This window comes from Physcomitrium patens, chromosome 3, assembly GCF_059467195.1.
Source record: "Physcomitrium patens ecotype Gransden chromosome 3, ASM5946719v1, whole genome shotgun sequence".
Taxonomy (NCBI): domain Eukaryota; kingdom Viridiplantae; phylum Streptophyta; class Bryopsida; order Funariales; family Funariaceae; genus Physcomitrium; species Physcomitrium patens.
Window position 1 is genome coordinate 1955649 of NC_143412.1, and position 142402 is coordinate 2098050.

Below are 142402 nucleotides of genomic sequence, written 5' to 3' on the forward strand. Positions count from 1 at the left end.
AAAAGAAAGGGGAATTTTATTAATATTCAATTACCTCGAATATTGGGAGCATCGACCAACTCCAGTACAAATACTGAGTGGTCAGGTTCAGTCACTCCATTACAGTCAGCCGAGGCATACTGAAATACTCCATTCGATCCCAATAACGGGAGTCAGCAGGAAGAGAAGGACCAATTCACAAGACGGGTTCGAGGAGCCAATTGGATCCAATTTCGATAATCCAATCCGGGTCCTTTTATCCAATATGAGACCTGAATTGGCCAGTCAACCCAGTGCAGTCTAATTACGGGAAATCCAGGTCTTACTACGGGTCTTAGCCAATCTGACGCGAGGACCAATTTGACCCAATTACGGGAACATCCAGGTTACTACGGGCATCTTTCCCAATATAGGACCTGAATTGGTCGGGCGACTCAATGTGGTCCCGATTACGGGGTTCGATTCTGTTTCAGGCTGTCCTGTTCTCTGTGCCGTCTCAGAGAACGTTGTTTTCGGTAAATGGATTTCTTAAAGGCAAAAACGGAGGAGAAAGCTTGACGACGAGAGCCAATTTCGGATCCAAGCTTGAGGTGGGAGCCAATTCCGGATCTAAGACGGAAGATTGAAGAAATTCAGAGGATAAGGTTAGGTGGGATATAGTTTTGGAGGTGGTTTTTTTTGGGGGGAGATCGAGGGGGGAGCTAGTTTTCAAGCTTCTGCAAGGTTACTAGTTCGGTTTTCATTGGAGGTTTTTTGAAGATCAGGGGAATTAGAGAGAGGAGCTTCATGCTTCGGGTCGAGGAAGGAAAGACATAGAATTTGGATTTTTCTTCTTCGTAGAGTTTGGGGAAGACTGAGGCAATCGTTGCTGAAGTCAGTGTTGTAATGGTGAATCGGGATTTTTAAATGAAGTGGGTTTGAATACTCTTGACTGTTTTGTGAAATCGAGTTACGTCTGTGATTGAAGGATTAAAAGGGTGTCTATAGGATTGAATATGCGGAGTGAATGAAATTTATTGGGTTAATCTAACAAGACAGTCAGTGGATACAAGATCGTAAGTACAAAGCAGTATTGAAGGTTAATAGTTTGGGTTGTACGGGGTTCTCTGTAACGTCTAGAGACCTACCGGCTGGGGCAAAAAGGACTTCGACAAGCAGTCGAAGAGCACCCGTATAGATTTACGGTACATTGTTGCAGTCGTTTATATTCCAGCAGTCAAAAACTGATAGACTGCTTGACTATCGGCGAATCTCCATACTACCTTCTACAGCCAGACGCCCGGCGCGTTCTCGAGCAGGAAAGCACGTAATACGACAACGGTCACTGGATGTGCAGCTCTTTCAAGAAAATGACGCCATTCTTGGAAAGAATCGACTATAGCAAGAAGTTCCTTATCGTGGATCTCATAATTGATTTCAGCAGCAGAGAACTTTCAAGAATAGAATGTAACTAGATGGAGCTTCTTGTCTTCTCCCATTTGTAAAAGTACAGCTTCCAAAGTAAAATCCAAAGCATCACTTTCTAAATAAAAGGCCTTTATAAAGTCTGGATGTACCAAGATTGGAGCCATAGTAAATGCAGTCTTCAGGTCTTGAAATGCCTTCTTCGATAGACATCCCCATTCCAGCTTATCCTTGCATGTCAACTAAGTGAGGGGAGCAGCAACTTGAGAGTAATTCTTGATGAAGATCCAATAGAAGTTGGCAAAGCCAAGAAAGCATTTTACGTCTCTAACCATCTTCGGAACCTCCTAGGATACGATTGCTTCCACCTTCTTGAGGTCCATCTTTAAGCCTTCCGTAGTCGCAACGAATCCCAAAAACTCCATCTCTATTTGGTGAAATAAACACTTCTCCAACTTGGCATATAGTCCTTGCTCGTGTAGTTTCTCTAAGACCAAACAAACGTGCTTTTTATGCTCTTCCTCATTTTTGGAGAATATCAAAATATCATCTAAATAGATGACAACAAAATCGTCAAGGTACTCTCAAAAAATATCATTCATCATATGTTGAAAGACCGTTGGAGCATTGATAAGACCAAATGGCATGACATTATACTCAAAATGGCGATACCTTGTACGGAACGTTGTCTTCCACTCATCTCCTTCCTTGATTCGTACGAGGTTGTAAGCTCCTCTTAGATCAATTTTTGTAAAGATCCTTGCACATCCAAGTTGTTCTAAGAGACCAGAAATCAAAGGTAACGGGTAAAAATTCTTCTTTGTTACCTTGTTGAGGCCTCGATAGTCCACGCACATCCGCAATGAGCCATCTTTCTTCTTCATAAATAAGATGGGTGCTCTAGTTGACGATTTTGAATGACGGATGAAGTTCTTGGCTAGATTCTCGTCAATGTACTTCTGCAACTCTGCCAACTCTGTCTGCGATAGATTGTAGATTGGGCCAAAAGGCAGTTGTACTCCTTCTTGCAAGTCTATGGCACAATCATATGGTCAGTGTTCTGGTAGCATGTCGACATTCTTCTTTTCAAACACGTCTTTAAAATCCTTATATTACTCAGTTATACTTGCTGTGGAGATCTTCTCCCCAGTAGTTGGAGCCGCATAAATGAAAAACGGTGTGCCTTCCTTAGACGATCTTATAAACGCTCTTGCTCCAATAAATAAGAATTTCTCTATTCGGGGTTTTCTACTAGGCTTGCTCTTGGGTGGTTTTGTAGGAAAGGTCATCTTCCCAACTTCCAATCTATGGATGGGTAATGCTTTTCCAACCAGGAAAGACCAAGAATAACAGGATTTGATGGGGTTCTAATAATATTGAAAATAATATGACTACTATGGCCCTTAAACGTCACTTGTATAGATTCTGATTCATGGATGACACTACCAAACAATAAAGATCGCCCATCTTTGACCTCAACGTGAACAGGTTTGAATTTTTGTACTAAAGGGATCTTATGGTGCTTCATAAATTCTTCGTCTACGAAACAAGGAGATGGTCCTAAATCTAATAATACAAAGGTTCTCATTTTCTGAGGGTCAATAAGCAAAGGGATTGTAAAGCAAAGGGCAAGTTGAGCGGATAGAAAGGAACCTGGTTGTTGTTGCGATATTTCACTGTCCAGCCGCACGGTTCCTATTGTAGCTGGGCATCCTCGTTTTCCTGAACAAACGCGTCCCTAGTCTTGACAATACGTTGATTTTGCTTCTTGGGATAGTTTCCAACTTTGTGGCCTTCTTCACCGCAATACAAGCATAGACCTTCTTCTATACACCGCTTTTTTTTTTCTAGAGTAAGGGATTTGACATGTACTTCATCAATTTGCATGTCTTCTACCTTTGAATGTCAATTCACGCTGCTTGCCGATATAATTGAGGCGTGACAAACCATATGTTGTCTTGAACGTTGGTCTTGGTGACGTTGGAATAGGTGATTATCACACTTCACAGCTTGGCTAATAGCTTCGTTGAGCATTTACGGATCAGGAAGAGTTAACAGCAAATTCTTCACATCATCCCTTAAATCCCAATAGAATTGACTCATCAATGCTTCTTCATCCCAATTGATGTCGTATGCTAATTGCTTGAAATCCGATGCATAGACTGATGTAGAGCGCATCCCTTGTCGTAGTGACCGGATCTTTGTTGTAGCCCATCGAACCTTGTCGTGTTCACCAAATGCTTCCGCAAACGCCTCCAAAAAGGTTTCAAAGTTGTTTAGTATGGACGATCGTTTTCCAAACAAAGGAGCAAACCATGATAGAGCTTGCCCTATAAGTAAGGTTCCAACAAGCCCAACACGTGACTCCTCCGTTGGATAGCATTCGGGCTGTAAAACTGTTATCAACCTGATTTGGTTGACGAATCCTCGAAACTTGGAACATGTACTATCGAACTTGTCTAGAAGGCTAACTCGGGGCTCCTTATGTTGTAGAATTAGCAGTGCTTGTCAAACTTGAGGCAAAGTTGCTTCTCCAAGTGCAGAAGTTTTAGGCTGGTGCAACCTAGATTGTGCCATCCTAGATGCTCCATCATTATGAAGCCTTGCCACGACTCCTTCAATCTCTGCAATTCTTTGCGATAACGTAGCGAAGGCATTCATGATAGCATCCAACTTGGACTCCGAACTTTCCGTCATACTAATGTCTTGGCCTCCGGCCATTCTAAGAGAAGGACAAAAATGACTCTACAAAAAGACAATATTGGTTTAGAAGAGGATACTCCGCAACTTCTAAAATGCCTTAAGAGCTTCAAGAAAAGGGGTAATCCACTCTCTCCAAAAAGAATAAGACTCCAATATTGTAACAAAAGAAGTATCAGTTTGGAGGAGGGTAATCCGTAACCTCTAAAATGCTAGTACACTTTCAAGCAGAGGGATAATCCACACTCTAACGAAGAAGAAACTAACTCTGATATCTGGGGTGAATGAAGTCTCGATAAACTGTCATAGACACAGAAATATAGACTTGAGATCTAACAAGAAGTTCAAGAAGAACTGGCAAGTTATAGATTAATCAGATGAATATAAGAACAACACTAGAGAGGTGAGCTAAAGCTCCAAGAGATGTATTGTCGAGACTGAAGAACTCTTCAGCCTGGATTCCAATATATATTCCTATTTAGGAAGCTTCTCAAGTAACTTCTACTAACTAAGAAGCTTCTAGAAGGTTCCAGAGACTTGCTTCTAAAAGGTTCTAGAAACTTATTTCTAAAAGGTTCTAAGGACTATATCCCTAACATCTTCTACTAACTAAAAAGCTTCTCAAGTAATTTCCATCAACTAGGAAGCTTCTAGAAGGTTCCAGAGACTTGTTTTTAGAAGGTTCTAGAAACTTGTCTCTAGAAGGTTCTAAGGACTATGTCCCTAACATCGATTATCAAACTCAATTGAAATCAAATCCTGAGGCACAAAACCGAGCACCTACAATAATTTTAGGGTTCTTTGATAGATCAAATAGTGGAATTTGAAAGATACTTGATAGGATTTTTTTGGATATTGATTTTGAGTGATTTAAGTGTGTAATGACTTTGTAGGAGCTTTGCAAAGTCTCAATTGTTTTGGATGATTTTGGAATTTATAAAATAAAAAAAATTTATGATTTGGAGAATTTTGTAAGTTTGTTAGTAGATATAAAGTTCAAATTTTAAGAAATTATGTGAATAGTTGTCTAAAGTATATGCTCTAAGTTTGAACTTGATCAAATTCTAAAATTTAAGGTTATTGAATTTCAAGTAGGTTGAGTTCTTGGAAATTGGACTTTAAGGAATAGTTACCATTTCAAAGATCTTTAGCAATCTACTAATTAGATTGGAATGAAATTTATATGTGAAGATAAAAGACTTGATTTGTTATACATGTGTGAAATTTGAGAGCAATTGAATGATTTGAAAGAGAGATATTGGCATTGGAAGTTCAACATTTAGATTGGAATAGGAGACAAATCAATACCCAAGCGGATTTTAGGATTTTCTTTCTATTTGATGAGTATAATTATATTCAAATTTTGTATGCTTATTGCTAATTTAGTTGTTCAAAAGTATATAATATTTTAAATAAGATCAATAATTTAATCAATAGATATTGAGGTTCTAAATTGTATTAGAATTAAATTGAGTAGATTAGGTTTTGGTTAGGATTTGGTATAGAGTTAGGACTGGATTAGGATTTAGGATTTGATTAAGGTTTGATTAGGATTTGAAGTTGGATTAGGATTTAGGATTTGCTTAGGATTTAGATTTTAGGATTTTTTTAGGATTTAGGTTTTACTTAGGATTTAGGATTTAGAATTTTTTTAGGATTTAGGATTTAATATTTGCTTAGGATTTAGGATTTAAGATTTTCTAAAGATTTAAGATTTAGAATTTGGCTTAGGATTTGATTGAAATCCATTAAGATTTCAACTAGGATTAAATTAGGATTCTGTTGAGATTTATTTAAGATATATTTGTCATTATTCTAATATTTTTTTAGGATTTCTTAAAGATTCTTTTAAAGTTTATTATAGATTTTTTTGAACTCCTTTAAGATTTCTTATTGTTTCATTTATAATTTCTTTAAGGTTTCTTTTGAATTGGATTATAGCTTGCTTAGCATTATAAAGATTCAATTAGAATTTATTTAGTATTCTATTAGAATTATGATTTTTTGGTTGCAATTTACATTCTACTTTCTATAACCAGGTGCCTAATGCATTCTCAAGTAAGACTTCACATAATATGACAATGCTTCAACCAAATAGCTTCAATAGTCTATGTTGGTAAACTCATATATTCAAATTTGGTAGATGACTTGGCTATTATTTTCTATCATTTACATTACCATATGATTGTTGTTTTAGCTAGAGTGAAATAGTATTCTATTAAGATATGATGTCCAATTAGCATCTCATTAGCTTTAGACTTTTTTGTAGAGATTTGATTTATAGAAAAGGTAAAAATCATAAGTTATTTTGATGTATATAAATATATATTTGATAGTTTTTGGTGTGATGTTTGTAGCTTTGGCATATACTTTAAGACATTGCTAATTACAAATGAAATATTTGATTGTATAGTTTAAAAAAGATGAGCTTTTCAACCATGCAACAATATTCATGATTATCTATAAGAAGAGTTTTAATATGTATAAAGAGCAATAAGCCAAAAAATAGAAATACATGTTCATTTTTTTAATTCTAAATTCTAAATTCTTATTTTGTTTTTTTAGCATACTATGATTAAGATAGAAATAGTCCAATTAAAAGGATTATAAATTTGATATTTAAATATTTATTGATGAGACCAAAGTTATTCATATCAAATTCTTTATTTAATTATTTTTTTGACTAATATATTTTGTTGTTACTCCTTCTAGTTAAAAAGAAGCCATTAACATAGCTTATAAGTATTTTTTTTTATTATTAATATCAATGCTGTAGATATTGTAATTAGTAGTATTTTTTTTTATCATATCTAAATTTTTCAAATAAGTATCTAACCTCTCATATCATATTTTTGGACTTTAATATAGACCAAAGAGTAACTTCATGAATTTGTATACATAGTATTTTTGACTAGGTGTGATGAAGCCATGTAGCTATTCTATATAGATTTTATCAAAGAGGTTGCTATATAAGAAAGTAGTCTTAATATCTAGATGATGGATGGAGTGATTTTTTAAGACAACTCTAACTACTAAAGATCTAATCATAGACCATTTTTTTACATGAGCAAAGACTTCATTGAAGTTGATTCCATTTTCTTATTCAAATCCTTGATCCAAAAGAAATGCCTTCTTCTTCAATAGTTGATTATTAATGCCAATTTTCGTTTTAAATATCCATTTATAATTGATTATATATTTTTCTAGAAGCAACGGTACAAGAGTCTAAGTATCATTTTTAGTAATACATAAAAATTTATCTTGAATAGCATAAAGCCAATATTTATTAATAAGTACTTTTGTAAGAATAATTTTATTGTTGTTATCATCTATTGAGTGTTAGATAATACATATATCCATGTCTTCAAGTATAATAAAAAGAATACAATCTTTTAATTTGATATTTTTTTATTTAATGTGAGTTGAATATCAAGGAAAGAAAATAGATTGGTCTATGCTTGGTGAGCCTAAAGGTTGAATCAATATTGTAGTTAGAAAAAATTGAAGCATATTAGATGAAGATAGAATGTCAATAGAATCATTGAGATGATTAATTGAGTTAACATCTATTGTAATGATAATTTTATTGGTAGTATAATTAAAACACCTATAGGCTTTAAAGTTATCATAATCTTATGGTTTTCATTTTTGAATGGCTAATAATATTGATAGAAAGAACTTGAGATAATTTTGCTAGTTTGGTATAGGTCAAGGTATTTAATTTTTTTTAAGATCTTCTTGTTTTTGTGAACCATAGTTTGCTTAAATAGGATGTGCTACATATACATCATCATTTTGAATCAAAAATTATATAACAACATGTAGTTGACAAACATCCTAATAAATTCTTCATCATATCAAATATATAAAAAATGAGATTCAAGTGTTTTTTATTTTCAAGGTATGTAATTAATTGGACTATAATAAGTAGGATTTTTCTACCAACAATAGTTATAATAGATACAAAAGTAGAATTGTCATTAATTAATAAGAATAGGTTGCTTGTTATATGAGTGCTAGTATCAGAATCTACGACTAATTTAAAAAGTTCCTGCAAAGCTTTTACTACTATCATAGATATATGCATGTAAGCAAATAATTACATGTATAAATAGGTAGAAGTAAGTAAAAGTAGATAAAAGTAAGTTAGTTCTATAATATTTGCTATAAAAGCTTTCTAGAAGCTTCATACACACTGTTTTGACTTTATAGATGTCTTTAATTGATTTTTTGGATTAGAAACGTGGTCAATATGTTGGCCATGTACCACACATGTTGTTAGCTTGAAGACCAAAGTAACTATGTAGCCTACACGTAAAAAAACTTGCCTTGTAAGTCAAGACATGTGTTCTACAAAGTCAACACATATTGAAGGTCCAATAGAACATTGTCACATAGTCCCTAATTAGATAGTATATATAGAGGCAAGAGTGAAGCCTTCTTCACTCTTGTCAACTCTTTTCTTCTTTCTAGTCTAGTTTTAAGAGTCTCTAGTTTTCTTGGCTTTTGGCAATAGCCATTCCAGTTTCTTTCTTAATATACATATCAAATTATTTCTATTGTATCATCTTTCTTTGAGAAAAGTCTCACTTGTTTATTTATTTTTAACATATTTTTGTCCTTGACAGATTGACAAGAGTACACTTACAATATCAGAGCTTTGTCTAATCTTGATTAAAAATGGATTATCCCTTTCTCTTGATAAGACATAAGTATATTAGAAGTTATGGATTACCCTCTTCTAAACTCATATTATCCTTAGTATTTTCTTTGTTTTTAAGTCCTTTCTTCTATTTTTCTTGAGCGATATTAGACATCTTCTCTTTTTTGAGTGCTATCATGGCAGAACTTGTTGAAATGAAGAGTGCAATGGCACAAATACAAGAGCAATTGACGGAGTAAATGCTTGTGATGCTTCAACTCAATTTATTACCACAAGGAGCAACAAGATTGGCAGGAAGTGAAGATATAGAAATGATTGGAGCTGCTTTAACATCTGCACCAAATCATATCCATTTTCCTATAGTGGAACGCCCTTCCAATATTAGAGAACCAAGAATTGTCCTACCCGAGAAGTTTGATGGCACCAGATCAAAGTTTAGAGGATTTATCAATCAAGTACAACTTGTGATTGAACTTCAATCCCAAAGCTATCCAACTCCAGGATCGTAAGTTAGATTCATTGGTATGCTTCTTTCAAGTTCAGCATTATCATGGTTTTCATCTTTTTTTGAACGACAAGATCCAATATTGAATAATCTAGAGGTTTTTTTGGCAGAGTTTTGATCCATATATAGAAAACATGATGCAATTTGTATTGCAACCAATAAGATCCATATTTTGTGATAAGGCAATCGATCAGTAACATTGTATGCTTCACAATTTTGACAACTTGCAACTAATATCAAGTAGGATAATGCTGTACTTATTAGCCAATTTTTCTACGGATTACAATATGAAGTAAAAAAAATTAATGCTCAACTTATCTGATTTTTAAACATTGAGCCAAGCAATTGACTTTGATGTGAAGTATGACAATCATCTTTTTGAATTCCAATCTGAGAACCATACAAGTGGACCTCAACATTACGATAATTCAATGGCAACAGCAACATCTCTTCAACACATACATTCGAAAGTAGAGCATATGCAAATTAATGTAGTACGTTTTAAACCTCTTACTGAGCAAAAAAAGACTCGTCTTCATCAAGAAGGATTGTGCTTATATTTTGGAGAACCTAAACACACTGCTTAACATTCCCAAAGAAGCGACACAACCATAAAATGAGGAATATGACAATCAAAGAAGATAGCATGTCGGAAAACAAATTTTTCCAGCTACAATAGGGATCGTGCGGCTGGAACCTTGTACAATGCCTAGTGAAGGTCCTATCGTCTCCTCAGAACCCTCTCCATATTTTACAATAAATATTATTCTAGGACCTAAACATCACAAAGCCTCTGCCGTACTAGATTCAATAGCCTCAACATGTTTCTTAGATGAAGAAATTGCTAAAAGACATAGCATATTTTTAGTGAAGAAAACTAAACTTATTCATGTAGAAGTCATAGATGGTCGTCCATTATCTCCAAGAGATGTTACTTATAAAACACTTCCTATAAAAATAGCAACTAATGGTCATAGTAGCTTTGTAATATTTAATATCATTAGATCTCCTTCTAATCTAGTCATTTTAGGTTTATCATTGCTAGAAAAATATAACTCTAAAATAGATTAGACTTCTCATAGTCTTGAATTTTTTGAAAGTATAACTAAGAGCATAGTTAATCAAGTAGAAAGTCATAAGTCTAATATAATTAAACCTATATTTATAGGTGCAAGAGTTTTCTTGCATACTACAAAAGAAAGATCACCTTGTGTCATTTATGCCACATATGTTTTTACTGGTAGAAAGATTTCAAGTAGCATTCCAAGCCAATATCAAGATTTTTAAGATATATTTGAGAAGAAGAATGCGGATACTCTTCTGGAACATCGTTCCTATGACTGCTCAATTGACCTTCAAGAAAGAGCACAACCGCCATTTGGATCAATCTACAATTTATTTCAAAATGAATTGACTAAACTCAAGGAGTATATTAAAGAGAATCTGGCCAAAAACTTCATACGCCATTCCAAATCTCTAGCATGAGTTCCAATTTTATTTGTGAAGAAAAAAGATAGGTCATTGTGAATGTGTGTCGATTATTGAGGACTCAATAAAATCACTATAAAAAATAGGTACTCGCTACTTTTGATATCCGGACTCTTTGATCAATTGAATCAAGCTAAGATCTATACAAAAATAGATCTATGAGGAGCATACAATTTGGTACGCATCAAAGAAGGAGATGAATGGAAGACTACATTTCGAACAAGATATGGACATTTCGAATACATCGTCATACCTTTTGGACTTACAAATGCACGAGCAGCATCCCAACATCTAAAGAATGATGTCCTTTGGGAGTTTTTAGATGATTTTGTTGTCTGTTACTTAGACAACATCTTAATCTATTCTAAGAACATAGAAGAACATGGACTTCATGTTCATCATGTATTACAAAAACTAAGGAATGCGGGACTCTATACCAAGATAAAAAAGTGTGTATTTCACACTACTCAAGTTGACTTCTTAGGATACATCATTTCAAATGATGGACTTATGATGGATTCTAAGAAAGTTCAAACTATTATGGATTGGAAGATCTCAAAAATGATAAGAGATGTCCAATGCTTTTTAGGATTTGCCAACTACTATTAGATTTTCATCAAAGACTTCTTTCAAGTTGCAGCTCCACTTACATGTTTGACTTATAAAGACAAACTTCAATAGAATCAAAAAGCTGAAGTAGCATTTGAAGCTTTGAAGACAGCCTTTGCTTCTACACCAATCTTGTATTGCGTTGATTTTTCTAAGCCATTTTTTATGGAAATAGACACATCAGACTTTGCTTTGGGTGCCGTATTGTCACAAATGGGAACAGATGATAAACTTCATCCAATAGCTTTTCATTTTAAAAAATTTTCAATAGTCGAGATTAACTACGAGATCCACAACAAAGAACTTCTTGCAATCACAGATTCATTTCAAGAATGGTGCCATTATCTAAAAGGTGCTTCTAGCCAAGTCACAGTATATATGGATTATAAGAACCTTGAATATTTTATGTCAGCACATGTTTTGAATCGTTGCACAGCCCGTTGGAGTATGTCTTTGTCAAGATTTGAATTCAAGATCACTTATTGACCAAGAAAATAATAAAGTTTGTCAGATGCACTCTCTAGATAATCTTAAATTGTACCAAAGAAAGGGGATACTACTTTCAATCAACAACTGCCAAATCTCTTGAAGCTAGAGCATCTTCACCTTTGAGCAATAAAATCAACACTAACTATTGATTCAACTTTCATTAAGCAAGTTCATTCAAGTATGTCTTTTAATCCTCTTATTCATGATATTAAAGAAAATCCTTCAAAGTCTCATGATACTTCCAAATTTGAATTCAAGAAGAATCTACTATATTTTGAAGGACGCCTATATATTCCAGAAGGTAAAGCTCGATTATGTGTTCTTCAAGCTCGTCATGACTTTCCAGCAGCATGACATTTTGATTACAATAAAACTTTGGAACTAATATTCAAGGACTTTTGGTGGCCCCAAATGTGGAAAGCAGTCAAAGATTTTGTACAATCTTGTGATGTTTGCTCGAGATCAAAAATTCCTCATCATCGACCTTATGGACTTCTTCAGCCATAACCCATTCCAGAACAACCATGGTCTTCTATTTCTATGGACTTCATCACGGATCTTTCAATCTCAGATTTTTATGACTATATTCGTGATAGTAGATCGTTTTACCAAGATGGCACATTTTATATCATATACAAAATCTATAACAGGTGAAGAAACAACTAAGCTCTTTCTTAACAATATTTATTGCTATCATGGATTATCCAAGGATATTATATCAGATAGAGGAATTCAATTTGTATTAAGATTTTGGCGGATTCTTTTTAAGATTCTAAAAATGGATATAAAACTATCTTCGATATTCTATCCTCAAACTAATGGAAAAATGAGGCATATTAATTAAGTTTTGGAGTAGTATTTAAGATATATCATTAACTACCAACAAGATGATTGGACAACTCTTTTATCATTGATAGAGTTTGCTTACAATAACACAGTACATTCTTCTACAAAACAAACACCTTTCTTTGCCAATTATGGTTATATTCCATGACTTGATACTTTTGACTTTTCAATAGTTGATAATCCTATTGCAAAAGATTTAGAAATTTATTTGTCAGCGCTACATGCAACGATGAAGGTGCAGTTAAAAGAAGTTCAAGAACAACAAAAGGTCAATGCAGATGTCTATCAAAAGGAACAACCACCATTCTACATAGGTGATAAGGTATGGTTACTTTGTTGCAATATCAAGACCACTCCTCCTTGTGACAAATTGGACTATTGAAGGCTTGGACCATTTTCTATTTTTGTACAAATCAATCCAGTTGCATATTATTTACACCTACCAAAGTCAATGAAAATCCATCTAGTATTCCATGTGTCTCTTCTTGAACCACACAAGATAGTGGATATACCAAGAAGAAGACAAGCTCTACCTCCTCCTATAGAAGTGGACAATAATGAAGAATTTGAAGTGGAAGAAGTCTTAGATTCAAGGTGGCGCCAAAATAAATTGGAATATCTTGTCCATTAGCATGGATATGATATTAATGAATACACATGAGAGCTTGTAAAGAATCTTGCAAATGCAGCAAAGGCAGTGGAAGCTTTTCATCAAGAACATCCATCAAAATCAAGATGAAAATCTTTCTTATAAAAGAAACAAGATCTAAGCAAGATAACATTCTACTTTCAATCCTTGTTTGTAGCTTCTTTGTAGTTGTGATGCTGAGGAGATGGAGAACCAACAACTAGCGGATTTGACTCAAGAGCCTTTGTTTGCTGACGTGCCAGACGAGACATTACAATTGTCACAACCTTCAAGACGACGCAATCAAGATGAAGATCTTCAAGAACGACATGTTCTTCTTCGAATAGATGGCGAGATACAACGCATTTGGTATCATGACCTTGGAAGCGACTCCCGATATTTGGTAATTTTACTAGATGTAGGAACAACTCCTAACAGTGTTCCAAATATTTTATTCGAAGGAAGTTATGAAGGCCTCAACAATAATCAAATAACTGGGTAGTCTTTCTGCCTTGGTATGGGATACTATCGATGGTTGAGAGGCCATATCAATCATCTTTGAAGAGAACAAAGATTAGAATATATGGCAAATATAATTTGTCACATCATAGATTTTCTCAACATATGATGACCACTCCTCATGGAACTCATCCCTAGAAGGGGGGTAATATCATGGGCATATGCATGTAAGCGAGTAATTACATGTATAAATATGTAGAAGTAAGTAAAAGTACAAAAAAAAAATCTAATTCTGTAATATTTACTATGGAAGCTTCCTAGAAGCTGTATAGATGCTACTTTGACTTTATAGGTATCTTTAATTGACTTTTTGGATTAGAAACGTGGTCAAAAAGTTGGCCATGTGCTACACATGTTGTTAGCTTAAAGATTAAACTAATTATGTGACCCACATATAGAAAAACTTGCCTTATAAGTCTAGGCATGTGTCCTACAAAGTCAATACATATTGAAGGTCCTATAGAACATTGCCACATAGCCCCTAATTAGATAGTATATATAGAGATAAGAGTGAAGCCTTCTTCACTCTTGTCAACTCCTTTCTTCTTTCTTGTCTTGTTTCAAGGGTCTTTACTTTTCTTGACTTTTGGCAATAGCCATTCTAGTTTCTTTTTTAATATACATATCAATTTATTTCTATTGTGTCATCTTTCTTTGAGAGAAGTCTTACTTGTTTATTTATTTTTATCATGTTCTTGTCCTTGATAGCTATATACATTTTAAGTACTTCAAGAAGTGTAGCTTCTTCAAAAGATGTGTGAGGTGAAGATACCTTGACAATGTTGGCAAAGTGATTTGAATGCCATCAAAAAGAGTTTGATCTACTTCCAATTTCTAATTTGTCGACCTTGTTCCAAAATTATTGGAATCCACATTTATTTGCTCAATAGAAAAGACTCTTGCATTCATTGTGAGTATCTTTCTTAAATCTATTCTTTGAATTTCTACCATATATTAGAGGATGTTGTAATGAAAATTATAATTGTTGATAGTTTTTGTTGAAGGAGCATCCACATGATGAATTAAAGCATCTTTTTATATAGCTCTGATTTCTACAAAAGTTGAATCTAGATATATAGAGTACTTAGTATTGAATTAATAGAGCTTCTTCAATTTCAATCTTTTTACAATTTTTGATTCTAATAACATCTTTTTGTATGAAGAGATTGTCAAGTTCACTAAAATGATTTATAATTGAGATTTGAGAAATAGTTTATTATTCATGGAATTTCATTGATACAAATCTCTCAATTTTGTCTAGATTTTTCTATGATCTATAGTATGCATAATATGAGATAAGATGGAAACTTTTACTATTGAGATAATAATTCTTGTTGCTTTATGTGGTTATTCTATAAAGATTGAGCTTAGTATGGAGGTAGGTAAAGAAAGAGAGCCTTATGTAGTATCCTAAGTCATTTGTTCTACGTGAAGAAAATTGGTTGATGAGGATTTTGTAATTGGGTTGTTGGAGGGATTGATGATGCCCAATAAATGTTGTCATATTATGTAAAGTCTGCTTGAGAATGTATTGGACACCTAACTATAGAAGGAAAAATGGAACTTGCAATAAGATGATCTTAATAACTCTAATAGAATCTTAAACAAAATTCAATTAAATTATAACAATGCTAATAAATCTTTAATTAAATCCAAAAGAAGTCTCAAGAACTATCAAAAAAAACATAAAGAAATCATAAATTAATCTTAATAAAATATATATAATAAAAAAATCTTAAAAAAATATCAAAAATAAAAATCTTAATTGAATTTTAATTAATTTCAAATATAATCTTCAACAAATCCTAATGAAATCTTAAATCAATTTCAATCAAACTTTAATAAAATCCTAAATATTAATCAAACTTTAATCAAACCTTAAATAAATATTAATTACATCCTAAATCCTAACCTTAGACCAAATTCTATTGAAATTCTAAATTCTAATTAAATCCTAATTAAATCCTAATCAAATCCTAAACTCCAATCTTAGACTAAATCATATTTAAATCCTAAATAAATACTAAATCTTAATTTTATATTAAACCCTAATAAAATCCTAAATCATAATCAAATCTTAATGAAATCCTTATCAAATCCTAGTCAAACTCTAATCAAATTCTAAATCCTAATCCTAGATCAAATCCTAAATAACTCTAAAAATAATTCAAGTAAAATTCAATTAATTACTATAGCTATTTGAAACCTCAATAAATATTAATTGAAATCTAAATCTTAATTAAAATTTCACCTAAACTTCAATCAATAAGCAAATGATAAGCTTCCAAAACCTCTCGGTCATTGGCTTCTTTCCTTCTCTGATTTGAATGTTAATTTTTCAACATCAATTTTTCCTTGCTGAATTGTTCAATCACTCCAAAAATTGAGTTGTGGGTAGATAATTGCTCTCACTAATTTTTTCTTCAATCCAACTAGCAAATACTGCTAGATCTTAGAATCATTCACTGACTATAAATCTCAAATTTTGAAGACCATAACATACAAAAATCTTCATGTGCTTCAATCTAACTACTTGATTGACCTCAAATTTCTTCCACACATTTACAACAAGCACAACAACAAACCATCCAATTTTCATTTATTCACATACTACAAAACTCAAGAAATCCTCAAATTTATAAATATATTTTTATTTCTCAAAATCTAAATCCACCAAGTACATTACTAACTTTGGAAATTCTTCAAAATCTCAATATTGATCCAAATGACATGAAACCAAGACTTAAAATTCTTTCCTTAAGTCTGCTTTCACATTCTACAATTGGATATGCAAAAAAACCCTAAAGTCGCCATAGGTGCTTACTTTTGTGCCTCAGGGTCTGATTTTGATCCTTGTTGGCAACCAGTCCACTCCGGATATTAATTCTTGTCTTCTTGATGTAATTTTTGCTAAAATCAACTCCTAACTCTCTTCTACATATGCCTATTTGCTTTATTTTTCTAATATATCTTATTTTTCTTTATTTATGACTCTACAAAGTAAATAGAATCTATTTTCATAAAAGGTAGTTCTAACACTAATAGATTTTACTATATGCCTATTATTTGTCTATATTTTTTTACTATATATTTTTAATTAGGCTCTTCTATAATAAAATAATTATTTTCTTCTTTCGCCTAATGGTTGTGTTATTATATAACATCATTTGGCTTGAAGAAGAATTTGACGCTTGTATGATTAGATGGTGTAGTTGATGATGCCTTACAACTTTGAGTTCTCCAAAATGTCTCCTCTAAACAAGACCAACTCTATTATAAGAGATAAAGGGAGAAGATTGAATAATTGAAGAAAGTAGATTACTAAACAAGAGAGTAACAAAGTGAAAGAGCAAAAGGAAGGTAAAAAGAATCAAAGTTTGTTCTAATACTATGTTGCAATCAAATGATTGCATCATGCTTCAAAGATCAAAAAGGTTAAGTTTTACTTAATCAAAAGAAGTATAATACACCAAGAATCAAATCTACTTATACATACTATATAGTCTAAGTATAGGTATGCAATTGAATGAGTCAATTAATACTTTATTGACATATCAACAAATAATGAAAGGAATAGGACAAGAGATGAATTTCATCACAAATTATACAAATTCAACCTCACACCTCAAACTATTGTGAAAAGTTGGAATCCAACTCCATTTCCAAAACCTCTCAACAGCAACAAAATTTTGAATATCCAAAAGGAAGTAGCTCCAAAGAATAAAAAATTATTAGCACACAACTCTTGATGTCACCAAGCTTTTAATAATCCCATCTCACAAAACTTCTTGCATCTTCATAATAATTCCTACGTCCTAATACACAATGGGGAATCAAATTCCTTGCATTGAATTGAATTGTGCAAGTTTCAGAAAAGAACTCAAGGATGGATCATTCATTTAACATATTGGCATTCAAAAGTTAATCTTTTGTTCAACACATCAAACAATATGTTGATAATTGAAACATTCAAAAAATAATGCATTCAAAGGGAGAGGAGAGGAAAAAGACCGGGAAAAAAGATCCGTGAGAAATCAACCTTGTTTCCAGGGCTTTCGTCGGCACATCACCCAGCACAGCAAGATCTTCAAATTGCTTTCACAACTCAATTGCTTTGCCATCAACAGAGACACAATCTGCATCCTTGTTTTGGTTCGATGCCTCAAAGGTCAGGGAAACCACAAACACACACACACACACACACCCAGCAGATGCACTGAGCCAGAAAAAAAATGACTTCAACGTCAAAGCTCTCGCCACAAGCAGCGACTGCAAAAGACAACTGCAGGGACCCACAAGCGCAAAACAGAAGAAGAGGAGGAGGAGGTACAAGCCTGCCAATGCGGCTAATAAATCAAGGTGTTTATACAATCACTGTGGAGGGATGTATTCCCATGGCCCTACCACATGACTAGGAGGCCCTCGCCGAGCAATTTGAGTGACCAGAAGTGTAGCTGTATCCCATGTGGGCAAATGACTGTTTACTTTGCTTCTAAGTTTCGGATCCTAATCCTATTCAACAGAATGTTTTTGGAGACATACCTGCACTCCAAGTCAGCGTTCTTCAGCTCACAATGAACAGAGGGTAGCAACTCTTACTTCGTCCCTTGCAATTCCTTGGAGCTATATTTATAGCTGAGTATGATGGTTATAGCTGTACTAAGTTGGCTTTGCGGAGAGGTATGTTTGCTTCCAAAGGTGTCGTCAGAGTCCAACGAGCAGGATACGGGAATCCTTTGGGTGCCTCCAGTTGAAGGTGCCACACCATAATTTTGAGGCACCCAGGTGGTCGTCCTTCCATGTAGCTTTCATCTGGGACGAGCTGCTCAATAAACGAGGTTTGCTGCACAAAGAGAAAGCCGACGAGGATTCAGAATTAGTGAGAATGCGTGGACAATAATTATGAGTTGATCTACACAATCATTGCGAATTGATATGTGTGTAACCAGTACCGACCTGAGAGCTTTCCTTGATACTGTCCAGCTGCCGGATGGGCTCCAACGTGGGACGCTTCCACCGACGTGGATCCCATAACATAGTTGAGTTGAAAGCAAATCCAGACATGTCCACATGAAACCGTCTCAGCCTCTTGCTCCTGTCACTTGTATGCCATCCTATAACCTTCTCACCTTCACAAACGGGACCCTCAAAGACGACCCGGGACTTGCCCGGCGCCAGTATTCCCACCAACCAAGTGCCAAAGCGCCTGTACAAACAACACTCACATCATAAGCGTTGAAGACATCCTTGCCACACCATAACGAAGATGCGGCAGACACTAGTGATAAATAAGTACACACCCTAAGGTGGCTTCGAGAATAGGTTATAGCAGTAGCTCAAAAACCTTCAAGTAATTTGGCTGTTAATATTCAGAAAAAATCACAGAAGGGTGAAAGACGGAAGGCTTCGCACGTGATGTTCCTCATCTGCTCAAAAAGCTCCAAAGTATACATGTTGCCATCGTCGGCAAAGTAGACGATGCCGTCAAGCTCGTGGTGTTCAATGTGGGCCAAGGCAGTGTTGCGCTGGGACGCCGCACGATCCTTCACATTCGTAAGGTTTTTGTCACACACAAGGTGGCGGTACATGATCCCAGTCTCGCGTAACAGCTGAGCTGTCTCTAGCGACTGATAGTGCATTTCGACCACCAGCCACAATAAAGGCGGTGGGACAAGCTTTAAGGTGTGTGCTAGCCGTGTCAAGTAGTACGCTCCGAACGGCCGGACGTATGTTGGAGTTACAATAATTAGCAACTTTCTGTACTCCAGAGGCATCTCAAAATTAACTCCCACACCTGACAATAATTCGAAGAATTCACCGCCATCAAAACAGAATAGTCATCTTAGATCTAAAGCCGAAGATAAACGATTCGCTGGATTATTCCTAATTTCCAGACAATTGCACAATCGCTCCCACCATTCCTCATGTGGGTGATTGGATGTGGGGCAGTTACACTTACAAAGATTCTCTACTCTTTCTAAGGATAGCGTTGCACCAAAAGGTCACCTGAAAAATTGTTCTTAGCCGCATCGAAGCTGATCATGTCTCTCCCCTTCGTCGCTGTCTTCGCATCCATCAATGCATTCGTAGCCACAAATCTTCCAGATAGATCTACATCTGTGGTCTTGGCATCACCAAAAAAGGGTCTTCCATCAACAGCCAAAGAATGTTGCATCCACTTGTGAGGAGTAAACCACCCCAAACATAAGCCTATAGTGAAACATACCCCGAACTGGACAAGCAACTTCTTCCAGCTGCTCATCTTTGCCGCACCTTTCTGGCTACCCTCTGCTGGTCCGACTAATCTCATGTGCAGGTAACAGGGAAGAAGCAGCAGAGCCTGAGCTAGAGACAATGCCGCAGTTGCCAAGAGTGCTAAGAGTGGATGGGTATGCTGCTGCTGCGAGGGAGCTGTCTTACCAGCAATAGCCGCTCTGGGATCACGGATTTTCTGTAACAACGTCTTCCTCAAAGAAGCCATGACCATCACGAAATCAACCCCTCCATGCCCTTGTGACAAACTTCACAACCTGTACAGATTTTACTGAAACCCTAAGTCTCACACGTCCCCTTCTTACCCTTAATCTCTTCATTTGAAGCACCTAGAGCTGCACCCTTCCATCTCCCTCTCCTTTCTCAAACCACTCCATACCATGATCTCTGCATCTCTGTCGATCCTGGAAACTAAACAGCGAACTCAACTCCGACACTCCTCCCTGAGTCTCGACCACGTCCAATCTCTTTCTCTGTCGATACCCTCACTCTGACAAGAGCCTTTTGTAAAAAATTGCCCATCATTCTAACCACTCATACTGCCCTAATTGAGCTTGCAAGGAATCCCGGTGGCTTGATTCAGCATCACAATTAGGCATGAAAACTTCGCTCCTGGGCAGCTCCGTGTCAGTGGCGACCACGTCACAAGCGCAACCAATGAGTCCCAATCCAAAGCAAACACCACACGAAGCTGTCTAACTCTTCCCTGACGAAACTGCCACCACCAGCGAAACACACGCTCTCCGCCGCGTAAGAGATGGCTAAGTCCAATTTCATCACTGGAGGACATGCAAGGTGTTAATCACGTTGACCAAAGCAAGAGGATAACAACTTCGCCCAGGAAAGAGCCTCCTCCTCCCTCTCGCACTTCAATCCTTCACTTGAGGGGGTAGCGACACGGCAGCTCCCTATTCTGCTGCCCCGGCCAGCTTGCAGTCACTGAATCTGTGCTGTCTCGCTATCACACCCACTACTCGGCTCGGACATCGCAAGGTGTGCAAAACTGGTCAAGATGCCAGCAATTGCCGGAATAAACTAAATTTGTTTCACCCTCTTCCAATTCTTTTTCGTTCCTTTGTCCGTTGTCAAGCTAGACTGTTTGGTGGTCAACGATCCGGACGAAAGCTCCTCAGCAGCTCCGTCCCGGTGGGGACTTCGTTCTTCCTGCCAAAGATAGAATTTTCCACGTGGAGTATCTTTCTGTTGCACCAAACTAGAATTCTCTGCCTCGCTACAGACGAAGAATTTTCACGCTGGTACCGACAAAAGGGTTGGGTAAGTTCAGGGGTGGGGTCGAACGTCTGCGTCGCGCATTCGTAGGCTCCAGGTTCCAGCCAAGCGGGCACAAGGAGGAGGTCGCTTCATCACATCGTCCCTGCAGTCTTACGTTTTCGTTGCTGTCACCACCCATCTGCACGCTACAGCAATGTACCTGGCGATGGCTATGGCTATGGCGCAACTGACAGCAGTTGTGCCCTCCTTCATAGCTCGTCCGTCTTCTATCTCTGCTCCTGCTGATGCTGCTTCGCCGTTTCGTCTCCAATTCTGATATTCCCTCCGACGGCTTCCTATTTGCTCCGCCCAAACGCATGGTAAGTGTCGGAATGCAGCTCACCTTCCGTGTGTTTTGTACGGAATATGTGATTATCTACGCATTGTTATTGATTTTGTTGTTAAAGGAAATATCCAGTTGCATCGTACAACTTAAGGTGACTCAGCGTGTTGCAGCGGGTGAAGATAAGCGTCCATTTCAGTTTGAAACATTCATCATCTTACGAGGAGGAGGTGTTCTTGAACAACTTCTTCAGTTGTTGATGGTTCTCACTCATTCTAGATTCTCAGATACAATGTGATGAAGTCTGGAAGTCGATGAAGCTTTTGCGGCCTGTCTTGGCATGCTTCCTTCAACTTTTTGCACAGAAATGGTTGCAACAAGGACTCTAATTACGTTTCACATCGGGGGAACGTCACTCACCATTCCCTTCTTGCAGGATGCAGCGAAGGGTCTTAACGCTGCCATAGCTGGTCTCATGACCACATTTAGGGAGAAAGAAAAGGCTGAGAGGCTGAGGCGGTGGGAGAACATGGAGTACCGCCACACAGAGGATGGCGTCTTCTTCGAGGTTTTCTGCAACCCTAATGCTCATGCCACAGCATTCCACGCAAAATACTTGGTCACTATCAACGGCGAGAAGTTGCGAATCACCTCCGAAAGTCAACTTAGCGCTCTAAAATCCGACTAAGACCAATATATTGACCAACAAAACTAATCACGACTCTTTGAAGTTTGTTTCGACAATAATGTAGAATTTAGCCAGGGTTCCTGGTGATAGGTAGAATGTCAGCAAATAAATATATCGATTCTCTGGAGCAAGACAATTGCGACCTACTGCAGCAATTTTTCTTTACCCCACGTCTGATGTGATGCCTTGACTAAAGAAAAGCATGAGATTTGCTGGAACGTCACTCGTTCAAGCCTGGATTTCGAAACTGCATGGACTGCATGGACTGGTTCTGTCTATACGTAACGAGGATTAGCTTAAGATTTTATTCCCGCATGGCATTCACACAATTGTGGACTTTTAATACGACAAACGCGAGACCTAAAGACTACAGCCCGTCAAGCAAGGGAAGATACAGTGTGAGCTTCAGCAAGCTGATCCAATCGGAAAAAAAATTCGAATCTTTTGTACTCTGTGGCCTCATTACCGTTGTCCATGCCCATACTTGGACGTAAGAATATGGTTCGACATGTAAGATAACCTCTCCAAGTTTCAGGACAAAACACTACGATTGATCAGGCTTAATGGAAATTTCATACACCCAACCCTCATGTGCACCCCCTGCCAGCGATTTCCGGGTTCCTGGAGCCTCGCAAATATCCATCTTCAATCTTTGAACTTCCGCATTAACTGCTATATCGTTACTGCACAGAGAAACCAAGGAAAATTGTTGGAGACGTCGAGACACAATCGAACGGAGATGGAAACGAAGAACCTTTAGGCACTTTACGTGCTACGCGGCACAAGGCTACATTATTTTAATGCATTTGTTCGTATCTACCGCTTCTAACTTGATTAAGGGATAACGTTAGAAGTGGTTGATGACAAACCTTTTGAACCGGGAAACATAACCCAGAATAAACTTGCAGGACCCTACAGGGCGAAGCTCCATGAGGGCTTTCACGGTCGCAAAGAGAGGTTTTACAGCGCTTTGGTGATAGCGTGGAACCAGTTGGTTAAGAAAACTTGCTCAAACCACAAACCCAGTTTAACTCATTTATTCTGAAATCAATGCAGCTAGAACATGTGAAACAAACGTTGTGCAACCCACTTGGAAAACTACGCCCAGCATAGGCTGAATCTGATTGAAGAATTTCACGAAAAAGGATATAGATGTCTGCACCCAAAATGAGGTCGAAACCATCAGGGTAAGTCTCCTTGATGTGTCCTACGTGGACTTCGTTGCCCCAGTCAAGCTCCTCACAATCCACCTCTACGACAGGAAGGAAATTTCATCAGAAGGCATATCGAGGAATGGCAAAGATTTCCGAGTCTGAATCATTCAGAATACATTGACTAGAAACAGTTGACTCTGTAAGCCACAACTCATGAGCGATTCCGCTAGGTTAGAACAACAAAGTACAATCACGCGGATCCATGTAGCTGCACAATTGCCCTCAATTACTGAAAGAACGCTATACGGGATTATTTGAAGAAGCTAGGAACAATGGACAGGATTCTTACTTGATTGCAAAGTATCACCCTGCAACTCCACATTCTTTTTCATTACCTGCATAAAGAGAAATTTCTTTCTCAAATTCAATTCAAAGACGTGACTTTCATTGCATAGAAACAGAGAAGAAAGGTCGAATAAGAAAGACATCAAATTCCCATTTTGCAAAGAAGAATCAAAACGACATATGAGGCGAGGAATGACTTAATCTGTGCACTTAAAAACATTCACGACCAATTTACGGATGACGAATCCAAAACAAGATAATAGGTTTAAGGATTAAGACTAAGAGCATGCGCAGAGTGGCATGCCTTTAATACGGTGGTGTTGTGATCAGTCATGACTACATGACGACTGTACCGGGCACACAGCAAACCATTGAGACCTACAATCACCTCCCAGATGTTAATTCCCAATACATTATAAACCAGTAGAAATACATTCCACACAATGGCGGAATTTTCGTCTTCTGCATGACGGTCATATCCAGCCTCATGACGAAAGTTGTCAATTCAGAAAGCTCTTAAGAGTATAGTATTCATGAACCACCCTCTGTAGAACAAACCTTTGACGCTGTGATCTTCAACACCAACATCCACTAAAAGATCACCACACTCGTGTACAGTCATAAGTAGTCTTCCAACACCTGTGAGAGGGGTGCTTCAAACGGCATCTAATAAACCGCTTACAAAAACGGCGTGCAGCATTGAAACATAAAGGTCCGGGATAGTGTGGTTGTCCTGACAGCATTCAATTGAACTCAATAGTATAACGTAGCACTTGACCTAAGATTACGATTACTTGAAACAAAGAGTAGAGGTAGTACAAGAATGCTCTCTTAAAATAACAAAGGGGCTCTAACCATCCCAAGTGCGAATAAGAGACGGAACTAGGGTGATGCACTCATTTCACGCGGAGCACTGAATTGTTTTACACTTATCAGAAGCATAATAGTTCGAAAGAGACCAAACTTAGTCTTGAACTTCTGCAGAAAGACCACAATCGGGGAGGCTATCTTACCAACTCCTGATCCTAGTTCGATCACAGAGACACCGTCAAGAACATTTGAATGACTGACTAGGTAATCGTTCAGAATTCCAGCTCCTGGCCACACCAGCTGCCCTGTGAGATCATAATCAGCTGCAGCCAAAGTCCGATCCTAGCCGACGTCAGAAAGCCGAACCAGGTCGTTAAAATATCACAACAAAAGACTTAATAGCCAGTTTACTACTTTCAGACGCCACGGGATGGTGGTGTCAAAACCAACTTCATCGTCATTAGAACCTCATTTCTTATAAGCATATGTTATAAGAGAGGACACAAGTCAATTCCGCTACTCCTAATCCTTCACATTGCAAAAAGATAAAAAGAAAAGTGGTAGGATATTCTTAACACGATGGGCAACTGTTCGATATTTCTGAAAGGTTCTCCTGAGATTCTTTAGAGATCTCTAATCCAGTTTCGAGAACCTACGTTCATGCTAAACTACTCAATGAGTTACAGTTTTGACGAATAATTGTTCGGATTCTAGTGAAGCAAAAACCAAGAGATCAAAAGCGCACTCACTTGACGAGCACTGAAGGCACAGAACCTTAATCGTATGAGCCCCAACAACGAATTCCTTTTCAACATATCTGCAATCACCATGAACAACAACCACTCTCTCACTTCAACGACTTCTCCATTCCATGATCAGTCGAAACATGCAACAAATGCTGATTCAGAAAGACGAATCGCAATGCACTTCAGGATACGTAAAAGCCAAAAAGCGCCGTGACATGTCTACGTGTCACCCTAAACCTCAAATTCAAACCCCTGAATCAATTCGGAATCTATTCAGAGAACTGCAACGACCCCAACAATTCATGTGACAATCGCGCACTTCCAACTGAAAAATCAACAAAGCCGATCACAAACGGGATAAACCCCACAAACGGTAAGCATTAAACCAGAAGGTTTAAGGCTCGACTTCCGTCCCCGAAACAGACAAGAGTGTAAGAAGGAATTTCACAGGTCAGGGAGTGGGTTACGTTTCATCAACAAAGAAGGAGGCATCGAAGTAAGGCTCCTCGCTGTCGGAACCGGAATCGATCGATGGGTCCGCGTCGATGGCTGCCTCGGTTGCCATTGCTTCGACAATTCCAGTCCTTCGCTGCAACTCCCCTCCAAGGCCTCGAAGAACAGGGGAACTGCCCCCAGCCGCCGTGAGCCTGGACAGCATATTACCCTTTTCACACCGATACTAGTCAGTACCTCTTCACACTGGCACTTGTCGAGTCATTTTCACACTAACACTGGTCGATCCCTTTTCACACTGGCGTTTCTTTCTTTCTTTCTTTTTTAGCAATTTCAGCATGGATCGTGGGGTTGTACACTCTATGACATACTGTTCCGTATATCCACGTGTTATCCTTTCACATGTTATACGACGATCTAGTATTTTTAGATGAAAATAAAAAAAAACTAAAGTGAAGGAAAATTTGGGAATAGAGTGAAAAGAGATTGTGTATGGATGGGGAGAAAAAAAAAAAAAAAAAAAAAAAAAAAAAAACTTGTTGGTATGTTGATATTTTCAACAGGAATTTGTGAAGTAGAATATTTTCAAAGTTTTGTACTTGTGATGAGATTTTTGTGAAGTAAATCGAAAAGAATCTTTGGCAGTGTAAATAGATGTTTCAATTAATACTAAAAACATTATTCTACGTTTTATTATAAAATAGTATGGTAAATTAATATGTTCTTAAACTTAGGAGATTCAACATTGTTGATATATATACGTACATGGATGTTTTAAGACCGTAATTTTCACATGGGTTTTAAATTATAATTTATGATATGTTATGAGAAGAAAAAAATTGTTGATAATCGGTTGAGTATTCAAATTTTAGGATTTTATTTTGTGCATACCCCTTATTTTTCATTGTGTTGTATGCTTCTAAATATAGTTGAACAAAATATGTGTTAAAATAACATCAGTTACAGATAACTTCTTATTTTAAAAACGCTTCTGAAAAGTTCTCAATTTTTTTTGTCATTGTGAGAATATATGTATATAGCTAACATATATTTTTACAATAATTATTATTTATCCAATGTCTCAAATAATCACTTCAGTTTTCTATACCTTCCAAGTTTGTGACAGTGTATTGAAAGTGAAAAAGGTCTCAAAATAATTCTGTATCCAATTCAAATGTACAATAGATTTAGGAACATAATCTTATTCCATATGCTTATTTTTAGATTGTATTTTTTAAAATGTTAGTGGCATCCAAATCATATTTGTAAATGACAGTCAAATTACATTTGAAAGCACAAACACTAATAAATGATGTAAATAGTTGAATTTTTGTTGCACTAAGTGTAACCATTTGCTACATAGATCAATATACTATCGTGAACCAGATGAAAAAAAATCACATTAAATAATTGGGCACATTAGTACTGAAAAAGCACTTACCACATATTGTATTGCACATGTGTGTTTCTTTAAAAATATTTGTTGCATCTATGTATACACACTTGCATAAATATAATATTTTTAAAAGAAAATTTTGCTAGAAGAAAAGATGTTGTCACAAACACAATTCTCTAAATCAAAAGGCTCAAAATTGAAAGTTTTCCCAAAATTGAAGGCTCATGTCCAACCTCAAAAGAAAAATCTAATTTAAAATAGAACCTGAGTTGATCAAACGTATCCCGTTCCATGGCAATTGATCAGACTAAATATGATCCAACACTATATTTTACAAACTATTAAACACGTATTCTGACTTGGTCGCCCCAGACCTAGAAATACTCTACCGAACCTAAACCACGGTCAACGAAGTCCAGACCTGAGCCTCGGGGTCCGGTTCTGACGAACCTGGGGTTCGGAAACTAGGTTAGGTCGAGGGGCGGAGAGCGAGTGAGCTCATCGCGAGTCTTGAGCCATTGCGTCTGCGTCGTCGCGCTCAATCTCTCCCTCCTCGTCCCTCACCCCATCGGCAATCTCCACATGATCTCGCCCTTCTAGAGGCACGCCGCGTTGTCTACAAATCGACGAGTGAGGGGCCGCGGGCCTGGAGGCGGAGCGTATTTCCCCTTGATCAGGTATGCGCACAGAGACCCCGCTTTTCTTCTGACGAATTTTCAGAGTTACGAGGTGGAGACTGCTCTGTCACGAAGTAGCAGGATTTGTATTAGTACTGCTACTTTGCGCCAAGGATTGAGATTTGTGGTGGTGGGAGTATGAGCTTAGAAGCGGCGATGCTTGTGTTTGAATTGAGTTGGTTTGTGGGTTGAGTCCATTCATGCTGGGTTAGGGTTTGGACCTTGCATTCGCAGGGTCCTTCTCCCTTTCGTGTTCTTCTCTCTCTCTCTCTCTCTCTCTCTCTCTCTCTCCCCCCCCCCCAGATTCCTGCTTCCCTTGTTCAGCGGTGTGAAATCGCTGTCGTGAGAATTTTTTATGGGTTTGGGTTTGTGGTTGGTTTCGCGGGGTGGAATAACACGCTTGGCTGTTTCAGTTCTATCTTTCGTGGTGAACTCTTAGTTTGCGACAATTTTGTTGTAGTCGTAGCTGTAGGCATGGTTTTCAACAGAGATGAAGTTGGATTTTATGATTTTCTGTTATGCAATACATGGATGAAGGGATTCATTTTTTCATATTCGATATCGAAGTAACAGAGTGCTTAATCCATGCTCCTCTTTGGTTGCTAACGCTAGCAAACAGTTTTTTAAAAACAGGGACCTACATTGGCACCCATGTCACCTCAGCAACCGCAATTACGAGTTCCCGAGGTGGCCGAGAATCTCGACGGATGGGGCCCTCCTGATGAAAATGCCACCCTGCCATCCCAGCTTCAGAATGTCCCCTATGCACCTTTCATCAAGAGTACACACCTAGGCCGTGCTTCTGACTGGACTCGCAACCCTCCTAACCGCTTCAATCAGAACCGTGGCGATGGTGTCTTTGATTACTTCTTCGATGAGCAAGACGAAGAATCTTTCCGACTCGTAGATGGGAAACCTCCTGCACGTCCCAAGTTTGGCCCCAGGTGGCGTTTCCAGCAGAAGCCGCAGTTGCCGCAACGGAAGGACGAAGAAGATGCCAGAAGAAAAGAGGCTGAGAAAGAAAGACTGCGGCGGGATAAGTTTTACAACCAGAACAGGAACTTACAAAGGAGGGAGACGGCCACTTTCAAAAGTTCTGTTGATATCCAACCTGATTGGACAATTCTTGAGCAAATTCCATTTTCAACTTTTGCCAAGCTCAATTATTCTGTTGGAGAGGCAGAGGATCTTGCGCTCTGTGGAGCCCTTGAGTTTTACGACAAGACGTACGACCGTGTGACACCTAAGAGCGAGAGACGGCTTGAAAGGTTCAAAAACAGAAACTTCTTTAAGGTATGCAAGCCGTGTATGACAATATCATTCAAAGCTTCGCGGTCGCACGTAATGTTGTCATTATACTCTTTTCGCTCTGCATTTTCCGGATGAATTGTTGCTAGGACAACTTAAGTATGGTGAAAGTGTTTCCGACCTGTACAATTGGAATTTACTCTGTCCATTAACTCTGAAGATGCCTAGGTGATGTTCTTTTCCTTACGGACGTTGCCTCTGTTGGTTTCAGGTCACCACTACTGATGATCCTGTTATTCGACGCTTAGCAAGTGAAGACATGGCCACAGTATTCGCTACAGACTCAATTCTGTCAACTCTTATGTGCTCTCCTCGATCTGTCTACTCTTGGGATATTGTGGTGCAAAGAGTGGGCAATAAGCTTTTCTTCGACAAGCGAGATGGCTCACAGCTGGATCTGCTGACTGTGAATGAGACTGCTCAAGAATCCCTTCCCGAAGGCAAGGACGATATCAATTCTGCTCAAAACCTGAGCATGGAAGCTACCGTTATCAATCAGAACTTCTCTCAGCAGGTACTTTTCGTTTTTTGGACATGGGTTGCTATTTTAGCACACCATACTAAATGTCAATGCAGGTTATGTAGTGTAAATGGATGGCTAGCACCAATTATCAACCAACGATGGCGGCCTGTAAGAACGCTTTTCACACTAATCATCCCTGTTGACAGTTAATTGCTCACGAACAATTTGTCGTCCTTCTCTAGCTTTACTTATTATGCCTTGTGCACAGATCCTTATCAAAGATGGAAACAAGTTCAACTTCCAAGAGCCGAACCCTTTTGCTTCCGAGGGAGAGGAGGTCGCTTCTGTAGCATACAGGTATCGTCGATGGAAACTGGACGAGAACATCTCTTTGGTTGCAAGATGTGAGGTCCAAAGTCTGATGGAAGTGAAGGGTCAGAGAACACTTATGACCTTGAATGCTTTGAACGAATTCGACTCCAAATTTACTGGTGTCGACTGGCGTCAAAAGCTGGAAACTCAGAAGGGAGCAGTTCTTGCTACCGAGCTGAAGAACAACAACAACAAGGTGGCAAAGTGGACTGCTCAAGCCTTACTTGCAAGCGCAGAAGTCATGAAGATTGGTTACGTCTCTCGTCTCCACCCCAGAGATCCTTACAATCACGTCATTTTGGGTGTACAAGGTTACAAGCCAAAAGAATTTGCTGGGCAGATCAATTTGAACTTGAACAACATGTGGGGTATTGTCAAGTCAGTTATTGACATTTGCATGAAGCTAGACGAAGGAAAATATGTGTTGGTGAAGGATCCCATCAAGCCTCAAGTACGTCTCTATGAGGTCCCGGCAGATTCCTTTGAGAATGACTACTTGGAGGAGCCAATTCCAGAGGAGGAGCAAATGCAACCTGTGCCTGTTGAGGAGCCTATTGTGCAGCCAGTTACTGAAGACAAGGAGGCTGAAGTCGATGCGGACGTTTGAGAAAATTCACTAGATTTGTTTATCACGTGTTTTGATCCGTCTTCAGTTGACGATGTATGCTTTAGTAGGTGGTTTAGTATCTTCATTGGTTCCATGGGAACGTTCTATGTTGAGTTGGGATGAAATTGAGCTTCTAGTTTGCGTGGTCGAAGAAGAGCTCTTTCTAAACACATTTTTATATTCATGTTCTTGTGTCTCGCTTAGTGTTTCTTGCAGGGAATATGTCAGATATCTGGTCTAGACAAATCATGTTAAGAGGGAATCAGGTATAGTTTTAGAACTCGTGAGAGTTCTGAAGAGGTCGGCATAGATGAGAATGTTTCAGTGTATTCTGTTGTAGCTATTGGGTGCCTACATACTGCAATGACATGTTTTTCTGGGCTGCTTGGATCGTGACTGAAATTTGTGATGATATACGCTTTGTTTTGTTTTGATTTGTTTTGTTCTGTCTTTTAATGTTTTTAGTCGATCACAAAATCAGATTTATACTCTAGAATGTAAACCAGATTCTGTTGACCTTCGTTACTAACCTTGTGGCTTCTGTTCCTAACTGCGATCTTACTTTTTAAGTAGTAATCGAGCTTCTTTGTTACAATTGCGGTACAGTTTATGAACTGATACTGCAGTTTGTTGCCTACAGTACTCGATGAGCACAAATTTGAGTATCATGTGGAGGTCCCTTCGCCAAACAAACAGAATACAGTAATAGTCTCTGACCACGACTTGGAAGAAGAGGAGCAGTCTGATATAAAAGACAATAATCCCCCTGTCTGAGACGGCGACATTATACGTGAGAAGTTGTCGGGAAGGCTACTGTAAATGTGGCTTGTTACTCTGACACTAATGAATAGAATTTTCATTTAGAAAATAGAAGTTTATTTTCCCAGTCGGGAATGACAATTACCCACGTACATCCAATTGTAGATAGTAGAATATGAAGTTTAGTGCTAATCCGTTTGGAGAGTGTTCCATCGACCCATGAAGTGGAACAAAATATGAGTTGCGCTGCATATGTGGCAAGCAACAAAATTGTTATAAAGAAACTGAAAGCTAAGTGTTTTGGGATACTCCATATTTTATGCAGCATGTCGCAATAGTTTTTAGTCTGGAGCTTCAAGTTATCTTTTCACTTTATTGTGGAAGTTTGGTACATATTGGTACGAGTAGGTACGTGTTCAAACGGAAAGGTATCACTTTCGTCATTTAGTAGTTTACATCAATGTTGAAATCAAAGTTCGTTGCACAACGAACAACTATAATCACTCACAAATAATACATTCCTGAAGAAATAATACATCCAAGACTCGCATCTCAACCAACGTTGTTGAAAATCTACGACGAACTTCATAGCGAAGAATGAACTCTTACGATACAAAGTCACTTAGTCCACCTAAATATTCTCGTATCTATCCAGAGATTGCCTTCGCTGCTGAAGAGTAGCGGACCATTTTCAGCATGAACCAAACATAGAATAGACTAAATAAAAAATAATAAGAAGAAACTAAAAATAAATATATCCTTGCTGAGAATGGTCCTGCGACTAGATAACACTATGCGGACTAGTTTATAGGAGCAGGCAAGGTAGAGCCATGGGGAAAAGAACGTGGCACCAGCAAAATTTCCTGAGGAGTCTGTTTCGAGGGGTTATGTCGCTCAACAGCGAAGCTCCAGACAAGTGTATTTCAGGCAGAAATGCATGAGCTGACAGGATCAACGGTTGCAAGCTCTCAGTAACCAGCACTGAAGCACACGAAAACTATGTTCATATCAGTCTGAAACCTAGAATTGTCAAGCCCAAGCTGCGCAGAACCAAGCGTGAAGTGTTCAGATAACTTACTTGAATTTCGAGTGCATGTTGGCTTGCCACTAGTCCTAGTCTTTAAGAACTCCCGCTCCTGAAGTTCACATCCCTCGTCAACCGGCAGATGGATTCCGAAAGCTGTTGTTCTCCTCGCTTGTATTCTCCATGTTAACAACCTCCACACGAATCCAGCGTTCACGATGTAGCAACCACTAGGGAACATTGACAACAGGAGGATATGTACAGAGAGTCCCAGACTCTTGATAGGACTATCTTCTTTGCGTTACGTCCTGGTAGATGATTAGCCATTGCTATGAGTCTACTCCGATCCTGATGATACCCAAACTTCTAACCTCGGCTGTAGAGGTATCCACAATCCTGCGTCGTGACCAACAAGACGCTGCCGCTCTAGTTTCTGCACACAGCAATGACGAGTCGCAACACGTTAGGGCTTGTAAATGCTACCAATTTGAATATGTACACAAATGTCAACTGAGCGATTATAGACTTCAACTTCCGAGTGATGTCGGAGGGAGGATTCTAAACCTCACAATGAAACCAGCACCCAGTTGAGCACCATCAGTTACAGACAAATAGGCTTGTTAATTGAACAGTGATTACTGACTGATCACTTACTTTAACTTTGAATCAAGGGTTTTAGAGATAGTCTTGTAGTAGTGACGATGAGGCTCGTGATCCCTGATCTTCCGAGGTTTGTGCGCGTTACATGCAGGAGTTGCAGGGATCTGCTCAGTTTTTGCACACTCTTGCAGCAGCTTCAAGGACGCGTAGCTTCCGATTGCGATCTTTTGGTTCGCACTGGCCACGTCGAGTGAATGAACAGGTGCAAGGTTTTTCTTGGCGGTGGATTTGGGATGGTCCACTGGGTCTAAGTTCCCTCTTGCGATTTTGCTGATTATGGGGTTGGATGACGCCCTCGGAGACACTGCTTTTGAATCTATCTTCGGTGGTGGCTTTGCCACCGGACCAGATGATCTCCGTAGCTTGCTGAAGAACCTCCCGAATTCTCCTGTCAACTTGTTGGATTCGGACCCCACTAGCTTCAAGGTCTACAACAGGAACCACAAGTAAACTCGGGTTACAAAGGCCTTCCACAGTCAGAAGTGATTGTTCTTACACTTTGTAGCATTCTAGAAATTGCGAGAGAGCGTGAGGAGGTGAATTATTGGTGCCAATCGAAACCAGAGGTGCGGTACCAAACACGAGAGATTACCTCGCCGTTGTCATCTTGCTTGCGACCACCATTGCTTCGTGGGATGTACTGTCGATTGTGAAATCCATGGGGATCTTCCTTAATCTCATCAGCTGCGGAGGCAAGCGATTTCGAGATCAGCTGCGACACAGAATCATACTCGCCCCCGCCGCAGTACTGGGGGTCCCAGGATCGGGCCACAGGCACATCCCGCGAGCGACCCTCCATTATTGCGATGCCTTGATGGATTTCGGCGGACGTCATGGTTGCTCTCGCTGCTGTCTTCGCCACACCGCCTTGGCCCTTCTTCACTTTAATACCATGCAACGTGGGTCGCACAAATTTCTTCGGCATGGGCGGTGGCGGGGTTCCGACCTTCGCCGAGCTATCCCAGCCTGGTTTGCTCTTCACAGGGCTTTTGCTGTGGTTTTTCCGAGAACGATAGGGAGATTTGCCCTTGGATCGAGGAGGGCTGGGCAAATCGAGCTCCAACTCGCGGCCGGTAACGAAAGATACATGCCGCGCGTTGTCCCTGCTTGACCCCGTCGACCGGCGTGGCAAGCTGTCATCGTAATGGCCATCCAAGGTAATGTCGAAGGCAATGCCGCCCTGGGGCGAGCGAGGCGATGAAGGGCTGATGCTGATACCATCCTCATGCCTACTAATGTCGAAGACAATACCCTCACTGTTCGCAGCTTGCGCCGGTGGAGGGGCAATCCCGTTCACGAGACTGATGTTGTGTTGGTGGTGAGGTCTTATCGTGCGCTCCTCCTTCACTTCTGGCTCCTTCACAGTGTTGGCAACTTGGTCCTCGAGCTCATCTTCGGGGTCTTCGTCGGAAGTTATATATCCGTGCCCAGTCTCACGCCATTCGTCTTGTTCGATCCTCTTGGGCTCATTCTCGGAAAGTTGCTTAGGGTGGGTGTTTCCGTTCATGGAGGGTGGCAGGCTGACATCCCCGTTCGCTTCAACGAGAGGGGCGTAGCCTATCGGATGTTTGCGGACGCTGGCCCTGACCACGGTAATCCCATTGACAGAGGCAGTTGACTGCTTTTCCTTCACCGGCCGCCAGGCACTGTAAGACATGCCGTTGGAAATTATAGATTGGGCCGCTATCTCATCGGGCTGCCATTTCTTGAGGGAGATGCAGTCATTCCCATCGTCGTCCTCATCTTTTCCTGGTTGCGGTAGCTTGAATATTGGCGACATACCTAATGGTAGAGCTTGCAGGTCCTTCAGCCGCACCAGTTCTCCCGACTTCCGGGAAGTGGCTTGAAGCCCCGTCTCGATCACCATGACTGTATTACAGAAGGTATCCAATCTTACAGTGAGAATCTGTGGAGAGGGTTTTTCAAGCATAGGATACTGAGTCAAAACTACTTTTTTCAACCTCGCTCACTCGCCGATTGATTTATCACATTTCTTTTCATTGCAACTACCTACTCTGAGGTCGTCACTAGCGTAGAGTGTGAAGTAGCGTTAAGGAAACCCATCTTCGTTGCAAATAAACGCAGTACCTCTCGAGTTTATCCAAATCTTACTCACAACGGCTGATATGAATGTAGCTTCGACTGAAGAACTAAAATTTTATAGAAAAATACGGCTTTAAGTTAGGCCACAATAAACCGCCTGGGACAGAGGATATTATCCGCTCCGAATGAAGTCTTCAGCTGGAAAAGAAACATTCTATACGACGGCCCTAAGACAAGAAGAACTCTGATGCTTACAAGCGAAGCAAATGAATACCGTGAATGCACATTTGGCTCACTAACGCTGAAGTAAGTGCATTACGAGTCATAAAACAAAAAGATATCATGGGAGTAGTGAACATATGAGGAGACCAAGAAGAGCTGTTGTTTTCTTCGTACGTATTTCGTTTTGGGGAGTTTCTACCTGACTATCACAATCCAATAAAGCATTCCCAAAACTAGTGCCCTCACGAGGTATATACGGTAGTATAACTGATACTTGGCAGTGAATCCATTCTAGTCGAGTTACACGGCACAAAAACGGTCATCGCTCGCACAAGGGTACTGGCAACTTTGTAAGATTACGTATACCATGCGCTGTAGCAGCAGCAGTGTCGAACGCAAAAACAGTGCACAAGCGCAAACAGTAGCCTGAGATTGTCACCCTGTGACTTGAATCTCGCGCGGAAGTAAACGTTGAGCACGTCATGCTTAGGAAAAAAAACCTTGAGAACAAACGTCAAAAATCGGTTCGCAGCAGGCACTGAATCCAGCATACAGATCTCTTCATCGCGTATCGAAAAACCTCTTTTCACCTGATCTAAACGGTACATGTGACGCAAGAGAGAGATCAACCAAAACACAACCCAACAACACCCGAGGTTCCGGATCTCTCCCCTGGCTGCTCCTCAGTTATCGAAGAATGAGATCCAAGCGCATGCCTCACAGAAATAAATAATACATTGCAAACAACATCGTACTGGTCGCAACCTCGCAGCGAAGATCCAGCTAGAACACGATCGAGAGAGCGTACCAGCTAACGACCGATTGGCTGATGGAAGTCGCGAAGGCAGTATTGGCTCTCTGTGTCGCGCTCTACATACCAGAGCAGGCGATCACAATGCCAACGGAACCCAACAAAGTACGCCAGAGCGTGTCGTCGAACTCAAGCTTTGTAACACCAAGAAAACTGTCGTTCCGTTCCCTTCCGTGCCTACGGCAGTCACCAGTTGGACACAAACACGCCAACAAGACGAAACTAATGGCTCCAGTAGGGAGGGAGGGAGGGAGGAAAATAAAGCAGCAGCAGCCTGTAGCAAGCACGCAGGAAATCAGAGGGGGGCTGGAAAGGGGGCAAAGGCAGCAGAAAGAGCAGCGAGGGGGATGCGCAGCGGGGAGGCAGGCAGCGCGGAGAAGCTCCTGGTCCTACTCCTGAGCCTCGCCTTCCGGAGCCTAGCCCATTCACGGCAGTACCATATATGTTTATATTTAGTTCTACTTCGTTACGTCTCCCTAATTCTTCTTATTCTCCTCCAGTTTGACAGTTCCACTCCTGAGCCATCGTGTCGCAATCCCGGGCTCCACATCAGCTGGCTTCAGATGATTCCAGTCCCGCTTGTGGGTTCTAGCTGCTGCTGTTGCTGCATCATCATCCACCTCTTGGGCCTGATTGCGTTGATCGATGCAACCAGGTATCACTCCCAGAGTTCTGCTTTCCTGAAGCTGAGGCAGCAGCACAGCCTCGAAAGTGTCAATGTGAAAAAGAAGTAAGAAAAACAACAGTAAATCAAACGCTTTGCGTGCCGGACAAGGTGAGCTCACGCCTCAAGCTATGGTTCTCTCCTGGTCTGTGTCTCTCACCACAACGCTGTTTTTCCTTCTGGCGCTGCACCCGATGCACAACCAGCAAGGTAAAAGAAAAAACAAAAAACAAAAACAAAAGAACATAGCTTTGTGAAAAAATGAGCCGGAGAGCGCCGTTATTTTCTCTATATTTGCACACTCTTTTCTTTTCTATTCCCCACGAGAATTTGTGTCTTTACTGTGGAATAGTATATGTTATGTTGCGACAGGGACGAGAGCAAAGGCTTCCAACTCACCCACACAAACACACAGTACTATAGATATACATACATACATACATACATACATACATACATATATATCAATGTTGCCCAGTTACAAGTCGAAGAGAACAACGATCTGTATCCACAGCAATTATGTGATCTTGGCAGCATTTTCTTCCATGATATTGCCGAAAATTTAGTTCTCTGATACACAATTTTAAAACTTTGACCTAGAAATGACACACTCAAGTCATACTTGGAGTCAAACTCATGACCCAGAGGATGATCTAGTCTGAATGAATTGTGGCTAAAACAGAAAAAAGAAAAAAGAAAAAACAGGATTTTAGCAAGTTTGGACAGTTGCGAAAAAAACCAGATGGATGCGCAGGTGTGAACGCGCCATGCAGATGTGGTTCGGGAGGGATGGACCGTTTTCACACCGTAAGAATTGGCGAGCCGGACATTACGGCCCAGTCACCCCTACCATGGCGGTGCTCATCCGCCGCCAGGGACCGGGTCCCGGGACGCGGAAAGGATCGGGCCGGGCCCATGGAATCACGGGTGACCCGGGCTCATGCCGGCTGGTGGGGGGGGGTTCATGGATGATAAACGCGCGCGGCTATGGATGCACAGTATGTGGTTTTGGATGATCCTTATTTCTGGTGCTGTTTATTTTTTCAGTATGTTGTCAATGGAGGTGCAGGAACCTAAACACATATTTACTGTGAACTTGTAAACTTGTACACAAAAAGAATTCAGGTCCTGGAAAATCTCGACATGTTCAGTCTCCTCTCTGGTACGTTTATTCTTGTAAATGAAGAGCTGCAACTTTCATAAAGGCAAAGTCATTTTGTCGCTTATGAAGGGCGATGCTGCGAAGGTTGCAGTATCTGCATGCATATAATGTACATGTAAGTCAAACATGAAAAGAGAAATTAAACCAGCAGTGGGCTTCCACAGAACTCTTGCACAATACTTTGTGCTGCTGCTGTAGAATCATATTCTCCAATCCTCAGGTCAAAAGTGCATCATTGATCGACATCGATGAGTGATGCTTATCACATTCAAGTTCCATGTCAGAATACTTTCGCAGCCTGTGCAAACCGAGATGCTGCAAAATTTAGGGGCTGGTGGCCATGGTGAGTTTTTAGTACCTAGGAAGCACTTTGTAAGGGTTCAGGCTACCGTTGGGCTCGAGTAGAGTGTTAAATTTCTCCGTAAGACTAATCTGCGATTGCAATACCCAACATCGAATGCTCATTCTCAGAAGTTGATACAAACCACATTGTGAATCGTTTAGTCATTAAGCACAATACACAAGTCTGTATGTTGATTACAGATCTACGATCTCAAAGGCAGACAGGATTTTGCGCAATTTTAACTTTTTCTTCCTCCAACAATTTGGGGGCAGGAGCAATAATTAAAAAGGGTCGGCAGAAGAACGTTCAGGTCTTGCTCGGAACCGTTAACAGTCTTGAAGTTGACTCAAGGCAGCTCACGTAATCCTCACATGCAAAGAACGCTGCGTTGACCGACCTGAGATTCGTAGGCACTAAAAACTCACTATGGCCACCAGCCCCAAAGTTCCTTCAACGATTGCATTGCTAATCGAACATAAACTCCGTTTGTAAAACGAGAAAGTGCATAAGAAGGCCAGGTTTAGAGTTCAATGATGAGACCATAACTTACCAATCAAAATGTATTTTAAATCATATCTGGAATCGCCTTTTATCGGTACCCCTAGCATATCCCCAACTGTCTCGTCTGCAGGTACAATTTCAAGCCCTGTCAATTTTGGTTTTTTTCCAAAGACGTGTGTTTATAACTCACGCGTAAGTCCAGATGAAAATTTCTTGAACCAAGGGTCTTTCAAAATTTGTGAAGGCCTGTTCCAACTCAGCTGCCTCTCATTATGTAATAGTCATAGATAATTCACAACATGCTCAGCAAAACCAAAAAAATCCTCATTAACTTGTCCTGAAAATGACAACATCAAATCGCACCAACCCCCTCACGGAAAAGGACGAACTAACATGTACACGGAAACTGCAGCACGATGTGATGTTCAAGGTTACGTTCTCACTTTTAGTGATGAACCGAATCAGCCATGCACCAAGAATAGCAACATGCGAATAGAAGCAACAAACATTACTGAGCACACTTGAAGCAAACCATATCACAAAATTCGTAAGCCAACGCATGTTGCCTCCAATCTGACAGCTCCCTTTGGCACTCAGGTCCACTGGTATCGTGTAACTTAAAAAATCAAAATGCACAATGTCTGAATTCACGAGACATTTGAGAGGTGCATTGAGCCGTCATTAAAGTGATATAATAGGAATAGGCTTTAATAGCGGAAGAACATAAGTAGTTGCAATTCTGTTTAGCAAAACGGAACTAAAATGTGTGAAGTGAATAGTTCTTACAAAATAGTTGTCAGTCCCAAAAAAAGAGTAACCAGATCAATCAAAATGCAGCCAGCTTCACATGCCATGATTCCACTGACCTGCATCAAGAATCAAGGCCACAGCTGTAGCGTATCAGCACTCATTGTTGCAGAACCGAGGCAGTCTGTCCTATTGAAATCTTCCAGAATCAACTATGGAATCTGAAAAGGGCACCCCGCAGAATGAAATGATCTAAACCATTGCTCCAGGGTTCATAATAACGTGACAATAAACAATTTCCAACAAACGAATAATGAAGACGATGACCACTAGAAAGGCAAGAAAAAAGTTCAATGAGCGGCAAAATAAAGAGCTCTACGGACAGACCTATGAAGGCCGATTTGTGCAACGAGATTACCTTGTCACAAATTGGGACACTACCTTTAACCGAGCCATTGTTACCTCCTTGTGGCACCACTACCAAATTCCTAGCATTGAAACACTGAAGGATCTCATGTCCTAACTTGATGAGAACAGCCAAGTATTGGCTGTTCACAAGCCACAATAATAGAATAAACAGAGAGGGCATCGTGTTCTATAAATTAAGAGAATAGCTAAACCCAACCCCACATCAATTTGTGATTCATAGCAGATTAGTATAACCGTTACTCACAAATAGATTACTGCCAAAGGATGGTTTACTGCTTAGGGATGACATGGTGCATTTCTGAAGAAAATAAGATAACTCAGACATGAATATATTTCTGCATTACTTCAAAAATATTAGAAAGAAGTACATATATTGAGCAAAAATCCCATCTGTTGTGTAGGGTGAGGTCGGAGTGGAATCTGACTGGCCAATGGTACTTGTGCAGCGAATTTGTCCTCTACAACGCCTTGTCACCGACTACACTTTTAAGATGTTGCACGTCCTTTTCCTTGTCAAAGCGGGTATTCTTGTTGTTTTTTCGTAAATACTACAAACGCCCAGAATTGACTCGTCATGGACCTTTCAAATAAGGAACCTCTTCCTTATTCAATGGACGAATGTAACCCATCCTCTGCAAGACCTGGTCTACACTTAATCACGAAAATGAAAAGAATTCATGCTCTGCAACCCATTTCAAATGATTTGCATTCGAAGAAAGTAGGTGGACAATTGCATGGAACAGTGATATATGATTCATCAGCAAAACCAGGGTTACAATCTCAAAAATGGAACGAACCGTTGAGCCAGCAAATGCGAAGCTGAATTGGGTTTCACCTACAAGGACGAATGGGCGACGACGCGCCCACCATTTTCAGCTGCCGGGTCAGACAACGTTCCAGAATTCTGGTTATGAAAGCCCCTTCCTTCAAATTCAAACGTCTTGACCTAATCGATGTATCTGCAGCTCTTATCGACGAATTCAGTCCTAGCTGCCCTCAAAGCCGGTTTCAGTTTACTGAAATGGTGATTTTGAGGAGCAGACTGCCTTGTATGTAGCTTGGGTGTGCACTCAATGCTATTGGCATCAGACCCGGCTCTACTTTACTAAAATGGTGATTTTGAGGAGCAGACTGCCTTGTATGTAGCTTGGGTGTGCACTCAATGCTATTGGCATCAGACCCCGCTCTACGCCCGAATTAGCACCACTTGGGATGTCTCCGCATGTGTGGACATGGTGATGCGGGAAGTGAGTCTAGATTCAGGATTTGCGGGAAGGGTATGCCAGGCGGATTTGGCTTACGTTCTGCGTGATAAGCACACTAGATGTTCAGTACTTCATTTCTCGGGGTGCAGTTTTGATCAGTTCCCGAATTGTTTTGATCAAAACTATGCTGTGCACGGGTGGCTGAATTACGTAGCTGGGCCCTGACTGCTTGGATGCGCAGCGGGGAGATAAGGTTACAATAACAAAAATTCTCGGATTGATGTACTCGAGAGTGAGTTGAACCCATGTCATAGAAAAGTGCGAATATGGATGCTGCGAATTGCTGCTGCAAAATACGAAAGTTTGCAGAAGTACTGAGAGTCCACGTTTCCTTAATAAAACCGGATTCATGATTCTTTGTGCACACAAATGGGTGCGATTACTAAGTAGCATTATACATACAAGATGAGATGATCAACCATCGATGACAATCATTTGATAAACATCTAATGTCATGCCCGTCAATGCAATAAGACCAAAAAAAGAGAAAAAAAACAATTCAGGAAAGATCCAGTCTGGTGCAAATGTGAAAGAATTGAACTCCTTTCAAAAGGAAGCAGTAACATTCTCACACTCACTGCCATCATTGAATCCTCCAAAGTTCCAGAAAATTTGATTCTACAAAGAGGTGTTCCAGAAATTCGTTCAAAACTTTCAATCCTTAGGCTCCTGCACACACATTAACTATCATCAGAACAACATAATGTAATTGAGCATACTCAGGGGTACTAACTACGACTATGCCTAGTTAATCAACTGAGATAATCTGACAGGGTAACCTGCTAATGGAGACGCATGATGCATTACAAGGGCATCTCTCGTATGCCTATGTTGAATAGCGCAGGTAGCGAGGAGGAAAGAAAAAAAGAAAAAAAGAAAAGAAGAGAAACAGCGATTGGAAGAAACATCATAGGGCAGGGAATTTAAATCCATTAAAACCCCACGGGTGCCTTACCAGTTTAGATGCGGCTGGGATACATGAACACTCTGACTCTGCCGCCCTGCGATTACAACCAAGTAACAGAATGCATGAGTTGTGAGCAGGGTAGATTCACCAGGTAGGTTGAAATTCAGAGTGATGGAAGCATTCCATTGGATGGATACAAGAGGAGGTGCTAGAATGCAGAGCAGCAACCAACATACCAGAGACGAGGGAGGGAGGTTGCTCCTGAATCTGGCGCGGACAACGCCACTGCTACCGTGGGCGCGGGCCACCTTGCCCCAAATAACACGGAACTGGGATCCATTCTTCTTGGTCTTGGCCTTGTAAACGTAAGCCAACCTCTTTCCAAGGTACCAGTTAACTTCCTCAGATGTGTTCACACCTTCGATCTGGAGGAGCGAGGTGCTGGGGTACTGGTTCGATTTCGACCTGCATCACCAGAAATGAACTACTAAAAAACCGCGAAACCGAAAGTTCTCGAAAAATCAGCTCCCAGTTACAATAGAATAAAAAGAAACCGGGGAAAAAAAACACAACGAATTGCCATAATTTTTATTACTCTAAATAACAATCATTAAAGCCATATCCAAACATATAACAGATCACAATGAAACATAAGCAATCAGCAGGCGGAAAATTACATGCCCTAAACCTAAATATATTTAAAAAAGTCGCCAAGCTTGTTCCACAAGAACCAATCCCAGCCACAGCAACAAGCAAAATAAGGAACTAGGAGTGATGCACAACCTCTTGTAACCGAGGATGGTACCCCGAACATACAACCTGCCACAAAACAAACACCAATTCCAACTGCTCATAAAAAAAGTCAAGAGAAAGCGGAAATCCAATCATCCAAGCGGAGCTCACAGTTTCCCCCAACTCAATGATGAAGAAACTCGCAAGTGGAAGCCTCTCCAGCGAATTCCAGCTAGAAACCACAGCAATGCGTCCGTCTAAACGAACAAAGGCTTGCAGAACTGTACCATGTCGTTCTGTGGCGAGCTCAGAACTCTGTTTTTTGCCCCGTTTTTTTCTTTTTTTTTCTTTTTCACGAAGGCCACCATGAGAAGATGCAGTTTAGGGGGCACAAGTGGAAGTGGAAGGAGGGGCTACCTGATGCGCTCTCCCTTGCGTTCCACCATGGCTGCAAAGTGCGAAGCTCCGCCGCAGAAGAAGCTTGGCTTAACGACGACGACGATGGCGAGGGCGAGAAACCAAAGAGGGCCTCCCATTAGGGTTTCGTTGTAACATAAGCGCGCCTGCCATGGGAACTCTGTCGGGAACCTCGCTCCCCGGGGGCCGTTCCCATCGGCAGGTAGCCCGCTTTGGTTCTCATTGAGGTTCTTAATCGTCAGTTCACGTGATGACTTTGTGCTTAATCAATACTTGATAAGCTTCAATATTCGAAGATAAATTCATTACTTTATTGATTGAGTACTTAATTAATTAATTAGTTATTTATTTCGAATCCTGTGTGTTCATGGATTTTTCACATCATTTTTTTATTTTTATTTATTTTTTTATTGTTTTTTACTTTATTACTATTTTAAAATATTTCCTCTTGTCTGCATACTCCATCACTAATAGAACCTCTTCTTCCAAAATTTCAGTAAAGTAATTTTATTTTTGCGCACGTTTTTTTTATTCTTTGTAAAAATATAAAATTCACCACATTACTAATTGCTATTCAATTTTATTTATTTATTTATTTTTTTGTAATTAACTTAATATAAAAATTGATGTCAAAGAAATGAATTGCAATGTTAAGATTGGAAAATTTTATTCCAAAATTATGGTTTTTATTCATACTTAATACTTCTTATAATTATTTTACTTTTCAATTAATAATATACACATCAAAATTATTAAAAAATAATTTCAATTAAACCATGTTTTATCTTTTTTTATAATATTTTTAGCATATATGAGTAGTTTTTTTAAAACTTTGGAATTTTTTTAATTAATTAATTTATTCTTCTTCAATCAAGTCTTTTTTTAGTACCTTTTAAAGAATTGATTATTGCATACAATTGCTTGAGTAATAAATTGTTCTAACAAATTTGCTTTTTAAATTGTCAAAAATAGATATTTGATATTATATTTTAAACCATATTAAAATTGCTTGATAGGAGTCTTATTGTTCCAATCCACATTGCAAGCAAGTTGTTGGAATTTGACAATATTGATAGCAACTAAACATAATCATTGTTGCAAAGTCTAAAACTTTGTTTTTGCTACTATTTTTTAAATTTCTCTCTTTGAATGTAGCCATAAAGACTTTAAAAATGAATTTAGATCATACAAAAGTCATGACTCTTTTTCCATCAAAGATACAAACCAAGAAATAGAACTTTTAAATAGAAGTGTACCAATAAGTCATACTTGAATGATTTTGTGAAGGCATCAAGAAAGATATAAGCTTAAAAAGAGCTTAACTTATTGTAGAAATCTTTGAAATTTTGATCTTGTTCCTTCAAACTTCTCTAATATACTCACCTATGGCACCTTTATAATTATAGTAGCAAGACTTTTAGGAAGGATTTGTAAAAATGATATACTTGTACTCGTTTCTCTTGATTGTACAACAACTAGGTGAAAATAGTAAACTCCATTATTAACTTCTTCTATAGACATAGCAAAAATTCTCTTGTAATTAAAATTGCTACCATTTTATATTTTTCCTTAGTGAATATTAGAAAACTTAAAAAGATCTCTAACACTTGCAAATCTATTCTCACTTCTATCAAGTGTAGCATCCATAGTTTATTTTTCCTCCATCTAAATATTAGACAACAATAAGAAACATATAAGTCAAATTTGAAGAAAATGATTTGCAATCTCTAAAACTAAATAGAAATTTTCACAAAAAAATAGTCTATTATCTTTAAAAAATATTTAAAGTAAAAAAAATAAATTTTAAAATAATTAATCTACAAACATTAAAAATATACTTTTTTATTTAAAAATAGGATAATCTACTTATTTATTAAATAAAACAACTATAACAAGTAAATAGTTATATCAAATTATTAAGGACATAAATCCAAATAAAATCCAAAAGGTAATACATTCATATAATATTAAAGAAGAAAAAAAGATAAAAAAATGAGATTTTTATAAGATAAAAAAAATAACTAAAATGACCATTGTCAAATATAAATAGACTAGAGAGTCTTGAACCAAGACTAGAATACAAGAAAGGTGTTGACAAGACTGAAAATGCCATTAATCTTGCTTCAATATATACTAGGTACAAAATTTGACTTATGGAAGCTTTCAAGGAATTGCAAGGCTTATAGCATGAGTGTCTAGTTATGGATTTATTCTAATGTAACTTCTTAAAAGTAAAAAAACTTATGGAACAAGTTTTAAAAGTAACGTGGTATATCTAAAAAAGTCTAAATATTTGGTTTGTCTCTAAGAAACTTCTTTAAAACTTCTTAAAGAAAATAATATATTTCTAATACAATTCTACTTACTTCTACTTACTTCTATTTATTTAAATAATATAGGCATCCATTATAAATACATAAATATGATATAGTATTATACTATCAAATAAATAATAAGCATCAAAGTATAAAAAACTTATAAATTAAGACAACTTTGTTAGATGGCTATCAATCAAAGAATACAACTTATAAAACAAAGAAGAGAAAATTAATTTAATAAATTAACTTAAAGTATATGCATATATCTATTTAATTCTTCATTTTCTTTGATATTAAGAGGTTTGAATTACATATTGGCAATATTATAATCAAATATTTTATTAGATAATAAAAATAAGATTTTTAAAAATCATAAAAGGTAAAAATAGTAAAAAAATTAATTTTTAGGTCTTCTTTTTAATCTTATATGATAAAAAAATTATTATAAAATATATAAAAAAATATTTAATTTTAAGTTTTTTTTTTTTTGAATTTTATATATTAATGAACAAGAAAATTATAATTTTTTTCATGATGTATAGGAATTTATAGAATATAGTATATAAATCTAATAAATAAATTTCATCTTATAAATCATCTATTATTACTATTGTTTCAATACCATCATTTGTTATAAATTGCTTGCTCCAGTTCCACAAGAATAGAAGCTTTACAATCTCATTTTATTTCAAATAATCTTTCTTACTAAAAGAAGTTAGTAGAACTTACAATGCATAACAACCAATAAATCTCAAATCACCAAAATTGGTAGATGATTCAGAAACTAGAAGGAAGGCCAATATTACACAACATACAATAAAAATTTGTAAAAGTAGAAATGACCTAAAGGACTTCAGAAGAGAAATGAATCCCCTGTAGTGAAGCTTAAGGCATTCCAAGTGTCCCTAATTATTAGGCCTCAACTTTGGAAACTATTTAAGATGTCGATATTTTCTCAACTCTAATATCTAGAGCCTCTTTGGTGTCATCAACAATCCAGTTGCAAACAACACTTTGAAAGAACCATCATAGAAACTCAAATGTTCCAAACTAATTAAGGCAATGAGGTTGTGAAACTCTAATTTTATTTGGAACACCTTCCAAAAATCTTTTCTCACAACAAACATTTTTAAACCACTCAAAATATGCAACTTGGTAAAGAGAAAAAATTGTAAGGTAAGTAAGTGAAACTATAACAATCAACAAGATATAGCTCTTCTATACCAATCAGCTTTCCAATAGACTATAAGAGCATTATTTAGATTTTTTATCCCAAAATATTATTTCCTTGTTTTGATATTATTGAAAGCATATGAAGAAAAAATTTAAAATTATAAGATATCTAATCTATTTGAAGAATTTTCTAGTATTTAAGGATAAATACAATAAATCCTAAATAATAAGTTTAATTATAAATTGAATAATATCACACACTATTATACTTTTATGACTAGGCACAATTATTTCTACTAGGATAGTTTTGAAATTCAAAAAAATTATTATTATTTTTGATAAAAAAATCAAATGTTCAATTTATTAATACAAGATCAAGTGTTTTAGTAGAAATCTCTTCACATCACAATATGATTTCTAAAACATTTGATTAATAAATAAAATATTATTTGATTAAATATTGATTACTAATTAAAATTATCAAATGTATCTAAGAAAAAAATACTTCTTTTGTAACAAGATTTTAATCTTATAAGTTATTGCATGAATTACATTGTATTTTCTATATACAAATAAAATTTTGTTGAAAACATATCTAACTTATTAATATATATATATATATATATATATATATATATTATTTCAAAAATAATTAAAAATAAAATTTAGCAATTCTACTAAATATTGTTACATAAAAGTTTACTTAAAACCATAAATTTAGATAATTTAGCACTTGGAATATAATAAAAAAATTATACTTGGTTGACAAATCTTTCAAACTTGTACCAGTTATTTTGTAAATATTTTAAAAATATAATTTATAGTTCATTATTAGATTAGACTATATTTCAATATTGATTTCTAAAACAAAGAATCTCCAATAATAGAATAGCTTCAAAAAAAGTCATTCCATCTCTATATTTTTATGACGAATTATTTTTGATGTTGGTTGCAATGGAAAATCAATCTTACAATCTAATATTTAAAAATATTAACATCCATAATAGTATACATTTTAAAATATTTCTTTTAGAATATTATAAAATCTTAAAATTAAATGAAAGATAAAAACACACCACTATTTTCTTTCATAAAAATTAACGGTTCTAAAAAATATGTGGTAGAAAAATTATTTAATTTAAAGATGAATTATCATAGATCAAAACTTATAATATTTGAAGGAATGTATTATTAATAAAAACATATTGAAACAATAAAAAAAATTACTTATAAATTGTAATATATATAAGCATCTATCCTAATCAAACTATCACTATTGTTATATAATTTTTATAATCAAACAAATAAAAATAAAAATTATTTTACATCTTAATTTTAAAAACATTGTAAAACTAATTACAAAGTCTTATTTTTGTAGAATTACAATTTAGAGACCACACCAACATACCATTAATTAAGCCATTTATTTTGTGATCTTTATTGAATAAATGCTATGCTAAAAAAACAGTAAATTTATTTTTGAAGGCACTTACAAAGACATTAATACAAACAAAATTCATAGGTAGTCATTCCATCTTGATATTGGCTAATATTTTTGACTTAGAATATCCATAAATCATCTCAAAGATAATAAAAAAATAAAATAAAATTATAATAATTAAAAAAATATTTAAATAATTAATTCAAATTCATAAATAAAACATAAGAATAAGTTTCAAAATAGTGGTTACAAAAATAAGATTCAAAGCTCACATATATTTATAAAAAATTTAATATAAATAAAAATTAATATAAATAAAAATTACTATAAATAAAAAATTATATCTGTTTAATTTTAAAATATCTGTAAAAGATGTTCATATTCAAGTATAAAAAATATTTAATATCTTATATTTTTAAAGAACGTAATCTACAACAACCTTTAGGCCAATATTTGACATTAATGTTTTTAGATAAAATTGAAATTTAGACATATTAATAATTAATTTTTTATTGATTTAATTACACTAAAAAATTAGATTGAATTTTTAAAGTAATTTAAATTAAATAATACTTTGATAAATTTCTCCACTTTATATTAAAATTTTTATTTTTCTATATTCTAAAATAATTTACTATTATTATTATTATTATTTTGTGGCCAAATAGTAATGTTATTGAACAGCTCAAATAGTAAATCATTAAATTTGGCATTTACTTTAACTTGTGATTAAATTTCTAATGCACAAAAGTTCATAAAAACTTATTTTTTGAAGTAATATAATTTTTAAATTATATTTGTTGTATTTTTTGAAATGATTTAGTTTATAAAAATAAAAGTATTGATTGTACTTCTATAATACTTGAATTGATGAGTTGAATTGGTTGTACTCTATAAGATTATATGAAGAATCCCGTAGGCTTAATGCACATCACCAAAAAGTCTCTTATTCCTTGACTAAAATACTAAAATCTTCTTTACTTCATTTCAACTTTTCTCAAGAGGACTATAAAAATTATAAGTTTGAACTTTTTGATTATTATAATTCCAAAACTCAAGATTAACACAAACGATTGACATGTAGAAACACAAACAACTTGCTTCACAAAGTGAAATCAGCTTCCTATTCTGGTGCTCCAACAATTGCTAGAAAATTTGATCACATCATGAACCATGAAATAAATAGACAAATATGTCTCCTCACAGAATTCCACCCCAAGTCATGAGAAGGAGGCTCAAATACATTTCAATGAGTGCCACTTTGGAAGTCATCGTCCTACCTGAACACTACATCTATATCATCACAATTTCAATCAAATGGCAAAAGAAACGTCGGAAGAAGCGTAGGGTGACATCAAAAGCATGAAATATATATATATATATATAAATATGCATCTAAAATGGTTCATGTGGGGGAGTGGCAAGCAATGAAATGTGAAGTCACTTCACTTTATTCAGCGAAAACCATAGCCATAATCTTGCACGATTGTTTCAGCACTGGCCAAGCCAAACAAAGACAAGGCAAATGTTGAACTCACAAGATGACGATGATGCTTTCACTACGTCTTACAGTAATCTCAGAGCCAACTCTGCTGCGCCAGGAAGGGGCTTCTGTGAGGTCGATGGACATGACAATACCAACTCATCACACTCCAGCACCATACATTCCTCCGGGCTAGCGGTCGATCAACATAACTACAGACTTACTAGCATCTTATCTACGCTCATAAACACGAGATCGCAAACTTCCAACTCGTCTACTACAACTTGTGGTAGCGGTTGCACAGTAGTCTACTAAAGCAAAACACCTTTCAACGCTTCACTCGTCACAAGCCGCTGTCGAGGAAGCTTGCTCGAGGAGGTTGCACATTTCGATGTTGTACGACGAGACACGAAGAAGAAGAAGAAGAAGAAGAAGAAGAAACACTCTAATTAAGTCAGTGTTTTCTGCAGCACACCCACGAACACATCTGCACTGAACACCGTGCTCCGGGTGTGCCGCAATTCGATGCTATTACCTTACAAGATGGACGTCTCCGGGCTGCTTACAAGCGCAGCCTCTGCATGTCCGTTTGAGGGAAAAACTGGGTTAAATGGTACAAGCGGGTCACCACACACCTCGTGGTGCTCATCGTACAAGGAAGTCGTTGTTGATCGCATCTACAACTTGAGAGGACCTGCGCTTCTGGTGATGGCGGGTACCATGTGAGCGGGGCGTGACGATGTGCTGTAAGCCTTGGCGTAGACGCTGGCGGAGGTGGCCCTGGCTCCGGAGCCCGTGAAATACGACCCTCCCAGGAAAATGTCGCCGCTGGATGCCCAATTCCATCTCTGCCAGCCTCCGTAACTGGATCCGCCGTCGTTGATGCGTTGGGTTACCTGCAATTCCAGGATAATCAGGTTAGACGACATGACACACTCTGTGACGGACGGCTCGCATTGTAAAACAAAGCTGCCGCTAATCCTCAACTGGCCAAGACATAGTGGATACCTCTTTCTTTCCGGCGGGATTGAATCGGTTGCCTTGGCTGAGAATGGTGGGATCTTCGCTGCCCCCAATCGCGTACTTCCCCCATCCGGCTGAGTAGTCATTGTTCAAAACATGAAACACGCCGAACCGGCACCTGCGTTCCAAACACACACCAGTTACTCAACTTCCTCATATTTACAGGAAAGTGACCAGCGGGGGCATGTGTGTTTACTAGTAGCAGACACCATTTCATCGCCAATCAACGCGCAGTGTCGTACCTTGGCAACCGTTGGACGAGGCCGGGTCCGAATTTGTTGAAAGCCACGGTGACCCGCATGTTCCTGTCCTCGGTATGGTCGGGGTCCGCTCCAAGCAGCATCGTCTGCAATCCAGACGAGTGTGCACACTTTCAGAAACAGGGCGACTAAACCTTCAGGGCACTAACCCCTGCAGGCAAGGTCCTGTCAGGACATTGCTTCGGAGTGATTCATTACCTTGTCATGCTGTTCCAGGAAGCAGTTGGAAATTGTGACCATGGTGGATCCGCGGGTGACATCGATGAGCCCATCGGTCGCCTTGGCCAAGTAGCAGTGGTCGATCCACACGTCCCGGGACCCCCAGATGTGAAGGCCATCGCCCTCGGATTTGTTGCGGCGGATTACTTTAGACGGGGACACTCGAATGGTGGTTGGTCCCGATGGTCGAATGTCGTGAATGTGCAGGCCGTGCAGGATGACGTTGTTGGTGCGAAGGATGCTGATCTGCGAGCCTCCGACAATGTGGACTTCGGCGCCACGACCGTCGACGGTCTTGTAGGCGGAGATGAAGAGCTCTCCTTTCAGTTGGATGGTCATACTCTTGGCGAAAATGATCCAAAGCGGTCCGTTTCGAGTCACTCCGTAGCGCAGTGTTCCCGGCTGAGGGTTCTTCGCATCATCTCCATTGTTGGTGACGGTGTAGATGGGTCCATTCTTGCCGCCGATGGCATTTCTTCCGAATCCGGTGGCGCAATTGGACAGTGCCTGGCGGTGGCTGCGCCAGTTCGGGTCGCACCTCCAGCAGTCGTCGATCGGGTTGCCAGTACCGCACCCGCCCATGGCCTTCGCTAAAGAGGCGAGCATGTCATCCGCGTCCGTAGCATTTAAGTCAGCGGTGGCGAGGCTCAAACCACTGTCACAAATTCACGCAACGAACAAACCATGCCCATCAGAAAACAGAGCGCAATTGCAGGGCAGCCATCTGCGAGCACTCAGCAAAACTCTAACAAATTTCGAGAAGCAGATCATGATTTTGCTCGGTGCGGAGTAAGTCAATGGTGCAAGGAACTGAAAGTGGACGTACTCGTCGCTGGCCTTGTAAATGATGTCCGCAGCAGACGTGTCGTAGAAGACCTCGTCATTCATGTAAGCAGCTTTGGAGTGGTACACGTTGTCGTCTGCGAAGCTGGTGGAAGGGGGTTCTCGGACGCTCTCCGGAAAGTCGATGAAAACGTCGTAGGATAGCTCGCCTTCGGTCGCGGCGTCAGCGTTAGATTGTGCCGCTTGAGAAGGTGACGCTACCAGGTCCTCGCTGGCGAAGGTTTCGGCGTCCCAGTTGTTGGCATCATAATTTCCATTGTTGGAGTTATATTCAAACGCATCGCCTGTCTGCGCGGCGAAGACCGGGGTGTCAGATTGAGCGTTGGACCCAGTGTTTTGGGGGAATTCCGGGTACTCTTGGTCGGTGGGAACATACTCCTGGTTGTCGAAATCTACCGGCATTGACCTCGCGTGGGGAGACTTCCACTGCGATGCAAGCACTATAAGCACCGTCAGCAAACTCGCCACCCGCCCGGACACCATTCTTGTGGTCGATTTTGAAGAAGGCTCGTCTTGGATCCTTTGCTGGCACTACTGGGAACCTGAAGTCTAAACAAGCACAACTTCTCTGTAAGTTGAAAGTCTTTTGAAATGCCTTTGCGCAGCAACCAACAATCCCAATAGGATCCGCAACTCATAATTCACAACGCAACGAAGAGTTGGAAGAATCACCCCATCACATTCTGGTGAGGAGAGATAGCGAAGTATGCATCATGTCCGTGGACATAAGCAGGATTAGAGCCTACTCACGTGGTGAACAAGCCGATGGAAGTAGCACACTTCCTATTAACGCCCGCGAAGCTTCACTTGGAACTTCGATGCAATCCTTGGTCAGTGTTTGCATCTGCTTGCAGAATGAGTGCGTTTTGCAGCTCAATCTCGATTCATGGGGATGCAGCACCACGCCTTTCTGAGGTTCTAGCTGGTTTGAAGCCCGGAGATCATCACATCCAGCTCCACCTTGAGTCAAGCTTGGTGCATGTCGAGAGTGAGATGGCCATGTAGCCCACCTTCAGAGCTTAAGTGGTGCGAGACGCCATGTTGCTTCAAGCCATGAACGTGCGTAGAGACCCCTACGGCGTAAATCTCTGAAATTAATTCCGTAGCGCGGAGGATGATTGCAAGTCACCGCAACTTCTTTCCGGCTAATTCATCTGCTCCAGCATCCGATGCCAGAGTAACACTGTTTCGATTGCCATTTACATGTGTAATTTGTGCTGCACCATCGCTCTGTTGCCGTGCTCTGCGATTAACTCGAACTGTTTGTCGTGCAAGTTGAGTAACCAAGATTCGCATTGCTAAATACCGGCCTCCTGAGAGGATTGTGGCAGAAATGCGAAATAAGTGGGTCAAAGTGGCAATCTAAAAATAGGAAGACTCCGGACTCGGCGGGCATGCGCAGGGTGACGTCGGGGCTGGACCTTGGCCCAAGCATGTCGGCAGACTTTCTGACAATGTGACTCAGAGTGCACTAGCCCAGATCTCCAGTCCGCCCAGTTTCAACCCGTGTGCATACTTTTGCTTACCAGTCGCCTCGGACGAAACCGGTGAAGCATTTCTATTCAGGAAAAAACGCTCTCGCTCTCGGACGGATCAACCTTCCAGGTGCTAGTACAAAAGCCCTGACAGAATGTGATCAAAGGTACGCCCACACGGATCACTGCCATTAATCAAACTCGGGCGCGCACGCGATCCAGGGGACGAAAGCGTCAGATTCTCTCGAGAGACCAAAAGTGTACATTTCGTCGACTTCAGAACTAGGATTTACGCATGGTTCCTTCAAGTTCAATCTGCCTTGAAAGACATCGAATGTCGAATCCTAGACACATCGGGCGCTGCAAATGGCGATTCTGGAGGGAGTTTTCGCACTACCCTGTGGAGAATGGTATTGCTGGAATACGAAAGCGGGCTACGGCTTCCACATGCAACCGGGTCTGCGCACAAATTCAGGGCACGTCTGTGAAGAAATCGAGGGACGAGGCGCTGGTTCCAGTCCGAAGTTTGTGCGGCCGCGGCTGCTAAATTCACGGGTGGCTGTCGTTTATCGGCCTTTCGCAGCCGATGACATTCCTCGGAAGTGATGTGCCTTTTAAAGCACCGACTCGGTTCATAAAGTTGTCATACTCCTTTACTTTTTGGATTGGAGATGCTGGGAATCGACTTTTTCCCAGAATCATTGTTAACTAATACTTTTTCTTTATATATATATATATATATATACAAGTGAAAACCAGTGCAGTTGGCCACCAAACATTTATTGCATCTGGCTGGTGGTGTCTTTGTAGTGAAAATAGGCATAGGTGCTGGAATCATTAATTTATGCAGCAAATTGAACCAGTGGAAGAACTTCCAATGTCCAAAACCACCACACAAATCAGTTTTTCACTAGCAGTTCACAATTCCTTGAGAAAAGACAAAGGCAAGAAATTAAAGACCTCACGGAATCCACCACAGCCATAGAAGCAATGCTGCTTTATTCAACCTCACTTGGGAGTTTCCGAGCTCCATGTCTAGTAATCTTGAAATGCTACTTTCAATAATTTACAGCAACATCATGCAGTGATAAGTGATTGATCAAAAGTTGATTTATTGTTTCACTTTTGCTTCTATTTTGATAAAAACAATGGAATAAGTATCCAATTAGAGATGGTTTTGTCTCCTTTGGTTTATCCCCAAGTTGTTTTTATATCAGATATATATTAGTATGTTTGACTATTTTTATCTTATTATTGACAAAGTGTGCAAGGTTCTATTGAGCATGGTAATGATTTTATAACTGGGATTTGATTAGTTCGCCTTTTTTATATTATTATTCATGATTTTTTACAATGTTTTGTTTTGGTTTTTGCAATTTGGAATCATTTTAAAGCAATTTGCGTGTCTTTGAGAATAAACTCTAAAATCTTAAGTTGTACCTTATGATTGCTTAAACTTGATCAATAATTTCTATATACAGAAAAATAGTTAATCAATTGATGTATAATAAGTCTAACTAACTCAAATTTTAGAGTCATGTATGTAATTGATGGTAAGTTTTGCAAGTATTTTTGGACGACTTCATTCAATAGTAACTGGAGAGTTTTTGTTATGTAATGAAACTACTTGTATCAATGCACTTGTACATGTCCTTATGTCTCATGACATGCACAAAATTATATTATTTACACTTAAAATCATTGTTTAAGACACGTTTTTTTGTCCACACATTAGCATGATTATTGAACGAAGTTAAAAATACAAGCACATCAAATCTGGATCCTTCTCTTATTTTAATTTGTAATAATTTTAAATTTATAAACATGATATTTTGTGCAATATGAAATATAAAACAAAAATAAAAAGATTACAAAAGAAACTTGTCACTTTGATTTTAAAAATACTCTGCTTCTATGTATCAACCCTTAATAACCCGCATGTATTTGTATAATGAAGTCCAACATGATTGCAAAACAATAAAGTAAGTATTGCATAAGATAATTTCTAAAATAAATTACTACACTATGATGATAAATCATCACCATGGTATGTACATTTGTAAGCCAATATAATAAATGGTGCATCTTCAAAGTCTATCATCCAAGAACAATCAATTAATATTTTCAGTATATATATATATATATATATATATATTTACATATAAGAAATTGTTAAATTGGCCCAGACATTTACTAAATCAACCCATCCATCATCATTGATTGAGGATCCAACCATTTTTTCATTGCCTATTTAGAATTTTTTGATGATGATTAGGATGAGTGGATAAATTTAGTAAATACTTGGGTCAATTTAACAATCTTTTTTTATATACATTTTACTTTATGTCCAATTAATATCATTTTTCTTTACAAGTAAGAATGCAATTATCACACAATCTGTAAATAAGACAACACTTCCAATACCAAGTGGTTTTGCAACACTCACTCAAGATGGTCCATTACAGTATGTATGAAAAGGATACACTGCCACAACCACTTGACATTAAGAAAGGGCTTGATCAGCGTCTTTTCTAATTTTGGAAAAATGTGATATTCGCATGATGAGATGAAATGCAAATTCTTTCAGCTTAACTTCTTTTGCCACATCCTCTGTTGACTGGTTGTGGGCTCATCTGGTCATTCGTTAGCATGTTGATAAGGCCAAGTTTCTCCCAGTGATATATCTCGACAATCTGGCCACTACTGTAGTCTCATTATTGAAAAGAATTAAGATAATGAATATTCCTTCAGTGAATTCAAACATAAGTGTATGTGGAGTTGTGCATTTATCTCATCATCACGATGACAAGAGATGCGATCTCGAAAGGATAGAATAAGTTAGGCTAGAGTGTGGAACTTTGGGCAACTCCTGTAACGCATACATTTCTGAAGGCTTTACACGGCATGAAGTGTTTAAACCCTTGGACGACCATATGGTTGAACGATAGTAGTCAATTCGCAGCATGAGTTTGGTGAACTCAAGAATCTGCATTTACGTTCGGGATTGAACACCAAGAAAACGACAACAGCCATATAAGTTATGACAAACAGCGACGAAAGTTTCTTCGTACATGCTGGACACGGAAGGAAACCAGAATCCAAGTAAGCTCAAAATGTTGATGAATGAACTCATCGGTTTATTTACAGTACGGGGACAAGATCCAAAAACTCCAGAAAGTTAATTCCCAGGTTAAGCTGCGCCCCTTCTTAGAGAAAACCCAAGACTCAACCATCAATTTTCCGCAAGATATCCAGAGCCAGCAAATTGCTGGCTACTGGATCCAAATTTAAGTGGTGCTCGGAAGCTACGAACTTAACTGGCTCATCTTTCGGAACTGCTCTCTTATATACAAAAGCTTCAGCACCTCCACGTAGCAATAATTTACTGAGATTGGGTAGGCTGTCCTAGTTGTGGTTGTTGACCAGGTCGAGGCGTGTTTGACCCTCTCAACGGTAATACAGGAGCTCGGGCAGCTGCTGCCGCTGCACGAGAAGCATTCTGAAGCTCAATTGACGATGAGCTTGCACTGCCGTTCCCCGACGGTCCTAAACTTTGGCCACTACTAAGTTGAGGGCTGGACGGGTTTCCAACCAGTGAATTGAGGCTGCCACCCCCACTCAACTGTTGTTGTGGATTCAACTGCTGTGCGTTCAGTTGTTGAGGGTTGAGCTGCTGTTGTTGCAGCTGCTGCTGCTGTGAATTGAGCAGTTGTTGCTGTTGCTGCTGTGAGTTGAGCAGTTGTTGCTGTTGTTGTTGTTGTTGTTGCTGCGGTGAGTTGAGCAGTTGCTGCTGCTGTTGTTGTTGTTGCTGCTGTGAGTTGAGCAGTTGTTGCTGTTGTTGTTGCAGTTGTTGCTGTTGTTGTTGTTGTTGTTGTTGTTGTTGCTGCTGCTGTTGCAGCTGTGGATTCAATTGCTGAGCGTTCAACTGCTGTGCCTTAAGTTGTTGCTGCTGCGACGAATTCAAGTAATAATTCTGGCTTGAGGAGGGAATCTTCGGTGAGGCAAGCCCCGTCACTGAATTTCGTTGCAATGCAGCAAGATTGTTCCCCCGAATCATGCCCTGTACCATTCCTGAAACACCAGAGCCTCCGTGCACCTGGTTTGTACCTCCGAGAGCTGAGAGTGCATCCACCTGAGATCGCACTCCACCAGTGTTCGCGAGCACACTTGTGCCTGTCCGTGCCCTCCCAACCGCTAGTTGTTGCACTTTCGAGGCTTGCTGTAATGCAGCAGCCTGGTTTATAGTTCCAAGTCCGGGTCTAAGTAAATTTGCTTGTTGTCCCATGGCATTCATAGCACCCAATTGACCCATATTTCCTAGACTCGACATTCCAAGGGATGGCATTCCAGACATAGACGTCAGTGTACTTATTCCACCAATAGCAACATTATTCATTCCCGCAAGGTTATGCATGTTGGCCAAACTTGCTTGATTACCAGTATTTGCTGGCATTCCTACTGAATTCATATTACTCATGCCCGGCAGCGTGTTCCCCATAGTTCCTGATAACATGACTTTCCGCTGATTAAGGAGATGCTGATGCCTTGCCTGTTGTTGTTGCTGCTGCTGTTGTATATACTGCAGCTGTTGCAGCTGATTAGACTGGGCCACCAGATGAGGGGAAGCCAAATTATGCCCCTGGCCACGTCCAACCACGGCAGAAGCAACTCAGATCTCCATCTTGAACTAAATTACAAGGACGATCCTGAACATGAAAAGAGCACAATAAGAATTGATGGATGCAGTCCTACCTGACCCGTCAGTTGGGCTATCTGTGAGGCAGCCACCATCTGCTGTTGGTGATGTTGTTGGAGATGTTGCTGCTGCTGCGTTTGCCGCTGCATCGGTACTTGCTGCTGCATCTGGTGATGTTGCTGTTGTTGAGCTGCTATCTGAGATGCTTGGGCAGGGTCAATCTGAGAAGGCTTTACATTCGAAGCAATACCTTGTTGACCCAAATGGTTGTTCATGATCTGTTGCCGACTCGGGGCATTCGACGGAGGCGGCATCCGGTTAGCAGCCAATTGGCTAGGGGATGAAAGCTGCATTGGATTATGAGTAGGCATTACATTCCCTGGTATAGCACCTTGCATCAACTGCGGACTCATTACAGCTCTTTGAGTAGTTGCAAGATGACCAACTTGGGGGTTGCCCAAGGTAGAGGCACCTGCAGGCATGCGACGAGCACTCGAGGCTGCATTCACTACTGAATTACGAGGCGCACTTTGTTGAACTTCGTCAGAAACTAGCTCATAATTCTCCTTTTTCAGCTGCCATAAACGGCATAACAATATACGAAGCATCAGACAGGCGTGATATGATGAATTTGGAGACCATACAACAAATAGTTTATTCATAGGATGAAATAATTACAAAGCACACGCATTTATGTAACTCGAACCAAAACAAAATGTAATAGATGTAACATTCTCCGAAAAACATTTCTCGGGACAGATGAGAAGTATCGGTTTACCAAAGCACAGTACTGTTTTGCAAATCGGTCAGCCACATGCTGCATAAAGAACGAACAACAGGCAATGACATCAGTATGTAACATATCAAATAGATAACCTTATCAATCTTTTATTGAATTAGTCATGTACAAAATATTCTATTTTCTAAAATCTAAGGACGCCAGAAGCAATCAGAACGATGTTCTTGAGAAAACATACTTCGAAACATACTACATGTCCACTATGTGCACACTTTGCAATACCTCACAATCCGCATATCTAACCAATATCCTGGACCTGCCCTGAAAGATTTCATTTACTTTCGAAGCCTCACCCCACAGAAGCTTGGGAAGAAACTGATAAATCGAACTCTGTCCACGTACGTAATATCTGACACTATAACCTCCATGTATATTACTCATCACCACTGCAAAGCAAGCACTTTAAAGCATTCCTACTAAGAGATTCGACTGTTGAAATCTAGATAATTCAACATGCACACATGGACATTCTCAGAGTGAAATAATACAATCGTTAGAAACCAGTACACTTGTAAAGACTAATACTTACAACATTAGGCATGGTAGGCAAGACATGGTGAGGAGGTTCAGCTTCTTCTTCTTGATCATCTCCAACTTGGATAATAGCCTCCACCAGGCTATCTTTTGCTCGACCGCACAATACAAGACGTTTTCGTGATCGATGAAAAGTAGGTTGATAGTTCATTGCTCCTGTTACCACTCTCTCTTATCAGTATCATCTTCGAAATGATAGTCATTATAAAGTCCGAGAAGGCCCTAAAAATTTAAACAAAACAAGTTCATGCAAGTAGAAGTGTTGCTGCAACTACATGTACATCCACTAGATCCAATTTCACCAATCAAAACAAAATCAAGTGCCGACTCTCTTTACGACCTGCATGTCAAAACGACATAACAAGTACACATACTTGCCTGGATATGGTTGGTCAAGCTTTGGCTCAGTTTTCACAAAAAGCAGGGAGCGGGTCTTGCGAGAGTTTACGTTTCCACCCGCAAGAGAATTGGCCATGCTTCGCTGACCAATAGGCACTTTGACCTCACTATCAGTCTCAGACAAGGCCACTGACAACAATTGGAAAGACGGGGGATTCTTGTTTGGAAGTACAAAATTTACGGCTGGTTTCTTTCTGTTGTGCAATCCATGTCTAGAGAAAACAACATGATAAATATTCTCAGTAGCTAATCAATAAGGCATAAATGAAGGAAGCAAGAAAAGAAAAGAAGTTACGTCACATTTCAAGTGAACCAAACCCACAGATGAAAAAAATTCGAATATTGAGGATAAGAAGAGAAACGGTTCCGAAAAGTGAATAGCAAACAGGGTATGTTTACGTGTCAACATGATTACAAAGACGTACCGCTGGATGGCAGCAACTAATTTATGTATTGTCTCCATCTCTTTATTCTGTCCCTGAACTTCTGAACCACCACTTGACGTAACTCTCTGCCCACCAGTTGCTGGTTCCATCTTCACACCTGGTGCCGAAAGAGCCCCATTCCCAAGGGGTAGAGAAGAACCATTCACCCCAGGATTTGGAGTTGCATTTGTGGGAGTTTTCGGCAATGAGTTTTGTCTCTGTCGAGATTGCTCCAAAGAGTGTTGCATCTGAAATAACACATACAATGTGTAAACTACGCATATTGAAGACGTCCACAACCAATTTGCCAAAAGGGAGTTCTTTCTACTACAATCTTCTTTCGTTTCTTTATCCTGCCAGAGCGATCACACTTGAATCGATCAACAGGTGCATGTATCAGTTTGTACTCACTACTATTAGAAGTGGACACTACAAAAAAAACTAATAAATCAAATGCAGCAGCAGAAACTGTGGCTGCCACTTGTAACAACCAGAATGCATTCATGTTTTGGACTGTCCAAAGAAGCAATCCACGCTCCATATAGGGAGCGACACATTTCACTTTAATCAAGACTTAAGGAGACTTCCCATGATTCTCTCAAGACCGAAACCAGCCATGTGGCGATTCCGAGGGCATAGTAGAGATAGGTCAGTAGATCATAACGAAATAACCATACTTCAGCAATAATACGCTCCTAATCGATAAAAAATGGAAATGCATTGCGACCTAGGAATAAACAAGTTGAAAATCATTACCTGACTCATATGACTTGGACCGACGCCAGAAACAAGGTTTGAACCCAATACATGCGCTTGTGCCTGCACCAGACCACCGACGGGAGACACCAAGTTGTGGTTGGACCCCATGCGTAACTCTGAAACCCCAACACCTGAACTGAAAATCACTCCTGGAATTGGCAAAGGATTCTGCGGCAGCAGAGGGTTCATTGGTTGCTGCACCATCCCCAAGTGTTCTATGTGTTGACCTGATCGAAGTCCTTCATGTTGAACCAAATCCTCATTTAAGTGACTTTTTATTACAAACTTAACATCCAACTTGACATAAATGGGCAGCCACAAAAAGCAAGTACCATTTCATGAGGTTTCGAGGAAATGGTCGGGTACAAGGAAAGTATTCAGCTCCTAGACCATAAGCTAGAAGTGATGGTTCCAAATTTGAAGTACCTTGATGTTTCCCTGCATCCGCCAGTTGCTGCTCTTGTCGTCCTTTCTCAGCATCATCAAGACTTTGTGAATCAAATTCTTGTTTGGGCCTTGAAACCTCCTGTTAACAGAGCCAAAAAGAATGATTACAAATCCAAGAGAAGGACAAACTGATACAGGTTTTGAATCATACCTCAACCCAAAAAGTTTATCAACATAATACACTCACTGTTGAAACAAAAATCTCATAGTAATTTTACGGGAATCTCGTAGCTGTCAAGAATAATAGTTCCAAAATTGATTGCCCACATACAAAATAATAAAAAATAAAATACAAGTTATTGAGACGCTGCACAATTTGCCTATAAAATACCAAATAGCACGGTACTTACTACCAATGTCATCACTGCACTTCCTCTACCAAAGCACAGCAGAATCTCACATTTGTTGTACATCCTGACATTAGTTTATAAAGACAAAGTTTGAGTGCAAAGGGTAAAACTTACTTGTGGTTCCATCTTGATCACTACGTCAACCCCTTCTCTCTGATCTCCCATAGATCTGTTCTCAGAACGAGGAGTTGTAGAACCGTCCCCCATAGAGATGGAGCCTGAGTGCTGAGACAACAGCGACAAATGACTGCTACTTCGAAAAAGCTGCTGCTTCTCCAATTTGAGTTGCTGCTGCTGCTGTAGTTTTTCCTTGAGTTGTCTTCCCTTTTGATCTTTTGCATCCTGTTTATCCAGAGCTTTCCGTTGCAGTAACTGCTGTTTTTCCTGTAATGCCTGGACGCGTTCCAAAGCTGCAGATCAGAAATATGTCATCGGAGTACCAATACCTTTACGTTCATGTAAAAATTTCTCATCTGATTAAACAATATAAACTACTTGCAAAACCTCTTACAACAGCATGAAAGATGGTTTTTTTTTTTGCGTAAACCTCACAATAATCTTATCGCACTGGGGACTTTCACAAGGCGAGAAAAAGCCAAAGGTCACAATGTTCAACCTGCTTGGCCTTCAATTGCTTTGCCTCAGCCCGAGCTGCAGCTGCTGATTCTTTGCTTTCCCTCCTTCCGAGCATAGTTGATACGCCTCCCGAGCCGCTTGTTACTTCGTGTCCTCCAGCAGATGTTGCAGGAGACAGAGGACCCGAAGGAACCGAAAGTGCAGATATTGAATGTGCCAGCCCTCCTGCACGACCCACTGACGTTTGCTGTCCCAGGGAACCTAGTGAAGCACTTGACTGCGGCATATACACACCAGGTATTGCTTGAGACAATTTCGAAGCCTCTTGTAACCGATACCTTCCACCTGCAAGAGGGCATATAAACTATAAACTTAGACCAAATGAAGAATGCGCATCAAATACTGGACAAAAAATTACTCGGAGAGAGAGAGAGAGAGAGAGAGAGAGAGAGAGAGAGAGAGAGAGAGAGAGAATAAAAGCAAGACACCTGACATACCTGGTGATACAGCAGAAACCTGTTTCCTAAGAAGCGGTGGACCACCTCCAAACCCTCCATCAATATTTGTCTTCCGGTGCTTAGCAAAGCCATCAGCTCTTGACAAAGCTTTGGCGGCGGCAGCAATATGCAGCCTGCGCTCTCGCAGAGAACTAGAGGTCTTTCGATACCTCCCGTAAATTGAGCAACCTATGTTATATTTTAACTGCAATAGAAGGGCAAATTTTACAGAAGATTACATCATGTCCGAATTTCTTAAAAAAAATTAAGATCCAATTTAGTGAGTATGCATACAAGATAATGCCATAGCCTCGATACAATAGAAGAACGATCAAAATTCAAACATCATGCTCAGAATTCAAATGGGAAAAGTGGTGACAGATCGATAATCAAACCTTATTGTAATTAGTTATGTAAGCTTCTTTTGCAACTTCTGGTGTTGGGTCCAAGCAGAGTGGAGGTTGCACAGCATTTATTAGTCTAGCTTCCAACTCCTGTAACATTTAATACCACAGCTCCAAGTTAGAAACATGTAGATCAAGATTCGCTCCTACATCCTGATGATAAAGTGGCGTGCTCGAGCTTACAAAGCAGACCAAATAATCTAGCTTCTTTCCAAAATAAGAGATCACAATGTAGGAAAAAGACCCACCAGACACTCTTGGTAGGTCCAACCATCAAAATCCATGCATTTAAGGTCCTTGAAAATATTTCCACTATTTCGTTGCAGCACCACACGCTGCACAGTCGGAATAAGACTCCCTTCTCTTCCATGGCGAGGCAGTGACTGGATTCTTTCCCCAGATAGTGTCTGAAGACCATCTCTGTAATCACGAAGCTGGTACAAAAAATGCACCAGCAATGTTCTAAATTTGTTCTTTTCCCCACATCATCAAAATAGTTCAACAAAGCAACACTTCGTGACCGCTGCAAGAAACTTGGGACTTAATTATGTTCTTGACATAATGACCAAATAAACAGGTGCAAAAGTAGAGAATTAGACATCAAGTGCAATTAGAAAGAATCAAACTGGAGAAGTCGATCCAACTAAAAGACCAACCTCGCAAATAGCACAACCATCAAAGTACTTGCAGGGTATGTCCTCAAGCAAGATACTAGGCATCCATCCACCGTCAATGGCCTATTCCGATGCAACACAACGCAACACAACAATCTTAGTGAACATATCACACGTCAAGCAACAGGATTAAGATGTATTAAAACAGGATAAATAGCCTAGATGTTTCTCATTAATCACGAACTCACATTCATCATGTAAGACTGTTCTGCACTGAACCAACTTCCTCTGAAAATAACAGGGAACGATGGGTAAAAATTGTACCCTTAAGAAATCATCAGTATTACGGTCATAAGGTAATAAGTGTAATTCTGCCACTTCACAAGCGGGAGGTGGCAATTTACCCTTCTGTCAAGAATGTTTCAACAGCGTGAGATCGTAAGATAAGCGTTCAAAGAATCACTGTAATCTGACAGAAGATGAGGCTTTACTTCTCCTAACATTATTCAGAAAAGCAACGCCTCATGTGAAATGTACACAAGACAACGTACCACCGTAGGTTCATCAATAGAAAAACCATCAGGAAACAGATTGATTGCAAATGAAGCCTCGGCATCTGCACAGAGACATAAGAAAGAGATGACTACTAGCAAATCGAATCAAGCATCATAGAAAGCCCAACTCATAGACTGATCAATGGATATCCTAAAACCGTGTGAGAAAGCAGAATTAATAGGAAGGTGGTCAAGATTTATGAAACTGGAACATTGCAGCTAGTAATTAGACTACCAAGCTGATTCAAAAGAAGCTTGCGCTTACCCTTCGGTACATTTCGCCCCAGAGAATCAATATGTTTCGTCTGCAAATCTCCACAAGAACCGCGCGGAGCAATCTACAATTCAGTAGACTAGAGTAAGTAATTCAATACGCTTCAATCCTTTAAAAGCACCAAGATCGAGAAACTTAGAAAAAAAACGTTCATACGAAGAGACAGCGCACTCGAGAGAATCAACTAAGCCAAGAAAGCCTTCGTAGGCACAACTGAAGAAGGAGAATGATGGTAACTTCATAAAATATTAGTGCCCCTGACGTTCCTAAACATGTTTATGCGAAACAGCCGAGAACCACAAATTTATGACATACCTCCCCACGGCTTTTCTTCGCGGAAAGACTCTTCACGCCCTCAAATCCTTCGGGCAACGGCCGTTTCCGGTTAAGCGTCCCCTCCTGGTGATTGACTTCATTAATGTGAGCGCCATTCTCTTCAGCAGCTGCTTCGTGATTCTGAAGCTTCACGTTGGAAGAGACCTTTGGAACATACCGAGTGCCGATCTTTGATATTTTGAAGGATATTCCCACCATGACTACCTAGACTTTTGCCAACTCCTCAGCTGAGAACAGTGAAGAGCTGGTACTTCAGTTTCTCCCAAACACAGATTTAAATTACCCGAAGAGAAAAGAGATTTATAATTGTAAGACAAGCCCACTCCGACAATACAGCAGGAGCAATTCAGACTGACCGGTATGAGGTGCAGATTCCTAAATCCATGCAGGAATGCAGCCCAATTCCGCTTAAGGACAGATCACTGTGAGTAATACATGCACCGACATCAAGGCGATATTACGAACTGGCAAATTTTATAAATATAATCCGCATGTGCTCGTTGTAGAAACAAAGTGTCACCACTCTATGGGCAGGTGGTTTCGACGAGTGTCGCTAGCAAAAGGATAAAGATCTCTGAGCAAGCTTGGAACATTGCCAAACGAAAGATTACGATCTGATGAGGCTCGTGCGGGAGCACAAGAAGCCAAATAAAATGCTTTACGATCGGTGCGTTGTAGATTCTATGCTCGCGAAAGACCGTGTAATTAGCGACTTCTCGCCCTAAAATTATAATTGAGGACACTCCTGTGTGCTTCAGCGCAAATTTTTTAGCCTCAAGCGTAAGAGTATGCCGTGTACCAATTCTATAGGATTCAATTTGATCAGGTTGAATGTCTAAAGTGATGTTATGATCCCTGAGTTAGTCACTGCGCAATTTAAACGCAGAAGTACGATCACAAGAACGGAAAAAAATAGAGGAGCAACGAGAGGGCCGGGGCGCCTGAAGTCTTACATTGAAATTGAAAATACGACAGGAGCCGACCAGTAAATAGTTCTGATTTGCTCGCCATTCCTCGGGTCCATGTTCTTCACACACTAACGCGGATTGCAGCATTCACTTCAGCAGTTCACTTCTATTCCAATGCACTCCCGCTGAAACCCTGACGACGAAGTTAATCCCCAATCCTCATCCCAGCTGCACAGGTCCTCACCCTCACCCTTCGCATCACCAGAGAAAACCCTAAGAAAGGGAGACACAGCAACAAGAGCCCTTCCAAGCAAAGAAGCACCGACGCGACGCGAATCTTTGCCAAGAGATATATCTCAATAATCCTGCAGGTCACCTAACATGACACAGTGTGCAGCTCCATGGGAAGCTGACAGAGGCGCCAAGCCAAGCCGATCGCCTACAGACAAGAAGCAAGACAAGAGGAGTGGCGATACCAGGTGTAGCATCACCGAAGCTCCGAAGCTTGTCTGCGAGGCTGCATAGCTGAGGCTGGTCTGCGACGCAACTTGTCCTCGACTCCATTCCAAGTTGCGACGTTACAACCCAGTCTCCCATGTCGATGCTTGGCTTCCTCCGTTTCAACGACTTTTCTTCGCGGTGTGAAGGGGGCCTCGATCACTACCAGTTTCTTGTAACGAATGAATGAGAATGAGTGGAGATGAATTTGAATGAATTAACATTTTCATCCTTTTTTGAATAGTCTCGGGTGGTTCAACGTTGTCTGCTGCTGTTCGGGAGCTTCAAGTACAAATTTCAGCATGTTGAAGGTCGACTCCGTGTTCAATTGTGGTCCTTCATTTTTTGGGTATATGCAGTTCCGGGGTTAACTTGAATGCTCTTTGTGCCCAGTTTCTCAAAACGGCTTTACTCTGAATTTGCATCCTGGGTTGAGCAGGCATTGTAGTCTGGGGGTTTAGGGTTCCGCTTTGGTTGGTTCGACGGTTGAGGAAAGAGCGGAAGCTCCTGTGAATCCGTTCTCTGAATCTGCATTCTGTTCTATCCTGCTCCATTGACCCTGTTTTTGCATCCAGCAGTCATGTCCTCCAAGCGGAAACACTCTAGTTCTCACTCTTCACGCGATCCTTCTACCCCCAAACGTTCTCAGGCACCCGCTTCTCCCCAGTCTCGCCACCTTCCTCTTCTCCAGCTGGAAAGCGAGATCGCGGATCTCGGTGCGAAGGTGTCAGCCTACAGGGAGAAGGGGTTGAGCTTTTTCGCTGCCCTCAGCGAAGCACGCGTAAGGAAGAACCAAGGTTAGGCTTTCCGCTTGTTCCTACAAATGCGGTTGATGTTTTACGTATCTTCCTCTGTCGATTCCAATATTCATATCATGTACGAAATCTCCTAAATGTCATCCAGAGTATTTTTATGCTCAGAGTAGAGAGTGACTACTCGCTATAATTCTGAGGTGTTAATTGATATTTTTAAACAATAATGAATTGCTTACATTCTACAAACTTCAGTTAAATTGATGCATCCATGTTGCATCTTTATAGATTCTTGATAAGCCTCATATCATTCACTCTCTGATGCCATTGTCATTGTAATCGGTTTATAGAAGCTGGTTGGGCGTTCGCTGCAGTTGCGTCTTACATTCAATCATTGCTATATATGTCTACCAATGCAGATATGATTCAATCGCAGAACTTCAATATTTTAGAATTTCATTCAGTATGAGTATTTCATTTGTTGATTGAGTGATTGGCGTAACATGTGCATCTGTGTACAGAGGAAACAGCATGCCCAGCACCCACGAAACCCAGAAGTGTACATGAAGACCAGAGGCAGGCTTTGAAGGAGAGGCTAGCTTTGGCCAATAAAATGTTGCCTACATTGTTGAAAGACCTTGCTATGTGGAATACCAAGATCCAACAGGCTGTGGACGTGAAGCGGAAAGACCAACGATTGCCTTTCCTGGATAGCGTTGATGCCGAAACGTAGCTGCTTCGTGATATCTTCCAGGAGCTTCCTGTCCAGGTCAAGATATTGTACATTCCTCATCATTAAGACTTCTGCCTGATAGTATTTGTACCAGACCATGGAATAAGGAGCCTGAAATTCTCTGCAATTGGAATGTTGACTACAAGGACCAGGACCTTTGCATCCGTCTGAGAAAAATGTAGCATACCGAGTTGACAAACTAATTAGGATAAAGCGTTCTAAGTGATAGCTAGCGGTGATGTCTGCTGTAAATATTTTAATTTTCATGTTCCTGTAAGACACGTAGTGGCCCTGCATTAGTGCCTGGAGGTTCTCAGCCTGATTCTGGTTTTAAAGTCCCACTATACGAACTCTTGATTCATGGTTTTAGAAATCTTCCCGTGTTCTCACTTTTATATATACATGCTGACACGAAGATTGTTTATGAGAGTTCAAGCAGAGATGTGGATTTGACAAAGGTTTTGTCGTTCGAGAAAGTATGCAATATCATTCGCTTTCTGGAGTTCATTCATTCGATAGGTCAGGCAATTTTCGCTGGTATCCAATTCTGCATTGTCCTTAACTTGTTACATGAGCAGGCAATCTTGATTTCAAGCGTACATTTGTGAAGCAAAACACATCAGGTGACTTATCTTGGAAGGGTGCTTCAATCTATGTCATTCTAACATCCATTACATTACGTCAAATAGGACATCCAAGAGGAAAACCCCGGTCACTTTTTGTCTTGTAACCGCCGAAGTTCACCTTGTAATTCGATATTTCGTTGCTGCGTCAATGTGCTATTTCCACTGCAGTAACGTGTTGCTATGTAAATATCGTGCCAAATATTAAGTTATGTCTTTGCAAATTTCAAGTTTTTAATATTTTTTAATATAAAATGTACTTTAGTATTTAGTCTATCTACGGGGTAAATTTTAGAAATATTAACGTCCAGCAATTAAGTAATGTTTCAAGTACATATACTATAAAATAGGAAAAATATTTTTTAATACATATGTAAATATTAATGCTTGTATTACCACATGACTTTTTAATTCTTTGAACATACTTTTTGTAATTGCCAAATTAGGAAATCTACTTAATTCTTTCTAATTGCCAAATTAATATTATTCTTGGAAGAGGTAGTACTGTGAAAAGCTACATTTATTTTGTCAAATATTTTTCTGCACAAGATAGGTCTTATCATTTTAGTTTAGTGAATATAATTTATAGTTGATGGTTTTGAGATTATATTTATTTATTTACTCCTTCTAGAATATTGATTTGCAAGATTTTGCAATTTAAAATATAAAGATATCATTTAAATATATCAAAGTGTAATTTGTCATACCATATCATCATTATTGTTCAAAATCAACTTATTATTTTATACTTTTCAAAACTTATAAAAATATATATTTAGATATAAAGTGATGCTAATGCCACCAATTTTTTTGCTATTACCACCACAATCTATTACCAATTCAACATATTTATTCAGTTCTTTTTATTTAAAAATAAAAATAAAAATATTTAACACTATTCTTAACATCAATCAAAAAATATTTATTTCTATTAATAAACATTGACAAAAGATGTGGGTAAATGGTTGATTGTGGAGGCAATAGCAATAATATATATACATATATATATATATATATATATATAATGTCTTTGGCTATTCTTCTATTCATACTTGTAAAAATTCACTATTAGTATATCTAAAGAATAGTAAGATTATCTGTGTGATGCACTTATTAAATGAAAATTTAAAATTTCATAGTAAATAAATAAACCAGAAAATGAAATACATAAAAATTGATAAAAACAACATATATTTTTCACTTTTTATTTTTATTTTTATAATTTATGGTTGTTAAAAAATTCGTAAATTACATATTCATTTAATACAAAATATAACATCTCAAAAAAAAAATCTCTGACTCTAGTTAGTATTTTTTTATTTTTTATTTTTATTATGTGTATCGTACAAACAAACTTATTGTCCTTTACACATGTTATTCATGACTTTTTACTAGTATGGGTGATTGAATAGCAACAACCTGTACAAAACAATGTAAGTATTGTTTGAAATGGCACAAAAAATTCATCATAATCCAATACTCCATAATCAAAAAACTCACAATCCTTGATTTCAATGACTATTATAGTAAGATTTCCAATCTTATGAGATGATAGAATTCCAAGTTGAAATAACCTACATTTCAATTGCATGTCCAAAAAGGTTGGCATTATAACAATGAATGACTGACTGACTAAACTTTAAGTTTCCCATCAGTTCCACGGTTCCAGTCCGGGAATCAGCATGCGACGAGGAGCACAAGACTGAGAGGCTCCGAAGCACAAGAGCAAGCAGAGGCCGTCGGCCCGCCCAAATTCGACGCTCGCGCGCTTTCTTCGCCATCAATTCAAAGCGAGGTGTTCCATCCCCCGTCGCAATCGTGATGTAGCTGGTGGCCTCTCGGAGAGCAATGCCGCGATGGGCAATGAGGGAGCGACGGAAAGAGACGAATGAAGGCAAGAATTAAAAGGAGCGGGATAGGGAAATGGTCCCCGCATCGCCGAAGCCTTGCTAACGAATTCTATGCCGCGGCCTCGTCGGAATCTGATGGCATTCAACGGCGCACTTCTCACGTCGATTTGAGCCATCGCGCTGCCTTCCGGCTGCGGGGAACAGCAGGAGGATTAGGAGGAGGAGGAGTTAGAAGAGCCTCCAATCAGTCGTTTCCCCTGTGCGCTGGAACGCCGCAGTTTGAATTTCGGCTGATTTCGGTAGAGGCGTGAGAGGGGATGGTGGTGCTGACGCGGTGCTATGGAGAACGAAGGTGAGGGATTGTTGAAGGGGAGTAAATGCGGAGCTGCAAGCGTGAGCGATTCATGTAGGAGAGGCCGCAGTATGTGTGTGTGTGTGAGAGAGAGAGATGGAGAGAGTTTTTGTGAGATGAATTTGGCGAGCGGAGATCCCGTGGTCACAACCGGGCTGTCGCGTTCCTGAGTCCTGATTTCTGTAATTTATGAGCTCGATAAGGAGGCGTCTGTCGGGCCTGGAGTTTTAGTGTCGTGCTGAGTATTCAGATAATCGTAGCATTGTCGTGGTTTAAATATGGGAGCGGAATGCAGAAGATTGTTATAATTTTTCCCACTGGGCTAACGCTTGGTTTGGTTTCTTTGTACCGCGTGTTTTTAGTGACTGTTAGTTTTGGAATTGGTGGTAGTTGCTGTCGTGTTGCTAGTTTTTTGTATTTCCTTTTAATTTTGCAATGAGCATTATAATCAAATTTTATAACAAAGTTATGTATATTAATCGTTTTGTAGAGAGCACAGACTTTTGAGTGCCTTTTTCGAGTAATTCGAAGTCGGGGGCTGCGATTGTGAGTGGAACGAGCTTCGATTCTCGATCATCGAAAAATTTCACGAAGCAGATGACGGTATTGCGAGTTGTTCAGTTGGATGATGCGCGCATGTGTACAATTTGTCGGGTCAAGAGGATACTGGTGACGCTACGTTAGATCGAGGCCTGAAACACGCGTGCCGCGAAATGGACACCTTCCTAGCGAAGATTGAGGAGTTGAAGAGAGAGGCTGAACGTTTGAAGCATACTTGCCGATGTGTGAGTACTACACCCACCGGGATCAACAAAAAAACAAAAAGAAATATTATCAGCTATAATAATGATAACAATGGTATTATTGCCAGCCCCGGGGGGCTGTTCTCGAACGGCATCACTTCCTCACCTTGTAATATTCCAGGCTACAAGGTGATAGTCTTTCATTACACTGTTCATACTAATCGATTCAAACATATTTTCAGCACGGATCGAGGGAATTAATCACACGTTTTGGGCCAACTTACAAACAAAACACGTAATTCCATTTAATTGCTGTGGTCGTAGTCCTCACTTAGTGGCACTCTCAAGGAGGTTTGACTTGCATCAAGTGCAGTCTGCACCCATGCACTGTTTTGCATTGGTTCCTTTCCATCTGGCCTGCTCTTTTATCCCTTAGTACGTACAATTTAAAGGAATTGTACATGAAAGTTTGATATGCGGAATTTGGAACAGTTGGATTTTGAAGGGCCTGGAGGAGATGGTGACTGGGTGACAGCATTTAAGGCAGATGCTGGGCCATGGTCAGGTGAACGGCTTGTGGTTCTCAGTCTATTTGATGGACTTGGCGGAATTTGGCAAGCGCTGACCAATCTAGGCATCCCGTTCAGTGGTTACAGTTCTGAAGTGGTAAGCATAAAACCCTCTCTTCAAAAGATAGCATGCCATCTTCAGAGAGAATGTCTCTAGGATTTGATCTACGCTCAAAGGATTGAATGTCACGTTCACCTCGTGCAGAAGCTTTGTCAATGAGAACTGCGAAATTCTTATTCGGATAAACTTTTGGCTATGATGTTTTTTCATTGGAACGCGGTCACCAATTGCGTAGATGTCTTGATAGGAGCGACTATGACGGTCACACCGTGAGCTATTCATTGAATTACCTGGAGCTTACACTTTTCTTGTGATTTCGTTCGTCGCTGATGGTAATTGATGCGTGGGGTGTTCTGTCAAAGTTGGCGCCAGCAATACAAGTTGTGAAATCCCGGCATCCCCACGTCAAGCATGTGGGCGATGTTAGGAAGTTGAATCTGTCTGCCATACCTGAGAAGGTGGATCTTGTAGTTGGCGGCTTTCCATGTCAGGATCTAAGTATTATGGGAAAGAAAGAAGGGTGAGGCTTACAAATTGAGATTGCGTATTTTTTCACTGTTCTTTGAAACATATGCCGGATAATCTTACAATTGTCTTGATATTTGCGTATACAGTTCAGTATTTCGGATCATGCCCGACGGTTGTTGGATGGTCGTAGTGAGTGAAGCGTAGCTTTAGAAATCTGCGTTTCGGAATGACCCTTCTCAGTCGGAGTGCGTTTAGGCGGCATGCTGGAGTTGTGAGTCAGTCTGTGGCTGTTTGCTAAGATATGTACCGTAGAATTAATCTGGAGTATGGTTGATTTCAGGGGTATTGGTGATAGCTTCCTATTACTACTGTTATAATTTAAATGATTTTTTTTTTTTTTTTTTCTGCCAGGCTTCATGGAAGTAGAAGCAAACTCTTCTTCGACCTTCTTCGTGTTTTACAGATTTTCAAACCAAAATGGTATTCTATCGCAACATTTCACTGGGGGAAGTCTAGGTTAATTTTATTGTCTCGAGGCACAACTTGGTCTAACTGTGTCGGGCGCCACTCTCGTGTACAGCTATCATGGTGAAGCGTGACATGATCGTTCAATGTTTGTTGTCAGGGGGACTAGCGAGGATTTTCAATGAAGGTAGACGATTGTAATGTCCATTTGTACATGGCCCGATCTCAATGGTGTTTCTTCACCTCCATTTTCGGTCGCAGGTTCTTAGTGGAGAATGTTGCATCGATGTCTTGGGTTGACCGAGAGGAAATTACTAGGCATCTGAAAGTGGTTCCCATGGAGCTTGATTCTCAAGAGATCACGGCAAGTAAACGTCGTCGTTTGTACTGGACAAATATTCCTCATCCTCCACGGCTGCCTCGCTTACGTGATCATCCATCCACATCCCTCCAAAGCTGCCTTGAGGGTGCACTTGCACTAGAACAGAAATGCGGGGTAAGTCCTTGATATCTGGATCGAATCGCTTACTTTGTTGATCGTTACATGTTTTTGCTGAATTCAGTTACTGACTTAGTTGGAGTGCTCAGGTTGTCCTCTGCAACAACCTTTATAAAGGTGGTGGCGCTAGACTGGAACTCGTCTTGGATAATACAATCAATAAACTCCGTTACATCAAACAGACGGAGATTGAGTTGCTCATGGGGTATCCCAGGAATTACACTAACGTTGTGGTACGAAGAACCAAGATAACAGAAAAAATTATAAAAGCCGTACGGATACCAGAGTAAGACAGCCAAGGATGGCCCGAGCTCTATGTCGTATTGTTGTCTCAATCGCATGTGTTTGAGTTGGCCCTTTTTTGTAGAACTATTTGTTAGCTAGATTTGTTGCCTGCCAATGTGCCCTTTTGTTCAACCAGGATGTTAACAGGTGTTTGTTATTTGATAGCACAACATAACATATAGAGCCGTTGTCTCAGACATAAAGAGTTCTGGAAGAGAGCCTGAAACGTGCTGTATTATTGTTCTCCTTATTATTGATTCACAGCAGCTTTACTTCCAGAGCCCATTATATAATCGGGTTAATGTTCTCAGGAAACCTACGGTTGCTCTGCCTAAATCAAGCCCTCCACAAACTCCGTCAATAAGACAGCTGCGCAAGAACAGGACGTCGCGGACTTTTTTTGCACCACAAGTTTGGGAGAGAAATCCAACTAGGCAGGAAAGCCTTAAGGACCTGGATAGGTGGTTTCTACTTGGAAATAGCTTTTCGGTAAGATTCATCTTTCAATCCTTTTTGGACTCTCACAATAAATCAGCTTTTGTAACTGATAATGTAGTCTCAGAAGCATCAAATCTTCTCCTTTTCACAATTTATGGAATTTGGAATAATGTCGTCGTGGGAATTTCAGGTGCAAGTAATTACGTACCTCACGAGCTCCTTGCTGAAATCTGAAGTTCGTTTTCATGGAAAAGCAGTGAATATTGTCGGCTCAGTGAGGGAGGAGGAGTTGTCTGCTATGGAACCTGGTGATGTATGCTCCTTTTCTTTCATGTGTGATTAATGCCCTCCTCTTGGTATATTTTGAACATGTGCTCAAACAGGTGACTTTTCCTTGTCATAGTGCAATCTTGTCTCTCTTGCATAATGGTTCCTGTTTCTATATCGATTGTTGTACAACTGGAATTAATGAGCTATCGCAACATGGTGTTTTACCATTGGCTATTACACAACTAATACGATCTTGACCTAATAACCATGTGACCATTGCTTGTTGGTAGGTATGGGCTTTATTCAATGAGCATGGGCGACCAAACTGGTACGCCGTCATTCAGTCGCGAACTGGGGACAGATTCTCTGAAATTCCGGATGCTACCGGAAAACGGAGTATCACAAAGCTGCCGCTCAGCATTGAAATGTGAGATTTTGTTGTCTACAAACGTTTTAGTTTATGCTCTTCCCTTTTAACGATTGATAATTCACTTTTTAATCTTGTTCAGCATGCTAGCTCTCTTGAAGTATCCGAATGCCTTCACTATGTTTAGTAATCGGTTTTTTTGATGATTTGTCTTTAAGATGATGCCGTAGTATTTTCTACAAATTGCAGGAAATATCTGGAAATGACGCCTGCTTATGCCAAGGACGAAGTAGATGAGTGGAATCCACAGCGAGGTTCTGGTTTACTGAAGCTACGTGACGTAGTAGATATTCAAGACAATTGGCAAGCATTTTCTCACAGGTGCACACATCATTTTCTTTTCCAACAATGTTGGATCGATGCCAAGTACCTTTTATGCACCAAATCTAATTCTTGTCTCTCTGACATTGTACAAATTCTTGATGAATCTTATGCTGTTTAATCAACCTCTTAAAATACATGAAGTTACAAGGTTGATGAAATTCCATGAAGTCCTAAAAGGACGTGAATACGAGTGGAATTCTCCGACCACCAAACATAGATGGAGACCTATTCCCACTACTGAATATTTTTAATTGCATATTGGGGGTTGTTGGGTTCTTCAAACCAGGGTGACGAGCTATGTGAAATTCGAAAACTCTTATTTTGTGTACCCAGGAAACGACGAGGTTTGGGCTGTTTATCATGCCGAAACTTTGAGTCGTTATTTTGTGGTAAGTTTATTACTTGAAATAGGATATCGTCTGACTCTGAACTAGAATGTTCATTCGATACGTGGAAAATCTTTGGCTGTCGTGAATAGTATGTAGAACAGAGTCAATGATGCAGTCAGAAGTGCAACACTCTGCTCGAAGAAAACACTCATATCTTGGACTTATATGATGCTTTGGGAGCCGCGACACTATATTTACAGGGAATACTGGCATGATCGGCACAAGATTGTTACTATTAATTTTCCTGTTCAAATTATCATGGATGTTCTGGTGTTTCCAAGACCTCGAATTCATACTGATATGATGTGTGTTGGCAGTATGTGGTAGAAAGCACGATTATTTGCGCCAGATTACTTAATGACAAACCGGGACAAGATGAAGGATTTCTCGCACGATGCTTGCTTTTGCAAAAAACTACAGAACACGAAGTTTACCTGTATGATTTCTTATCTGTATTGTACATCATTTCTTATAACTAAAATTCATGTTTTCATAAGTATCTGTGTTTCAGTTGTAGCTTCAGACATTGGTCATTTCAATACCTATTTTTTCATGTTCTACAAGGTTCATGGTCCAGTTCTGTAATTTCGTGTAAATGGGTGTTAGGATTGGGCTCGTACAAAGCACCAGTCACTGATTTTTGCACCGCTCTCTGAATATTCTGTGTTTTATAAATGTGACCAGAAAAACTTCTAAAGAGGTGGAGCTTAGTGATATCCAACCCTTCTGCTTTAGAGTGCCGTTTCATATCAAGAACGAGGCAAATCTGTTGAAAGTGGAGGTATCTGGTGTCAAGAGCCGACAAAGCATGAAAGCCGACAGAGAAACGACTGCAGGGTATAAGAGAAGGAAGCAGGGCCAAGGTGAATCAGATGATGATGACGACCTTGATGATGTTGACAACAACTCCCCTGAAGACGTTAATGCTGATGGTACCACTGCAGAGGAAATGTTGGCTGAAGATGAAGCCATAGAGGTCATGAATGGGGGTTTGGAGGTGGTCGTGGCCCTTCCTGACGATATTGGTGATACGAATGGAGGGACACACTGAGACCTATCAGAAATGAGCTTTGTACAAGTAAATGATGTTTCCACTTAGGAAACCTGCAGCACTCCGGAAATCGGAGTAAAAGATGCCACTAAGGTTAGAAATCAATTGCACATCAAATAATCTCGATTCGAAGTTGGATTTCTAAACCACCATGCCTACGTCAAAGAAACTCACATCTCTGAAATCTCACGAGGGTGGGCACATCGGAGGATACAGTTTCCAGCTCTTTTCTGTACGTAAACCAGGAATTTGACAATTGACTGCATTTTTCAAATTTTGTTGCCGTGGAGCTTGTGATGAAGTTGCGCGCTATGTTCCTCTAGCTGCTAGAAACCGACTTCTTTCAAATAGGTGATAGAGATGACTTTCTGTACAGAATTTGCAACTGTACCCTTCACGTTTCATGTTGCTCTTGGTCAGAAAAAACACATAAGTTCATGGGTAAATTCCACCGTTAGAGCCAAACTATACTCTCTTACATTTTTCCATGTCATTCACGGATATTTTTCTAGCTGTTTCAAAACTGTCTTTGAGTTGGTAGCGGGAGGAGGATCGAGTTATTTTACTTCAACTCAGATAAAGTCGAAGGTTTACCTCAAACAAATCAAAATTTTCATTTCAATGATATTATTATTTTGGTGAAATTTCTGGTTACAATAAAAAAACGTGGAGAGTTCTAATAATGCCTTTACCTAACTAACTACTCAACTAACTAACTAACTAACTAACTAACTAACTGTATATATATATATATATATATATATATATGCACATACTCTCTTACACAATTAAATGGACTATAGGATTTCTGAAGTGTTTGATGAAAAAAAATATTTAATGTATTATGGATTCTGTTAATGTTATTTAAAAACATGTGTTATGTTTTTATCTACTTCTTTTATTCTTGTTCTTTTTTATCTTTGCCAGTATTATAACTTTGAAAGTATAAATTTTAAATTTATTCTTTTAAAATTCTTTCAAAATTTGAAAGTTGTCTATCATTAAGCATTAATGATCCATAATAATCTTGAACTACTAAAACATCTCATGTTGTTTCTAAGTTTGGATACATGAAATCTAAAAGGTTAGTGGTTCAATTTGCAAAAGCAAAATTTCAACTATATTCAATAAAATCTTATAAAATATTTATACTTAGGTCAAATAAATTTTAAAAATAATTTATTTAATTAATTATTCATATTTTAAATTTCATAATAACTATTTTTTGTAAAATTATAGAAGTATAATTATAATAAGAATAGAAATATAAAAATAAAAACTATGATAAATTGTTGTTATGAAGAATCAAGTTATAATAAAGATTAAATAAAATACTTGTATTTTATAAGTAAACTTTGAATTATAATTAAATTTATAAAGTAATTTATTTATCTTAAAAATAAATAGCTTTATATTTAATTTATTATTTTCATAATATATTTAAGAATTGATAATAATCTTTTATATTTATTATCAATTATGATTTATTTTTAATTTTAAAATATTAAATTGACCTACCTTTACGATTCTTTAAATTGACCTATCTTTGATCTTACCATCTTATATTACATCATATATTTTTCACTAATCCAAAGAAGGTTATCTTTGATTCATAATGAATTTGTCTTTAACATCTATGAAATAGATTTTAAAGCCAACCTTACATGTGTGCATTGAAATCATTCCAATCTGTCCATATAATAAATTATAATATTATCACAAACATACATATTGATTCCAATAATTACTTAGATAATATAAATAGATAAAAGTAAGTAAAAGTAGATTAATTTGATAATATCTTATAAAAAAAACTTCTTAGAAGCTTCATAGATGTGATTTCATCTTTATATGTATCTATAGGTAATTGATAAGTTAGAAACTTTGCCAACAAGTTAGCTATGTGTCACATGTATTGGTAGCTTGTGGTACAAGCTAATCATGTAGTACAAATATAAAAAACTTGCCTTGCAAGCTAAGTGTTATTCTTGTTGTATTCAAGCTTCAGTATACCAAAGCAATTGAACTAATAGAGGTAGGTTCGAACATGGAGAAAGACTGATTATATGAATTGGATCTGTTAGTGTCACAATTGACTGTATTCTGGCTTTCTAAAATCCAGTATCAAACTACAAAACACCGAGGCTTACTACTTCCATCTTAATTCAACCCATAATCCATTCTATGATTAACAATTTAATAATACTTCTTTCAATCACAATTTTTCATAAGCAAATAATAAAAAAAAACAAAGAGGTAGTACCAAGCATACCTCGGCTTACGACTCTCACAGTCTGGCTCTCGGCTTACTTTTCTCAACCTATTTATCCTACCAAAAAGATGATCCATCAGCCAACGGATTTCAAAAGTTATGACCTTTTGAATTCGTAACCATTTATTCCACTAATAACCTACTATTACTAAGTAAACTGCCTAACCATAAGTCTAATTCTCAAGGTTGTCAATAATCAACTAGTAACTTACCACAAAGTTTATTTACCTATTCTACATAGCCCCACTCCTAATTATGCAGCATCATCGTAAATATTATTTAGCCTCAACTTATAAAGACGTAGCAGCGTTGGCTTCTTCAGTCAATGGCGTTGGCTTACCACCTTTTGAAATGGTGACCTTCTCATCTTTACATCTTCATCGTCTACCTCGGTGTTCAATGGTTCTCCATCCAAACACGCCATCAGATCTTCATTCAACAAACTCAATTCCCATACCTAAAACTCACGTCGGGCAATTTGATTGTCACGCTCCTCCAACATCTTCTGCCATTCTTCTGTCGGTTTCAAAGGTATCTCCGAAGGCATTATCGCTGAAATTGGTATATTCGTCCGCACTAAATTATTGGCCTCCTTCTCTAATGCAACCAATTGAGTCTACAACATCACAACCTCTACCTGCAACCACTCTTGCTGTTCCTTCCAATCGGTCTCCATCCTTACTTTCTCAGATACCATGTTCGCCATCTTCTCCTTAACCACAAAAGAAAACACAATGCTTGTCAAGAGCCCCCCTCTTACTTCTTACTACGGTCCAATCAATTGAGTCGACTCCCTCTTTTGTAACAAAAAATCCGTCCTTAGTTTATGTATAGTAAAGTTTAAGCCAATTGCCATTGATCCGTGTCGTAAATTTAGTACCCATAAAATCTTCCAATTGTACCGAACCATTTGGAAATCCGTCAATAACTTGATATGGCCCATGCCATTGAACTTGAAATTTTTCTGATTTTTTTTTTAAATTGATTATCGTAAAGAAGTACCAAATCATTTGGTATAAAAACCTTTGGTCTAAGCTTACTATCATAATAAATCTTCTTTTGTTTTTGTGTAGTTTCCATTATCATTAATGCATTGGCTCTAATTTCATCTAATTTTTTCAATTCTTTTAAACGGTGCCGTAATGAATCTTGATCTCACAATCTATTATCTATAGCAATTCGTAAACTTTGGACTTCCAATTCAATAGGTAAGATTGCTTCTTGGCCATAAACCAATTGGAAAGGGGTAGCATTGGTAGTAACTTTATATGCAGTACGGTATGCCCATAAAGCTGCAAACAACTTAGTGTCCCAATCTGTTCCCGCTCCTGAAACTGCTTTTGTTAAGATTTTACATAAAATTCTATTAGTCTTTTTTGTTTGTCCATTGGCTCTAGGATAATACGGTGTAGTCTTTCGATGTTTTATCTTGTATTTAGCCATGAGTGCTTCGATTGTACTATTTATGAAATGAGTTCTTCAATCACTAACAAATTCTTGTGGACAACCAAACCGTATAATAATATTTTCATACAAAAAGGTTGCTACTATACTTGCACTATCGGTTTTTATAGCTATGGTTTCAGCCCATTTTGTTACGTAATCCATTGCTACCAATATATACCATTTTTGTCCATTTCTCGAGGCTGGTACAATTGGTCTCAAAAAATCAATTCCCCATTTTTCAAAAGGCGCTTCAGCCAAAATTGGTACCAATGGCATTGTTGAAGTTCTAGTAGGTCGACCCATTCTCTGACATGGGTCACAATGATGGATGAATTGGTGGGCATCTCCAAATATTAAGCCACCAATAACTAGCATATAAAGCTTTACGAGCTGTGCTTTCCCCCGCAAAATGTCGACTACAACTGTCTAAGTGGCAACCTTCCAATATAGTATGCACTTCAGTCTGATAAATATAGTATTGCAAAACTCCATCCTTGCCTTGTTTATATAAAGCTTCATCAATCATCGTATAAGGTGCACATTTTAATATTAAGCATCATTTAAGCTTTTCATTAAAATTAGGTGGAAAGGTTTGAAATGTCAAGTATTGAATTATTTCACTATACTATGGAGTAATTACATCTACTGCAAACAGTCCCGCATCAGGTAGTGCATCGTTAATGGGTTCATTACCTAATATATTGGATAATTGAGATAAATGGTCCACATTGAAATGTGATTTTTCTAGTCTTACCTGAATAATAAAGTCAAATTCTTACAAGAGTAGAACCCATCATGCAATACGACCATTCAATTGAGGCTTATTAATCATATATTTTAAAGCATCATGGTCGACATGGAAAATAAATTTATAACCAAGAAGATAATGTCGAAACTTTTGTACGGAATAAATCATTCTCAATGCTTCTCTTTCGGTTGTTGTATAATTTCTTTCCGCTGCTACCAATTGATGATAAGCATAATAAATAGGGTGATCAAAACCCCGGTCATCTTTCTGGCTTAGCACAGAACCAATTGCGACATTAAATGCATCTACATAAACTTGGAATGGTTTTGTCTAACAAGGTGCCACCAATATTGATGCTGAAACCAATTTCTGTTTCAATGTTTCGAATGCAATTGTACATTCTTTTGTCCAAAATGGACTGATTCCATCGGTTGGTGGTTTCTTCAAGAGATTTGTTAAGGGAAGGCATATAGCTACGAATAGATAGATAAATCACCGATAATAACTGACATGGCTGACAAATGCTAGAACACCCGTAATAGTGTCTGGTTGCTTTAATTCTACTATAATCTTTTTTTTATCCGGATCTGTAGTAATGCCTGCCATCAAAACTATATGACCCAATAATTTACCAGAAGACACACCAAATTGGTATTTTTTTGAATTTAAAGAAATTCCATATTTGGCACATTGATTCAAATATTGACCAAGACATTCTAAGTGACAGGCTCTAATACTAAATGTACAGAAATCATCTAGAAATATTTCCATTGAAATTCGTAGATAATCTTGGAATGATTATGTCATTACCCTTTGAAATGTAGCTAGTGCATTACAAAGCCCAAATGGCATAACCTTATAGGCAAAGGTCCCCCAATCCGTAGTAAAAATAATTTTTAACTAGTCTTCTTTTACAATCTTAACTTGATTATAACTGAAGAATCCATCAAGAAATGAATAACATTCATGTTTAGTAATGGCATTTAATATACTATCCATAAATGATAAAAGAAAATAATCCTTCTTGGTAGTCGCATTTAATTTTCAGAAATCTTGACAGATGCATCATTCTTCTTGCATCTCCATCTGGCATATTGGGTGTCTCCACCGGTACATACCTACTAGGCTTGTTCCATGTAGGGTTAGAAAATGATCCTAGTTGTCTCATTGGTATGGAGGGTACTTGGTTTGATGACGCCGATGGAGCATATTGCTAATACCTCTGCTGCTCCTTCCTGTAGTTCTGAGGGTTTGATGTAGACCCCTGATTAAAATTGGAACTTTAAAAATTATTGAATGTTTGATTTTGTTGATTAGATCGATTTCCATTTCATCCATACGTACTTCCCGTTTGAACTTGATTGACTTTCCATTGAGTCAGTGGAATCATGTTCTGATTACTGAATTATTGTTGCCTTTGTAAATGCCAGCAGTTTTGGATAGGGTGCTTTCCTCCGCAAAATGTACATTGAACACCCGTTTGTCTGGGTGATGGACATTCCGTATCAAAGTGACCTGGTTCCTTACAATTATTATACCATACATTAGGTCTCGTATTAGAAGGCTTATATTGTTTCTCTTTATCTTTAACCAAATTCACAGCCAATTCTTCCATCATCTTTGTTAGATTTAATAACAAGGCCTCATTTGGATCTTTAACAACTGCATTTGTAAACAACTCTGATTGTTGATAGGTTGGCAATGTAAAATAAGGTATCATCGTTATTGGCGCTATTGCTTGGAATGGTGTAGCATTAATTGGTTGTTGCAACATAACATTCTTCACATTGGAAGCAACCATTTGTGGATAATTATCCATCGATACATTTCTCGGTTGTATTTGTTGGCTTCCTAAACTTGGAATCATTGTGGCCCCTACTGTTAACAATTGGTCATAATGACATTCTTTCCACACCTTTACTTGTGCCAATGATGCCTCTACCATAGCTGGTCGAGCCTCTTTTACAAACATTTTTAATTCTAGTGGATGCAAACCGTTAATTAATATCGACAATATAAACGCATCTAGCATTTGATTATTTGACCATTTACAAAGTATATCCGTGATCTCACCATAATAGGACTCTACGAATTTCTCTGCAAATATCTTTCTATTCATAAAACTTTCTCGAAGCCGATCTTCAAATCCAATTGGTCTAAAATGGGTTAAGAAGGCATTCCTCAAGGCTTCCCAATTGAGAAATCTATCCACTGATTGTCGAATATACCATTCAAAAGTTGTATCTTTTAAAGTTGCTGGCAACCATTTCAACCAAATGTCTTCAGTTCTACCATTATTAGCTACGTAGGTTGTCAAGAATTGAGATATATGGTGATCGGGATCAGAGCCCTGCCAACCACTAAAAGTAGGTAATGGTGCCTCACTTGTAGTTCGGTCTCCTACTACTCACATTTGTATTGCAATTGGTACTTTTGGCACTCCTGCGACCATTGGTGTTATCATTGGTCTCCTTACTATTTGAATCTGAATTTTTCTTCCTTTGGTTTTTCTTGGACCTGCAATTTCTTTTTGTCATTCTTGTAGGATATTTCTTATGCGTAATTATTCATATCTTTCTTTTGCTTGTCGATTAATTCTTTGATAATCCTCTCTCTCATGATTATCACTCATAATCTTTCATTCTTCTTTACAAAATCAATACTCCCTTGAATTATAACTCACATATTTGTAACTCTAAAACTGGTTCTTCTCACGTTCTCATTCAACATATAATTCCATCTCCTATACAATCAATTTCTAAAATTTCATATTGTTATCATTTCCTTGGCAGCGACGCCAAAATGTTGTTCTTGTTGTGTTCAAGCTTCAGTATACCAAAGCAATTGAAGTAATAGAAGTGGGTTCGAACATGGAAAAAGACTAGTTATATGAATTGGGTCTGTTAGTGTCACAATTGATTGTATTTTGGCTATCTAAAATCAAGTATCAAAGTACAAAACACCGAGGCTTACTACTTCCATCTTAATTCAATCCATAATTCATTCTACGATTATCAATTCAATAATACTTCTCTCAATTACAATTCTTCATAAGCAAATAATAAAGAAAACAAAGAGGTAGCACCAAACTTACCTTGGCTTATGACTCTCACAGTTTGGCTCTCGGCTTACTTTCCTCAACCTATTTATCCTATCAAAAAGATGATCCATCAGCCAGCAAATTCTAAAGGTTATGATCCTTTGAATTTATAACTATTTATTCCACTAACAACCTATTATTACCAACTAAACTGCCTAACTATAAGTCTAATTCTCAAGGTAGTCAATAACCAACTAGTAATTTACCACAAAGTTTATTTACCTATTCTTCACTAAAATACATGTCTTACAAATTTGATACATGCTGGAGGTCCTACAGAATATTATTATGTAGTTCTTAAGTAGATAGTGTATATAGAAGCAAGAGTGAAGTCCTCTTTCTTCTTATTAATTTCTTTTTTGGTTCTAGTTTGGTTTCAAAGGTCTTTAGTTTTCTTGTCTTTTGACAATAACCATTATAATTTCTACTTGATATACATACTTTTTTATTTCTATTTTGTCATCTTTCTTTGAAAAATTTTCTCTTGTTTATTTACGTTTATTAAGTTCTTGTCCTTGACAAATTGATGAGAACACACTTATAATATCAAAGCTTTTTAATTAAAAAAAGACATAAGACATAAGTATATTGGAAGTTGCACATTATTCTCTTCTAAGTTGATATTATTTTTAGTATTTTCTTTCTTTTTAAGTCATTTCTTCTATTTGTCTTAAGTTATATTATTATTATTTTTTTCTAATATTATCATGGTAGAGTTTGTTGAAATAAAGAGTGCAATGGCATAAATGTAAGTGCAATTGATGAACTTAATGCTTGTCATACACCAATTCAATTTACCACTGTAAGGAGCAACAAGATTGATAAAAGTAAAGATATAGAGAATATTGGAGCTGCTTCAACATTTGCACCAAATCATATTACTTCTCCTATAGTAAAAAATCATTCAAGCAATAAAAAATGAAGAGTTGCCATGCCCAAGAAGTTTGATGGTATAAGATTAAAGTTTTGAAAATTCATCAATCAAGTATAGTTAGTGATTAAAATTCAATCCTAATACTAGATAATATATATAGAGATAAGAATGAAGCCTTCTTTACTCTTTTCAATTTCTTTCTTGCTTCTAATCTAGATTTAACAATCTCTAATTTCCATGTCTTTTAGCAATAGCCATTTCGATTTTTTTTTAATATACATACTATATTATTACTCTTTTATCACTTTCTTTTATTATAGATTTTCTAGATTTATGCATCTTCTTCTAATTCATGTTCTTGATAGATTGATAAGAGTACACTTATAATATTAAAACTTTATTTTTTCTTAATTAAGAGTAGATTACACTTTTTTTTGATAAGACATAAGTGTATTAGAAGTTGTGGATTACCTTCTTTTAAATTAATATTATTCTTAATATCATCTTTGTTTTCAAGTCCCTCTTTTTTTTATCTTGAGTAATATTAGATATTTATTTTCTAAGTATCATCATGGCACAACTTATTGAAATAAAGAGTATAATGGTACAAATGTAAGAGCAATTGAAAGAGTTAATGCTTGCAATGCATCAACTCAGTTTATTACCACAAGGAGTTACAAGAATGGCAGGAAGTGATGATATAGATATGATTGAAGTTGCTTCAACAACTGCATCCAATCATGCCCCTTTTCCTATGGTAGAACATCCTTTCAATGCTAGAGAACTAAGAATAGCCTTGCTTGAGAAGTTTGATGGCACAAGATTCAAGTTTTGAAGATTTATCAATCAAGTACAACTTGTGATTGAACTTCAATCCCAAAGCTATCCAATTCCAAGATCACAATTTAGATTCATTGATATATTACTTTCAAGTTCTTCATTATTGTGGTTTTTATCTTTTCTTGAACAACGAGTTCAAATATTAAATAATTTGGAGGCTTTTTTAAGAGAATTTTGATCCATGTATGGAGAAAATGATGGAACTCATGTTGTAACTAACAAGATCCATATTTTACAATAAAGAAATCAATCTGTAATATTATATGATTCACAATTTTGATAACTTGTAACTGATATCAAGTATAATGATACTATACTTATTAGCTAATTTCTCTATGGATTATAATATGAGGTAAAGAAATTGATGCTCAACTTATCTGATCCTCAAACATTGAGTTAAGTAATTGACTTTGTTGTAAGGTGTGACAATCAATTTTTAAAATTTCGATCTAAGAATTGGACTTGTGGGCCTCAATGTTACTATAATTCAATGGCAATACCAATGCCTCTTTAATACAAACATTTAGAAGTAGAGAATATGTAAATTAATATAATACATTCAAACCTCTTATTGAGCAAGAAAAGACTCGTTGCCATCAAAAAGAATTATACCTATATTATGTATACTACTCAATATTATCCAAAGAAGCGACACAATTATAAAATGAGGAGTATAAATGTCAAAGAAGATAATATATCAAAAAATAAGTTTGACCAGCTATAATAGGGACAATTGTGGTAAGATGTGGCATTTAGCTTGAGAATGCATTGGATACCTGACTGTGGAAGTGTAGAATAGGTAAATAAACTTTGTAGTAACTTATTAGTTGGTTATTGACAACCTTAAGAATTAGACAGATGATTAGGTAATTTAGATGGTAATAGTAGGTTGTTAGTAGAATAAATAGTTAAGAATTCAAATGGTCATAATTTTTGGAATCCATTGGCCGACGGATCATCTTTTTGGTAGGATAAATAGGTTGAAGAAAGAGAGACCGAGAGCCAAATTGTAAGAATCATAAGCCGAGAGCAAGACTTTGAGAGTCCTAACTTGAAAGCCAGATTATGAGAGTCGTAAGCCGAGAGCCAGACTGAGAGTCGTAATCCAAGAGCCAGACTGTGAGAGTCGTAAGCCGAGAGCCAGACTGAGAGTCGTAATCCAAGAGCCAGACTGTGAGAGTCATAAGCCCAGGTAAGCTTGATGCTACCTCTTTGTTTTCTTTATTATTTGCTTATGAAGAATTGTAATTGAGAGAAGTATTATTGAATTGATAATCGTAGAATGAATTATGGATTGAATTAAGATGGAAGTAGTAAGCCTCGGTGTTTTGTACTTTGATACTTGATTTTAGATAGCCAAAATACAATCAATTGTGACACTAACAGACCCAATTCATACAACCAGTCTTTTCCCATGTTCGAACCCACTTCTATTACTTCAATTGCTTTGGTATACTGAAGCTTGAACACAACAAGAACAACATTTTGGCGTCGCTGCCGAGGAAATGATAACAATATGAAATGTTAGAAATTGATTGTATAGGAGATGGAATTATATGTTGAATGAGAACGTGAGAAGAACCAGTTTTAGAGTTATAAATATGTGAGTTATAATTCAAGGGAGTATTGATTTTGTAAAGAAGAATGAAAGATTATGAGTGATAATCATGAGAGAGAGGATTATCAAAGAATTAATCGACAAGCAAAAGAAAGATAAGAACAATTACGCATAAGAAATATCCTACAAGAATGACAAAAAGAAATTGCAGGTCCAAGAAAAACCAAAGGAAGAAAAATTCAGATTCAAATAGTAAGGAGACCAATGATAACACCAATGGTCGCAGGAGTGCCAAAAGTACCAATTGCAATACAAATGGGAGCAGTAGGAGACCGAACTACAAGTGAGGCATCATTACCTACTTTTAGTGGTTGGCAGGGCTCTGATCCCGATCACCATATATCTCAATTCTTGACAACCTACGTAGCTAATAATGGTAGAACTGAAGACATTTGGTTGAAATGGTTGCCAGCAACTTTAAAAGATACAACTTTTGAATGGTATATTCGGCAATCAGTGGATAGATTTTTCAATTGGGAAGCCTTGAGGAATGCCTTCTTAACCCATTTTAGACCAATTGGATTTGAAGATCGGCTTCGAGAAAGTTTTATGAATAGAAAGATATTTGCAGAGAAATTCATAGAGTCCTATTATGGTGAGATCACGGATATACTTTGTAAATGGTCAAATAATCAAATGCTAGATGCATTTATATTGTCGATATTAATTAACGGTTTGCATCCACTAGAATTAAAAATGTTTGTAAAAGAGGCTCGACCAGCTATGGTAGAGGCATCATTGGCACAAGTAAAGGTGTGAAAAGAATGTCATTATGACCAATTGTTAATAGTAAGGGCCACGATGATTCCAAGTTTAGGAAGCCAACAAATACAACCGAGAAATGTATTGATGGATAATTATCCACAAATTGCTGCCTCCAATGTGAAGAATGTTATGTTGCAACAACCAATTAATGCTACACCATTCCAAGCAATAGCGTCTATAATGATGATACCTTATTTTACATTGCCAACCTATCAAAAACCGGAGTTATTCACAAATGCAGTTGTTAAAGATCCAAATGAGGCCTTGTTATTAAATCTAACAAAGAAGATGGAAGAATTGGCCTTGAATTTGGCTAAAGATAAAGAAAAACAACATAAGCCTTCTAATACAAGACCTAATGTATGGTATAATAATTGTAAGGGACCAGGTCACTTTGATACGGAATGTCCATCACCCAGACAAACAGATGTTTAATGTACATTTCGTGGAGGAAAGCATCTTATCCAAGATTGCTGGCATTTACAAAGGCAACAACAATTCAGTAATCAGAACATGATTCCACTGACTCAATGGAAAGTCAATCAAGTTCAAATAAGAAATATGTATGGATGGAATGGAAATCGATCTAATCGACAAAATCAAACATTCAATAACTTTTGAAGTTCCAATTTTAATTAGGGGTCTACATCAAACCCTCAGAACTACGGAAAGGAGCAGCAGAGGTATTAGCAATATGCTCCACCGGCGTCATCGAACCAAGTACCCTCCATACCAATGGGACAACTAGGATCATTTTTTAATCCTACATGGAACAAGCCTAGTAGATATGTATCGGTGGAGTCACCCAATATACCAGATGGGGGTGCAAGAAGACCACTTTGTTGTTTCCGTTGTAGACAGATTGGTCATTATGCCAGTGTATGTCTCAATCGCAGAGTCAGTGATGATTGTGTGCCAATATGTGTGAATTACAAGCAGTCGGGATATACTTATCAGCAATGTAATCCTCAGTTCAATGTCAATAATCAAGATCAGCAGATCTAAAGCCAAGGAAAAATGGAGGAGATAAATCGAGGTCCTCAAGATTCACCAGTTCATCAAGTAGAAGTAGTCCAAGTTATCCTTACAAGAAGTCAGCAAAAGGAAAAAGGATCAATTCAACATTTGGGTGATCTTGAAGCGAAGGACTAATTGGACCCAATTACGGAGACATCCAATCTAGGTCCTGACATGGGCCCCTTACTCAGTATAAGACGTGAATCGATTGTGCACCCTAATGAGGTACCAATTACAGAGGCTTCGATTCCATGTCGAGCTATTCTATTCTCTAGACAGTTTTGGGAAACGTCCTTTCTATTGAAAGCTTCTCTAAGAGGTGTGGATTCCAAGGAACCAATATATGGCCGATTGGGAGAACAATCTTATTCGTTAAAAGAACTGATTTTACAGGCTCAATCAAATTCAATTCCAAGAGCTTTATCAATTTCGAATATAGAGAAAACTAATTTACTTGCGTCGGTGTCTAGGACTGGGAAGAAGAAATAGACATTGGAAATTACCACTAATACAAAATCATATGATATTCTAAAAGATTTGAAGACTATACAGTCCACAATCTCTATGAGCAACTATTGGCGGTAGCACCTGAGTATCAAACTATCTTGAATTCTTCATTAATTTATCATCGATTTTAATATAAAGAAATCCAAGAAGTAAGTTTAAATCTTGATCCGGGTGCACCTACAATTGATGTCTCAATTGATGGAGTGTTATTATCGAGAGTGTAAGTAGACGGAGGATCTAGTATAAATCTTATGAATGCTGCTACAATAGAGGAACTGGGTTTGGATCACTCTTTGTCTACTACAGTGGTTTTGAGAATGACTAACTCCAATCGAGTTAAACCTATGGATATTTTATGAAGTATTGATACAATAATTGTGGGCATTACCTACAAAATTGATTATATTATTTTTTGATTGCAAAGCTTTATATTATCATACCTAATTTTATTGGGGCAACCATGGTAATATCAAGCTAAAGCTTGAAATGATTAGGGCCATGGTACATTGACAATCGAGAAAGATAATGATAAAATTGTACTTCAAATGTACTATGTCGAATATCATGGAGAAAGTCAAGTTACCAATTCTGAATTTACGTTGGATTGTGAAGATGAGTCTACAGAAGAAGAAATTGGTACACCTGCCCCAATTTATGCTGATACAAGATAAGTTGTCAAGTACACTAGAATGACCTACCAATGCAGGGGACTAGGAGAGTACTTAGTTCCTCCAAATGTTATTGACAATTCTGATCATATGATTGCATATTGGATGAATAGACGAGATGTTAAACACTTTAGTGCTATGGAACTGAAGTTGGAAAGTTTTCATGTGTCAGTTTTTATGAAAGATTCTAGAATTGAGCAGAACATTATACTAGAGAGACCTGAAATTCTACAATGTCAACCAATTAATTTAGGTACAGGGGAGGCTCTCCAAATCATTCAGATTTATGACAGTATAAAAGGTAAGGAGAAAGAAATTTCCGTGGATTACTTTTTAATGCATAAAACTGCTTTCGCATGGTCATATGCAAATTTGAAAGGAATTCCAGCTGAAGTTTGTGAGCATCGAATTATATTGGAAGAGAACGCTACACCAATACGCCAAAGATACCATTGACTTAATACAAAATACTCACTTATGATAAAAGAAGAACTAGATAAACTCTTGGAGGTTGGATTTATCTATCCGGTTCCTTTCAGTGAATGGATTTCATCAATTGTTATGGTACCGAAAAAGAATGGAAAAGTTTGCATCTGTCAAGATTTTTAAAAATTAAATGCGGCTACGAAGAAGGATTATTTTCTTTTACCATTCACGGATAGTATATTAAATGCTATCACTAGACATGAATGTTATTCATTTCTTGATGGATTCTTCGGTTATAATCAAGTTAAGATTGTAAAAGAAGACCAGTTAAAAATTATTTTTACTACGGATTGGGGGACCTTTGTCCATAAGGTTATGCTGTTTGGGCTTTGTAATGCACCAGCTACATTTCAAAGGGTAATAATATAAGCATTTCAAGATTATCTACGAATTTCAATGGAAATATTTCTAGATGATTTCTGTACATTTAGTACAAGAGCCAACCACTTAGAATGTCTAGATCAATGTTTGAATCAATGTGCCAAATATGAAATTTCTTTAAATTCAAAAAAATACCAATTTGGTGTGCCTTTTGGTAAATTTTTGGGTTATATAGTTTTCATGACAAGCATTGCTACAGATCCGGATAAAAAAAAGATTATAGTAGAATTAAAGCAACTAAACACTGTTATGGATGTTCGAGCATTTGTCAGCCATGTCAATTATTATCGATGATTTATCTATCTATTTATAGTTATATGCCTTCTCTTAACAAATCTCTTGAAGAAACTATCAACTGATGGAACCAATCTATTTTGGACAAAGGAATGTACAATTGCATTCGAAATATTGAAACAAAAATTGGTTTCAATATCAATATTGGTGGCACCTTATTAGACAAAATCATTCCAAGTTTATGTGGATGCATTTAATGTCGCGATTGATTCTGTGCTAAGCCAGAAAGATGACCGAGGTTTTGATCACCCTATTTATTATGCTTATCATCAATTGATAGCAGCTGAAAGAAATTATACAACAACCAAAAGAGAAGCATTGGGAATGATTTATTCCTTACAAAAGTTTCGATATTATCTTCTTGGTTATAAATTTGTTTTCCATGTCGACCATGATGCTTTAAAATATATGATTAATAAGCCTGAATTGAGTGGTCGTATTGCATGATGGCTTCTACTCTTGTAGGAATTTGACTTTATTATTCAGGTAAGACTAAAAAAATCACATTCCAATGTGGACCATTTATCTCGGTCATCCAATATATTGGATAATGAACCCATTAACGATGTACTACCTGATGCGGGACTGTTTACAGTAGATGTAATTACTCCAGAGTATAGTGAAATAATTCAATACTTGACATTTCAAATCTTTCCACCTAATTTTAATGAAAAGCTTAAATGATGCTTAATATTAAAATGTACACCTTATACGATGATTGGTGAAGCTTTATATAAACAAGGCAAGGATGGAGTTTTGCTATGCTGTATTTATCAGATTGAAGTGCGTACTATATTAGAAGGTTGCCACTTCGACAGTTGTGGTGGATATTTTGCGATGTCGTGTTGTAACACGACTATATGGTGAAAATACAAAGGAAGAAGATTTTATTATTATTTAGTCATCTTAAATGTTAGTAGTAGCGACCAATTCCAGTGCCAATATTCAGGGGCCAGTTATTGTCACCTCATCGTAGTTAGTCGAGGCATACTTACCAGTAATGAAATGCTTCGTTTAATTCCAATAACAAGAGTCAGCAGAAAGAAAAAGGACTAATTCAACGTTGAGTGAGCTTGATGTGAAGGGCCAATCTAATCCAATTACGGAGACGTGTAATCTACGTCCTGTTACGGCCTCTTATCCATTATGAGACCTGACTCGATTGGCAACCCAATGAGGTCCCAATGCAAAGGCTTCGGCTCCATTGTAAGCTGTTCCGTCGGCTGGACCAATTCAGGAAGTCCAAGGCAGGAGGATATTGGACCACATGGGGGGATAAGCTGTTCTTTTGGCTGGACTAATTCGGGAGGTCCAAGGCGGGAGGATTGGACCACATAGGAGAAAAAACTCTATCAGCTGGACCAATTCGGGAAGACCGAGGACAAAATCGTGCTCGGACGGTAACTCAAGGGTCTTTTTAAGAGATCGGAGAAGGAATTGGAGAGACTGACTTATGGAGGGATATTGGAGGAAGAGAGGATTTTGTGTCGTTTGGGATCATTATTGGATTTTGGGGGGTTTTTAAAGCCAGTGATGTTCTCTGTTATTTTAGATCTTTGAGAAATAAAACCGATTTATAAATTTTTGGATTTCGTAATATTTATAGCATTTTTATAGATAAAAATTTAGAAACTTATTGGTATGCTTGTTGTGAATGTGTGCAAGAGGTTTGAGGTCAATTGAATGGCTAGATCGATACATACGAAGGTTTTGTGAGCTAAGGTCTCGAGATTTAGGATTTTGAGGACCAGTAAGTTTTTCTTAGATATCTAGCAATCTGCTAGTCGGATAGAGGAGATTTTTAGTTTTATCAATAGAAGACTTGATTTCCTATTTGCAAGTAAAATTTGGAAGCAATCGAATGGTGGAAAAAGGAGATATCAGCATTAGAAGTTTGGCATTAGATTGAAGAAGGAGAGGCCGACCGACATCTGAGCGGAATTTTGTCATCAACTAATTGGACCCTTTGTTGTAATTTTCTTTTACCTTCTATAGCCAGGTGCCCAGTGCATTCTCAAGTAAGACTTCATGTAATATGACATTAGTGGTGAACCGGATGTGAAAGCTTGAGGTAGGAGGTATTAGAATTTGTTTATATTCATTCTTATTTTTATGGAGAACGAGATTAAAAATTTTGAGGGAGTTTTTGGTGGAGTTTCTTCTAAAGGACAAGGTGTATGCATGGATCCATCCATAGCTAGTATGTTTCAAGCCTTATCACTATCTATGCAATAACAGTAAAGCAATGATCGCAAAGAAGCTTTACCAACCAAAGCATTGTAAGCAGTGGTCAATAAAATTGATCAATTTGATGGAAGGGATATTTCAAGGTATTTAAGATGTTATGTTCAAGAAATGGAATTAAATCAGGTTTCTGAGAAGAAGGTGGTTGAATTTTTTGGACTTGCCATGATACCAGAGATAAGAGAACATATTACATCGATTATGGATCATTATGGAAATTCATGGGAGATTTTTTTGTGTGCATTAAAAGATGAATATTTCTTTGAGGACACTGATCGTGTTACTAAGAAACTATTTTTAGAATAGATTGAGCAGCCTAATAAAAATTTGTAAGCAACCGAGCTACTAAGGGAGTTTGAGAGGCAGTACTCTCAATTGTCGGAGGTAGAAAAATTGACATTAGAGCCAAACAAGGTTGAATTATTTTTCCAGGCTGCTGATAGAGAATTACAAGGAAAATTGGAGTTGCTTCTTGAAGACATAGAAGAAGATGAAGGATTGACAACAAAGTGGAAAAATGTTGAAAGTGCGGTAGGTTTGCTTGTAAAAAGAGAAAGGAGGAAGGATAGGAGTAATATTCCAAAAGCAGTACAAGCACCTAAAATTCCAATACATACAACACGACGAACAATGCCTGCTATTCAACCTTCAACATCTTTACCAAAAAAAGCAAATATGGAGATCGAAGAAATTATACGAGGAATGCGAGATCTTCAAATCAAATTGGTAAGTCTTGAAGAAAATACTTCTACAAATAATTTGAAGAATGTTTCAAAACAAGGGTATGTACAAAGATGTATTTGGTGTGATGATGCTTCGCATACTAAGAAGGATTGCGACGAATTTAATAACATGATATGGCAAGAAGTTATTTGCTTAAAAGATGGAAAGATAGCATTAAAGGATATGGAGGTCCTCCTTAAAACCAATTTTGGCAAGGAAGGTATGAGAGCATTGATTCAAGATTACTTAAAAGCGCATGAAACAGCAGCACATTGTCGTAATATGTGAAGTCTTGCTTGAGAATGCTCCGAGCACCTGGCTGTGGAAGGAAGAATAGAAATTGTAATAATAAAATCCTAATTCTAATAGAATACTAACAATACTCTAATTAGATCATAATAATGCTAAACAAGCTTAATCGAATTCAAAAAAACCTCAAAGAAATTTCAAACAAATAATAAGAATTGTTAAAAAAATATTAGAAGGATCACAAATATCACTCAAATATATCTCAATTCAATCTTAATTTAATTCTAGTTAAAATCCTATTGAACTTCATTAAAACTTTGGGCCAAAACTAATTGAATCTTAAATCCTAATAAAATCCTAAATCCTAAATCAAACCCTAAACAAACCTTAAACCAAACCCCAACCAAATCCTAAACCAAATCCTAACCAAATCCTAAACCAAATCCTAACTAAATCCTAAACCAAACCCTAATCCAAATCCTAAACCCTAAACCAAACTCTAACCAAACACTAAATCCTAAATAAATCCTAATCAAATCCTAATTCAAATCCTAAATCCTAAACCAAATCCTAATCCAAATCCTAAATACTAAACCCTAAATCAAACCCTAATCCAAACCCTAATCAAATCTTAAACCAAATCCTAAACCAAATCCTAACCAAACCCTAACCAAACCCTAAACCAAACCCTAGTAATTCCTACAATAGATTTAAACCTCAATAACTAATTAATAAACCGTTGATCTTAACTCAAATTTTGTACACTTCTTAAAAACTAAGTTCAAGACAAGTACAAAAAAATTGCAAAAGGATCGGAGTTACAAAATTGACGATAACCTCAAAAATGTGCTCGGATATTGGCCGGCCTCCTTCTCTAATCTTGATGCCAATCTTCCAGAGCCAATATCTCTTGTTTGCACCGTTCGATTGATCTCAAAATTCTCATACGCATAGAAAAACAAGTTTAATATCCTCTCACACAATTTTCACTCCAATTCAATCAGTAGATTGTAAGAAATCTTAAAAATCCTCACTAGACCTAAAATTCTACTTACTGAGACCTTGACCCACTTAAACCTCAATATCCTTCAATTCAACCGTTAGATTGAGCTCAAATTCACAATTCATATTAAACACAACTATAACCATAAACCCACAAAATTTCACTTGTAGATCTACTACAAAACTATTGAAAACACCCAAAACATAAACCCTATTTTATTTCATAAAATCCAAATCATCCGAAACAAACCTTGACTTTGCAAAGCTATTTCAAAGTCAATACAGATTCAAATCACCCAAAATCAACATTTATAGAAATTCTATTCAATCTTCTATCAAATTCTACTCTCCGATTTGCCAAAGAGTCCTTGAATCGCCATCAGAGCGTAGTTTTGTGCCTTGAGGTCTGATTTCAACCCAGGTTCATAACCGGTGCTCTTTGGATATCAACTTTCGTCTTCTTGAGGTAATTTTTACTAATTTGTACTCCTAACTCTTTCCTACATATGTCTATATCCTTTATTTTTCTAATCTACCTTTTTTTGCTTTATTTATGGCCTTACAAAGTAAATAGAAGCATAATTTGTAAATAGGCAGTATTAGCAGCTTTAATTTTTCTAGCCTTTGACTAATATCTATTTTTCCAAGATAATTTGCTATAATATTTTTGAAGTGATCCCTCAAAACATGATATTTTCTTCACTCTTTCACTTATTATCTATGTTACATCATGACAACATGAGAGTGCAAGTTATGGTGCTAGAGTAGATGATGACTTTGGTAGAAATATTGAAACTAGTGGATTTTGGACTTCTGCCATTTCTACTATGTAAGAAGGGAAAATGCCTCGAAATGCATTATTGAGGATTGGAGCTACAATACGAGGTGCAATAGGGTGGGAAGATCCTGTTGAATCTCTTTCAATTCATGCATATATTGCTAAGAAGCAACACAAAGTCTTGACTGAAGAAAAGAGACGAGGGAATTTTGATGATACAAGAGAAGAAAGTTCTTCTAAGAGGCGATCTCGAGGAGACAAGGCTCGGGAGGCAGCTTCTTAAGAATTGCCTATAAATGACACTTTAGCATCATTGGAAGAAAAAACAAATGAGACAAAAGATAAGAGTAAATTGATTGCTTATAAGCTACTTTCTGACATTGAAGTAGCAACAAATTTAAAAGGGGTGTTGGAAGAACGTATATTAAATACTAAGGTGGAATTCACATTAAAAGAAATTCTTGGAATTACAAAGAAGGAGTTTCATGATATTATCATTGACAACATTAAGCGAAAGAGACAACTAATGGCCGAAGCTGGAATGAATCATGCTATTGATGCAAGAATATATAAAGATGACGAAGAGGTTGTTAATGGTTACAAGCATTCAACAAAGAAAAAGAATGGATATAATCAACGAATATATTTCAAAGATTATAGTGATAAGGACATGGAAACTTCAAGCCATTATACTCGAAAGCATTGGACAAGGGCAACTACTAAAGTATTGGTGAAGGTAGGAGATATAGAAGAACCAATTGTTGCTTTAGTTGATCATGGTTCTGAAATCAATCTTATGTCTAAGGATCTTTATAAGAGGCAAAAATGGCCAATTGATATGGAACATGGATGGGCAATACATGCAGCTAATAACACACGAGGCGAATTATACAGAGCTTGTCCAGATGTCAAAGTTTGAATTGGAGATGTTGTGACAGAACAACATTTCTTTGTTCAAGATACAACGTCTTATCCGTTGATTTTAGGAAAACCTTATACTATGGCAACATGGATGGAAACAAAAGTACTTGACAATGGTTTTGCTTATGCAAGGGTACGTAGTGAAGATGGGAGGAAAGTTGTACAATTTCTAATAGTACCTCCTAATCATGAGCAAAATCAAGATAGGTTGGAGGAGAAACCTTTGCCGAGGGTTGTTGGAGAATTTAAGGATTTTGGAGAAGTACCACTATAAAGTGGGATTATAGAGGTACAAAAGAAGAGGTAATCTCTCAAGATGTAGGTGCCTTTAATGCTAGTTTTATTGATATTTTAATCAATGGAAATATTATGTATAAGCAGATTGATGAACTTAAAAGAAAAGAAAGAAAAAAATTATATAGTATTGAAAGAGAATTACGCAAGTTAGGGACAATAGAAGATGATGAGAGGATTTTCGGTGTTTATGAAGAAAATGGATTGGAGGATTCTTTGAAATTAATTGCGTCTATTGGATTAGGAGATAATGAGAAGATTGTGGAAATTTATTCGAAGGAGGTTTATACTATACTGGAATCTTTTTGAGCACCAGAAGTTATTGTAGAGACAAAATATAAAACAGTAGATAAAAAGGTAAAACCTTTTGTCGGACCTTTACTAGAAGATTCTAGGAAACAAATGGAAGAAGTATCAAAAGAAGAGAATTTATAAAATTTGAAGAATATTGGACATCAGTTTACAAAGGAGACTTTTGAAGAATTGAAGATTGAATGTGATGGTTCTTTATTTCCAAGAAAAATCAAATATTTTAAAAAAATGCTTGCTAAACGAGATGAATCGTTTGCCTTTGAATCTTGGGAAATAGGATGTGTAGATCCTAATGTTGTTGCTCCTATGGTTATCTTTACAGTACCTCATGTGCCTTGGAACTTAAGGCCAATTTCAGTACCGAGGGCACATTTACCTAAATTGATCGAATTACTGAAAGAAAAGATGAAAATGAAAATTCTGGAGCCTTCTTTTGCTCCATATTCTAGTCGATGGTTTACAGTGCCTAAAAAAAATGGATTGTTATATTTTATTTAAGATATGCAGCCAATGAATGCCGTAACTATAAGAAATACAAGTATAAGACCTTTAATAGATGAGTTTGCAGAAGCGTTTACGGGAAGGATAATTTATTCAATGAATGATTTATATTCGGATTATGATCAATTTCAACTTGCACATGGAAGTAGAGAAATAATGACAATGAGAATGCTACTTGGATTGCTTAAAATGTGTACTCTCCCACAAGATGCTACTAACTCAGTTGTTCATATGATGAACAGGATGAACAAAGTACTAAGAAACTTCATCTCTGATAAAACTATACTTTTTTGGATGATGTTCCTATCAAAGGATGTAAAGAAGGAGAAAAAGATAAAACTTTAGATGAGGGAGGGTATCGCAAATATGTTGTTGATCATATACAAGATTGTGAAAAGATTTTAACTCGACTTGAAGAAGTTCATCTTACACTGTCAGAAACAAAATCTACGTTTGGAGTGCAAGAAGTTCTTATTATTGGCCATTTATGTGGGTCTTATAGAAGAAAGCCAGATCCAAGCAAAGTTGAGGCAATTAGAAGAATGAAAGATTCATGTGACTCTTTAATAGAGGTACACAGGTTTTTACGAGATTGTATATTTTACCGTATATGGATTCCTCATTATGCTCATATAACAGATCCATTGTATGAATTATTATATAAGGATTATCGATTTAAATGGGAAAGAAAGCATACTGAAGCAATGCTAAAACTAAAGGTGCTATTGATGACACCTCCAATTTTAAGAAGAATTGATTACGATTGTAATAGACAAGTAATTCTTATTGTGGATACTAGTCCTATTGCTATTGGGTGGGCGGTGGGTCAAGATGATTCGAGTGGAAATAGATTTGCGGTTTGATTTGGAGCTAAAGTTTTAAGTACTCGTCAACGTGCATATTCACAAGTCAAAAGGGAACTTTGGGGAGTTGTTTCGGCTATGAAAGCTGAAAAGGATTATTTGATTGGGGCAGAAGCAGTAATTGAAAGAGATTGCTTACCATTGCTTGGAATGGTTATTAATTGTTCGATGCCAGATATTGCAATGTTAAGATGGATTGCTTATATTAAGTCACTAAATCCAAAATTTAAGCATGTTGCTGGAAAGGATAATTTGGTAGCAGACATGATATCTCGAGCAAGATATGAAGGAAAAGATGAAATGGTTGAAGACATTGATGACGTTGGATTGAAATTCTATTTAGTATCAAATCTTAACGAAGAAGACAAGCTATTTCTTGAGGAACTTTATGAAGGAGAATTATTGGATATTGGTCATTACTTAAATATCTTAACTAAGCAAAGAAATTGGTTTGTAGAAAAATTTAAATAAATAAGAAAGAAAGCATATGGATTTTTGCTTCAAGAAGGATTCTTATCAAAGAGAGTGACAAAAGGAATTGGGATGCCACTAAGAGTGATAGACAGTAAGGAAGAAAAACAAAATTTATTAAAAGAGTTTCATGATAGTTTATGGGCAGGGCATAGAGGAATTTGGGCTACTTTTGCTAAGCTCAAAGAACGATATTGGTAGAGAAATATGTATCGAGATGTGCTCTTATTTGTAGAGTCGTGTAAAATTTATTAAGCGTATTCTAATATATGACATCGAGATGGTCTTCATCCTACATATCCTTTGGCTATTCATTTTAAATGGGTTGTTGATTTGGTTATTATGCCAATTGGATTATGGCAAATGAGATATTTGATCTTAACTCATGAAGATTTATCAAATCAAGAAGAAGGAAGAGCATTGAGAACAAAGTCTACGAAGGAAATTTGTAGGTTTTTGCTTGAAGATGTTATTTGTTGCTATGGATGTGTAGAAAAAATCACTGCAGATCGTGGAAAATTAAATACACAAGAAGCTTGTGAGTTCTTTGAAAGATGTAGAATTAAACTATCACTGACTACTGTTTATAATCTGGAAGAAAATGTAAAAAGTGAACATGGTCACCCACTGATTGTGAAAGCATTAGTTAAAGCTTGTAATGGGAAGGTTAGAGAATGACCACGACTTTTGTTATTTGCATTATGGGTTGATCTAACAACTCATAGCTCAATAACCGGATATATGCCTATTGAACTTATGACAGGTCAAAAACCAATTATGCCGGTTGAGGAAAAGGTACTTATTTGGAGTGTGCTACCATGGGAAGATGGATTGACAAGAGAAGAACTTCTAGCTATTAGAATTCGACAATTAGAGCAAAGATCAAAAGATGTGCAAATAGCATTAGAAAGGTTAAAATGAGTAAGGTTACAAAATAAGACGCAATTTCATAAGCAACATCGATTGTAGCCTAAAGCAAATAAAGAAGGTGATTGAGTTTTGGTCTATGATAGTAGCTTGGATAATCAACATAATACTTTAAGAAAGTTTTCTAAGCAATGGTTTGGACCGTATGTAGTAACAGCTATTCATGATAATGCAACTTAATCATTGCAGGAATTAGATGGAACGAGGTTAAAAACACCAATTACAAGGAAGCGAGTAAAAATATTTAAACAAAGATACTCAGAAATAAATATAGAAGACCATAGTGAAGACATAGATGTTTTTCAGGGAGGAGATGAAATTGATTTCGATAGTAAAGATGATGAAGAAGGATTGGACGATGACTTGGAGAACATATTATGAGTTGAAGAACAACTAGGTTAATTGGTGCATACCAAAGGATACACAGGTTCAAGGAGGGATGGATGTGTCAAGGATAAGGACTCGATGAAAAAGCAATTCAGACAAGTGAGCCTTCACTCAAAGAAAGGTAACAAAATATAAATAAACAAGTATGTATATTGAAAGAGAAACTGGAATAGCTATTGCCAAAAGACAAGAAAACTAGAGACCCTTGAAACTAGACTGGTAGCAAGAAAGGAGTTGACAAGAGTGAAGAAGGCTTCACTCTTGTCTCTATATATACTATCTAACTAGAGGCTATGTGGCGATGTTCTATAGGACCTCTAATATGTGTTGACTTTGTAGGACACATGCCTTGACTTACAAGGCAGGTTTTTCTACGTATGGGCCACATAATTAGCTTGATCTTTAAGCTAATAATATGTGTGGCACATGGTTAACTTGTTGACCACGTTTCTAATCCAAAAAAACAATTAAAGACACCTATAAAGTCAAAGTAGCATCTATGAAGCTTCTAAGAAGCTTCTATATTAAATACTATAGAATTAACTTACTTTTACCTACTTTTCTTTACTTCCACCTATTTGTATATGTAATGACTAGCTTATATGAGTATGTCCGTGACATTACCTCCCCTTCTAGGGACGAGTTCCATGAAGAGCGATCATCATATGTTGAGAAAATCTATGATGCAACGAATTATATTTGCCAAATACTCTAATCTTTGTTCTCTTCGAAGATGATTGATAGGGCCTCTCAACCATCGATAGTGTCCCATACCAGGGTGGAAAGACCATCCAGTTATTTGATCATTGTTGAGGCCTTCATAACTTCCTTCAAATAGAACATTTGGAACACCATCAGGAATTGTTCCTACCTCTAGCAAAATCACCAAACATCGAGAGTCCCTTCCCAAATCGTGATACCAACCGCGTTGTATCTCGCGATCTATTCGAGGGAAAACATGTTGTTCTTGAAGATCTTCATCTCGATTGCATCATCTTGAAGGTTGTGACAATCGTAATATCTCGTCCGATAGGTCAGTAAATGAAGGCTCTTGAGTCGAATCCACTGGTTGTTGGTTCTCCATCTCCAGAGTGTCACAACTACAAAGAAGCTAAGAACAAAGATTGAAAGTAGAATGTTATCTTGCCTAGATGTTGTTTTTTTTATAAAGAAGGTTTTCATCTTGATTTTGATGGATGTCGTCGATGAAAATCCTCTATCGCCTTTGTTGCATTTACAAGATTCTTTATTGGCTCCCATGTGCGTTCACTAATATCATATCCGTGCCAATGGACAAGATATTCTAATTTATTTTGACGTCGCCTTGAATCTAAGACTTCTTCTACTTCAAACTCTTCATTATTGTCTACTTCTATAGGAGGAGGTGGAGCTTGTCGTCTTCTTGGTATGTCCACTATCTTGTATGGTTCAAGGAGAGACACATAGAATACTAGATGGATTTTTATTGACTCCAATAGATGTAAACGATATGCAACTAGATTGATTTGTGCAGAAATAGAAAATGGTCAAAGTCTACGATATTCCAACTTGTCACAAGGACGAGTGGTCTTGATATTGTGACCAAGTAGCCATATCTTATCATCCAAGAGGAATGGTGGTGGATCCTTTCGATAGACATCCGCAATGACTTTTTGTTGTTCTTGAGCCTCTTTTAAGTACGCCTTCATCGTTGCATGTAGCTTTGATAAATGAATCGCCAAATCTTTCGAAGTAGGATTATCAACTTTTGAAAAGTTAAAAGTATCAAGTCGTGGATGATTACCATAATTAATAAAGAAAGGTGTTTGTTTTGTAGAAGAATGTACCATTGTCATACTCTAAATGCTTACAATATGTAAAAATTAATTAAAACATATTATATGTTGATAAATCTAGATGTGTGTTAGAGTGGCTAGTAGATTAAATTAAAAGGAGTTGTTATAAGAAACTTTACTTAGTTTCTTTATTTCTTTTGGTTTTGACATTAAATATATATATATATATATAGGACCTAAATATTTAGTATGAAGCCTTGGGAGAAGGTAGAAGACTAAGGATGAAAATCTAAACTAACAGGAGGCTAATTGAGAGGGATGAAAGCAAGGCATGGTCGGATGAAGGCAAAGAATGGAAAACTTCATCCCTATTGGTCGAAGGCCATGCCCAATGGACTTCAAGGAGGCTGCCCAAGGCCTTATTAGGAATTAGGGTTCCTCTTTTGAGGGCATTCGGAGATTAGAAGCTAGAATTGTAAAGTTTAGGGTTTGGAGAACAATTTGTTTACAAAAATTAGAGGATTTGGAGTTCGAGTGAAAAAGTTATAACCGTTTGAAGTTAAGGTGTTTATTTAAGATATACTGTTACTCTTTTGAGAGTACGAGGAGTTTTACAGCAGCTTTTGAAGATCAGAAGGTGCGACTGGAACGGCGATTTCAAGGCCTACATCTTTCACAAAAGAAATATTGCTTTTAGACTTTATATAAAGGAGTTGTAAGGAGTTGAAGGCGACACTTCTAAATCAAAAGCAGTAAGTAAGCGGGTTTGTTTGTAGTAATGGTTGGAGCCATAACTTGATTTTTCGGACGAATTTTTGGTTCAAACTTTTTGGAGAATGTAAAATTTTGTGTTAAGAAGCTATACATACAAATTTAGAGTCATTTGAGCTTATATTTTGTGAGATATGAAGAAAATTGCACACAGATGTATAAAGACAAGGGTTTGAAGCGACTGTCAGGGATTTCAAGATATCTCAAGATCTGCAATGAATTTACAGTTGAAAATTGTTGTAGAAGTTAATAAGAATACATCAGCACCTCATGTAAAATTAGAGTTTGTTTGGACGGTCGGATTAAGAGATATGAGGTGTTGAAGTTCGGAAAAATCTCCACATAAGAATAAACAAGGATTTAGAAGATTTTATCATATTTTGGAAGTTGTGGGTTACTTGAGAATTGTGTATTTGGTGTAATTACTCAAAAAGAGAAAAATTATATATAAACTTAGGGCTTCCCTTATTTTCAAGCTTGATTGAATAATTAGTGACAACCAGAAGCCCAGCATTTTTTTGAGGCAAACTCTCTCTACCTCGACACCGTGTTATTGTAAGCAAATTCTATGAATAGCAAAAAGAGTTGTCCAATCATCTTGTTGGTAGTTAATGGTAAATCTTAAATATTGCTCCAAAACTTGATTAACACGCTCCATTTGTCCATCAGTTTTAGGATGGAATGCCGAAGATATTTTTATATCCACTTTTAGAATCTTGAAAAGAGTCCGCCAAAATCTTGATACAAATTGAGTTTCCCTATTTGATATAATATCCTTGGATAATCCATGATAGCGATAGATATTGTTAAGAAAGAGCTTAGCTATTTCTTCATCTGTGATAGATTTTATACATGGTACAAAATATGCCATCTTGGTAAAACGATCTACTATCACGAATATAGAATCATAAGAACCTGAGATTGGAAGATCCGTGATGAAGTCCATAGGGACAGAAGACCATAGTTGTTCTGGAATGGATAATGATTGAAGAAGTCCAAAAGATCGATGATGAGGAGTTTTTGATCTTCAGCAAACATCACATGATTGTACAAAATCTTTAACTGCCTTCGACATTTGAGGCCACCAAAAATCCCTAGATATTAGCTCCAAAGTCTTATTATATCCAAAATATGCTACTACTGAAAAGTCATGATGAGCTTGAAGAATACGTAAATATGCTTCTCTTTCTAGAATATATAGGCATCCTTCAAAATAGAGTAAGTTGTTCTTGAATTCAAATTTAGAAGGATCATAAGATTTAGAAGAATTATTCTTGATATCATGAACAAGAGGGTCTGAAGACATACTTATTTGGACTTGCTTAAGAAAAATTAAATCAACAGTAAATGTTGATTTTATTGCTCGAAGATGAAATTGCTCTGGTTTCAAGAGAGTCGTTCTTTGTTGCTCAAAAGCTACATCTCCTTCTTTTGGAGCAAGATAAGAACGTCTAGCTAAGACATCGGACAAACCTTGTTATTTTTCTGGCCGATAAGTGATGTTGAACTCGAATCTTTATAAAGACATGCTCCAATGAGCTTCACGATGATTTAATACGCGTGTTGACATAAAATACTCAAGGTTCTTGTGATCCATATATACGGTGACTGAACTGGAAGCGCCTTTTAGATAATGATGCCATTCTTGAAAAGAATCCACAATTGCAAGAAATTCTTTGTCATGGATCTCATAATTGATTTTTGGTGCTGAGAATTTTCTTAAATGAAAGGCTATTGGATGAAGTTTGTCATCTGTTCCCATTTATGATAAAATCACACCCAGAGCAAAGTCTAATGCATCTGTTTCCATAAAGAATGCTTTGGAAAAATCAACATGATACAAGATTGGTGCAAAAACAAACGCTGCCTTCAAAGATTCAAAAGCAACTTCTGCTTCTTGATTCCATTGGAGTTTGTCTTTACAAGTTAAATGTGTAAGTGGAGCTGCAACTCGAGAGAAGTCTTTGATAAAGATCCAATAGTAGTTGGCAAATCCCAAAAAGTATTGGACATCTCTTACCATTTTTGGGATCTTCCAATCTATAATAGTTTGAACTTTCTTAGGATCCATCATAAGTCTATCATTTGAAATGATGTAACCAAAGAAATCGACTTGAGTAGTGTGGAATACACACTTTTTTATCATGGCATAGAGTCCTGCATCTCTTAATTTTTGTAACACAGGACGAATATGAAGTTTATATTTTTCTAGATTCTTAGAATAGATCAAGATGTCGTTTAGATAACAGACCACAAAATCGTCCAAAAACTCTCAAAAAATATCATTCATTAGATGTTGAAAAGCTGCTGGTGCATTTGTAAGTCCAAAAGGCATGACGTTGTATTCAAAATGTCCATATCTAGTTCGAAATGCAGTCTTCTATTCATCTTCTTTTTTGATGCATACTAGATTGTATGCTTTCCGGAGATCTATTTTTATATAGATCTTAGCTTGATTCAGCTGATCAAGAAGTCCAGATATTAAAGGTAGTGGATACCTATTTTTGATGGTAATCTTGTTGAATCCTCAATAATCAACACACATCCGCAATGATCCATCTTTTTTCTTCACAAATAAAATTGGAGCTTTTGCCGGAGATTTAGAATGGCATATGAAATTCTTGGCTAGATTTTCTTCAATATACTCCTTGAGTTGAGTCAACTCATTTTGTGATAAGCTGTAGATTGGTTCGAATGGCGGTTGTGCTCTTTCTTGAAGGTCAATTGAGCAATCATAGGGACAATGTTCCGAGAGTGTATCCACATTCTTTTTTTTGAATACATCTTGAAATTCTTGATATTGGCTTGGAATGTCACTTGAAGTCTTTCCACGAGTAGAAACAGGTGTGGCATAAATAATATATGGTGATTCTTTCATAGCAGCATGTAAGAAAGCTTTTGCACCTATAAATATGGGTTTAATTGAACTAGACTTATGACTCTCTACTTGATTAACTACACTATTAGTTATACTGTTAGAGAAAGTAAGAATTCGAAAAATCCAATCTATTTGAAGGTTGTATTTTTCTAACCATGATAAACCTAAAATGATTGGATTAGAGGGAGATCTAATGATATTAAATACTACAAAGCTATTATGACCATTGATTATTACTTCTATAGGAAGGATTTCGTGAGTAATATCTCTAAAAGATAATGGACGATCATCTATGACTTCTACATGAACAGATTTAGTTTTCTTTACTAAAGATATGTTATGTCTTTTAGTAAATTCTTTATCTAAGAAATACGCCGAGGCTCCTAAATCTAAGAAGGCAGAGGCTTTAGGTCCTAAAATAACATTTAATGTAAAACAAAGAGAGGGCTCTGAGAAGAGAACAAGACCTTTATTAGATGTTGTGCAAGGTTCTAGTCGCACGGTCCCTATTGTAGCTGGACAAACTCGTTTTCCAACATATTGTCTTCTTTCACACCCATAGTCCTCATTTTGTGATTGCATCATTTTTTTGGACAATGTTGAGCAGTGTGCTTTGATTCTCCACAATATAAACATAATCCTTCTTGACGACGACGAGTCTTTTCTTGCTCAATAAGAGGTTTGAAACGTACTGCATGAATTTACATATTTTCTACTTCCGAATGTATGTGTTGAAGAGGTGTTGGTGTTGCCATTGAATTATAATAACATTGAGGTCCACTTGTATGGTTCTCAGATCGAAATTCAAAAAAGTGATTGTCGCACTTCATAGCAAAGTCAATTGCTTGACTCAATGTTTGAGGATCAGATAAGTTGAGCATTAATTTTTTTACCTCATATTGTAATCTATAGAGAAATTGGCTAATAAGTGCAACATCATTCCACTTCATATCAATTGCAAGTTGTCAAAATTGTGAAGCATATAACGTTACTGATCGATTGCCTTGTTGTAAAATATGGATCTTATTGGTTGCAACATGAATTGCATCATGTTCTCTATACATGGATCAAAACTCTGCCAGAAAAGCCTCTAGATTATTCAATATTGGATCTCATCATTCAAGAAAAGATAAAAACCACGATAGTGCTGAACGTGAAAGAAGCGTATCAATGAATCTAACTTGCAATCCTGGAGTTGGATAGCTTTGGGATTGAAGTTCAATCATAAGTTACACTTGATTGATAAATCCTCGAAACTTGGATCTGGTACCATCAAACTTCTCGGGTAGGGCAATTCTTGGTTGTCTAACATTGGAAGGACATTCCACCATAGGAGAAAGGATATGGTTTGGTACAGATGTTAAAGCAGCTCCAACCATTTCTATATCTTCACTTCCTGCCAATCTTATTGCTTCTTGTGGTCGTAAATTGAGTTGATGCATTGCAAGTATTAACTCCCTCAATTGCTCTTGTATTTGTGCCATTGCACTCTTCATTTCAAAAAGTTCTGCTATGATAACACTTAGAAAAGAGAAGATGCCTAATATCGCTCAAGACAAATAGAAGAGAGGACTTGAGAACAAAGAAAATACTAAAGACAATATCAGTTTAGAAGAGGGTAATCCATAACTTCTAATATGCTTATATCTTATCAAAAAAAAGGATTAATCTACTCTTAATCAAGATTAGACAAAGCTCTGATATTGTAGGTATACTCTTGTCAATTTGTCAAGGAGAAGAACTCGATGAAAAAGTAATTCAGACAAGTGAGCCTTCATTCAAAGAAAGATAACAAAATATAAATAAACAAGTATGTGTATTGAAAGAGAAACTGGAATAGCTATTGCCAAAAGACAAGAAAACTAGAGACCCTTGAAACTAGACTGGTAGCAAGAAAGGAGTTGACAAGAGTGAAGAAGGCTTCACTCTTGTCTCTATATATACTATCTAACTAGAGGCTACGTGGCGATGTTCTATAGGACCTCCAATATGTGTTGACTTTGTAGGACACATGCCTTGACTTACAAGGCAAGTTTTTCTATGTATGGGCCACATAATTAGCTTGATCTTTAAGTTAATAAGATGTGTGGCACATGGCTAACTTGTTGACCACGTTTCTAATCCAAAAAATCAATTAAAGACACTTATAAAGTCAAAGTAGCATCTATGAAGCTTCTAAGAAGCTTCTATATTAAATACTATAGAGTTAACTTACTTTTATCTACTTTTATTTACTTCCACCTATTTGTATATATAATTACTAGCTTACATGAGTATGTCCATGACAAGATGTCGTGTTGTAACAGGACTATATGGTAAAAATACAAAAAAAGATTTTTATTATTATTTAGTCATCTTGAATGTTAGTAGTAGCGGCCAATTGCAGTGCCAATATTCAGGGGCCAATTACTATCACCCCATCGCAATCAGTCGGGGCATACTTACCAGTAATGAAATGCTTTGTTTAATTCCAATAACAAGAGTCAGCAGAAGGAGAAAAGACTAATTCAACATTGAGTGAGCTTGATATGAAGGGCCAATCTGACCCAATTACGGAGATGTCCAACCATGTCCTATTACGACCTCTTATCTAGTATGAGACCTGACTCAATTAGCAACCCAATGACGTCCCAATGGGGAGGCTTTGGCTCCATTGTAAGCTGTTCTGTCGACTGGATCAATTCGGGAAGTCCAAAGCAGGAGGATATTGGACCGTATAGAGGGATAAGCTATTTCGTTGGCTGGACCAATTCGGGAGGTCCAAGGCAGGAAGATTAGACTGCATGGAGAAAAAAGCTTCGTCAGCTAGACCAATTCGAGAAGTCCGAGGATAAAATTACACTTAGACGATAACTCAAGGATCTTTTTGAGAGATCGGAGAAGGAATTGGAAGGACAGACTTGTGGAGGGATTTGGAGGGAAGAGAGGATTTCATGTCGTTTGGAATCAATATTAGATTTTGAGGGATTTTCAAAGCGAGTGATGTTCTCTGTGATTTTAGATCTTTGAGAAATAAAACTGGTTTGCAAATTTTTGGATTTCATGATATTTGTAGCATTTTTATAGATAAAAATTTAGAAACTTATTGGTATGCTTATTGTGAATGTATACAAGAGTTTTGAGATCAATCGAATAGCTAGATTGATACATACAAAGGTTTTGTGAGCTAAGCTCTCAAGATTTAGGATTTTGAAGACTAGTAAGATTTTCTTAGATATCTAGCAATCTGCCAATCAGATCGAAGAGATTTTTAGTTTTATCAGTAGAAGACTTGATTTCCTATGTATAAGTAAAATTTCGAAGCAATCAAACAATGGAAAAAGGAGATATTGATGCTGGAAGTTTGGCATCAGATTGGAGAAGGAGACGCCGACCGACATCTGAGCGGAATTTTGAGGTCATCAACTAATTGGACCTTTTGTTGTAATTTTCTTTTACCTTCCACAACCACATGCCTGGTGTATTGTCAAGCAAGACTTCACGTAATACGACAGCGTGGAACAGCACGGCTCGTAAAGCTTTACAGGCTGATGATTGGTGGTCAATAATGTTTGTAGATGCCCACCAATTTGTCTATCATTGTGATCCATGTCAGAGAACGGATCGACCTACTGGAACTTCAGCAATGCTATGGGTACTAATTTTGGCTCAAGCACCTTTTGAAAAATGGAGAATTGATTTTGTAGGACTAATTGCTTCAGCCTCGAGAAATGGACAAAAATGGTATATACTAATAGCAACGGATTACGTAACAAAATAGGCTGAACCAATAGCTACGAAAACCAATAGTACAAGTACAATAGCCACCTCTTTGTATGAAAATATTATTACATGGTTTGGTTGTCCATGAGAATTGGTTAGTGATCGAGGAACTCATTTTATAAATAGTACAATCAAAGCACTCAGTGCTAAATACAAGATAAAACATCGAAAGATTACACCGTATCATCCTAGAGCCAATGGACAAACGGAAAAGATTAATAGAATTTTATGTAGAATCTTAACAAAAGCAGTTTCAGGAGTGGGAACAGATTGGGACACTAAGTTGTTTGTAGCTTTATGGGCATATCGTACTGCATATAAAGTTACTACCAATGCTATCTCTTTTCAATTGGTTTATGGCTAGGAAGCAATCTTACCTATTGAATTGGAAGTCCAAAGTTTATGAATTACTATAGATAATAGATTAGGAGGTCAAGATTCATTATGGCACCATTTAGAAGAATTAGAAAAATTGGATGAAACTAAAGCCAATGCATTAATGATAATAGAAACTATCCAAAAACAAAAGAAGACTTATTATGATAGTAAGCTTAGATCAAAGGCTTTTATACCAAATGATTTGGTACTTCTTTACGATAGTCGATTTAAAAAAATTTCAAGAAAATTTCAAGTTCAATGGCATGGAACATATTGAGTTATTGATGGATTTTCAAATGGTTCAGTACAATTGGAAGATTTTATGGGTACTAAATTTACGACACGGATCAATGGTAATCGGCTTAAACTTTACTATACATAAACCCAGGATGGATTTTCTGTTACAAAAGAGAGAGTCGATCCAATTGATTAGACCATGGTAAAAAGTAGGAGGTGGGCTCTTAACAAGCATCATGTTTTCTTTTGTAGTTAAGGAAAAGATGGTCAATATGATATCTGAGGCAGTAAGAATGGCGATCGATTGGAAGGAATGGCAAGAACGGCTCTAGGTAGAGGTTGCGATGTAACAAACTCAACTAGCAGCATTAGCAAAGGAGGCCAATAATTTAGTACGAACCAATACATCAGTTTCAGCGATAACACCTTTGGAGATACCTTTGAAACTGACAGAAGAATGACAGAAGATGTTGGAAGAGCGTGACAACCAAATTGCCCGATGTGAGTCTCAGGTATAGGAATTAGATTTGTTGAATGAAGATCTGATGGCACATTTGGATAGAGAACCATCGAACATCAAGGCAGACAAAGAAGATGTATAGTAGAGAAGATCACTATTTCAAAGGATGGTAAGCCAATGCCACTGACTGAAGAAGCCAACGCTGCTACGTCTTTATAAGTTGAGGCTAAATAATGTTTGCGAGGATGCTGTACAATTAGGAGTGGGGCTATATAGAATATGTAAATAAACTTTGTAGTAAGTTATTGATTGGTTATTGATAACCTTGAGAATGAGACTGATGGTTAGGCAGTTTAGCTAGTAACAGTAGGTTGTTAGTAGAATAAATGCTTAAGAATTCAAAGGGTCATAACCTTTGGAATCCGTTGGCTGACGGATCATCTTTTTGATAGTAATAGTAATCAGCTTTGATAACAATAAACAATAGCAACAACCAATAATCAATAATACTAATCAATAATCAATAACAGTAGTCAATAACCAATAGCAATAATCAATATTCAACAGCAATAGCCAATAACCAGTACCAAAAACTAATATCCAGTAGCAATAGCCAATAATCAATAGCAAAAACCAATATCCAATAGCAATAGCCAATAGTCAGTAGTAAAAACTAATATCTAGTAGCAATAACTAATTTCCAGTAATAATAATCAATATCCAATAGCAAAACTAATATCCAATAGGAATAATAAAAACCAATATCCAGTAACAAAATCAATTTTCAGTAGCAATAACCAATATTCGATAATAATAACTAATATTCAGTAGTAAAAATAAATATCTAGTAGCAATAACCAATTTCCAATATCAATAACTAATATTCAATAGTAATAACTAATATTCAATATCAATAACCAATATATAATAACAAAAACCAATTTCTAGTAGCAATAACCAATACCTAGTAGCAAAAACCAATATGAAGTAGCAATAACCAATTTCCAATAGGAATAACCAATATCCGATAATAATAACCAATATTCAGTAGCAAAAACCAATTTCTAATAGCAATAATGAATATTCAATAGTAATAACCAATTTCCAATGGTAATAATCAATATCTAATAGCAATAATGAATATCCAATAGGAATAATCAATATCCAGCAGCAATAATCAATTTTCAGTAGCCATTACCAATATTTAGTAGTAATAACTAATATTTAGTAGTAAAAATCAATTTCCAATAGTAATAATCAATAACTAGTAGCAATAACCAATATCTAGTAGCAATAACCAACATCCTTCAAAAATACAAAACTTTAGCACTCAATTTCTTCCAATCCAATTGTTGGATTGAACTCAAAATTTTTGAGGAGCAAGATAATATTCTTAACTTCAAATAGATGATAATCACAAAAATGTGCTTGGGTGTGGATCGACCTTCTTCTCCAATCTGAATGGTGAATTTGGAGTGTCAATTTTTTCTTATCAAACCATTCAGACAATCTCAAAATTCTCATATACAAAGGAAAACAAGTCTACTATTCAAATACATAATTTTCACTCCAATCCAAATAATAGATTAGAAGATCTTTTAGAAATCCTCACTAGTCTTCAAAATCCTAAATTCCAAGACCATAATCCACTTAAACCTCAATAATCCTCAATTCAACCATTATATCTAGCTAAATTTTACAACACATAATAAGTACAACTATAACCATTAATCCACAAAATTTCATCTATAGATCTATTAAAAAACTCTTGACATCGCTGAAAACATCAACCCTATTTTATTTCACCAAAATCTTAGTCATCTGAAAACAAACTTGACTTTGTAAAGCTCTTACAAATTCATTATAAATCCAAATCACATAAAAATAATGCTCATAGAAATCTTATTTATTTTGGTCTCAAATCTCTTTCTCTGATCTACAAAAGAACCCTAGAATTATAGTAGGTACTTGATTTTGTGCCTCAGGGTCTGATTTCGACGTAGGTTGATAACTGGCCCTCCTCAAGTATCAATTTTTGTCTTTCTTTGAGTTAATTTTTGTTAAAATCAACTGCTAACTTCCTCCTATAAATGTTGATATTCTGTATTTTTCTTATCTACTTTATTTTGCCTTATTTATTATCCAATAAAGTAAGTAGAAGGCCATTTTATAAAAGGTAATATTGATACTTTTTAGTTTACTATCCTTTTGACTATTAATTATATTTCTTAGATAAATTACTCTAATATTTTGAACTAAGATCTCCTATATTATAAAAAAATTCACACTTTTTTACCTATTAGTTGTATTACATCACAACACCATGTGGCTCGAATCTTATACAATACCTAATGAAGGACCTATTCTCTCGTCAGAGCCCTTTCTTTGTTTTACATTCAACATTATTTTAGGACTTATATATTAGAAAGCCTCTGCCTTGTTAAATTCAAGAGCCTCAGTGTATTTCTTAGATGAAGAATTTTCTAAAAGACTTAACATATTTTTAGTAAAAAAAACTAAACTTGTCCACGTAGAAGTCATAGATGGTCGCTTATTATCTTCTGGAGATATTACTCATGAAACCTTTTTTATAGAAATAATAACTAATGGTCATAATAGCTTTGTGATATTTAATATCATTAAATCTCTCTCTAATCTAATTATTTTAGGTTTATTGTGGTTAAAAAAATACAACCCTCAAGTAGATTGGATTTTTTATTTTCTTGACTTTTTCAAAAGTAGAAAATCACAAGTCTAATATAATTAAACCTATATTTGTAGGTGTAAGAGCTTTCTTAGATGCTACAAAAGAAAGATCACCTTGTGTTATTTATGCCACACCCATTTCTAATAGTGCAAAAATTTTAAGTAGTATTTGAAGTCAATATTAGGATTTTCAAGATATATTTGAGAAAAAAAATGTAGATATTCTTCCAGAACATCATCCCTATGACTGCTCAATTGACCTTCAAGAAAGAATATAACCGCCATTCGGACCAATCTACAATTTATCACAAAATGAGTTAATCAGACTCAAGGAATATATTAAAGAGAATCTAGCCAAGAACTTTATATGCCATTCTAAATCTCCAGTAGGAGCTCCAATTCTATTTGTAAAGAAAAAAAATAGATCATTGTACATGTGTATTGATTATTGAGGACTAAAAAAAATTAGTAATAAGTATAAGTATCTACTATTTTTAATATCTAGACTTCTTGATTAGTTGAATCAAGATAAGATCTATACAAAAATAGATCTATGAAGAACATATAATCTGGTATGTATCAAAAAAGGAAATAAATGAAAGACTGTATTTTGAACTAGATATGGATATTTTGAATATAATGTCATACTTTTTGGACTTATAAATGTACCATCAGCTTTTCAATATCTTATAAAAGATATTTTTTGAGAGTTTTTAGATGATTTTATGGTCTATTATATAGATGACATCTTGATCTATTTTAAGAACATAGAAGAATATAAATTTCATATTCATCATGTATTACAAAAACTAAAAGATGCAAGATTCTATGCCAAGATAGAAAAGTTTGTATTCTATACTACTCAAGTTGACCTCTTAGGTTACATCATTTCAAACGATGGACTTATGATAGATCCTAAGAAAGTTCAAATTATTATAGATTGAAAGATCCCAAAAATAGTCCAAGATATCTAATGTTTTTTAAAATTTTCTTATTACTATTGGATCTTCATCAAGGACTTCTCTTGAATTGCAACTCCACTTACACATTTGATTTGTAAAAACTTCAATAGAATCAAGAAACAGAAGTAGCATTTGGAGCTTGAAAGACAACCTTTGTTTCTGCACCAATCTTGTATCATATTGACTTTTCTAAGGCATTCTTTATGAGAACAGATGCATCAAACTTTGATTTCGATTTTGTATCATTACAAATGGAAATAGATGATAAAATTCATTCAATAGTTTTTCATTCCAAGAAATTTTTAACAACCAAGATTAACTATGAAATCTATAATAAAGAGCTTCTTGCAAATATGGATTCTTTCAAAGAATAGCATCATTATCTAAAAGATGCTTCCAATCTAATCACCATGTATATAGATCACAAGAACCTTGAGTATTTCATGTCAGCTTGTGTTTTGAATCATTGCCATGCTCATTGGAATATGTCTTTGCCAAGATTTGAATTCAATATCAAATATTAGCTAGAAAAATAATGAAGTTTGTTTGATGTCCTTTTGAGACGTTTTTGTCTTACATCTAAAGAAAGAGATGTAGCTTTTGATCAATAAAAGATAATTTTATTAAAACTAGAACAATTTCATCTTTAAGCAATGAAATCAACATTGATTATTGATTCAACTTTTTTCAAACAAATTCAGCCAAGTATGTCCTTTGATTTTCTTGTTCATGATATCAAGAATACTTCTTTTAAGTCTCATGATACTTCTAAGTTTGAATTCAAGAACAACCTACTTTATTTTGAAAGATGCCTATATGTGCTAGAAGGAGAAGCATGTTTACGTGTTCTTCAAGTACATCACAACTTTTCAGTAGTAGACATTTTAGATACAACAAGACTTTAGAACTAATATCTAGAAATTTTTGGTAGCCACAAATGTGGAAGGTTGTAAAAGACTTTGTTCAATTGTGTGATATTTGTTCAAGGTCAAAAATTCCTCAACATTGATCTTATGGACTTCTTCAATCATTACCTATTTGAGAACAAGCATAGTCTTCTATTTTTATGGATTTTATTATAGATCTTTCAGTCTGAGGATTATGTGATTTTATATTTGTCATAGTAGATTATTTTATCAAAATGGTATATTTTTTAACATGCACAAAAACTATCACAAGTGAAGAAACTATCAAGTTTTTCTTTGATAATATCTATCAATATCATAAATTATCGAAAGATATTATATCGGATAAGAGGACTCAATTTACATCAAGATTTTGGAGAACTCTTTTTAATATTTTAAAAGTAGACATAAAGCTTTCTTCGGCCTTTCATCCTTAAATTGATAGATAGACAAATCACATAAATTAAGTTTTGGAGCAGTACTTAAGGTATACCATCAATTATCGACAAGATGATTGGAGAATCCTATTGCCATTGGCAAAGTTTGCTTATAATAATACAATGCATTCTTCTACCCAACAAATACCTTTCTTTGCCAATTATGATTACCATCTATGACTTGATACTTTTGACTTTTCAAAAGTTGATAATCATGCAGCAAAAGAATTCATAAATCGTTTGCCAAAGCTACATACAATAATAAAATTACAATTAAAGAAAGCTCAAGAATGTCAAAAGATTAACGCAAATGCCTATCAAAAAGAATAATCACAATACAATGTAGGTGACAAGATATGGTTTCTTTATCATAATATTAAGACTATTTGTCCTTCTGATAAGTTGGACTACGACAAGCTTATATCTTTTCCTATTTGTAGACAAATCAAATCAGTTGTTCATTGATTATATCTATCAAAATTAATGAAGATCCATCCTATCTTTCACATATCTCTTCTTGAACCATACAAGACTATGAACATATCAAGAAGAAGATAAGCTCAACCTTCTCCTATAGAAGTGGACAATAATGAAGAATTTGAAGTCGAAGAAGTTCTAGACTCAAGGCAGCACTAAAATAAATTGGAATATTTTGTCCATTGGTACGGATATGATATTAGAGAATGCACATGGGAGCCAGTAAAGAATCTTGCAAATGTAGCAAAGGTGGTGGAGACTTTTCATTAATGATATCTATCTAAATCAAGAAAAAGAATAATAAATCCGCTATAAAAGAAACAAGGTCCAGTAAAAATTATATTCTATCTTCTATCTTTCTTTGTAGCTTTTGTATATTTGTGATGCTAAGGAGATGAAAAACAAACAACCAACAGATTTAATTCAAGAGCTCTTATTTGCGAACTTACCAAATGAGACATTGCAATTGTCACAACCTTCAAAACGACAAAATTGAGATGAAGATCGTCAAGAACAACATGTCCTTCATGGAATAGACAACAAGATACAAGGTGTTTGGTATCACGACCTCAGAAGAGACTCCCAATGTTAGGTGATTTTATTAGAGGTAGGAATAACTCTTGATAATGTTTCAAATGTTTTATTTGAAGGAAGTTAAGAAGGCTTCAACAATGATCAAATAACAGGGTGGTCTTCTCGTCTTGGTATAAGACACTATTGATGTCTTAGAAGGCCTATCAACTATCTTTGAAGAGAATAAAAATCAAAATATGTGACAAATACAATTTGTCGCATCTTGGATTTCTTCAATATATGAAGACTGTTCTTCGTAGAACTTGACTTTAGAAGGAAGAATAATGTCACGAATATACACATGTAAACTAATAATTATCTATATGATTTAGATAATAATAAATAAAAGTAGATTAATTCCATAATATGTTGTATAAAAGCTTCCTAAAAGCTCTATAGACGTTGCTTTGACTTTATAGGTATCTTTAATTGATTTTTTAGATTAGAAACATAGTCAATAAATTGGCCATGTGCCACATATGTTGATAGCTTGAAGACCAAGCTAACTATGTGGCCTACATGTAGAAAACTTACCTTATAAGCTAAGGCATGTTTTCTACAAAGTCAATATATATTAGAGGTCCTATAGAATATCGCCATATAGCTTCTAATTAGATAGTATATATAGAGGCAAGAGTGAAGCCCTCTTCACTCTTGTCAACTCCTTTCTTAGTTCTAGTCTAGATTTAAGAGTCTCTAGTTTCCTTATCTTTTGACAATAGCCATTCTAGTTTCTTTTTAATATACATACTATATTATTACTATTTTGTGACTTTTCTTTTAATATAGATTTTCTAGGTTTATATATCTTCTTCCAATTCATGTCCTTGATACCACCCCATGTAGGTAGATAAGTTAAGTAATACAAGACTTCATTTCTATTAGTTGAAAGTCATATTCAATGAGCTTCTAGATGTTGTCTAGGACCATGCTGGAATTTGAGACTACTTTAAGGCAGTCTATGTGAGACAAGGCAAACCATTCAAGGCAAGGCAACCTATTTGAAGTTTGAAGATTGGATTAAATAATCTTATTTTTTTGGCTAGTATTTAGAGAGAAGAAATGTGTGATTTGAAATTTTAATAAAAGAAATATAATCATTTGAAGTTAGGATATGAATTTGGTATCTATTGTTATTTTTTTAAGTATATAGAGAGTTGTAAAAATACATTCAATAATCAAAAAGTGAGGTTCAAAAGCTGACTTGAAGAAATATATTTTATATGAAGAAATAAATATATTTTAATATAAAAAAAAGAAAAAGAGATATTAGAAGTTAATATTCAAAACTAAGTTTTGTAAATGAGTTTTTTTTAATAGAGGTTTTGGTTTGAATTATATTTTGAATTTTTGGATGAATTTTAGCTCAAAATTTTTATAAATATAGATAATTATGTTTAAAAGTTGAATTTAAAAAACTCATGATATTTGAACATTAGGTTTTTGAAATATGATGGAATTAGTGCATAGGTGCCTAAAAATTGATATATTTAGTACTTGCTAAAAATTAAGCAATATCCAAAGATTTATAATGAATTTATGATTGATTTTTTGTGTGGAGATAGTTAAGAATATAAGTTAAGTTGTCAAAATATTTAAATCCAATTGGATGGTTAGATTAAAAATTATAAGATAATATATATTCAAAAGAGATTTCTGTAAGAATAGAAGTAGTTTTTAATCTATTTAGTGATATCTTGTAAATTCTTGTGTATCCTAGACTTATATATTTAATATAATTATCTTTTTAAAGATAAGTTATAAATAATATTTTTATTTTATAAAATTACAACTTATTTAAGTGATTAATGGCAACTAAAGGCCTAATACTTTTTTGAAACAAATTTTTTTCTATTACAACAACATTATCATGATTTTTTTTTTTTTTTCAATATTGTAATCTAATATTGAATAATTTAGAGGATTTTTTAAAAACATTCAATCCATGTATAGAAAACATGATTTAATTTGTGTTGTAACTAAAAAATTCTAAATTTAATGAGAATGCAATCAATCTGTAATATTGTATGCTTCACAATTTTGATAACTTACAACTAATACCAAATACAATGATATTATATTTATTAGTCAATTTTTCTATAGATTATAATATGAAGTAAAAAAATTGATGATCAACTTATTTGATCCTCAAATATTGAGTCAAGCAATTGACTTTGTTTTAAAGTATTATAATCAGTTTTTTGAATTTTGATTTGAGAGTCACAAAATTTGACCTCAATGTTATTATAATTCAATATCAATGTCTTTTGAATATATATGCTTGGAAGTTGAGGATATGCAAATTGATGCACTATATTTCAAACGTCTTACTAAGCAAGAAAAGATTCATTGTTGTCAAGAAGGATTGTACTTGTATTATGAAGAATCTAAATATACTACTCAATATTATCTAAAAAAACAACACAACCACAAAATGAAGAGTATGGCTATCAAAGAAGATAGTATATCAAAAAATAAATTTGTCCAAGTACAATAGAGACCATGCAACTAGAGTTATATAATTCCTAGTGAAGGTCCTAGTATCTCTTCAAAATCTTCTCCTTGTTTTTCAATAGATGTTAGTTTAGGACCTAAATATCACAAAATCTTTGTCTTATTAGATTTAGGAATCTCAACTTATTATTTAAATAAAAAGTTTGTATCAAGGTCATGAAGCTTGAAGAAAGAAATCATCAATACACTCATGTATCACTCAAAAGAATTAAAAAGTCACTCAAAGATGATATAGTATTAAACTAGAATGGTTATTACTATAGATAAAAAGATTAAAAAGGTGTTGTCAAGAGTGAAGCCTTCTTCACTCTTACCTCTACATATACTCTTAACTAAGAACTACATAGCAATGTTTTATAGAACCTCCAAAATATGTTGACTTTATAAGACGTGTATCTTAACTTGCAAGGTAAGTTTTTTATATATTTGATACGTAATTAGTTTTTTTTGCAAGCTATTAATATATGATTAATTTATTGACCAAATTTCTAACCTATCTATCAATTACAAATATATGTAAAGTCAGACCAGCATCTATAAAGCTTTTAGAAAGCTTATCTAAAAAATATTATGAAATAAATATATTTTCAACTACTTCTATTTAATCATATAGAAAAATATTAGAATAAATATATATATCCATGATAGTTTGTTAAAAGATATATCATATCTTTAATAAAAATAATTATACAAGTTCATAAAAAAATTATAGATAATCATCCATTGTCTTCACAAAATAAGTTAGTTAAAGTCAAAGAATACATTAATGAGAATCTGGCTAAGAATTTTATATGCCATTCAAAACCTCAAATAGGAGCTCTAATCTTTTTTGTGAAAAAAAAGACATTATTATGGATGTGTATAGATTATCAAGGACTTAACAAGATTACCATCAACAATAGATATCTTATATCCTTAATATTTAGAATTTTTGACTAAATGAATCAAGTTAAGATTTATATCCAAATAGATCTATAAAGAGTATACAATTTGGTATACATCAAAGAAGGAGATGAATAGAAGACTGGGTTTCAAACTAAATATTGGCATTTTAAATATAATATCACATCTTTTAGATTTACAAATGTTCCAAAAAAAAATTCAACATCCACTTATACATTTGACTTGTATAGACAAATCTAAGAAGAATCAAGAAGCAAAAGTTGCATTTAAATCTTTAAAGTTAACTTTTATTTTTGTACCAATCTTGTATTGCGTTGACTTTTTTAAACCATTATTTATAGAAATAGATGCATTGGACTTTATTTTAGGTATTATATTGTTACAAATAAGAGAAAATGATAAACTTCATTTAATAGCTTTTCATTAAAAAAAAATTCAATAATTAAGATCAACTGTAAGATCTATGATAAAGAATTTTTTGTAATTATAGATTCAATTTAAGAATAATGTGATTATTGAAAAAGTGCTTCTAATCTAATCATTGTATATACAAATCACAAGAACCTCAAGTATTTCATATCAACACATCTTTTAAATTCTCATGAAGCTTTTTTAAGCATGTCTTTGTAAAGATTCAAATTTAAGATTACTTATCAACTAGAAAAATAATAAGATTTATTAGATATCATTTTTAAATAATCTTGTCTTACATCAAAAGAAGGAAATACAACCCTTGATCAATAAATCTCTTAAAGTCATACAAATTTTATCTTTGAGTAATGAAATCAATACTAATTACTCATTCAAATTTTTTTAAGCAAATTCAATCAAGTATCTCTTTTGATTGTCTTGTTTGTGAAATTAAGAATAAATTTTTAAAATTTCATGATATTTCTAAGTTTAAAAAATAATTTATTTTATTTCAAAAAGTATTTATATTTTTCAAAAGTTAAAGCATAATTACATGTTTTTTAAGCTCGTCACAATTTTTTAATAATAGGATATTTTGGATATAGTAAGACTTTGAAGCTATTATCTAGAGATTTTTGATGGCCTTAAATGTTGAAGGTAGTCAAAGACTTTGTACAATCATGTGACATTTGTTCAAAATCAAAAACTCCTTGACATTAATTTTATGGACTATTTCAGCTATTATTTATTCCAAAACAACTATGGTCTATTGTTTCTATAGATTTTATCATAGATCTTTCAATCTTAAGTTCTTATGACTCTATATTTATAATAGTTTATTTTACCAAGATGGCACATTTTGTATCATATACAAAATCTATCACAAGTGAAAAATTAGCTAAGTTCTTCCTCGTTAATATCTATTACTATTATGGATTATCTAAGGATATTATATTGGATAGAAATATCCAATTTGTATTAAGATTTTAAAAAATTCTTTTTAAGATTCTAAAGTTAAATATAAAATTTTCTTTGGCTTTCTATCTTTAAATGAATAGACAATTAAAGCAAATGAATTAAATTTTAGAACAATATTTAAGGTGTACCATCAACTACTAATAAGACAATTGGACAACTCTTTTATCATTGGCATAGTTTATTCATAATAATACAATATATTCTTTAATTTAACAAATATATTTCTATGTTAATTATGATTATTATTCACAACTTCATACTTTTGACTTTTCAAAAGTTAATGATCTTGTACTAGAAGATTTCAAAAAAAAATCATGTAAGTTATGACAATAAAGGCATAATTAAAAGAAGTTCAAGAACGACAAAAGATCAATGCAAATGCCTATCACAAAAAACAACCTCAATTCTATGTTAGCAATAAGATGTGGTTACTTCATCGTAACATCAAAACTATTTGCTTTTATGACAAGTTGGACTACTATAGACTTAGACCATTTTTAATAATGTGAACAAATCAATATAGTTACTTATCATTTATATCTATTGAAGTCTATGAAAATCTATCTTATATTACATGTATCTCTTCTTCAACCATATAAGACAATGAATATCTTGGAAAGAAAATAAATGCCACTACCTCCTATAGAAGTTGATAATAATTAAGAGTGCAAGATGGAAGAAGTCTTAGTCTTAAAGTGGCATCAACTTAGGTTGGAATATTTCATTCATTAGCATAGATATGATATTAGTCAATACACATAGAAGCCATCAAAAAATCTTACAAATATAATAGAGAAGATTGAAGCTTTTTATCAATAATATCCATCAAAACCAAGATGAAGAGTCAAAACATTTCTTACTATAAAGGAAAGGATGTCCATTAAACATTGTATTCTATCTTCTATCCTTTATTCTAAGTTCTTTGTATCTATTATGCTAACAAGATGAAAAATCAACAACCAGCAAATTCAATTGAAGAGCTATTATTTCTTGACTTATTGGCCAAAGCATTGTAATGGTCATAGCCTTTAAGATAAAAAAAATAGAAATAAAGATCTTTAAGAATAATATTTTTTTTCAAATAAATAGCAAGATACAATATATTTGATATCATGACATTGAAAGAGACCCTTGATGTTTGGTGATTTTATTAGAAGTATGAATGATTTTTGATGGTATTACAAATATAATGTAGGAAAGAAGTTATAAAGGCATTGAAAATGATTAAATATTAGGATAGTCTTTTTACCATAGAATAGAATATTATTGATGGTTGAGAGGACCTATCAATTGTCTTTGAAAAAAAAAAAGATTAGAATATTTAAAAAATATAATTTGTTGTATTTTGGATTTTTTTCAACATGTGATCACCACTCCTCATGGGACTTATCTTTAAAAAGAGAGGTAATATTACAGACATATATATTTACTCTAATAATTATTTAGATAATATAAATAGGTAAAAGTAGGTAAAAATATATTAATTTGATAATATATTATAAAAAAACTTTCTAAAAGCTTCATAGATGTGATTTCATCTTTATATGTATCTATAGGTGATTAATAAGTTAAAAAATTGACCAAAAAATCAGCCACATGTCACATATGTTGATAATTTGTGATATAAGCTAACCATATGGCATACATATAAAAAACTTGCATTGCAAGTTAAGACATATGTCTTACAAATTAGACATATATTAGAGATCCTATAGAATATTGCTATGTAGCTCTTAGATAGATAATATATATATAGAAATAAGAGAGAAGTCTTTTTCACTCTTATTAATTCATTTCTTGCTTCTATAAGTGTAAAATTCATTCTTCAATCTAAATTACAAAATGGCCTCAATTAAGAGTTGTTTCTAATTGTTAGTATATAATAGAGAAGTAAATAGTAAGAATAAAAGAAAAAAAATATAAAATTAGAATAAATAAAATCAAGAAATTATACAATCTAAAACTTGATCCAATCTGTTCATTATATTTTATAGTCTAAAAAATAAAAAAAATCAAAATAAAAAAATATATTTTTTGAAAGAAAATTTTTTATCTTTTCAATGGTATAAGAAACATATGAATCTAAATTACTATGAATAATTTATGAAAGTTTTAAAATAAAAATTAAATAAATAAAAGATTAAATAAAAAAAATAAAAAAATCCTCAAGGGTAACTTGCTCATAGATCAAAGATTCGAACCTCACGAAGTCTCACATGTAGTGTATAAGGGTGTCTAAGAGAGGCCACAAGGCCTTAGTCTTATCCTCCTAACTATCTTTAAGGTGCTACAATCCATATGGAACTTGAGCACCTCTTTTCTTATAAGAACTATACTAGCTACTGATCCATCTATTTTCTATTAGTAAAACCAATATTTTTTATTTTTGACTTCACAATGGTATTTAAAAACATATAATTAGCTTAGAAATCTTGTGTGGCTTTCAAAACTTACTCCATTTCTTCATAATGGCTCCCGAAGTGATAAAAATTATTTTTACCAAAGTCTTAGAAATTGCTCTATGAATTCCTAAAAGATTCTAAATAAATTTTAAAAATTCCTATAATCGTTTTATAATACTAATATCAGTTTAAGGCTATTATTTCCTATTTTTATTATTTTTTATAGTAATAAAATCAATTTAAATCTACTATAAATCCTACTTTTTATATAAATAATTAAAAAGACATGAGATTCTTTTTCATGCTTATTTTAGCTACTAACTAAAATTTTGTAGTTTTTTATAAGTAATACGTATAGAAAGAAGGTCAATATAAATAATGACCTTAATAAAAAACCTTTAATATTCAATAATAAGTATAAAATATTAAATCAACTAAGATAATTGCCTCCAAGACTTACTAAGATTCCATTTCTACAACTAACATTCTAATTTTCTATTTGTTCAAAGATTTCTATACTATTCACCATTTAAAGACTCTAAATGCATCTTTTTATTTTAAAACAACTAATGAGTCAATTTGATGACTCATAGCTTCAAATCTAGATTAATCTAATCTAGTTTCAAAGGTCTTTAATTTTCTTATCTTTTGATAATAATCATTCTAGTTTTTTCTTGAATATACATAATTTTTTATTTCTATTTTGTCATCATTCTTTGAAAAAAATCTCACTTATTTTTTTTTCTTCATCAAGTTCTTATCCTTGATAAATACCTATAAAGTTCTTAGTTGCTTATGAATATTTGTGAAAGAAAAAAAGAACTCCATAGTTTTAAAATTGATAGAATAATGAAGGAGGACGACCTTTATATTAATATAGAATATATATATATATATATATATATATATATAAAGATAGATATAGATATATCTTGATAAAATATAATAAGAGCAAATATAAGTTAATTAAATATTTATTTTGATTAATTTTTTAAAATATATAAATTAATAATATAAAAGAAATCACTATTCAAACATGTATATTATTTATTTATTTTATTTATTTATTTATTTATATCCATTTATAATTTATTAATACTTTTTTTAAAATAAATATTATTTTTAATTTATTTAAAATTTTATCATTGTCAAAATATTTTTTAAAAAATATCATATATTTTTCAAATATGTTAAAATATAAAAAATATCCTTGTATTCTTGACAATAGCAAATCTACCTTCATTGGTGATGTATTATCATAAATCTTTCTTATTTAGTTGGATTTAGGATCCAAGCCATATGCCATGCAAATTTTGGCATGGTCTTTTTTTAGCTCTTTTTAGCTCATTACACCTCTTTTTTTTCTCAATAATCTCCTTCTATTATGTAGATTATGCATAGCTATTTTTGGGCAAATTTGGATGTGACAGTGCTTTCTTTGTTGCAATGCTTGCATCCTTCAAATTACTTGCCTACAAAGGATATATCCTTGAAAGTTGGCCATTAGAGGTACAAAAATAAGTACTATGAGCCATTACACTTTAGAATAGAAATGTAATTGAAATACTTGATTGTATTCATAAATAGTCAATTATCATATATGCAAAATACTTACAAAGCAATTATATTATTTTTTTTGCATTCTTTCATTGAATGATGAAAATACCCATTTTCTTGACCTTTTGAGTGGCAAATATTTTGGTTGGAAGTTGAGGTATTCATTGTTGTCCCATTTTTTAGATGTCATAGATATTGGTAGAGATTTTCATGATATTGAATCTCACAATCTTATATGCAACAACTTTAACAGAAATAGTCTTGATCAATTATATCTTTACTAAAAGTCTATTATACTCACTTCTCATACTGATATAGTCTTCCAACAAATAGAGCTTATATTACGCACTACAAAATAATCAAAGACAATTTTACATGATGTTTTGGATAAATGAAAATTTGAACATAGAGAGGTGAGGTATGAAAGCTAAGGAGATTGATTTATATGGCTCATGAAGCTAGTTAGTATTGCAACTCTTCTAGCTGAATTTAAAGCAAAATCTTTCTTTGAATACCAATCCAATTCCATACATAGATTATCTTTTATAAAAAACTATAAACTACTTCTTGATTGTTATTGATTACGACTACTTATCAAAACAACTCTTACAATCTTGTTTTATTGCTTTGCATCAAATACTACATGAAATCCTTAGGACTTTTGCCACTTGCTAGCCATAACTTGGACTTCATTGAAGCACTTGCATTGTTGCATCCTTATGGTTGGACCTAGCATAAATAGATAAGCTTATACATTTGGCTTAAGAAAAACCAATGATATCCAATAAAAAATTAAATATACACATATATATATATATATATATATATATATATGCTTTACCAACATTTCTAATATTAATTGATATGCTTCACTTGATTGCAATCAACCACAAGTTATCTAATCCTTTAAGTAGAGTTTGACCTAACAAAAAGTTGTTTAGAGATTTCTTGCATTCAATGTTGAGTTGCATAGAACAACAACTCTTTGTACCATTCTTGACCTTCCAATGAACAAGATACTACAATCCAGTTATCACCAACATAAGCACATACTACAAAGCTAATTCTTCAAACCACAAGATTACAAACAATAGACACAATTTCATAGGTTTTGAGCCAAATTGAATACTTTGTATATTGTACTAGCATGTAATCAATGTATTGACAATAGTCCAATGAAGGCAAATCCTATACAATACAAGGACATTGCCAAGAAGAAGAGAAGGTGCAATGTGCCAAAAAGGGCTGAAAAAAACCAAGCCAAAATCCACACAGTAGACAATTTGGACCCTAGATCCAACTAAATAAGAAAGTCTAGTGATAACTTATCACCAACAAGGGTAGATTTGTTATTATCACCAACAAGAGTAGATTTGTTATTTGTCACAAAAATGGAGTAGATTTGCTAATATCAAGAATACATGGATATTATTGATGTTCTAACATATTTGAGGGATATATATGATATTTTCCTATTATTAATTGATTTCTTTTATACACTGCATTTAAAATAGATATATCATTTTAAATTCAAATGATCTCTTAAAACTAAATTAAATTTTTCAGATTATGGATTCACGTTCTAAGGCATATTTATATTTCTATTTCCATTTAATTATACAATTTCAGAAGTCATTAAATGTTGTGTGATATTTCTATTTTAAGTTTATCAGTTCATCAATTTTTCTGGAATTCAAAAAGAATTATAAGCTCTTCTGTAATAGATACTAAGACCTTTATATTGCCTACATAAAAGTTGTGTTAAATTTTTTAAAACTCCTACAATTAAAATTTTTAATGCCAATGCCCAGTGGCATTTCATGATTTAAAGTTCGAAGTCATCAGTCAAAACTGAAGGCATTTGGAAGTACAACTTAGGCATGAAATACTTATACTATGTGAACGAACATACAACAAAAATATATTTACAGCGAGACTTTATTTTCTTTTTCTTATGAAACTTGACCTTTCAATCATTCTGAAACTGTCAGGCATTTAACAGGGAATTGTGATACAGAGAAAACAATGAAAACAGATCTCTCATTCAGCTTACAACAAACCCGTACCAGGCCAGGCCAGAACTAGCCCAGGACCCATTTCTAATGAAAAGACGCATAGCTCTTAGAACAGTAAGTAAAATGTACCCATGTATGGCGATGCAGCACAATTGCTCATCATGTATCTGCTTCAGTTATGAGTGGCTTAGGTGAGAAACACCAACTCTACAACCACCCCAAATAAAAGGGGTGCAAGAGAAAAGACCCAGGCATTTTTTTTTCCCGTGCAGATTCTTATATCTGCACTCTACTTTACACATTGCCATGCGGGGTGTTGTCCATGAAGGCACTGGATGTGCTCAATCACAAATCAGACAGGAGACATTGAGGAAACATCTATTCAAAATGACAGTAAAGCTTTGTTGAGGTCGACATGTACCAAATTTCGACGTCCGTTGGGGAGCAGAAGAGAGTCTCTACAATCAGGTCCGGAAAGAAATGGTCCATCTCCCGGAATAAATGCTGCAATTGTGAGCTTCACTTGAAACAACCAATGCCGTAGTTGATCGCCCTTCTGCATGTGGTGGACTCGCAAATACTTGATTCCAAGACAACTACTTATTAATAAGTAATTAAGACTTAGAATTCCCGTTTTGGGCAAACCTCCGCAGGGAATAGGTAGCGGAAGGTGAAGTCATTTGGGAGAACGTTGAAATTTTTTGATCCAAGGATACGATGCCTGCGTTGTTGAATGACCTCAAAGACCACAGCAACTTGGTTGCTTGGAAGGAAGTTACAGACCCAATCCAAAAGGTCAGCATCTTCAACATGTTCACGAGCATAGGTATACAGCAACTTGGGAACTAGCAGCCTGCCCTTCGCTGAGATTCCTACGGCTGCTCTCGTGTAGTCATGAAGTGCATCTTCAAGCTGTGATTTTACATGTTTGGCTGTGTAAACTCGAACCTGCCAGTGCTCAAAGATTAAAAAGATCTTTAGAGCGTGAAATTTGAACTCGTTCGACAGTGGTCAACATTAAAATGACCTTTAGAGCGTGAAATTAGAATGCAACAGACGTGTCATGATTATAACCGAATCCGAATGAGAAGGTTGCAACAGAACCCTACTCAGGAGTAATACTCTGAGATTGAACCAAATCGAGATAAGACTTCTCCGTTTAATACAGTCAGAATACACATGATACACAAGACTAAACATCATCTAGGAAAGAAGATAAGATGATATGCTTATACGAAAAACAAGCATTTGATTAAGTGTTAAAAAGTTACGAAGACGAAGAAATTAAACATGATTCTCCTCAGCTATAACGTTGCAATCGACTTAAACAATACATACCATAGGTGATGATCGCGTGCCACTGCACAACCCAAAGCTGACGAGCGACTCTAGATGATCTATTCCAAATTTGCTTTGGTCCTCCGTAAGCTTATTCTTGTGTAGGGACATCAAAAGATTCTGGATCATTAACAAAGGAATTAGGGACGTTTCTTCCAACATCAGTATACTATTGGTGTAGTGTAGGAATCAGAAATCGAATGAAAAAATCATGAAAAAGGTCCAAAACGTCATGTTCAACAAATATTTCATCAAGAGAATAACAAAACCAAAAGAAAAATCACGATTAGTAATGCATCAGTGTTGCAGTGCTTACGAGTTGAGGTCGATGAGCAGTCGACTTCGACCTAAGAAGACAGAACTCCATTGTAGCAGCGTTGAACGAGTGCCCTCCCACAGTGTAAGCTGCCTGCAAATTACAATATGCAACTCAGCTATACAAACAAATGTTACTCAAACCATTACAGTGCACTGTACATAGGAAGGACGTTCCCTAGGCAATTTCATTGAAGATCGCAAGAGTTACATAAAAGTGAGGGTGCGCGAACATACCTTCTGAAGCAAAGCGAAAAATTTGAGATCGCTCTTTGGAATGCCATACGCCAGATAAGCCTGCAAAATTTTGGCCCATTGTGTTTAGGAAAGACGAACTCCAGAATAAAGATGATGCGTATCTAAGGACTGGACGAAAAGATATCCAGACATCTACTACCTCCATCCAAACAAGCCTGGTAAAAGATGATGCTAGCCTTATCAGTCTTAGCCATCAATGTTTGCTAAGCCTCTCACCATGCCAAAATAAGACTTACGTGCATCAAAAGAGCATTGTAAAGGTTGATCCAGAATGCAAGCTTTTCTTCATGCTTCAAATTCGAAGGATCCACTCTTGATAATTGCTCCACTAATATCCTGCAGATTTAACTTGGGTTATATTCACAAAAATTTACATGTCCACGTAAGTGCTTGTTTCACAAAAGCAACAGTGCATAACGTAAATCAACTTAAGTTTTAGTGTAGGACTTCTATACCTATGAAAAAGGATAAAACCCTAAGCAGATAGGGATGTAATGATTACAACTCACTTGAAACTACGTAAAGCTTGTGCTGCAAACTCAAGCTGATCTTTGCCAACAGAAAGCCACCCAACCTCCATTGCATGGGCATACGGACCGATGTCTGCCCATGGAATCTTACCCCTTGATTTGAAAGGGTCAGGAGATGCCTCATTTCCCAAAACCTCCTTACTACGAAGGTCCACTAAAGGACTTCGAATAACTGATAGCAGAGATGATTCAGAGACCGAGGCAGACAAATTCGTCGTCGCTGTGAAGGGTGAAGTGGGAGATTGAGTTTTACCCAATGGTGAAGACTCTTTATTTGTGTTGTTCGAGTCGGCCAAATGGCGATATATACTGATCATGCAACGTACCATTTGTTCTGAAAGTTCGTTGGGCGTATTAAATGATAAAGCAAGATTGCAGCCATTTTCCATTTCAACACTACCCCGTGATTCATAAGCATTCCGATTCTCTGTTCTCGTGTCTACAGGTGACCATATAGGAGATAGAAGGGTACCAGATTTGACCTGCCAAAAAATGAATTAAAGTCAGATTTGTTACTTCTCAAAACCATCCCAAGTTGGCTTAAAACTCTCAAACACAATGTAGGTTGACATTTAGATATCTCGAAAAAAATGGCACGAATTTAAAGCAAATACCGATGAGATGCTGGACGTCCGAGAAGAGTCAAAGGACTTGGTTTTCTCAGAGTTTTTGTCCAGAGTACCCTGGCGTCGAAGCTCACGAACATTCATGACGCCGTTCCGGTATTTCGTCTTTTGCTGCATGACAATTATCTTGAAATTTGAGAACCTGAAACTGGCTCAGCGAGAAATGGCCACAACACATTCTATGCCACGTATGCAGAAAAGTTCCACTAATCACTAATTTATTAATGAAACATTAACAATAAATTCCAAAGGAAAATAAAATTCCAACCTCGTCAACAGAGGGAGCTTCAGCTAATTGCGCCCAAGGCTGATCCTCGAAGACCATGCTGTGGGGAGCAGAGCCACTCTCCGGCCGAGGATGATCATCTTCAGACGTAAAGCTCCACGATTCTGGCTTGGTTGTCAGTACTGCTATGGTTGGAATCTCAGTTTCTAAGTCATTCGAGAAAGTTGAAGGCTTGACAGTGGAAGGTTTCCACAGAACCTCAGCTACAGGAATGAAAGACTTATCATCCTCCTCAGCAAGATCAGCCAGATCTGGAGACAGTGGCCTAAGAGTTTCAGCAATAATAGCAGGAGAGAAGCAAGGTGAGTCCTCATTGTGTGTTACACTAGCGACTGGAACATGACAGAGGCCCATGTTGCTATCTTGAGGAGAGTCGCAATAAGCTTCAGCAAATAAAACTTGTGGCTCGTGCTCGATTAGAGGTATCCAATGATCTTCCTCCTCTAGAGGATTCCGTTTCCAAAATGACTTTATAATTTGACTTTGCCGATCACTAATTGAATCATACTCATGATGCATGCTCCAGGGTGATACAGTTGCATGGTCTTCTTCAGAAAACTCTGGGATGGTTAAACGAAGATCCTGCCGCAGTGTAAGAGCTCGCTGTTCCTATAGCACGACAAAAAAGAAAAAACCTAAGATGACAAATAAACACTTAGAAACCACTTTTGAGTTCGGATATCCACAAAAATACTATCAAAGGCGAACCAAATAGCAGATCACACGAAACGAGAAGGATAAGTACAACTAAAGAAGTCAGACTAAAAATGTGGAATTGATTGCTAGACGAAATTTTTCGTGTAAAACATGCATCCCCTTCAGATGACAGCTGACAGCTGAGAGATGAAGTTACATCCAAACACACCTTCCAGCCTTTTTGAGGTTGTTCTTTAAACTGCGGCTCTTGTCGAAGAGACATACAAGACTGAAGACTGGTCGTTTCTGTGGGCGTAGACGATGAAGCTGTATTCGACTTTTGGCCCTCACACGAAGGTACTGTGCTCGATAATCGAACAGAATGATCATCCCTAAGAACTTCATTAGAATCGGATGAAGCGCAATTCAGACTAAGCCCCTCCGAACGCAGACGTACGCCATGCGCTGAAGAATATCTCAGCTCAGCTATCTCCCTCTCTATGCGCGCCTGTCCAACCTCATCCTGCAAAAGCGAGGATTGCTCCTCTAATTTCAACACCGCCACCTCCAACAATGTAATGTTTGCCAAGAGTTCCCGAGCCTGCACGACAAGTTTCCAAAGTTGTCAATTCATCCTATACTATGATAAAACACAAAACCAGAAACACGAAGCACAAAGTAGTCAAGGACCGAACCAGCAGCAAGACTTAACACAAGCAGATTCGAAAGGCCGAAGTTGAAGATTTACAGATATTGGAAGATGACGTGGAAATTTGGTTAAAGCTCCTGAATCATGTTCCAAGGCACTTTCCAACACTGCACGTAGCTCAAGTTCCTCCGCCAACCGTTTATGTAGTAAAGACACCTGCACTCACTCATTTATTTTGTTTTATTTTTAAATCAAGATACACAACGGACCATTTCAAGGACTGTGGTTTTTACAAATTCGTAGAGAAGGAGCCATGATACAACTTACTTCCTCTTGGAGTTCAGATAGCTGCACCAGACGCTCAAAAGTCCTGTAGTTAGACAAATCATCCTCATCCTCACCGCCAATTGCCTATTGAACCACAGTCCAGTCCATATTACATCAAAATTAGTCAATGTCTTTCAAAATGAAGTCTCGTATACATTAACCACAATACAAACTATTAACCTGGGGTGCAGCACTAAGCCTTCAAAGGAAGTTAATTACTGAATTGTTATACAAATCAAATTATTTGTTTAAAAGAACTTTCAAATATAAAATGAAATAGGCTAAATTCCCAAATAAGGTTAAAGCATCATGTAAGTAGTAACAGGACAGATGCCTACCTCGCTTTCAGCGGGTAAGATTTCTGCATGCTTCCGGCTAGAACATACTTTCGAAGCAAGCGAATGCCGGGCTTTCTGTTGTTTGCGATCCTGCTTGAAACTTGGGCTGCATGTAGAAAATAAATGTCTGTCAACTCCTGAATCCAACGATTTGTCTACCTTTGGGTTCATCGACTGAAGACTAGGTGAGTTGCTAATGTGTCCGCATAAACGGTCCTGGACTCTCTTAGAACTATACATAGAGAAAAATAACTCTAGACAGCCACGACCTCAGAGATATGGAAGTGAGAAGGTGAATCCTACGACGAACTGGTCCTAACCTCTCGAGCGGCAAAATGAGAGCACCTCTAATCTGGTTGCAATACAGATGATCATGACAACCACATGACTAAAGCAGTCATACATAATTTCAGAGGTAAATTAAAGTAAAATAAAATAAGAATATACCTCGTTATTTCAACTCTATCGCTCCCATTCAGCTCGCGATCCTGTGTCTCGGTCTTCTCAGGAATCTTCTGCACAACCATAATGTGATGTCTTGTTCTGAAAGCAATTTAACTGGACAAACAGTACTTGGCTGGCATTATAATTACACAAATTTCCATCGAACATGTGCTAGTGTGCGTTAATCTAGATAACGAAACATTTAATCAATATGTGAAGCAAACTCACAACAAACTCACCCAACTCCCTGGACTAGCTTGCAGGAGTCGTCTCGATTGCCCATTTCTTTCACCCTTAGACTTCCTCTGTGGACACAACGAACAATCGAATTATAAACCAAACTCATAGTTGTCTCTTCGACATGAAGCACCATGACTCCAGTACGATTGACGAAACTATTCAAGAGAGCCAGAAATCGACCTTCACCTCAACAAGATGGGGACCAGTACATACAACACCAGGAAGAAAACAGACGTATCACCTTATCCAGCTTACAAACACATCTTCAGACCTTTCAATTTTCATGAAATAAGCTGGAGCACAAATTGGATGTATCTTGGAGGGAAAACCGCTTGCTTAAAATTGAATGAGGCAAAAGTGTTTCTCAACAGAGAAGTTGAACTGTAACTACGGTCGGGACAGGAATAATCTCGCATTCGCAATGAGATCACTATCCATCAGAAATTATGCTCTGGACTACGTCTATAACACGGCACTTAGACTACGACACCAAGATACGGAACTTACGATATTCCAGCTGCACCATCTAATTCTCCGTTCGATTTGTCACAAGTTTCAATTTCACTATTAACATGAGCAATAATGAAACCTTCCTATAGTTTCCATGAACTGCAAACTTCTCAAATTTGAGACTAGTGTGTAACTCGAGCTCTAATGAACTTTGTTTAGTGTCTATGAGAAGTGAATTTCAAACTAAAAGCCTCGCTCCACATCTACCAAAAATGCAGAAAAAAACAAAAAGAACAAAAAACGCAAAAAATGTATTCACGAGGTTGCACCGGCGGTAACGAACTACTTTTAAATGCGGAAACCGTTTCAAAGATAGGAGAGAGAGCGAGAGAAAATGTGAGCAGGCTAAGAGTCTGTTTTCTCGACTGACCAGAAATAAGTGTGGTGTGATTAACAAGAGGAAAAGGCAGGAAAATATTGTCGTTACCTCTCGCTCATCTCGAGCGTCAGAACAGGAGGAAGTGCCACCATTATCCCTTGGCGATTGAGAAGACCCTCCGTACGAGGTAGAAACCGGTGAAGATCGTTCTGTCTCACTGCTGTGGCAGCGGCTTTTCCTCTGTGTCACCCCGCACTCAATTGGCTCCATCGTATCCATACTTTCACCTTCCTCGCTCGCCTTCTACCTCTATGTCATCAAATCCAGCAGCTGGCCTATCCGACGCTTGGCAGCCAGCTTCATTCTAATTTCATGTTTTCTTTCACAATACGCTTCTTCCCAAAACTTCTCACCTAGCTACCCAACAAGGTTTTCACTAACATAGATTTAAGTCTTTCGGCATGGGGGAGCGGGAAATTTTATCAGGACTGTGCTTGCCGTGACAGATAGATACAGCCCTGTAGTTGTAGTGGCGCATGACTCGAATAAAGAGAGCCTTACTAAATCAAAAGCTCCCCCTACATGCACCAGGTACATAAATCCCCAAGTGAACCGATCAGATTGCCAAGAACTTCAGATATGTGCCGATGGTTGTCCTTCCTACAGGAACATTGGGACAGCAGTGTTCCATAAGCTGCGGAAGCAGCGACAATACGACTACCTCTTGTCGACCAGTCTCCTAACCCAGTAGAATCGCTTCAACTTGGTTACTCTGGAAAAAGCCTCTCAATAGATCTTAGAAATAACCAATTCCCAAGTAAAAGAGCTAAGCATGAAAACATCCTGAGTGAAAGAGGTACACCAGCAATATGAGATCTCATCCGCTTAAATTTCGGGTTAGAAATTGAAAACGTTCAAGTTTACTGGTCATTCCTACCCCGGCCAAGCCGATGTGTTCATTATGTCCATCTAGCTAGCATCCGACCTGATACTTCACGAGGTCTTACATGGATGTAAGGTCATTAACGCTGCAGTGTCCGAGGGATTTGTATCAAGGCAGAATACGTCACCACGCCACACCTGAAAATGTGTCCAATGGTGTGGCTGCATCTGCTCTTCGATTAAACCCAAACCAAATCAAGCCCGGGAACTCCAACTTCCAGCGCCATCTTCAGTGGTCGAGCTTCGTAAACTAGTTAAAATTTCTACACAACAGGTGCGACTAAACTCTCGTCCAGATCACACACTGACACACACTACGATGTAAAGTCACAAGACAGGAGTGTCCGACTTATATAAACCAGATTCACTCCGTATCATACGAAGATGAGATTCAGAATAAGCCCTCGCCACGGTAGATACCTTTGTGATTAAGATCTGAAAATTCCAGAATTCTACTTCCCACCCTCTGAAACAAATCTCTCCAAGTCATGTTCGACTCCCCTTCCTTAATTCCACCTGCTGCACCAACCTGCCTCCGCCTCCAAAACTAGATTCAATTACCATGCCCTTCACAAACATGTTCCTCAGAAATTACCATAGCACACTCCTCCGAAGCAACTCCTCCGATACCACGTTTACAATCCTCAACCTGCTCTCTCCAAACTCACTCAGCCTCGTTGCTCGCCGCCGTCCTCTCCTCCTCGTCCTCCCTGCCGCAATTCTACCCTACCGCCCTCTCGCAGTCAGATGCACCAATACCTCTCGCAGTCAGATGCACCAATACCTCTCGCAGTCAGATGCACCAATACCTCTCGCCTCACGACTCAACCACGCTCGTCAAATCGATCGCATCGAGTGTCAGTCAGAAAATTAGGTCCATGGTCACCGCAGCAGTGCCAAACACAGTCTCTCTAATCTAGCAACAACATAATTTCTTGTTTCTTTCTCCTCTGTTCATCATCAGCGTCCTGCGCCTTTCTCCAGAATCCTCGTTTCACTCAACGAACACGACGGCTGCTTTCAATGAATGAGAATCGTCGGAGCGCCCTGCCATCGCCTTCACCATCATGTGCTGCTTCCTTGTTGGTATCTGCAGCTCGCCGAAGTCTCACTTGAATAAACCGAGGCCCTTATCTCTCTGTCCGTTTCGCTCTCTCGCTACCTCCACTGTCGAAATAAATTACCATCCTCAACTCAGACGAATGAACTCCGAAGGAAGGGGCGACCGAAACCTCATGTAAAAGATTAAAATAAATAAAAAAAGGCAGAAAAACCAAAAAGAAATCCACCAGTCAAGCACCGAACCTCAATTTCATCCATCCATCATTGATTCCGTCCGTCATCTCTCCCTTTCAACGGCGTTCGTTAATCTGTCTAGTTGACGGGTCACTTCTCATCCGGAAGACCCGCGCGAAGTCCATAGGGGTCCCAAGTATAACCGAAGCAAAAGTGCAGATTGTGACTTGAGCATGGATGTGGTGCTGTCCAGCACGAGTATTGCTCTCACTAAACAGGGTCCTCTTGAGGAACAGTGCCCATGAACTGAGGGGCGACGTTCCCAAGTGCGCACGAAGCCTTGGGGGAGGCTGACTAACAGAACCCACGCTTAGTGAGTAATTTGCTTTTGTACATCTTTTAATCTATTTAGTGTGGATCTATTCCCAAACAAAAAAAAATGAGTATGTTTCTATAATATGAAAGCAAGAAAACCCACAAATTCATAGCTGTATATCAGCGCACAATCCTCCAAAACGCTGAGGTGAAACCCTAACTACGGAAGTATCAGTGAAAGACTTGTGCTGAGTGCATGTTCTTCGGATCGACTTGGTAACTAATTTTGGCCCCTTGTTTGTGGAATGGCGGCTTTCATTAAATCCTTGATCCATCATTCTAACTATATTCTGCTGTTAATCACACGTCCTTCGTAAAAATCTCTGATTAATCTCGGATTAAGGGATCCCAAATTCGAATATTCAACACTTCCATGCAAGGAACACTTTAAGGCCCACCACCAAAAACAACTGTTCGTGTAGAACAGAGATCGAAATCTCTCTCTGTAATTGACCCAGGCATCCGATAATTAAGACGTGATTATAATTTAATTAGGCCAAGCATTAACTATTCTACCGTGTTCAGCACAAACTTGGGGATTATGGGCACCCATCTACCTGTAGCTATAGTTAGATTAACCCTCCAACGACTTCAGGAAGAGTAGATCCCCTTTCACCTCCAGATTAGCGGGATTCGCTTTTCACCATCCTAATTCGAATATATGCTCTACTATTTTAGGCATGAATATTAATGTTTTGATATAGGTAAATGTTTTATTTCTTTTTCCTTCTCTTTCACAGCCAAATTATTTGCATGAAAGCAAAAAGATGCAATCAATTATTTTTCAATTAAATACCTCTCAGGAGTATTGTATGTGTACATTCACAAGCAAATATTCACTCACTTTGCATCCATGCAATTTATTTTAAATAAAAAGAAAACAATAATACCAGCAATCATAAAAATTACTTCAAATAAATCATTTGAAGTTGCAATGCTGAAGTTTCCTTTTTACCAATCACCATAAACACACAATTTCTAATCATCCAAATGCAATTTGTTTTTCATGCACTTCGCAATAAGTGCATACAGAATAAGTAAATAAAAGGATGAAAGAATGATGTTGAGGCTGATGAGTCAACAGTTATTGCAACTATTATTATCATTGAAGCCCAGTTTACTGTGTAGCCACAATGCTTACGTAGCCACATGATTTGAGGAATTATTAAAAAGGTAGGTTTTTTCTCTAGATCAAAAAGGTTTTAAAGTCGATCTTGTATTAAAAATGTTTTTTCTTTTCTTTTCCTCTCACAACCCATCATTTCTGTACACAGATATTGCCCATGTCTTCAGATGATTAGTATAACCCAATGTCAGAAGAGTATAAATGGGTCCTTTAGAGCATGCCAAGAACACACAAGCAAAGGCACAGAGCAAGAGCCAGAGGCATTATATACCAACTCATTTTTTTAAATGGGAAATATCAAACCAAAATTAAATGCAGTTTTTTGAAGCATGTATCAACCAGCATCTCCAATGGCTGTGTAGTGAGTACACAGGGAAATTAAGAAGCATGTGAACCAGAGAGGTACATGAAAGGGGGGGAGGGACTGGCATGTTAGCATTTCATCCATCCAAATCCAACAACATTCATCCTCAAATTCTTACACGAATTCAACCCCTTGGCTTCATTCATTCATTCATCCAACACACACACACACACACAAAACAAAAAACAAAAGCTACCAGAGGGGATGATGAATAGGAGGCATATGCATCCTCTGCCAGTGTCCATCAATGGGCCTGTGCACAGGCTGCAGCAGGCTCATTTGAATTCTGCATGCTGAGAAAGAAGAATGTTGATGATGATAGATAGATAGATGATGGTGGTGGTGAATAGATAGGGAGGATGAATGCGTGTGTGCCCACCTCATTCAATACCATTTGTGTCACTCTGTCTCCATGCCCTTGGACTTATTCTCATATTACAGGCATGGTCATGGGGTGCAATTTTAGCACGGTCATGGGGACTTCTTCTTTAATCTCTTCCTCCCCTTCTCAGAAAATAAAATATATATAAAAAAGGGTTTGGTGAGAAGTCCTCCTGAAAATGGGGAACTTCAAATTTGCCCACCAGTTATGCAGCTTAGCTCTATTAGACACATTTTTTTCTTTCATTCTTTCCTGTAGCATATATTGATTATTTATTTATTTATTTATTTATCTTTAAATTGAATGTTTGAATTGTGCACTGAAGTTGCAAGGCATTCCTGAAAAGGTTTCATTATGGGAAGAAGTCAAAAAGTAAAAAGGGTAATGTGTATATGTGTGTGTGTCTGTGTATTTATTTTGCATTTATATCCCATACAGCTATTCATACTTTTACTTACTAAAGGCTTGCCAATCATGTAGAGAATACTCTAATTCACTATCTTATGCAATTTCTGATCCATGTTGTCACCTACAACAATTGAATACTGTGTCCTTTGGTTGGCCCAACAAGAGCACAATGTTTGGTTTTCTCCCTTCTTTACACCCATGTCCTTTAAACACATAGTTTTCATGGGTGCAATTCTTCACTTTAAAGTCAAACAAGCAAGACATTTGTTGAAGGCAGTAAAATCTAATTTGCCCTCTTTGTTTTTAGTAACCTTCTTCCAAGGTAGCTAAATCACAGAAATTTAATTCATCAATGAACATAAATGTTTTCAAATTAAACTCATAAAATGCAAATAAGGAGAAAGAGATGAACAACTCTGTGGAATCAAGGGATAGTATAATTATAACCTTACAACGAAATGAGATTCTGAAGTGTTGAAGAGTGATAGATTTTCATATCATGTGAGTTCATTTGGTCAAATATTTACTTCAGTATAGAATGTACTCTTTATCTAAAACTGGGTCCCTCTCCAATCATTCCACCACCCCAAATTCATAATCCATACTCAGAAAATGCAAAGATTATGTATATATACATACATACATACATACATACATGCAAAAAATCAGTTTAAAGTGTTGTGAAGCTGATGTGTAACTATCTAAACCTCAAAACCATATCCCTTGTGTGCGTACATAAACACACAATGAATTAGAAAAAAGAGGTTAATAAAGTGACACAAGTGGAATGAGTTGTGGGGCAGATAAACACGCAAGGTCAATGGGAGAGTACAGCATGCACAGGAAAGATATGGGGACTTTTGTGAAGGATTTGAGGCATGTAGAAGAAGGATGCCTTTGCTCCAAGTAGTCAACCCTAACATGTGATACCAAGTGGTCCTACCCTTCCCTGTCACATGCTTGCTTAGCCCAACCCTACCCTACGAACAACCTTAGACCTTGCCCTTCATACAGTTACAGGGGAATATACAGTGCCTTCCCTGGAGATACTAGCTTGTGACCTCCCCCCCCCCTGGCCTGTAAATTCGCAATCCCCTTTGTCCTTCACCCCTTTGCCACTCCAGGAACTGTGCAAGGGGGGTACCTTATGGTGGCAGAAAGAGTTGGATGGATGAATATTTGTGTGGGTTGTTTGGACGTTCCACATCCACATCCACATCCTTCAAGGCCATTGGGGATACTTGGAGTTTCATTAATTGAGTTACTTTATTTCTTATTCTTCTTAAAAAACCAAACATTACAGCTTCAATTTTGAATGCTGTGATTATCAAATGTTGTGAGTAAAGTTTGGACAGTATTGCAAAACAGTTTTAAGAACTTATGAAGTGTCAAGTTTTTGTTTTTGGTTTTGTTCTTTAGTGGGTACATGTACATATACAGACATACATACATACTTGCAAATAAATTAACATTTGATATGCATTTAGGGTTACAGCATTATTTACTTTTCTTTATGGGAGTGCTAAGTAAGGTTGTGTGTGGTTGTCTGTGTCAGAAGCTCCTTTGTTTCTGTGTTCTCTCAATTTGAAAATTACATGAGGTTTTAATTAATGTATTAAAATTTGATGAAACATTTTGATGAGTAACTTTGATTTAGCCATTTTGGAATATTGTGAATTTTTTTACTTTTTTATTAAATTATTGATAAAAGAGAAAAAGTTATGGATAATGGATAAAATTCATCATGAAATTATTTTCATATGTATTACTTCTAAATAAATTAATAATAGACAAATATATAAAGTTTCATCAGATTTTAGAGTGTCAAATTGGTAACTAGTTTTTTTGAATAATTTTCACAGCATTGACAATTAAATACTTCGTTTGACCATTAAAGATGGGTAAACTCTCTCTCTTTCCCTCTCTCTCTTTCAATTCATATATATATATATATATTACATTAATAAAATTGTGTAAGAAGATCACAGTTAATATTT

General features: G+C 36.7%; 12 protein-coding genes across 33 annotated transcripts; 4 read left to right on the plus strand and 8 right to left on the minus strand.

Moving 5' to 3' along the window:
- Positions 1 to 18153: 18153 nt before the first annotated feature.
- LOC112280053 (putative beta-1,4-xylosyltransferase IRX9H) lies at positions 18154 to 20979 on the minus strand. Its single transcript, XM_024514994.3, has 4 exons — positions 19837 to 20979; positions 19243 to 19624; positions 18787 to 19036; positions 18154 to 18673 (listed from the first exon to the last, which is right to left on the minus strand). The coding sequence occupies exons 1-4, from the start codon at positions 20315 to 20317 to the stop codon at positions 18479 to 18481; spliced, it is 1308 nt and encodes a 435-aa protein (XP_024370762.1). The 5' UTR covers positions 20318 to 20979; the 3' UTR covers positions 18154 to 18478.
- A 574-nt stretch (positions 20980 to 21553) lies between these two features.
- On the plus strand, positions 21554 to 22511 carry LOC112280056 (uncharacterized). Its single transcript, XM_024514997.3, has 2 exons — positions 21554 to 21695; positions 22095 to 22511. The coding sequence occupies exons 1-2, from the start codon at positions 21621 to 21623 to the stop codon at positions 22344 to 22346; spliced, it is 327 nt and encodes a 108-aa protein (XP_024370765.1). The 5' UTR covers positions 21554 to 21620; the 3' UTR covers positions 22347 to 22511.
- Positions 22512 to 22771: 260 nt separating this feature from the next.
- On the minus strand, positions 22772 to 26074 carry LOC112280054 (uncharacterized). Of its 2 annotated transcripts, XM_024514995.2 has the most exons (9): positions 25869 to 26074; positions 25405 to 25472; positions 24859 to 24978; positions 24404 to 24484; positions 24150 to 24223; positions 23850 to 23895; positions 23497 to 23598; positions 23216 to 23327; positions 22772 to 23029 (listed from the first exon to the last, which is right to left on the minus strand). In XM_024514995.2, exons 1-9 carry the CDS (start codon positions 26057 to 26059, stop codon positions 22891 to 22893), a joined length of 933 nt encoding a protein of 310 aa, XP_024370763.1. In that variant the 5' UTR covers positions 26060 to 26074; the 3' UTR covers positions 22772 to 22890. The 2 variants fall into 2 exon arrangements, with proteins under 2 accessions (XP_024370763.1, XP_024370764.1); XM_024514996.2 differs by lacking the exon at positions 24404 to 24484.
- Positions 26075 to 27801: 1727 nt separating this feature from the next.
- LOC112280208 (eukaryotic translation initiation factor 3 subunit D) lies at positions 27802 to 31073 on the plus strand. 2 transcript variants are annotated; one of them, XM_024515428.3, is made up of 4 exons: positions 27802 to 27927; positions 28547 to 29220; positions 29447 to 29749; positions 29967 to 31073. In XM_024515428.3, the coding sequence occupies exons 2-4, from the start codon at positions 28579 to 28581 to the stop codon at positions 30675 to 30677; spliced, it is 1656 nt and encodes a 551-aa protein (XP_024371196.1). In that variant the 5' UTR covers positions 27802 to 27927; positions 28547 to 28578; the 3' UTR covers positions 30678 to 31073. The 2 variants fall into 2 exon arrangements, with proteins under 2 accessions (XP_024371196.1, XP_024371197.1); XM_024515429.3 differs by having other exon boundaries at positions 28561 to 29220.
- An 842-nt stretch (positions 31074 to 31915) lies between these two features.
- On the minus strand, positions 31916 to 36646 carry LOC112280207 (uncharacterized). Of its 2 annotated transcripts, none has more exons than XM_024515426.3 (5): positions 36194 to 36646; positions 33713 to 34989; positions 33115 to 33548; positions 32515 to 32893; positions 31916 to 32378 (listed from the first exon to the last, which is right to left on the minus strand). In XM_024515426.3, the coding sequence occupies exons 2-4, from the start codon at positions 34985 to 34987 to the stop codon at positions 32887 to 32889; spliced, it is 1716 nt and encodes a 571-aa protein (XP_024371194.1). In that variant the 5' UTR covers positions 34988 to 34989; positions 36194 to 36646; the 3' UTR covers positions 31916 to 32378; positions 32515 to 32886. The 2 variants fall into 2 exon arrangements, with proteins under 2 accessions (XP_024371194.1, XP_024371195.1); XM_024515427.3 differs by having other exon boundaries at positions 31916 to 32417; positions 36194 to 36602.
- A 1217-nt stretch (positions 36647 to 37863) lies between these two features.
- Positions 37864 to 41199, minus strand: LOC141045145 (D-2-hydroxyglutarate dehydrogenase, mitochondrial-like). 16 transcript variants are annotated; one of them, XR_016501982.1, is made up of 6 exons: positions 40840 to 41199; positions 40032 to 40674; positions 39653 to 39732; positions 39399 to 39507; positions 38916 to 38990; positions 37864 to 38116 (listed from the first exon to the last, which is right to left on the minus strand). XR_016501982.1 is itself a non-coding variant. In XM_090248544.1 (5 exons), the coding sequence occupies exons 2-4, from the start codon at positions 40200 to 40202 to the stop codon at positions 38936 to 38938; spliced, it is 306 nt and encodes a 101-aa protein (XP_090104670.1). In that variant the 5' UTR covers positions 40203 to 40590; positions 40840 to 41073; the 3' UTR covers positions 37864 to 38116; positions 38916 to 38935. The 16 variants fall into 16 exon arrangements, 6 of the variants coding, with proteins under 6 accessions (XP_090104670.1, XP_090104671.1, XP_090104672.1 ...); XR_016501983.1 differs by lacking the exon at positions 40840 to 41199 and adding an exon at positions 38381 to 38454 and having other exon boundaries at positions 37925 to 38116; positions 40032 to 40345; XM_090248544.1 differs by lacking the exon at positions 39399 to 39507 and having other exon boundaries at positions 40032 to 40590; positions 40840 to 41073.
- A 624-nt stretch (positions 41200 to 41823) lies between these two features.
- LOC112280209 (large ribosomal subunit protein eL33z) lies at positions 41824 to 43460 on the minus strand. Its single transcript, XM_024515430.3, has 5 exons — positions 43364 to 43460; positions 42998 to 43033; positions 42451 to 42679; positions 42263 to 42308; positions 41824 to 41976 (listed from the first exon to the last, which is right to left on the minus strand). The coding sequence occupies exons 1-4, from the start codon at positions 43390 to 43392 to the stop codon at positions 42267 to 42269; spliced, it is 336 nt and encodes a 111-aa protein (XP_024371198.2). The 5' UTR covers positions 43393 to 43460; the 3' UTR covers positions 41824 to 41976; positions 42263 to 42266.
- A 6265-nt stretch (positions 43461 to 49725) lies between these two features.
- On the minus strand, positions 49726 to 53497 carry LOC112279740 (pectate lyase). Its single transcript, XM_024514411.3, has 6 exons — positions 52874 to 53497; positions 52107 to 52672; positions 51260 to 51935; positions 51044 to 51147; positions 50787 to 50919; positions 49726 to 50674 (listed from the first exon to the last, which is right to left on the minus strand). Exons 2-6 carry the CDS (start codon positions 52604 to 52606, stop codon positions 50456 to 50458), a joined length of 1632 nt encoding a protein of 543 aa, XP_024370179.1. The 5' UTR covers positions 52607 to 52672; positions 52874 to 53497; the 3' UTR covers positions 49726 to 50455.
- A 3204-nt stretch (positions 53498 to 56701) lies between these two features.
- Positions 56702 to 66725, minus strand: LOC112280030 (uncharacterized). 4 transcript variants are annotated; one of them, XM_024514948.3, is made up of 20 exons: positions 66216 to 66356; positions 65619 to 65684; positions 65242 to 65489; positions 64918 to 64990; positions 64650 to 64714; positions 64423 to 64506; positions 64141 to 64221; positions 63733 to 63918; positions 63476 to 63574; positions 63081 to 63285; positions 62624 to 62928; positions 62122 to 62400; positions 61637 to 61736; positions 61208 to 61449; positions 60452 to 60699; positions 60006 to 60238; positions 59623 to 59783; positions 59073 to 59111; positions 58351 to 58869; positions 56702 to 58237 (listed from the first exon to the last, which is right to left on the minus strand). In XM_024514948.3, the coding sequence occupies exons 3-20, from the start codon at positions 65458 to 65460 to the stop codon at positions 56981 to 56983; spliced, it is 4395 nt and encodes a 1464-aa protein (XP_024370716.1). In that variant the 5' UTR covers positions 65461 to 65489; positions 65619 to 65684; positions 66216 to 66356; the 3' UTR covers positions 56702 to 56980. The 4 variants fall into 4 exon arrangements, with proteins under 4 accessions (XP_024370716.1, XP_024370714.1, XP_024370717.1 ...); XM_024514946.3 differs by lacking the exon at positions 65619 to 65684 and having other exon boundaries at positions 66216 to 66725; XM_024514949.3 differs by lacking the exon at positions 65619 to 65684 and having other exon boundaries at positions 64423 to 64503; positions 66216 to 66697.
- Positions 66726 to 66963: 238 nt separating this feature from the next.
- Positions 66964 to 68577, plus strand: LOC112280031 (uncharacterized). Its single transcript, XM_024514952.3, has 2 exons — positions 66964 to 67465; positions 67942 to 68577. Exons 1-2 carry the CDS (start codon positions 67249 to 67251, stop codon positions 68151 to 68153), a joined length of 429 nt encoding a protein of 142 aa, XP_024370720.1. The 5' UTR covers positions 66964 to 67248; the 3' UTR covers positions 68154 to 68577.
- Positions 68578 to 70437: 1860 nt separating this feature from the next.
- Positions 70438 to 77650, plus strand: LOC112279643 (uncharacterized). The gene is made up of 14 exons (XM_024514281.3): positions 70438 to 70978; positions 71469 to 71910; positions 72214 to 72387; positions 72714 to 72871; positions 73231 to 73299; positions 73546 to 73780; positions 73873 to 74069; positions 74380 to 74557; positions 74697 to 74819; positions 75067 to 75203; positions 75393 to 75524; positions 75814 to 75916; positions 76234 to 76352; positions 76601 to 77650. Exons 2-14 carry the CDS (start codon positions 71692 to 71694, stop codon positions 76965 to 76967), a joined length of 2211 nt encoding a protein of 736 aa, XP_024370049.1. The 5' UTR covers positions 70438 to 70978; positions 71469 to 71691; the 3' UTR covers positions 76968 to 77650.
- Positions 77651 to 128753: 51103 nt separating this feature from the next.
- On the minus strand, positions 128754 to 137538 carry LOC112279911 (uncharacterized). Its single transcript, XM_024514664.3, has 15 exons — positions 135681 to 137538; positions 134743 to 134808; positions 134507 to 134574; positions 134060 to 134165; positions 133722 to 133805; positions 133494 to 133610; positions 132975 to 133346; positions 132092 to 132718; positions 131812 to 131934; positions 131177 to 131679; positions 130904 to 131003; positions 130647 to 130706; positions 130411 to 130503; positions 130095 to 130214; positions 128754 to 129704 (listed from the first exon to the last, which is right to left on the minus strand). The coding sequence occupies exons 1-15, from the start codon at positions 135849 to 135851 to the stop codon at positions 129378 to 129380; spliced, it is 2937 nt and encodes a 978-aa protein (XP_024370432.1). The 5' UTR covers positions 135852 to 137538; the 3' UTR covers positions 128754 to 129377.
- Positions 137539 to 142402: the final 4864 nt, after the last annotated feature.

What these genes read in the sequence shown, in the direction of transcription:
- LOC112280053 (XM_024514994.3), bottom strand. Translation starts at nt 20,317, where the DNA reads ATGGTCATGGCTTCTTTGAGGAAGACGTTGTTACAGAAAATCCGTGAT. An exon ending in GGCTAAGAACAATTTTTCAG is followed by an intron (nt 19,625 to 19,836) that starts GTGACCTTTTGG and finishes AATTATTGTCAG; the next exon opens with GTGTGGGAGTTAATTTTGAG. An exon ending in GAGCAGATGAGGAACATCAC is followed by an intron (nt 19,037 to 19,242) that starts GTGCGAAGCCTT and finishes TTGTTTGTACAG; the next exon opens with GCGCTTTGGCACTTGGTTGG.
- LOC112280056 (XM_024514997.3), top strand. Translation starts at nt 21,621, where the DNA reads ATGCTGCTTCGCCGTTTCGTCTCCAATTCTGATATTCCCTCCGACGGC. An exon ending in TTGCTCCGCCCAAACGCATG is followed by an intron (nt 21,696 to 22,094) that starts GTAAGTGTCGGA and finishes CCCTTCTTGCAG; the next exon opens with GATGCAGCGAAGGGTCTTAA.
- LOC112280054 (XM_024514995.2), bottom strand. Translation starts at nt 26,059, where the DNA reads ATGCTGTCCAGGCTCACGGCGGCTGGGGGCAGTTCCCCTGTTCTTCGA. An exon ending in GTGCCTTCAGTGCTCGTCAA is followed by an intron (nt 24,979 to 25,404) that starts GTGAGTGCGCTT and finishes CTTTGGCTGCAG; the next exon opens with CTGATTATGATCTCACAGGG. An exon ending in CATTTTGGGTGCAGACATCT is followed by an intron (nt 23,328 to 23,496) that starts ATATCCTTTTTC and finishes AACTGGTTCCAC; the next exon opens with GCTATCACCAAAGCGCTGTA.
- LOC112280208 (XM_024515428.3), top strand. Translation starts at nt 28,579, where the DNA reads ATGTCACCTCAGCAACCGCAATTACGAGTTCCCGAGGTGGCCGAGAAT. An exon ending in AAAACAGAAACTTCTTTAAG is followed by an intron (nt 29,221 to 29,446) that starts GTATGCAAGCCG and finishes TGTTGGTTTCAG; the next exon opens with GTCACCACTACTGATGATCC. An exon ending in ATCAGAACTTCTCTCAGCAG is followed by an intron (nt 29,750 to 29,966) that starts GTACTTTTCGTT and finishes CCTTGTGCACAG; the next exon opens with ATCCTTATCAAAGATGGAAA.
- LOC112280207 (XM_024515426.3), bottom strand. Translation starts at nt 34,987, where the DNA reads ATGGTGATCGAGACGGGGCTTCAAGCCACTTCCCGGAAGTCGGGAGAA. An exon ending in AGCAAGATGACAACGGCGAG is followed by an intron (nt 33,549 to 33,712) that starts GTAATCTCTCGT and finishes TTCCTGTTGTAG; the next exon opens with ACCTTGAAGCTAGTGGGGTC.
- LOC141045145 (XM_090248544.1), bottom strand. Translation starts at nt 40,202, where the DNA reads ATGCCCTCTCTGTTTATTCTATTATTGTGGCTTGTGAACAGCCAATAC. An exon ending in GTGTCCCAATTTGTGACAAG is followed by an intron (nt 39,733 to 40,031) that starts GTAATCTCGTTG and finishes TTCTTGATGCAG; the next exon opens with GTCAGTGGAATCATGGCATG. An exon ending in TTGGGACTGACAACTATTTT is followed by an intron (nt 38,991 to 39,652) that starts GTAAGAACTATT and finishes TTGTACCTGCAG; the next exon opens with ACGAGACAGTTGGGGATATG.
- LOC112280209 (XM_024515430.3), bottom strand. Translation starts at nt 43,392, where the DNA reads ATGGTGGAACGCAAGGGAGAGCGCATCAG. An exon ending in CGCAAGGGAGAGCGCATCAG is followed by an intron (nt 43,034 to 43,363) that starts GTAGCCCCTCCT and finishes GTTTTGTGGCAG; the next exon opens with GTTGTATGTTCGGGGTACCA. An exon ending in ACCTCCCTCCCTCGTCTCTG is followed by an intron (nt 42,309 to 42,450) that starts GTATGTTGGTTG and finishes TTGTAATCGCAG; the next exon opens with GGCGGCAGAGTCAGAGTGTT.
- LOC112279740 (XM_024514411.3), bottom strand. Translation starts at nt 52,606, where the DNA reads ATGGTGTCCGGGCGGGTGGCGAGTTTGCTGACGGTGCTTATAGTGCTT. An exon ending in TCCTGGAACAGCATGACAAG is followed by an intron (nt 51,148 to 51,259) that starts GTAATGAATCAC and finishes TCTGGATTGCAG; the next exon opens with ACGATGCTGCTTGGAGCGGA. An exon ending in CTCGTCCAACGGTTGCCAAG is followed by an intron (nt 50,920 to 51,043) that starts GTACGACACTGC and finishes TTTGGAACGCAG; the next exon opens with GTGCCGGTTCGGCGTGTTTC.
- LOC112280030 (XM_024514946.3), bottom strand. Translation starts at nt 65,460, where the DNA reads ATGGTGGGAATATCCTTCAAAATATCAAAGATCGGCACTCGGTATGTT. An exon ending in TGATCAAGATGGAACCACAA is followed by an intron (nt 61,737 to 62,121) that starts GTAAGTTTTACC and finishes CTCTGTTAACAG; the next exon opens with GAGGTTTCAAGGCCCAAACA. An exon ending in TTAGTTGCTGCCATCCAGCG is followed by an intron (nt 60,239 to 60,451) that starts GTACGTCTTTGT and finishes TGTTTTCTCTAG; the next exon opens with ACATGGATTGCACAACAGAA.
- LOC112280031 (XM_024514952.3), top strand. Translation starts at nt 67,249, where the DNA reads ATGTCCTCCAAGCGGAAACACTCTAGTTCTCACTCTTCACGCGATCCT. An exon ending in ACGCGTAAGGAAGAACCAAG is followed by an intron (nt 67,466 to 67,941) that starts GTTAGGCTTTCC and finishes ATCTGTGTACAG; the next exon opens with AGGAAACAGCATGCCCAGCA.
- LOC112279643 (XM_024514281.3), top strand. Translation starts at nt 71,692, where the DNA reads ATGGACACCTTCCTAGCGAAGATTGAGGAGTTGAAGAGAGAGGCTGAA. An exon ending in CTGCCGCTCAGCATTGAAAT is followed by an intron (nt 75,204 to 75,392) that starts GTGAGATTTTGT and finishes TACAAATTGCAG; the next exon opens with GAAATATCTGGAAATGACGC. An exon ending in ACAGAACACGAAGTTTACCT is followed by an intron (nt 76,353 to 76,600) that starts GTATGATTTCTT and finishes AAATGTGACCAG; the next exon opens with AAAAACTTCTAAAGAGGTGG.
- LOC112279911 (XM_024514664.3), bottom strand. Translation starts at nt 135,851, where the DNA reads ATGGATACGATGGAGCCAATTGAGTGCGGGGTGACACAGAGGAAAAGC. An exon ending in AACCTCAAAAAGGCTGGAAG is followed by an intron (nt 132,719 to 132,974) that starts GTGTGTTTGGAT and finishes GTCGTGCTATAG; the next exon opens with GAACAGCGAGCTCTTACACT. An exon ending in GGACGTCCAGCATCTCATCG is followed by an intron (nt 131,680 to 131,811) that starts GTATTTGCTTTA and finishes ATTTTTTGGCAG; the next exon opens with GTCAAATCTGGTACCCTTCT.